Source organism: Salarias fasciatus, chromosome 19, assembly GCF_902148845.1.
Source record: "Salarias fasciatus chromosome 19, fSalaFa1.1, whole genome shotgun sequence".
Taxonomy (NCBI): domain Eukaryota; kingdom Metazoa; phylum Chordata; class Actinopteri; order Blenniiformes; family Blenniidae; genus Salarias; species Salarias fasciatus.
This window is the reverse complement of record NC_043763.1, coordinates 8,295,212-8,424,571: the sequence shown is the minus strand read 5'-3', so window position 1 is coordinate 8,424,571 and position 129,360 is coordinate 8,295,212. Positions and strand designations below refer to the sequence as shown.

Sequence of the window (129,360 nt, the reverse complement as noted above, 5' to 3'; positions counted from 1 at the left end):
CCATCTCCACTGCTCCAACAACTCATCTTATTCCTGTCGCTCAGACCAAACTTTGGACAGCAGCTTCACTCACCCTCTGGTCAGAGACACTGTAGAGTTCTTCAAAAAGGGACTCAACATGTCTGATTTCAATCTTTTTGTTATTGTTTTATTGTTGTTTATTTAAAGTAACTCTTTATCTACATATTATAGCACTTTGAGATTTTACAGCTAAACTGTATTATAAATAAAATCTATATTTATTATTATATCATTATCATTATTGTGTTTTTTTTCTTCAGAAATTACATTGATAACTGAATCTTTTACAACCTACCCAGACTGAAAGTAAACACATCTTGTCTCTGAACTGAATCAAGCATTTTATCTTTTCGTTGCAGTGAGTAAGTTTAACTATTTAAATAATATTACGTATACAGATCTAAGATGTTGAAAAGTCGTGAATGTCACAACTCCCTCTGTCCTCCACGTGTTTCCTTTACTTAAGTCATTACATAAACCCAAGCTAATCCAAAATTAACTTTCTTTCAGTATTTCCTCCAATATATATTACTGCATCAGTGAGGTATTCCTGATATTAGATAGAACCATGTGAATCAGTAAATGCAACATTAAGAATATTGTTTAAAATTCTTCTCTCCTTCCAGCACCCAGGCTGAAGTTCTGCTTTTCTGCAAACAGCAGTCTGTTTCTTCTTACAACACCTTGGTGACCACAGTGCAGACGGGAGCCTCGTTTATGTCATTTGCTTTTTCTTGCTGCCATGTGATGCTCACCCGTTAGAAAGGTGCTACATCCAGTAAATCAACTTTCCTGCATGCATGGGTTGCTCAGTGAATGCGGTTTTGGGCCGCCTCAGTTTTTCCAAGCACGAATCCGTCCTAATGGTTGTTTCCAGGAATATATTTTGGGACATTAACAGTTTCTTATGAACTCAATCAGACTAACCCCTTTTATTTTCATGTAACTAGGGCTGCTATATAATTACAGGAGTTCTTTTTTAGTAAGTTAAATAAACTAACTTTGCTGAGGGTGCCAGGTTTAAAGTCAGGGAAATCCATTTTTGGTATGTTAAACACACAATAATGACTCCAGGAAACCTCCGATTAAATTAATAATTATATATAAATTTTGTTTTTTGAAATTACTAGGAAACCTGGAGACAAAACAGTAGTCTGAAATAGTTAAGTGTGAGTCCGAATGACGGTGAAAACAGTGTTCATGTCTTTAATTTGAGCGCATATATTTTAATACAAACCCACAATGATCTAGATTTACATATATGTATGTCTCGGTCTCTGTATTTTTATGGAACTTTATGCTTTTTAAGTTATACAAATTCAATTTACTGTCGGCTTTTCTAATCAGAAAATGCATCTTGCTCAATACAGGTTTTTATGTCCTTGGATATTTGAATTTGTTTTTTTAGGACCCTCAGACAAATCAAAACAAACCAAAAATGAAGTTTAACTAAAGCATGCAAATCAGTCCACTTGTAGATTGGTAGGACAAACGCAGGAGAGAACAGGTCTAAACTTTTTGACTGTAGGGACAGATTTAAGCAAAACATTTCTGGAAGTCCCAGTTTCTTTTCAAGTGTGTTTCACTTGAACCAGTGGTCACAAAATGTGATCTAATCTGTAAACAAGTCACAAGTTGAGTCTCGTCATCAACTCGCCAAAATTAACTCGTTTGATCAACAAAGTTGGTCACGTCTGTGATATCAGTACCCCAGTGACCCCAACTACAGGTCAAATACAGCCCTTGTATGTGAAAATGCTGAGACTTAATCAGAATATCTTTCTTAACCTGGCTTCAATCTTGTTTCATTTCCTTGAATTTACTCCAAGTGGATCATCTTGAAAGGATTATCCCAGTTGTTGACTGCTTTTTTTTTTTTTTTTTTTTTTCATTTGCACTTTCATGAGAAAACAATCTTTTCACTGGAGACAGCGCCACAGAGACATGGAGACTCAACTTGTGACTTCTTTGCAGATTAGATCACAGTTTGTGACCAATTCATGCAGGAAAGCAGAACAATCAAGGTCTCAGAATAATTTCAGGCTACTTGTATGAAGAGCTGCGGACTGATTTTTAAAAAGTGGGACTGTTAAATTAGGAGCTGGGATGAGATGTATGGTATCCATCAGTAGCTGGATTCAGCAAGGATGTAAAAATGACTAATTTGAACCCACCTTGCAGTATGGTTGTGACAGAGGCTTCCCTTGGACTCTCTGCAAAGCAGCAAGGATTTACCTTCTCTCCTTTCATGAGACAGGCCTCACTTGACTTCCCCCAAAACACCTCTGGTCAGGACTATAGATCTGCGGACTGGAGGTTGGGTCGGCCTGTGGCCGTGGCCCGTCCACCTGGGCTAGCCACATCATAAACAACAGCCGTGCGACGGGGCGGCCTCCGTATCAACATCACCACACTGGCCGCCGGCCGGAGCCACACGGAGGTATTATATCCACGAGGCTTCCTGCTGCAGGACGGGCCTCCAAACACCGCAGCCACGGTCCAGACCGGCAGCTTCCCCTCTCTGAAGACGTTAGAGGGTGGCAAACTACAGGGAAATAAAGACTTTTAAGGGTGGTTTCGCTTGCAGCTTCATAATAATTAATGGACTTCTACATAACCCCCCTCACACTTTCAGTCTCAGGGTGAATTCCCAGAGCTTGAGACTGGATATCTATTGCAGCTCTGGTTTATCTGTTCGGCCCTTTCCGCTCCTCAGAACGCAGGTCGGCTTAACAACCTTTGTCAGCTCTTTAGGCGTGAAGAAGGTGTATTGTAACCATTTGGGCAGAAACGGGCAGGCTTTCCCGATATTGACTCAAACGCGCGAAGGGGAGAAGGAGGGGAGGCGCGGAATAAAGTGACACTAATGGAACACTGATGACAAAACAAGGTGCGCACGGGGACCACTTTCTGCCGTTTTTAATTCTTAATGCCGTCGCCTCGGGTTTCAAGATGTCCCGGGCCGAGGCAGCGGCGTGCGCCCGGACGGATCTGGCACGAGGATTAGGATTTCTTTCGCGAGGAAATGGTCACGTGATTTACTGTTGCTGAAGAGGCGCTACAGGTGCCAGTGCGAGGAGGAGGAGGAGGAGGGGGGGGGATAAGATGACCGAGGAGCCGTCTCCGAGGAACCGCAGCGCGCTCCTCACCCCGCGCCGGAATCAGCTCTATCGTGACTCGGCCGAGGGGCCGGAGCGTCACCCTATACTTTGAAAACACACTTTGATGGCAATTAAATATTAATATGGGGGAATCATAGCCTGAGAGCTGTATCCGCATTACACGGAGCATGCAAATCGCTGCAATCAGTGAGCCAACTGAAATAGCATCTGGAGAGTTGTATAAATAAGGCTATGGTTATCTTTAATATCATTAATATGTCGTAAACCGACTGTGGAGGGAAAAAAAATCATATAAAAGTGGAAAGCAATTTCTGTAATTATCATTATTTTGCATGCGAGCACACAGGTGTCAGGCTGCGTTGACTTGATGTGTGCTTGTGTGGCCAATATTTGCAATTAAATGGGAAGAAAATATAAGATAAAAAGAGTTTCCTTCATTGGACTGTCAAGTTAAGAACCAGTCAGATATGTGGGCTACAAAAAGGAAGGGTGTGGTACTGTACTGAGAGAAAAAAAAAAAATCTACATCCTCATCTGTATTCAGACAAACATTCAAACGCAGTCATCTGCCTTTTCTCTTGGTTTCTCCCACTCTCTTCCCTCCATAATCAGACCTGGTTTCCCTCCCAATAGGAAAACATCCCTCTTCCCTCCGTGCCTGCGTCTGTCAGCGATTCTGTGTGGGCCTGGACTCGACTCAAGCTGCGGCCAAAAATATCCCCCCATGGCTCCTCCGAATGGGACAGGCCAGGCCGACCACAGGCGCACAGCCCTAAAAATACAGAGGAGCGCCGCCGCAGCTCCCCTCCTTCATTCATTAGCAGAGGACAGGGGGAGGCTGCACCAACTTATGCAATGTCGAAACATCTCAGAAGAGTTGGACTGTGGAGGGGGGGGGGGGGGGGGGGGGGACAGCTTGAAGACAACTTCATCCATTGGTGAAAGATTCCAGCTCAAACGGCAGCCCATCAGATTTCAGCCCGGAGACAAAAAACTTCTTCTGGCCGTGGCTGAATGTCAAGCACTGGCGGTGGCGTGGGAGAAATTCATTTAGAAGTCATAAAGCTGTCTCAGCGAAATGATTGATAGCTGGCGCTCAGAGATAACCATCGTTTGATCAGACAGTGCCACCCATTATCTCCCCCATCTGATGATACGGAGAGCGAGACGGAAGGTGAGAGAGACGGCTGGAACTGCTGCAGTATTGTTCAGTAAAGGACGTTTATTCGTCCGCATTCCTCTCCTGACATTCAGTCTGTGGGACGCCAACCCTGCTCGATGTGTGGGCACATCGTTCCTTACACATTCCCTTTCCTAACATGCCAACAGACAGGATGGGCCCCGGCCAATCACGTGCAGGAAGCGAGCCAGTGTGTGTGTGTGTGTGTGTACAGTAGAGGAGTCTATTTTCCTGTGATTACATTTGCAAATATGAATATAATTTCATGGACGCCACGTTTATATAGATGTGTATCTGTATCTCGGTGTTTGTCAGCAAAAGAAGAAGAAGAAGAAGAAGAAAAAAAGGCGGCTGCATATTTGTGTTTTTAAGTATGTGGAAGCGTGTGTGTATACGTCTGAGTGTGTGTGCGCAAGTGTAAACAGCTGGCAAGCCTGCCTGCGGTGCAGTGTACACAGAAGTGAAGGTATTCTGGCTGAGGTTACGAGGTGGGTGGTGGTGGTGGTGGTGGTGGTGGGGGTGGGGGGGGGGGGTGGGGGTGGGGGGGGGTGGGGGTGGGGGGAGTTGGGGGGTTGCCGGGCTTGAATGAGGCATTTAGTGCTGACAGTTAAAAATACTCCGAGCAGGACTAGAACCACCGCTGCAGCTAATGCCGATCCATCTGTGCCAGGCGCGCACACACACACACACACACACACACACTTCTCACATCAGTCACCCATTTCAGGCCCGATCTAGGCTGCGGCCCAGCGTGCTGAACCTGATGTGAGATAATGGTTAACCAGGGTTGTGGGAGCAGGGAGCCCTCCCACACATGAAGGCATGTGAGGGTTTTTTTTTTTTAAAACTGGCACAGATCGAATCGTTTGATAATCCAAATCAAACAAGGCTTCATCGTGATGCACGCCGCTGCAACGAAGCGCCATCAATCTACGATTGACTAATGATTTACGGACGTGTAAGCAAATTGACGTGAACACTGGAGCTCCATAAAACACATCTCATGATGCACCTTCATATGTGAGTGTGTGTGAGGAGCTGTGAATCATGTGATGGCACAGACGTCTTGATCAACCAATTTTTGTTTTGTGTTGTAAGACGAGTGTGTCAACACATTAAGCATAAATGAGTCCAAGCTCAAACGAGTTGACACTGTGGGTTTTTATCAGTTTCACTGGTGTGGGGGTGCAGGGGGGGGGGGGGGGGGGGGGGGGTCGCCCATCTCCACCGCCGTGTTGGGTTCTGCAGGTGCCACAAACGTCATCTTCATATTAAACATGCTGCCCTTTTTGCTGGAGTCAGAATGAACTCTTATGTTTATGAAAACACCTTTAATCTGGGTTTAGTAGCAGGGTCAACAACACCGTGTGGCTAATGTTGTCAAATCAGCGACTGCTCTGGGATTTTTTTGTTGCCAAAGTTCTGTGATATTTGGGTGAAATGCTGCTACTTTGAACCATGCGTGGAGTGAATAGTCCATGTATCACTATATAAGTATATATATAGGCTCATAAAGTATTTCTATTCTATTCTATTCTATTCTAAGTGACAAGTGTAGTAACACTACTTTTTTAAAGTTCTTGGACTTTCTTTGAGTAATATCAATAAAACCCTCCGAACAGCTGAGAAGTTACAGCTACCTGGAGGAACATCCTGGAAGTTCCCATTGGCTCGAGCTGCTTATACATTGTTACCGACACAGCAGCTTAATTTCACCAAGTCAATCTGGCCATTAAATCATTTTAGTCAGGAGGCAAATGGAAAGCTGTTTGCTGTTTATCTGCCTGAAAGGCTTCCTCTCGCTCATTTAATGATAGCATTACAGTAATATAGGTGTTTACGATAGGTGTGGGGCTTATTTAGAGTTATTAAAACATTCCCTTTCCTATGTAATGAAGGATGCTGTTTGACATAAGTGCTTTTTGTTTGTTCTGTTTGGTCTCAAGTGTGAGGAGAGGACCATTAACTTGAGACAAACATTTTTACCAGTGGTTTGTGAAAGCCTTCTCTGAAATGTACAAGAGGAAAGGCTGGGGTTGCGGGCGGTTTCTTGCTCGTCTTTAGCTCAACTCCAAAGCTGCAAGGCAGTGCAAGTCATAAGATTTGCAAAGTGAAATAAGGTCACGCGAAAGCCAAAGTTCCAAACACACACCGATGAAAGTTTTCTTGAGATGGCCGGTTAATCTCACAATGTCACTTTAACAGGAGCTCGACAAAACACTAACAAGGAAAATGCATACACATCTAAAATTAGTAGCAAATTTACAAATATATACTGTATGGTCAGAAAACACACAGAGATGCATGCCAGGAGGTTAAAGTTGATCTCAGCTGACGATGGGAAGAGGCATGACGCACTACAGACACGTCAGTTTTCCTTTTTTTGTTGTTGTGGCACAAAGTGCACCTGAAGAGAATGTTCATATTTTCACCAAATTGCTGCAATCTCAACATAAAGACAGTTTTAATGGTACCTGTGGGTGCAAAACACAGTGAAATGTAAATAAAAACATTGATAACTACTGCATGATGCATGTTTTTATAAACTCAGCCTGATAGTATGGATGAATGGCAGTGTCACCGATATCTCAGCTCAGGTCTCAGTGTTGTGCTGTGTGGAGATATGTTGGAAAAAAAAGTTAAATGTTTTCTTTCATTTCTTTTTTTTTTTTTTTTTTTCACAACTGACTTGATTTGGTGGGCCAGATTTTAACCTATTATGAGCCAGTTTTGGCCCACGGGACTTATGTTTCACACCTCTGGATTCTCACCGGGCCCTTTCTCAACGTGACGTGTCAGTACTAACCACTACTCCACTATGCATTCATACATACCGTCTGAAACATCAGTAGATCTAGAAATCATAGTCTAAAAGTGCAACATTAAAACATTTAATCTATATGTGATATAATAAAACGATTCATAAAATTATTCAAATATACCTAAAAATGTCAAGATAAATACTTATTTAATCGAAAGATTACATGACGTCAAATCCAGACTGAGGAGCTGGGTGTGTAAAATGACTGGATTAAAGCTTATGTAAGGCGGTTAGACAATCTGTATAGCAGAGCTGCTTGACGTGACTCATCAACATGAGTCACACCGGAGTATTTTTGGGGAACTTAAGCGAGTAATCACAGGGTCCTAGAAATACAGTAGGTGGAGCTCTTGTAGAAAAAAAAAAACACCATCCGTGTCCTTTTCTGAGTGGGGGGGCAGACTGGTAGACTGGACACGGCTGACAGAATATGAAACAGAATGTGTGTTTTTGTGTTAAATTTGATAATGTCCCCCTCGGGTTTCCAGGAGCCCACGGATGGGGCCCGAGTGCGGCGCGCACGGCGGAGCTTCAAAAAGCAGCCATTTAAAAGTAGCAGTTAACAGGACCCTCCAAACAGCCAAACCGCTTCAAACGGCAGCCAAACAGGATCCACATTGTTCAACGGCGTGCCCAAAGTGGCCATAACCCAAGCACGGGCCCATAAACAACTTCCAATTGGTTTAATTATCTTATAATTTTAAAAATATGTTTTAATATAGGGTCTATCCTTTTATTTACCTAAAGAGAAGTGGAAATAAGACTTGGGCTCGGTAACAAATTCAATATGGTCATTATGTAAACACCTTCAAGGACTGAAAGAGAGCGGACGGAGGGGAGCGAAGCAGTCAAAATGAAAGAGTTTTTCAATGAATTCCTGCATATATGCAATAAGTCTTAAAGCCAAATCTTTGCTGCTTTTGCAGAATAACCCAAACAAGCGGACGGATAGAGGGAACTCGGTCCAAATCCACTCCTGACTTTGCTGCTGCTTTCGCAGAGAGAGCTGACAGATGATGTACAGAGGAAACTGGCCGAGTGTTTCACAACAACTGCTTCCTTCCTGGATGGATGTATGACTGGTGGAGAGGGATAAGAGAGCGCAACGTTTCAACATCCACAAAGGGGCCGTTCAGGAGGATTTGTCAGCTCCTCCCTTCAAATTGCGAGCTGCGGAGGAGAGTAAATAAACCTCCTGCAGACCGCCGACCCCTAATCAATACTCTCTCTCTGGAACCTCGCTGTTGAGTCTCGACTCTCGCAGGGGAATTCATACCAGTGACACATCCCAAAAAACACGTGAGAACACACCGCGCCACGACTGCAGCGAGCAGGGAATGCCCGGCCTGTTTGCTTGAAACGCCGCCACACCGGCAGGCTGTCGCAGGATGTTTGTTTGGCACAGCAACAACAAAAAAACATGCAAATGAGATGAGAAAACCAAACCCTGGTCACGTCTGCTCAGACGCTGGGAGCTGCGGTTTTCCAATCATTACATGTATTACTGAAATACTACATGGACGCAACTACTGCAGGTGGCAGGTTTCGTCATGAAGAGCAGGAGGGAAGTGACTTTGGACAATAAAAGGGACGTGTTTTCAAATTAACTGAAAGGTTTTGTGATGATTTTTATGAACTCCTTCAAATGAAAATTGAAAAATTTTGTTGCGTGACAATATTAGACTGAAATTCTTGTTCCAATGTCAGGGATCCATAAAGTTAGACAAACTTTATTTGAAAAACTGACAATGGTACTTAAAATCTGTGCCTCCTCAGTGTTGTGCTGTTTGCCTCTGGCGCCGCCGGCCTGGTGGTTAGATCTGCGATATCATTGCGATAATGCGCCAAAATGTTGCCGCCAACAACCGCATGGCACTCTTAATGACAGCCGTTGCAATTGGTGTGTGAAAAAAAAACAATTAATCAAAATCTATTCAGACTTCAACCACAAGGACAAAAAGTCTTCTGTCCACAGGAAACCACCAAAAACGCTACAAACACTATAGTACACGTGTCTGATTGGGATCAGTGCCACAGGAAGACACCAAAAAGACAGAATAAGACATGAACTGCGTAAAACTCAAAATATAGAATCTCAAAGAATGTGGCGTACGTTGTCTCAGTTTCCACTGTTGTCTTCACGAAGACGGAGAAGCAGCGAATACGGTTGCAAAAGTCCAAAAAGTTCATGCAGGAAAATAGAGCTGGAGTTGCAATACCTGCATTGTAGCCTTTTCGTCTGTATAGATAAAAACGGTGATCAGTGCTTCCAGATTGATCGAGATCTTAGAACTTATGTGGACACATGAAACCTGTCTCTTAGTTGAAAACATCAACTTTTGGCCAATTTCACAGCAATTTTCTCCCCTAAAGTAATTACAAATAAATGTATTCTTATTTAAATATTAGATTACATTCAGACATTCAAAAAGCCACAGTTGAATCTGAATTTGACAGCAGGTCAGGCCACTACATGGTAAATATTATTCAACAAGCATATCAGACGTGCTATAACCTTCATGCATGTGGCCAGTTGCAAAGCAGCAAAACATGCAAATGAGAAGTCAGAGTGCCTGCAAACTCCCCAAAGACACTCAAAATTCATGGTGAGTGCGCTTGTGCCAAAAGTAGTTCATGCTAGGAAGCAAATACTTCTTACTTGGGGGGTTGCATGACTGTAACATGTAAAATCATCACAGGGAGAGTTTGGAGACGCCACTGCGCCTCCTCCGAGACCGTAGGTTATCATGCCAGATTTGTGGCCTCACAACAATCTCAGGCAGCGCCAGTATGAGGGATGAATTGCTTTGAGTCATCAGATTCCTATTAGGGAAAATGCTTGCGGAATGATTGGCGGCGATACCAGAACCACTTTTTAAAATGGTCAGGGTAGATGAAGGGGGAAAAGCGATTGAGGCATCAGGTCTATTCCAAGACTTAATCTGACTGTCAACAATGTTAGCCTGTGATCGGGCCCTCCAGAGCGTCTCACACACACGCACACACACACACACACACACACACACACACACACACACGCTGCACGCCATGCTTTTAGGAGGGGAAATGGAGTAATAGCAGGAACCTGATAGTGTTTAGATGGTCAAGTCAGCCACTCAGCAGATCCAGAAATTTTCTGCTCAACTGCTGAGGAAGACAGAACCATTCTCACTGCGTTGTTTCCTATGCATGTGACTAGATGATTAAAGCAGATTGTTCTGTCAAGCCAGCAATTACAGAGTGCTGTTCTGTTTTATGGGATTACTGGCGAACTAATCGTCACACCATGGAGAACAAATGTAAACACGAAGCAGCTTTATTTCGGAAACCCTGCACATCCTCTCCTGCGTTGTCCCGGGCGAGCGCTGAAATGTGCGTTTCATTTGCAACGCTGACCTTGAGATCACGTCATAATTTTTTTTTTTTTTTTTTTTTTTTTTTCAAACAAGCTCGCTCCTCATTAGAAGTGAGAGGAGCGATGGAGAGACAGGGAGCAGAGAGGGAGAAACTGAGAAGAAATGAGGATAAATGGGAGAAGGGGGGAAAGAGTGTTTTGGCTGATGTGAGCCAAATGACAGGCGTTGGGACACGAATGTGAAGACTTAATGGGTCTGGCCTCTGAAGTGGGCCTCCCCGGCAAAATGAAAAGCCTGTGGAGCTGGCTCTCGTGATGGATGAAGCGCTGCGCTCGCCCGGCTCTGACAGATTCTGGGAAAGTGCCTGAGCCGTCTCCGGTCCTGATAAAGAAATAAAAGGAGAGCCAGCACCGATCGTCTTGCTCCCGAGGTGACAGAGGAGCTTTAAAATACCAGGCGTCTGCAAAGCTCAAGAGCAATAACACGATTTGCTCCTTTTTGGTAATTCGATCAATACTTTCTCTATAAATCATCATAAACATGCTCGACCTCGGTGGTAAAGGTGACGACCTCGGCAGTGCCTGACCTGGTGGCTGTGCGGCACACTGGCGATACAGAGGCCTCAGCCCGAGCGCAGGCACCCCCCCATCAGGAGACGTCTTGAATCTGAGTTCTAATTGGTACCATCTCCTCTCAGAGTGACTTCACTGGAGCCAGGCACAGTGATGGGGACCAGATGCTGAAGAAATGGTGACAAGCCATTTCTGACTCTTCCATCTCTTCACCTTTCATCATTATGTTTTTGTTTTTTTTAAAGTCTGTGCTTATCTTATCTGTCAAATCATTGGAATTTCTTGTGCCGCAGCCTTCAGATTGCCCATTTTAAATTTTATATTGCCTTGGGCTGCAGCCAGTCCTTCACAGTGGCTTTGATTGATCTCACAAGGTGAGCTATCCTTTCATACAGCAGATAGATTGATTTTGCCTCAGAAGATTATCCTCTGATTAAAGTAAAGTGTCTTGTGGTGGTTGGGATCCGTCTGCTGCTTTTGACCCTCTAATTAACACCCACCCCTCACATCGTTTCCCAAAAGTGATTCAATACAGTGAGTGTTGGTGACCTGGGAAGGTCGAACATCTCCAGGCCTTTGTGCCTACATGCAAAGACACACATTGATCCTCAGCGCCGGTGTTCATTTCAGATTCCTGTTAGGATCCATCCACCTCATTGATTTCACCATCTCCTCTGATTAGGCACTTGAGGTGAGTCTACCGGCGTTCCGATGGGTCTGATCAGTGAGACTTGTCCCGGAGGAAAAACCAAGAAAAAGAGTAGAAAATGGTGCAAGAGACAACCCAGATAGCAACGATGTTTTGGCCCAGATGTGGCCCACATCCGTAGTCTTCTTACGGCCCACTTTCGGCCATGGTCGTGGCGTTCATTCAGGGGTGAGTGTGGCTGCCGGAACTCAGCCACAGGTAAACCGTACATGGACCGGATGCCAAACATGTTGTGGGCCAGGTCTGGGCCAAATCTGGTCCAGATAAAATAATCACAGCGTCACCTTAATTGGGCAACATGTGCCAGATCAGGGCTATACAATACAATAATGACTACCTGCTTTTGCCTTGATGTACAATTTTATTAATATGAACACCAATTTTCTTTTCTATACAAAATTTTCCACATATACATTCAACCAAGTGCTCAAACTAGCAATTAGCAACATCAAATTGTCATTTTCCTACAAATGAATAAAACTCTGAAAACTGCATGTTACAGTTGCCTTGTCTGCAAGACAACACAGATAAAATGTATGACAGCTGAAGATAGTTTGCTATCTGGATGCATAAACTGTGTGTGTGTGTGTGTGTGTGTGTGTGTGTGTGTGTGTGTGTGTGTGTGTGTGTGTGTGTTGGCTGTAAAGCCAACCTGCTTAAACATTTAAAACAAGAACTACTACTACAACAAGTAACATCAGAAATTCTTTCGGCAGAACAGTCAGTTTACTCAGGCCGCTGCCTGGCTCGGCGTCCTCCTTCTCTGTCCCCAGCAACATGGAGCCACCTTCGAATCCACTGCTCAATATCCTGGTCTGTAGCTGTGGCTGTCAATGGATTTCTTCTTACTGCATCTAAAATGAGACACAAGAAAGTTATTATCAATTTTGCATAAACGTAAGTTTTAACATTTAATATATACGTACATTGAAGTAAATACATACTGCATATTACCTTAGTAATACCACCATGGGGCCACACACACACACACACACACACACACAAGTCAAAGATTACACCTTAACTGGTTCTTAGTGTGGTAAGAATCAGTTAAGCTGTAACTAGCGGAAGGTTTCGCGAAACAGAGGAGCCTTCAGCAAGTGAGTAGACAGCAGTGATTTACAAGAAATGAATGTTTGCGAAGGAAAAAAAAGAGCCAGCACAACTTTATGAGAGCTAAAAAGTGGATCCATGAAAAGAGAAAACAATTTAGAAATGGAGATACTGTCGTCCTCTCCCGTTTTAGTAGGGGGAGGGGATTGCGAGTTCTCGGAGCAGGAGCTGCTGTAAAGAAAATCAACCTCAGACAATCACGCGTCTGATGAAAGACTGATTTAGGGGGAGGTTAGAGTAGAGAGTTACTTTATTGATTCCAAACTGGGAAATTCGGTTCCCAGGTTCCCAGTCAACACAGTCATGTGGGGTCCACATTCAATTTGCATGGGTTACATGGGCTTCAATTGGACAGTGGGCTTCTTAAGTTTATTATGAATCCATTTTATTACTTAAATTCATATCATGGAGATTTTTTATAGAGCAAACTCCTGGGAAAGCTGGGGTTCATCAGCTTAAATGTTTGATTTTTTACATGTCTGTATATGCAGATGTGCGTGCACTTACTCTTGTCATCTTCTGATGTAAAACTTTGCCCGCTGGTCAGTGTTGTGCACAGGAAAATAATACGTTTAGAGGGGAAAAAAACACAGGTTGAACACGATTAAAACAATTAAAAAAAAAGGAAAAATAGCGCTCACTGACAATCGCTTCATGTATATCTCCAATCTACCATATCACAATTCAAAAATTACCTCCGCCAGCAGAGGTAAAGTAATCGTTGGGGTTTCTTTGTCCGTTTGTCTGTCCATCCGCCCGCCCTTTAAAAGTAAAGGAATACTTTCATTATACACTTACATATGGCACATTTCTGCCTACTGTACTATTATTTTTGTATTACTATACTCAAAACACCGTCACACCAGTTTTCCCACTGTCTGGCCCACTGTAATACAAAATGTGGGATGAATCAGAGTTGCTTTGTTCTGCATCCACTAGGGGTGAATCAGATATTAAAGTACTGTGGTGGTGGTGGAGTCTTCTCTCTAACCTTTAGGGAAAAGCATGCCATTTTGTCCAATAACTTGATTTAATCCATCAAAGTACCAAAAGTGCAAATAACTAGAAATGAGAAACTCTTTAAAAACTTCCAGCACATACTAGAGTGTCAGGACAGAGACATTTTATTCAAAAAGTGTTTTTTTTTTTTTTTAATTGACCCACCCGCCACCCATACCCGCCCGCCCCAGCCCCTCCCAAATCCCGCACCCCAACACCCCACCCGTCCATCCCCCACCCATATCCCACCCCCAGGGGGGCAGACGGCCCCAAGCAGCCAGGAAGCCAGACACAGGGGCAGAGCGGCCCACCGAAGGGACGGCAACCAGCCCATCACCGGACAGGCCGCCACCAGAGGCTGGCCAAGAGTGTTTGAAACGAGAGAACAAACGTTACGCATGCTGCTTCATCAGACTCGCTCCTCAATGTCCACAGGTGTCTGCTTAAATAATCAGCGACACCTATACTGGGGTGTAGTTATATATTTTTACAGTATTCACTCTCTTTTTTGAGTTGTAGGAGTTGGTACAGCCTTGTGTATTTTGCATTATAGTTATCTCATTATTGTAATGGGTCTAACAAGTATTACGTACAGTTATATGTATTTTGCATTTATAGTCGACCAAATCATTGTAGTGGGTCTTAACAAGTACCTAAACTAATTTCTTTTTTCTCTTTTATCTAAACTTCTCTCACTCTACCTCCAAAGAAGAGTTGCGATTGCTGCCTGTGTCTAATTAGTTGACCTGATTGATGTCCCCTTCTCCTCCCCCAGTGTAGGTGTCTCAGATTATTTAAGCAGACGCCTGTGGACAACCTGGAGTGAATCTGATGAAGCAACTGCGCCTTGTTCTCCGGCTTTAAAACTTCTTGAATAAAATGTGTGTGTGCTGACACTCTAGTGGATGCTGGAAACCGTTTAAATTTTCACTGTCACATTTCTATAAGTTTAAAAAAGGCTTCATGATTCATTTTTTATCCAATCAAGATTTGAATCGTCATTTATATTGACTTCTTTTTTTTTTTTGTCTCACGGTACAATGTTCCGTTCTTAGACATTAGTGGCCTTACATTGTAGGATTGAGGGTGACAGCTTCTTTGCAGTGGCCATTTCTGGAGGTCTAGGTAAAGTAGATGCTCCCGACGTCTCATCTTCACTATCCGCATCATCTTGAATGTGACACCTCTTCCTGCATTAGAAAATAAATAGGAGAGATAGAATTGTGCAAGGCTGTAACTTGACTCACTTCATCTTTTCCCATTGTGACTCCATTGTTCCTTCAACTTACATTGTTCTCCGTTTGTGTCTCTGTGGCTGGTTTCTGAATCAGTCAAATCCGTGAATCTTTCAGGCTCTGGCAGTTTGACCCTCGCTTCCTCATAAGTAGCTGTGAATTGAGTGAACATAAAAAAAAAAAATTAGATGCAAAATACAGAGTGCAAATTATGACTTACTCCATACCTTTGCCTAATAAAACGCGTACTTTGTACGGAATCCAACGTGTTCCAGGTTGTTCCTGTGATCTTACTGCTTTTACAACATCATCCCATTTGTATGGTGGCTACAGACAGGTGTTTTTTTTTAAACCAATTTGCTGGAACAACTTCCACTTCATTTGTGGAAGCTAATATGACAATGTGAAACATTTCCTTAAAACAAAAAGAACATAAACAGGTTAATAATTTCATTAAAAAGTTATATTTCAACATAAAACATTGAATTTGTAGAATACTGCATTGTTATTGTACTTACCACATTGATGTAAAGGAGTCAGTGAAAACCTAAGGATATGAAAGACTACATTGAAAACTAACAATAAAACAAATAAGGAACTCTTACAAACAAAACATTTTATTTAACTATGTAGAAAGGAAGACTAAAAACCAAGTGCATTACTCAATGCCAATGTTGGAGAATCAACCGGAAGTTCCGGCCGAAACTCCGAAAATAATCGGTTTCCAAACGTTTGCTCAAATTCAAATTCAAACTCTCCACGGAACAAATGCCTGAATTAGACCACGTAAGTTGGGAAAGTTTGGAGCAGTTTAATCGAAAAATCTAGCCGGCCGCTATTAAATGAATGGGTTTAGCAACATGAGCTAACAGCTTGACGCCACCCCCTCCAAAAACGGGCTTTACAGGGACCTTTCAATACTCATGTGTGTCATCTCAGCTTACTCCTGAAAGAGTTTGATCAAGCCTATTTAAAGATAAGTTGGTGTTTTCCTCTAAAATTGCCAATGAAAAGTGCTAGCATTATGTCAGCTAACAGCTAACCACAAAAACGCAATTTGATTCATCTTCAAACGTGTGCTACTAGACGTATATGTGTTGTAGTGTGATTTTTATTTTTATTTTTTTAATGTCACTGTGCAATTACCCACCAAATAGTCGGACACGCAGAGCTGACCACCGAGCAGTTCCTCCAGCGAAAGACGAATACAGCCCAGTCCGCCGATAAGCAGTTTTCCCAGCAGGGGTAATGAGATGACTTGGCGCGCAGGAAGAATGAGCGGGAAGAAGAGAGGGATGCTGGGAAATGTAGTGAGGAGGGGTACTTCATTCACACACTGTCTAACGCTAACGGACTACATTTCCCAGATTCCAACTCTGCAGCGCTGTGATAGAATGTTGTGTTAGTGAGCCTGATGAGCCCCTGAATAAACAAGACGTTTCCTCACGTTATTTTAGTGAGAGACGCAATGATATTTTTTTCCTTTTTTTTTTTTTTTTTTACAACTTTATTAACAGGTACAAACATTAAAGGCATAACACTTATCCAAAGTTGGGAACCAGTAGGATGTAAAACATCACCCCCCCCCCCCCCCCCACCCCCCAAAAAAAACATCACACAAAGACAATAAGAGGGCCTTAATCCAATAGTACAAATTAGTTCAATAAAGTAAACACTTTCTGAGCCTTTTCAGTCTTTACCAAGTGCAAGGACTTTTTAAATAACTCTAAATTGTTTTTGAAACCAATGATCCGGGGTCTACTTTTCAAATACTTGCATTTATGAATGTAAAATTTGCAAAGAACTATTACATTGTTCACCAGGAAATCTGCATTGTTCTTCTTTAACTGGACTCCACCTTAAACAAATGGCGGTAACAAAAGGAGGTAATTTGTTTATAGATGTCAACTTTGAAAAGACAGCCATAAATCCAAAAAATATATATGTTCTACAGTCTCAATGTTGCATTCACAGGAAACACAAGAGTTATTCTCCTAACTGAAGCTTAAGTGTAAAAAAGTGTTAGAGGGGTAAATGCCATTCAAAAATTAAAATATAATCTTTGTGTTGATCTGGAAAAAGTAGAAAATGTGTCCTACTCCTTTTAGTTTCCGCAACTGAAACTAAACTAACTATCATCACTCAAGATGTAATTCCTTTATAGCCAACAGGGATGGCAACGAGTAATTAGAGCACATAAACTTATTTGAAAATTGTTAACCACCCAAACATGCTCCTTTCACAGAAAGCGGTCTCAAAACAAAAACATTTGCATGTAGCAGTAGTTGTTTTATCATTGATGTAAAAAGAGCTGTAGTGGCCTTTAACACCTTATTGGACAGTTGAGGCTACCACATGCTGTGGTGGATAATTTTATTAAATAGATATATTTAGAGAGAAAAAGATTAAAATCCATCGTATACCCACAGCTTTCAATACACACTGAGATATGTTTATATGAGTTATATATTGCTCAAAAAATAAAGGAAACACTAAAACACACACAATGTAAAATATATAAAGTATGTATATATAACATTTAGATACAAGGAAAAATAATAGTTTGACATGCTAAAAGGGCAAAAACTGTTATTTTATGCTGTAATTTTTTTATATTAATGCACTTGCAAAAAATTGAGTATTGATTGAGTTGGGATTGAGTATAACAATAAGTAGAATACGGTGACTATGGTGGGCCAGACTTGGCCCACGCAAGGTTCGCCGCAACCAACAAGGGGAGCACTGGACATCTGGGCCGGGCTTGGCCCATGCAACGCTCGCCAAACCCCACGTCGAGCCCGGCGTGGGATGTTTGGGCCAGGCTCGGCCCATGCAAGGTTTGCCACAACCAACATAAAGACCGGCGCGGGACATGCGGGCCAGGCTTGGCCCACACAAGATTTGCCGCAACTCACGGCAGGCACGGCGCAGAATGTCTGGGCCAAGCTTGGCCCATGCAATGTTTGCCGCAACCCACGTCAAGCCCGGCGTGGGACGTCTGGGCCGAGCCTGGCCCACTCAACACTTGCCAGTGCCGTAACGGAGCCGTAAGAGCCAAAAGTGGCCCACATTAGGCCCAAATGTGTCTGCTATCTGGGAAAGGGAAGGCCAAAACAGTCTTCACGGATACAAGCGGCTGCAGGGTGATGGTATAAAAAAAAAAAAAATCAAACGAAGTTCACACATGCTTAATATTTGGATTAGTGCAAAGTAATCAGGTTCAAAAAATCGACAACACAAAGTCATTCATTATCTTTTTGTCATGAGGTTAACTGTGGTAAGATGCTGACGCTTTTGCAGTGTAGATTCACGCAATCGGAATCGAATGCTGCACCAATCACGGCTGGGAAGTGACTGAAATTAGTTAGACCAAAGAACTATGAGCCTCTTGTTAGCGACTGTTAGGTCTTAAAAACTAGAGCTTAAGAAAGTGATGAGTGGGGTTATTATTTGTGTATTTTTCAGTTGTACAGTGGAGTAATTTAAGTAGCAGAAAGATTTAAGAAGCTTGTGAGAACTGGACACCTGAGTTCAACCATCTCACAAAACTAAGAACATCCATTGACATCAGAAATGGAAATGCAAAAATGCTAAATTCATTGAGTGCACTCCGTTATTTTACAGCTGTAATCCTCAGTGAGTCCTGACTGTGTGCGCAACATCAAGTCTGCAGTCATTTTTCTACACACAAACCTTTAGATCAGTATATTTAACAAAAACTGAGGAGAATATATTGTATTGTAACAATATATTTATATATTTATAAATAATAAAACTATAATATATTTATAGTGGGAAATAATTACAGTTCAGATAGATAGAGCCCGATAGAGCCCCAAAGAAAAAGGTCCATAAAGTCCACAAAACGTGCCTATGTTCCTCGGTCTGCCGCGGCTTCCATAGTTCAGGGTGCACTCGCAGACGTGCACTGCGGAAGTACGATACAGCACTGTTTACGCTCGAAAAATGTACTAAATGACCTCGTTTCGAATTAATTATGGACATTACCCGCTCAGGACACTTGGATTACAGCGGACGAGCAGTATGAAGGAAAATAGGCACGTTTTGTGGACTTCATGGACATTTTTCTTTCGGGCTCTATCGGTCCCTGTTTGTTGACAACGAAAATCCCCCCGGATCTCCAGCTGCATTTGAGACATCAAAAAAGTGCTCCAGAGTGTTGTTCAGCATGAGGGTGAGTAGAAAATGAGGCCAAATCGTTGTTTGGGTGAAGTATTCCTTTAAACAGACTCGGACAATGATGCACAAAGCAGCAGGACGTGTTCGGCTCCATGACTCCAGGCCCGGAGAACAGAGAGCAGACGCAGCGCCTGTCTGCGCCGCGACGCAGATCACATGCAACGACCTGAAACAGCTTCCAAACAGAGTCCAGACCGCAGAAGTCGATCCAGTCACAGCAACAAAAAAAAAAAAAAAAAGAGGGAAACTGTCCAGGGCATTCTTCTCTATCCGTGTCAACAACGGCACACCTCTGCCCCGACTCGTCCCCTCCCTTTTCTCCAGCAACGTCTTTAAAGCGCTGGCAGAGGGTGCGAGAGGAAAAACAGGCCCGCGTTGCGCTGCGGAGCCAAAAAAACGCCTCCAGTTCGCGACAGACTGCTTTTATTCACCACGCTCCACTGTCTTGTGCAGTCAGTAATCCTGGCTTTGCTTGGGGTCTGTCTGTCTCTTTTCCTCTCTTCTGGTCCCACTTGCTTTCTCTCTTCAGAGGGATAAAGCAGCAGTTGAAGAAGTAGCCCACCCCAGGGGTTGAAAGCTTGTATCCCATCCAACCCCGAAAGCTGTTTTCACTCAAAACATTGTCAGCGTGCCCGAGCATGTCAAAGGAAGTTATTTGTAACAAGGGGGATAGGGAACTATCCTTTAGATCTGTCATCGGGATCTGGAGGCGAAGCCCGCCGCTCGCCGGCCGCACACCTCCGCCGACCAATCAGGCGACGGGAAAGGAAAATAAATAGGAGGCTGTGTCGCTGAATGGACAGCTCACACTGGCGGTTTCATCATCCAGGATGGCGACAAAGTTTCTGAGGATGTTTTCATGTTCGACGGCTCCACCGCTGTTCCATTACCCTCATTTTTTCCAATGGTAACCACAACGCAGCACCAGTAACACAATCCTCTGGTCTGGTAAAAATGACTTAAAAAAAAAAAAACCTACTGTACATTACATAACAGAGAGGAATAAAGACGCAGCAGAGGTTAAACTATCCTGACGGTTTTCTTTAATAAGGGTCAAACTACTGGATCATGCGTTGATTAAATGATGTAGCGGTATATTTCCTCTCTGCTCAATTCGTCTCATTTTTCAGTTATTAATTTTTTTCATAACTAGTCAATAAATCAACGATGATACTCAATTCACTGTAAACGCATAAAGTTCTGTAGAAGAAAAAAAGAACTGTGGGAAGTCTGCTGGATTCCTTCATACATGTTTTTATATAAAGTCCAACACCTGCAGGACCTGTGACCTTATATTTACGTTCAGCTCCAAAACATCTGTTTTCAACACACATATCCCAGTTTTAACTTTTTCTTTTATTATGATTCTTGATAAAGACAAAGCCTGCTGGGAAAATGGTGCAATCCCACGATCCACGAGTCAGAAACATCTCCCGTTTCACATCATTACAAAATCCAAGGTGGATGTGTGGCTGAATTGTGGTTTTCTCGTGCTGTCTCATCCCAACCCTTTCAGACGTTTGATATCAAATTCTAAATTCTGTTTAAAAAAATCTCATTTTGTTTGTCTTTGTACATTTGTCAGTGCAATATGAATGATGTTGTACTTACAGAGTAACAGGATATTATGATGTGCTTTATATCTGCTGCAAGATAAAATGACAACAAAACAACACATGCACGATGCCTCGTGCACACAACTGTTCTTGGCGGTGCTTTAAATGATGAAGCAACATTCCTGCATCGCAGTGAACGCAACCAGCTCCTTGGCTGTGACAGTGATAATTATGAAAAGATCACAGGCACGAGGAAATGAGAAAACATCAATCAAAGGTGTGCACAACGTGTCAGGAGGCTCGGCTGGAAAAGCATCACAGAAAAATGACTCATGCGTTTCCTGATTTTGCAGCAGTTCCCCGACATCCTCCCATATCAGGAATGTCACAGCAATCAGAGAAAACGCCAGCTGCTGACTGTGAATAGCTCAAAAACCAATCGATACAAAAGACGAATACAAACAAATGTTGCATGGTGGAAATGGTGTACTGAGCTGAAACCGGTGCAAACACACACACGCGAGCTTAATTCGTGAGTGCAGTCACTGAGGGGACTCCAGAGGCAACACACGCACATGCTCCGAAACACACATGCATCGAAACTCCCCTTCAGGCAGGCTGCGCACAATCAATTGTTGTAACCATTATTCAACATGTGTGGCTAATTTGTCCCTGGCAATTTCCATCATGGTCGGGTGATGGTCTACAGAGAGAGATAGAACAAAGCCAAGGCGGTCACATGACAAGTTCCGACCAAACCAGACTGGCCACAAACACACAGGATAAATGTCAGCACTTTGACCGATCCAGCCTCCTCTTCGGCTCCTATCAACTCACATCAGCCTGATAAAGATTAGCGCGGATAATGGCCGAGCTCCAGAAAGCGGCCCGGCAATGACGGAGGAGGCCGGCCTGATGCCGACGCCTTGGAGTTTGCCAGGCAACAAATGTGAAACGTTTTTTTTTTTTTTTTTTTTTTTTTTTTGCTGCGGCCATTTAATGAAATTAACTCTGTGAAAGCTGTTGGAGCCTGTGGTTGGCAGAAAATAAAGAGAAGAGCCACCGCTCCGTCCACACACACACACACACACACACACACAGACGTCGATGCAGACGCAGGCGTATGAACACACACACACACACACAAGCTTTGTGGGTAATAGCGCCTGCATGGGTGTTAGAGGGGCGCCACTGTGGTCTGACTGGGCTGTCTGTGAGCATAAAGTGGCCTTCTCATGGTTCCCCTCTTGCCTGGGTGGTCTGAGTCTAGTGTGCGTATGTGGTGTGTGTGTGTGTGTGTGTGTGTGTGTGTGTGTGTGTGTGTGTGTGTGTGTGTGTGTGTGTGTGTGTGTTGACAGGGACGAACGGGGACGGCCTGCCCTGCAAAGGTGAGATGAGTGAATGTGTGTGGTGGCAGGAAAGTGGCAAAGCAGCTATGGGAGTGGCCACATGTGGAGCGCCACAAATCCCACTGACCATCCCTACACACACACACACACACACACACACACACACACACACGGGCACACACACGGCTCCCATGTGGAACAAATATTTTGACAGAGACGGGCAGACGACGGGGCGTCTCCTCTCCTTCTCACAGGGTTGGTTCTGCTGTGAGATCAAGACTCGGCCAGCGATGGCCCTGCCATTCCCAATCAGGACCCGAGGAAAACCTCAGCCACTTTTAGACTCAATCAGCACCCTCCCCACTAACAACACCCCCCCTCCTTCCTTTCCCCAGCCCCAGCCCTGTCCCGGCGACTCTGGAGGCAGACACTAACACTGGACCATCAGATGGAGGAACGAGGAGGACAGCAGATTCCTTCGGTTTCTTAAGTTGTGGCCAAGAGGAAAAAAAATAAACATTTTCTCCTTCCAGTGAGATTTCACCAAGCAGATATACTGCCTGTCGCCCGTCCAGTTGCATTGAGGAAAAAAGTGTCATTCTCTCTCTCTCTCTCTCTCTTTCTCTCTCTATCCCTCTCTTATACGTGCCAGGCTATTTTGGTTTCCCAAAATATTTTCTAAGTCCTGAAGAGCTGCTTTTATATATCTGTCGCCCTCGCTTTTTGAAAGGGAAAGTGTCAGCTGAAAAGGACCATTCACTGACCGGAATCAAAGTGTTCTGCCCCGGTGAAGTGCTCCTCTATTGAGAGAGAAGGCCACCTCAGTCCACAGAGGAAAAACCGGAGCTTCCCTGCATTCAAAATGTGTTGCCTTCATCTTAGTGGATCAGATATAAATCATTTTAGCACTTCGACAGCTTTTCGGGTTTCAGGAGATGAGTCATTCTTATACAATCATTTTTAGCCGATGGTAACTTGGTGGTGAGTCTCGGCGCTCACGGACTCTCCCTGTGTTTGCTCTGTGACACTTTTGTCTCCTGGCTTTGGGGCCTTTCTTTATAGGATCTGCATGTTCTCCCTGTGCATGCAGGAGTTTCCTGGTCATTCTGTGATTGAATGAAAGTGCGTCTGGCTGTCTGTCGTCGTCCTATGAACCTCTGATGTGGGCAGAGTGTATCCCACACTATTCTTTCAGAATTTTGCAGAAAAAAGAAAAAAAAAAAACTACACAGACACAACCTCGGGCACAAACACAACAAACGACTGCAGTCATAACGGGTGACGCTGTTGTTTCTTCTCGTAAAAAACTGAAACACAGAAACATGCCCTAATTATTAACAACGGCGAGTACATGATCATGGACATCCAGTTGCTCCAGTCATATTTTAATTTACCTATATAAAATATTTTTAATTACAAAGTCCTCAGAAAACAACTTACATAAAGGTGACACGGCAGTTATCTGATTTACAAAAAAATGTCATCTGGGATATAAAAAAAGGAGTTTATGCAACAAAAATGTAGATAAGAGGTTTGAATGTTAGTTCAGTTTGTGGATCCATCCAGCAGAAAACCAGCAAATTAGGCTCCGTGGTGTAAATTGTATATTAAGTGAAATACTTTCTTGAAAAAGAAAAGTTTGATGCTCTTGTAAGTATCTGTATTTACTTCCATCCATCTTTCAACTGATTACTTGGATTTTTAGCTCCGTCTCATCCTCCCTCCTTTTCACGCAGCGTCGTTTGAGCGTAAAAGACTCCACGGCGTCGTTTGCTGCCAAGCGGGTCGTGCACAGTGAGCTCGTTTGAAACAGCTGCCTCTCTGTGACTGGAGACAACACCAATGAGAGTACCGTCAATAAAGTTTCAGACTGTCAGATCAATAGCTAGAAATGCTCCTTGGGGTTTACGACGACTGCGGAGTTTGGAGACAAAACTGTTAACGTGTTGTTCATGAAAACTACAGGATCCAAAGAAAAATCAGTTCATATACACCAACAATTGTGTCCACATTTACTGTTAAAGTTAAAAATACAGCTGTTGATGTGATTAATTATGCAGATTAGTGTTTTTAGTTTACATTTTCCCATCTGGGATGCCGTAAAAGTCTCTACATGAAATGCTGCGCTGTTTACGCGTTATTTCTCTGCCTCCTTCACGCACACAGGCAGAGTTAAAGGAACGCCATTCATTATTGATCAGACTATCTCCAAATGTCCTTATTGAGTAATAAACAGTCGTTCACAGACAGTTGGTGCATTAGTGTCAGCAGGAGCGCCGGGCGGACAGCTGAGGACTATCAGTCACCATCACTCTCAAAGTGACGAGACTGATTATAGGTTCTTATTAAGCTGTATTGATCCCTGCCAGGAGGAGCCAGAGTGCTGGAGAGAGACCGTTGAAGTGTACGGCCCGAGACTTTTACGGCTCCCTGCACTGAAATACGGCGCGCTGCAGTAATGTGCAGGATCGGACGGTTTAAAGCCCGGCTCCTCTGATCACTTTCTACTCCGAGAAACTCGCGATCGGCATCAGATTCCGTCGGTGGTTTTCGGCTTTTATCGTCACAATAATTACGGCCATCCGTTTATGGAGTAAAGTTCTGAGGCGGTCGCCTTTTGTCGGCGGCCCCGAACACACCACTTTTGGGGGCGGCTTACGGGCTTTGGAGGCCGTGTGGGAAACCCACTCTGCACCACTTTGTCCACGCACACACACACTGAGAAACGACAAGACACACCATCCTGACAGACCAATTATTATACCCATCATGCCCACAGCTTGAGAGTCCTCAGGTCCACAGAACATACTTAGTTGTGGTTGAAGGAGCACTTAGATCCACTCAGCATGCAGCCATTCCCTGCCCAAGACGCTGCCGTTCTGGTGGTGGTGGTGGTGTGTGTGTAGGGGGGGGGAGATCTTCTTTTACGAACTTCCTGCAATCATCCATCAGCCCGCTAAAAAGAAATGGGTGGGTATGGTGGCCGCAGTCTCTAACCTCAAGGAGAGGCTAATGCAAAGGGAGGGGGGCCTTTCTGGACCTGTTCCTCGGCCACCATCGCACGAGAAGTGGTGCCATCAATTATTTACGGTCCACTGGGTTTAATATTTAATGGCGGCGACATGTAATTTACACTTACACTCGAGAAATCACAGAGTACAGACCAAAATAAACAAGTGTATTTGTTCCAAAGAGTGCAGAGGGTGTAATAGGAATCTTATCCGGTGAGCTCTGATTTCACTCATAATCTGCACCGAAGATCTGCAGCTGTCGGGTCGGATTTGAATCCGCTCGGTACAGGCAAATCTTAGAGTACCGTTTTATCACTTACCAGTTCAGAGATGCTGAAATCCCGAAGGGTGGAACATTTCTTGCCAAAAGTTTCTCTACAAAGAGCTTCTGATGAAACTTTGCCCGAAAAACACGTCATCGTAGAAAACATCAACTTGAATTTCAGAGTCTGTCCATCCGCTACTTTTTCTTTCCTACAATATCAGACTAGTGTGAGGTCAATCTTACGCCAGCTTTTTAAAATAGATTTCCTCTATTTCTACCCCCTTTCTGATCTTTGATTTGTCAAAACATTACAGTTAAAATACTGACGCAGACTCCCGCTCTGCCCACATGCAAAAGCTAAACTGAAGCAAAAGGGAGTTTCCCAGGTCTGTTCTGGAGTCAACACAATGTTTGATTTTGGTTTTCTTTGACATACACATATCTTTTTTTTTATGACAACCTCAGAGAAGGCCCAGCCTGACTCACGCCTGTAGCCGGTCCCACACCCTGCAGCCTCAGCGCCGCACCTGAACCTCCCGCGCCGAGCCGCCCAGCGGGGGATTTAAAGGAGGCGGTGAACTTTGAGTTAACACCTTTCAGGGTTACAGGCGACGTGAACATGTGTTGTGAGTTTAGCAGAACTGCACGCCGCCTCGGGACCGGCTGCGTGACCTCTGACACGTGTAACACTTCCTAATTTGTTGTATGGAGAAGTTAACGAGGCGTGCTGGGGCGGGGATCATTAAAGCGGAGGGCGGCGGCGGTCCTGCTGACAGACACCAGGAGGCTGCGGGTGAATACGGTGTGATGAGTCTGTAAAGGCCAGAGTCTCGTTCAAACACTACTGAGGGTGATTTATCTTTCTTCAAATGTTCACGAATTATTTCAGCCAATTGATTCACCTTCTATAATGTGCCTGTCTACATTTTCTGTAGGCACTGTTTCTCGCAAAGTTGGTTAGTTTTTATCAAAGGTGGATGTCCTTCCTTTCTGCAAGCAGGATTTGAACCGCGGGTCCCTCACACTCAGCGTTAAGCTCAATACGACAGCGCGCACGTGTCTTAAATTTACACCGATCAGCCATAACAAACAGTCCGAAGGTGTTTCTGAGGTATCTGGCACCAATATGTAAGCAGTAAATACTCAAAGCGGGAGCTCACTAACAGAATGATTGTTATTTAACAGTGAAGCAATCCACTGAATGCAGCTTGAGCTCAGTTATCATCCTTCCACCGCTGTTGGGAGCTTTATTTGATGAAACAGAAACAGTAACTTGTCAGAGTAGCTTAATCCATCCAGTCACGTATTTTTCACAAATATAGATCAAGGATCTGGTTGGTTATGGTGACCAAGTTTTCCTCAGATTTATAATAATTCTAAAAAGTTGTTTCACACACTGAATACCACAGTAAGCGGTTTGTACACAAAGCACAGTGTTAACTGTGTGTGTGAGTGTATTCAAGAATTAAAAGTGTGAGAGGTAAATGCTTCTCCAGACTTTTTATGTATTTACTTATATTTTTCGCACATGAATAAAGGGATGGCATGAAGCAGAATCTGCGACCAGAAACTCACATGTTCAACCATCCGTTAGGTCTCTGATGATCATACGATTTTTCCTGGAGTTCACCTCTCGTGCACCCAGAGCAGTGAAACCACACCATATGCTTCCAGGGCAGCGTGCTCACCACTGATAAACATTCCTCAGACTGTGGTGGAAACTGTTTTTCTTTTTTTTTTTTCTTCTTCTTCTTCTTCTTCTTTTTTTAAAGCTGCTGTGTGTGCCTTTGTCAGCCAGGAGCCCTCGACTACGACCGGGGGAGGAGGAGGGACGCATGTAAAGGGGCCCCCACTTTTCTTTTTCCTTTTTTTTTTTCTCAGCCGCTACACCACTGGAGGGCACTGCTCTGTCTGCCTTCACACAGAGCGCTCTTTGTTGGCTGATGCATGAGCCTCAGACACAAGGGGAATATTAAAGGGAACAAAAGTCAGGCTATACTAAATATCTGACACATTCAGCATCGTGTGTGATGCAACGCTTGAATTTCCTGACGCCGTGGCAGACTGTGTGTGTGTTTCTAGTTAATCCTCAGATCTCCTTATATGTGCATTTGAAGTGTCACGAGAAGAACAAGACGCACCGACAGGAGCCACTGGAGCGAGCTGTTCTGTGAAAACAACAGAAACAGCGGAAAGCTACCGAGTTTTAGTCGCTTCAGACGAAATATTTTCGGTCTCAACACCTCCTCCCCTTTGCCCCACAGTCTCAGAAACACTTACATCCTTGATGGGAGGAGGAGAGGGGTGGGGGGTGGAAAAGTGCACGGTGCAATGACGGTTGGCAGTTGATAAAGTGAAGAAGAAGAAGAAAAAAAAGAGAATCAAACAGAAGAGGAGCAGCTGCAGTGCCACAGCAGATCTGCTGACTGAGCGGTCTGGACAGCTAGCACTAAATCCTACAAGTGCTACTTCAGCAGCGGCGGCGGGCCTCGTCTGCGAGAGAAAAACTGATAGAACTGATGTGGAAGTCAAGAGGTCGAAGCCCGCACAGCGCACGACGCGATGCTGATGACTGGAGAAGATCTGGCGACCGGGGTGGCGAAAAAGTGACAATAAAAGGAGGAAAATGGGGAAAAAGAGTCAAGAGGAAAGGTTGGAAAATCCATCTGGGGCACAGTAGTGCTCAGCATGACTGATAGGTCTTAATCAGAGGATATGATGCATTGATGACGCTCCAAACCGCCAGCAGCTCGGCACGCCAGTCCCGTGCGCGGCGCTGGAGCCGACGCCTCGCAGAAGCTCCCGCTTTATTGGAGGTGGGCAGATGTTCAAGTTTTTCCTTGACGCTCCACCCCTCCAGCCGCTTTTACGGGCCTGTTTACTAGCACGGGCTTCCAGAGATCTTTATCCAGCGAGCCTTTGATTTGCCAGAGCTCTCATCCCACATCCCATATGCAGCGGCAGAGACACAGGCCTTTCAAGACGCGCAAATAGGAATCTGGCAGTCATTTCACAGTCAAAACGTTTTTTTTTTTTTTTGTCTCTCCCCCCCACCACCTCTTTCTGTTCACCCCTTCATTTTATTCCTTTCTCGCCCCCCCTACCCGCCTCCCCCCCTTTTCTTTCTCCACATCTTCAGATATAATTAGGAAGGCTCTTTGCAGATGTTCCTACTCTTTTCCTGATCCCCACTTCCAGATCTGCGGAGCAGAAATCTGATGTTGCAGCAACATAAAGGACACACACATTATTAATTTGCAGCTGAGAGAAGAACGTTCTCACTGACGGTTTGGACGTTGTTTGTATTTCAGAGAACACCTGAACGAAATGTCTGACTCAAGCGATCGTACAAAAATAACACAATAGACTTCAGAAATCATAAATACTGTCAAAACATAAAAACGGGTGAAGGAGAAAACGTTTTCCAGCAGGATATTTCAACCACTTATTCAAAATATTTAAAAAACTAAATTGATTGTATCTGTAATGTAACCAAAAACTTCAATTACTCCTGCAAAAGATACTTGGGACACTTTTTTCTTTCAAGGTATCTTTCTAACAACACTTCGAGAACTCTGTGATAATATATGTAGGGTGGTTTGACATTGTTCTTAATGCTATCTGCTGCCAGATATATATGATTTATATACGTACAGGTTAGCTCATGAAGAGAAACCTGATTGGTTAAGAGACATTTGACGTAAAAACAGGGGATTTCTGTGAACCAAGCAAATATGTTGGTACCACTGTTAAAAAAAAGCAACGCGCTCTCTACTGATTGGTTTTAATGATTTCTTGATAATTTGACAGCATGCAATGTGCACATAAATTGTGCTTCTTGTGAATGCAATAAATTGGGAAATGGGACTTTCTGAACTGGTAACTGGCCCAGTTCCCAGCTGCATGACTGAAGCACATCTACTGCAACAAAGTCTGCCTGATATCAAGTACAACATCTTGTGAGCTTACTTAAACAGACAACTATTATGACGCACATTTAATCAACTTTTTTTTTAAATGTTGACTGTGTGAATTAATTGCAGGGTTTCAAATATTTGCACATCTTTGCCATCTGGTTCGACTTAAAGCAGAACTTTTCTGGAATCAGTAATGGCCACATAAACAGTAAATAAATGAATAGAAAAAGACAGGAAGCAACAGCTTACATAATGTTAATTGAATTTATGTTGTATGCCAACTGCCGCATTACAAAGGCCTCAGAGGAATGAAAAAAAAAAAGACAGAGCAGCTGGAATGACTTGTGGGGCTTCTACTGTACAATGTAGGTGGTCAGGATGTTACTGTAAACTGTAGGAGACACAAAACACAGCGAAGAGACGCTTCTTGATCACTCTGCATGAATGAGAACTGGGTTCTGGCTGCATTTAGACCTTTCAAAGCAAAAAGATATCAACACATCAAGCAGCGCGAAACCACTTCTATCCACTCCGAGCCTAAATCATAAAAACAAGAAAAAAAAGACCCATCAGGAGCCAGAGTGAAGGGAAAAAAAGAGCCAAATATGAAACACACACACACACACAGAAAGGCACACAGTTTATGGGTCTGGTCCAAGGATGACCGTTGCACAGGGTGCAATTATCCTGCTCTGACACAAGAACGCCAACATTCAGCCATTGTTAACACTGACCTTTTGCGGGAAGGCGAGCTGAGCCGTGCCGAGCACAGTCCCGCCCCACCGGGGGTGGGGGGGACCAGACCCGATCGGACCAGACGAAGCCGGAACACCCGATCACGGCCGACCGCAACCGTTCCCGTCACATGACCGGGGTCAACAGGAAGATTCGTAGCGGGAGGAATAACACGGCGTTCGGCAGGTTTAGGACAACAGCGGGCGAAGTCTCTCCTCGTATTCCCACTCTCATTTTATTTGCCATTCATCAAGGTGCCAGAAGCAGCAGCTGTCGGGCAGGTAAACCCCAGGTGTGCCGACTCAGCGACTTGGTGACAGCCAATCTCAAAAGTTGCCAGTTCTGATACAGAAAACCCCCCCCCACCCCACCCCCCCACCGAGGAAGTGAGTCTGGGCTCAAATGCCTCTCAGCGGAGTAATTCATGAGCCGCCGCCGCCGCAGCTCGCTGCAAGAGGTGTGATGGCGCTCGGAGGTGGGTGAGGGGGGGGGTTCCACATGGCAGACAGAGGCAGGAAGCGAGGGGAGAGGGTCAGCAAGTCTACATAACGGTTTCTGAAAGAGGGAGAAAAGTTTAACTGAAACACAGAGACCCTTGCTTGTAATCCTCCTGTGGTTTCCTTCCTCAGTTCCACCTACCCCAACCCCCCCCCCCAACGCTGCCCTCTAAACCCTCAACCAAAACCTCTCCCTCCCCTCCTCTTTCTTTCATTCTATTTTTCTTTCTTTCTTTTTTTTTTGCGGTGCAGAAAGAGATGATGCCTATTCGGGTCTGGCTGCGGCCCTGGCTCTGCTCCATGGGAGGAGATGCGGTTTCTCCAGCTGCAGCGAATCCTGCAGCGAAGGTCTGCGCACCAAGCCACGCTTAATTTGCGTGGTCGAGGCCTGGGTTCGCCCCCGCCGCCACTTTGCTCCACCGTGTTGCTCGTTACTGTATCTTTCCATCATTTATTTACCTTAATTTCTCACTTCCTCTCCTCAACAAACACACCTTGATGACCACAGTCGATATGATTCTTCTGGTCATAATAGTATAAGAGTTCCTTATTGATTAAATATTACATTTGAATGACAAAACTGAAATATCTGGTGGACTGTATTGAACCCCGAATGTATGTTTTTATCTTTAATAAGAAATTAAAGTGGAAAAACAGTGATAAAAGTTGCGGATGATGAATGAAGTCGTCACAAGGTATTTTGTCAAGCGTAGCTCATCTTATTAGTTGGGTACAGTCAGAAATTACACGCCAAGCACACCCAGTGCTTAGTCAAATTGACTCTGGAAAATGAGCTGAGGTAGCTAAAATCCGAAATCCTTTAATCCCGTTTTACAGTTTAGTGTACGGTCGCTAGGAAACGGCCGCGTAAATGTGACGGGTTATTTAAAGGTGAAGAGGGGACAAACTGTTGGTCAAAAAGATGAAAATAACTGATGTCACAGAACATGGAGGAGGAGCTCGCAAGGTATAAAAACAGCATTAAAAAACTGAACTATCAACACAGTTAATAGATATTTTGTTTTTCAATTTACCCAGAGTCTTAATGGAAACACTTTTTTCCTGAAAGTAATACATTAATTTTATATATTAAAAAAAAAAACAAACAGAAAAAAAAACAGACTAAATAATATTAAGATAACAATCAAAAGCTACGAATAAAGAAAAGCTGCAGACATGGCGGTGTTGAGAAAGTGGCATGGCTCGATATTAAGCTTATTTACATCTCCCACACTGAACACAGCTTATTGTACCGATCAAAACATTACATAAGACTGGTGCGGCGGTAGGTTAGGAAGTCTGGCGGGGATCCAGTGGTTTTCTGGAGGCCCTGGCTTCTCTCTGTACATTAGCCAGGATATTAAAGGAAATGCAGCCCGCCACAGGCTCCACTGCTGTGGTTTGCCATCAGCCGGAGCAAATCTGTGTGTTCCAGTGGCACACTCTCTGCCCGGTCTTGACATGAGGCCCGCGTGAGTGTGTGTGAGCGTGTGTGTGTGGAGAGAAAGGAGGATCAGGTAAGGACAAACGTGTGACCGCTGTCTTTCTGTGTGGCGGACGGTCGCTGCGCCGACACTCATCATGGCCACAAAGACAAAGAGGCAGAGATGTAGAAGACACACGCGATTTCACACACACACACACACACACACACACACACACACACACACGCACACACACACGCCCCGTGGTGTACAGACATTCCACGTGGGCCCCCGTGCGTTCACGCACCATTAGCGCGGCTGCAGTGCGAGCTAATCGGCTGTGGCAGTGTTGTGCCGGGGACCGGCTGGGTGGGACAGGTAACATTCAGTAACACGGGGGAAGACAGAAAGACGGGCAGCGGCGCGTTTCTAAGCAAACAGACGACACACGACACACACTGTGAGAGCACTTTCCTCACAAGACTCCCGCCTCACCGTTTCAGCGTCTCTGTGAGATAGTTTACAATTTCGCAGTTAAATACGTACACGTCTGTGTGTGTTTGCGTGTGCGTGTGTGTGTGTGTGTGTGTGGGATTGTCTCTTAATATAGCTAAGCTGTGAAAAACCCCAAAGTCTTTGGCGAGGTCCCACACACACTTCTTCTCCTTCCTTCCTCTCAGCAGAACCATTTATCAGAGCAGAACAGGGGCAGCTTGCGTGTCGTAAGCCTCTTTGGAGCCACAAACAAATCAAGCGGGGCTCTCCATCAAATGAACTCCCCACTCGACCGGCGGTTACATAAAAGTTTACTCGCTTGCTGTGTGAGAGCATGTTTCAGGGGGAACGGCCTCTGATTGAACACATCCACGCTCACCGGCGCGAGGGGAAGAAAAATGACTGAAGCTCATGACGAGTGGCAGGCAGTCTGACTGTCAAACTTTTTTCACTCCTCCATATGTCAACGCATTCAGGGGTTTTTACAAGTATGGCCGACTCCTTTATGCCAGCGCAGGTGCAGGAGCGACGCCAGACCACTTTACAAGCCAGCTTTGTTAAACGTTTCTTCCGCTGACTTCAGACGTGGAAGTAATGAGGTGCAAATACTTTGCTACTGTACTCAAGCAGATTTCTCACTTCTTAAAAGTAAAGTATTTTCCCGGCAGCCCTCCTAATATCTGGAGTTCACCATCGTTGCATTTCTAGAATTGGTCGTGGAGTTATCATTTGTGCATAGAGGTCCTCTAAAGACTCCCACATCTTCAGCAATTCATCACACATAATAAACCTTTTATTTAAGTAAATTAGTTAAATCATTATTCAACTGATCATTCTCTTACATTCTCTTGATACAATTTGATTTTCTTGAAGCTGACACTACTTATGTGTAGAAATTAAAGAGCGTCATTTAACCATCCATCCAGCCATCCATCCACAAGTTTTGTTTTGATGTTTATGATTTTTAGTTTGTAGACCTTGGAGCAGTGTCTCGTGTCTTGACCGCACCAGGAATCAAACCTCTGACCCGTCTGACACTCTGACCACTTAACCACCGAGCCCACGGTGTCTGAAGCATGATGGCTGATGTGTTGGATCATATGTTTTTGGCTGGAAATTCTGGCAGCCACAGTTGTGATTTATCCCAAAGAGGAATTTAACATTATAGTCCATACATCTTATTACTATATTTTATTCAGGATATAAAAAAAAAAAAAGAGTTTACAATGTATATGTTTTTTAAAACAATTCATCCACAAGGAGCTATTAAAGCCTCCTGCCCAAAAAAATGCAGCCAGCTATGCTACAGCAGGTTAATTGACGTTTAAATGAGGGCATTATTCCGCGGGGGTTTTGACACTGACACACAGCGCCTGTGTTGACAGGAAACCCAGTGTTGTAAGTATGAAGTTTATCCAGTGAGTCACCGGTCCTGTGTTTGCAGGAATGTGTCTGTGAGCGGGCAGACACAAACACAGACTCCGCCATGGCGACACAACAACAATACAGACGGCACGCACAAAGCGCCGGGACAAAGGACAGCAGGAATGGTAATGAGGAATGTTGTCACTCAATTTAGTTCATGTTTTAAAATAAAAGGATTTGTTTGGGCACGAAGCATATAAAGTTTGAAATGTCACCGCCAGTGGTGCCGACACACAGACAGCAGAAGGCCTCGACTCCTTCACCGCTACTGAGGAAACAGTCCAATCCTAACGCTCCTGGACAGCTTTCTTCTCAAATTCTGGGGGGGCCAAGTTAATTCAGGTTTATAGCCAATAAACAGGAGTTTAGTGAAATAGTAATTCTTTTCACTTCTGATCATGGCCTCGGGGACAGTTTTAGCTAAAGCTAAATCCAACAGCCTTCAGAAAGATTGAAGAATGAAGAGCTGAGTGTTATCAAATACGGCCAAGAGGGAGGAGACAGAAAAATGTAGAAGATAAGACACCAGAGGAGAGGGTATATAGCTGGGATGTAAAAGGTTTCAACTGAATGAACTGAGTGCAACCAGAGAGATATGACTTGAACCAGGGGTGTGTTGGATTTTACGGTGGACGCTAATCTGCTGGGCGGCATGGAGGAGAAGATGGCGTCAAAAGCTGAGCTTGGACCAAGAAAGAAGAGGAAGGATTAAACTCTGGAGCCAGCTACAATCAGGAGGTTGTTGATGAGGCCTGTTTCCGTGCTGTGGCGAGGAGACAGTGAATTTGAGATGCTGAAGTTCTTTTAAGAATCTTTGAAAGACGAAGACGGTTTCATCAAAACTGAAGCTGAAGTAAATGTTTACTAATGTCTTACTGGCAGAAGTAGTGCTGTCCCAGTTACCTTTATTGTACCATATAAGCTGTACCACCAACTATCATTAGAGTCTGAGTTGTTTTCTTCTTGGACCAGAAGATAACTAATCAATACCGTCACCATTCACTTTGCCCTCCTGCCAACCATCACCACCCCACTCCCTGCAGCTAACAGGCGAGGTCTTTGTTGGGTTGTGACCCCCCCCCCCTTCCCTTTGTGTCTCAATAACGTGGTCACTGCTGACCGCAACCGCAAGGCCACAAGGAGTGGGTCATTGACAATCTGGGGATCCAGAGCCTCGACAAAAGCCCAGGTCAAGGCAACATTTGCAAGCAGACGGAGCATGAGGTTGAGCCTTCTGCTCTGCGGTGGAGCTACAGCTGGGACAGTCACTCTGGAAACTTGACCTTCACCTCTGGAGCCGACTGTGGCTTTGGAGGACAGAGAAGGGGCCGTGCCCTGGACTGACTCCTGAGACTCTATTGGTAATGACATCGATTACTGCTCCTGGACCGGAGGAAATGTGACTTTCTGTGTGTGTGTCCGGTCTTGATCTTCTGTAAGCATTGTTGATACATGAAACAAAGTGATGGAGTCAAGATGGATGCCGTATGGCTCTGCAGAGTATTTTGAATGATTAATGGTGATGACAAACTCTCGCTACATCCAGGCGTAAAGGTCCCTTCAGCTTCATCTCACACCTCTCCCCTGTGGAGGACAAAAGGGGCTTTTAGGACCCTGATGAGGCTGCAGTCAGACTCACCGGGCGATGAGCTCTGTCTCTCTCATCTCAATTACTGCTGTCATTAAGGCAGAAAGGGGGACGGCCGAGAGTGACACTTACAGTCCACTCAACCCTGGGGAGGAGAGACCCTTCTCCTCCAATTAAAAATGGGGATGAGATTTCAAAAATCCAGAGAATAAGTGGGATCTCTGTTTTGGCGGACACTCGAATCGCCATCAATCTGTATGCATCACTGCATCATGAGTTCATTAACACACGGTGGCACGACAATAAAACAATGATCTGTAACTGTTTGTCTAAACGATAGGCTGTAATTTGAAATGAAGTGTATACTCATCTGTAGAGGGCCTGGTCTCTTAGGGCCACTAGCGAACATTAGAGGAGCCGGCAACTACACGCTACACATCAATATTTAAGGACACACTGGGACTCTTCCATTTGACATCCCAGAGGGGGAGAAGCGGGTCCATATATCCTTCGCTCCTGTCTCGCTGCACTTTCTCCTCACCCTGACCTCTGTCCCCCTTTTTGCACGTCTTTCTTCCATTTCCCTTCTTTCCCTTTTCCTCAATGCCTCATTCACCACCGAATTCTGGTTTTCCTTATCCTCGTGTTCCACGCTTGCCGGCTGTCTCTTCTTTTTCTGTGGTTCCTCGGGGCCGTGAAGCCGCCCGGAGCAGATGAAGGGATGAGCACTTGTCTCCCCTCTCCTCTCCTGCCACCCCCCACCCCCCTCCCCCCCGCCGCCCTGCCCGGCGATCAGGCTGCCAGCGAGTCGAGGAGATTGAGATGCGGCCGACGCGGCGGCAGCTGGTTCTTTTTTGTCTTTAATCACTCCCAGAGTGCGGACCATAGTTTGATTTGGTTTTTTACAGCCCGGCCTTATTTTTCACATCAGCGACATGAATGCCCCCTCCTTCCAACCCTCCAACCCCCTCCCCTCCCCTTACACTTTTGATGAAATTTGCACCATATGCCTTTGAAGGGAGATGAACCGACTGGCAGGCATGCTTCTCCTTAACTTCCCCTCCTTACTGCAAGTGGTTTGATCAGCCCCCAGCCCTGATGGGGGCAAGCTCTCCAATCCTGAGACAGTATTATGTTCCCAAAATTGCCTGACTGCAGATAATGAAGGCCTATGGTTTTTTTGTTTTTTTTTTCGGGAGCGGCGATCACATCCAGAAAGAGGAGGAGACAGGGACTTGACTGAGGATGTGCTCACCAGACCGTTACTACCAAATCAACTTCCAGTGGTAGGAATAGGCAGCGAGGAGCATCAAAGGAAAGGCTGAATACATCTAATCACCTCCAGTTTGACGTGCGCTCCTTTCTGCTTTCTGATTCTCCTTCAACATGACAGCCAATAGGATTAAAAGAGTTTTATTTCACCTTGAATTATCACTGCGTGCACCGTGTAGTGTAATCCATATTGAAAGACTTCTGGGAAGAGTTTGGTCAAACGGAGGAAAAGAAAAGGCAGGAGGGAGGATGGCTGGCTGATTGCTAAAATGAATGCTGACTTGCCCCCATATCTTTATCCCAATGAAATCCTTCCCTCCTTCAGAAGGCGAGCCAATCAATGCCCTTATCAACTGTCTCATCAGCCCGAATGGCCAAATTAGCCTCTGGCAGTTCGCTGAGTGACGCACAGTTTGTGTAATCAGGGAGAAATCAACATCTAAGAAACGAGAGTATCCACTGGAAAAACAGCGAGCAGAGAAAGCAATCTGACAGAAACAGATGAGGACCTTGATAAAGGTCCGAGTCAACCTATGGACCTAGAAAGGTAGTGAAAGATGTCCTGAACCTACAAGGAGCCTTTATGGTGACAAGTGGAGGAGCAGAAAGAAAAGCAGACGCAGATGAGCTTGAAAAGACTGAAATGACAGAAGCAATATTCAAACCACACGCAGCTGATCCGGCGGCGTTTCATAAACTCCAGACTAAAGGCATCCTCATGCTAAAAGCGTCAAAAAATCAACAGATGAGGCTGTGAATCCTATTCCACACATGCCTGCATGAAACCTCCTCATAATACTTAAAAAGTGTACAGAAGGTCAGCTGGAATGGCACGTCTTTCTTCGTCCTCCGTCTCCTCCTCCTCATTGTCAGTGGCACCCAGGATCTGGTTCTGCTTCTCCGCTGGCTGTCACTGAGGTTTCCAAACAGCTGCAGAGGTTTAACGGCTGGAAAACAACAAGCTTGTGTCTTTTCTTCAGCTCGCAGGCATGGACGTCTTTTGGCCGGAGCAGCGCTCGCTACAGTAAGGAGCGAAGGGTTTAGGGGGCCTTAAGGGACAATTGGGCTACAATTACTTGCTTGAACAGTGAGCAGATGAAGAGGATAAATGTTTCTGTTAAGCTGTGCATCCTTGTTTCGTAGCGCAATGCATCAATAGGTTTGTCTGCACGTTTATAACCTGGATAAAATTGATCTCTTTCAAAAGAAAGCGTCCCACCCTGTTGTGTAGAAGCATAGTTAAACATCAGCTAATGAGCTACTTGACTGTCCCGTCTACAGCAGGGCAGGGAATCATTATCGAACAGTAATGAACAGCGCAGACATGCTGTAACACATGAGTGTTTTGAGTGTTGGTAAGTGTGTATGTATATGTGCACAGAGAGCATCTTCAACATGCTGCACGCAGGATGTCTATCTGCAGGCCATCACTATTGATTTATTAATGCTAGAGAATGCTGCTGCGCTAATTGAATTGAGATCCAGGAAGTCAGTTAATGTAGCTGACAGCGATACAGGAATTTAATCTCCCCAGTGCACAGAATTATGACTCTTCCCTATCTGCGCTGTCAGAGCGATAAATAGTAAATCAATCTTTTCTACAATAGGCCCCACTCAGAGTTTGTGCAGAATGGATCGTAACAACCTCTCCCAGTCTTAAACCATCAACAATTGCTACTCAAGCTATTCAATTGGCTTTCTGTCTCATTCCTCCAAAGATAAATCAAAGTTTCTGGAAAAAGGGCTGCAGCCAGAGGCAGATGTGATACTCAAAGGCCATAATCATAAAACCTGTCATTATAAAAAGACAATGTGCTCACTGAAGCTGCCAAGTCACTTGTAACCCAATAGTTTATAACTGCTTATGCAGTGCATGTTCAAGCAATCACGCTTGTGCAGCACACTTCAAAAAAATCAGCTTCCTGAAGGTCCAGCTCGGTCCAGCTGGGCCCGTGCCACCACTCCCCCCCCCGCCGCCACCCCCGCCCCGAGAAAGTCAGCCGACGTCAGCACTTTCTTCCCTGAGACCACCGCCGCTACAACGACCACTACAACTTCTTAGAATATCAGAACAGCCGCCGCAGAGAGGCTCCAACATAAAGTCATTAATACCAGGCCCGGTTTAACGTATAGGTGTTTGTACAGCTGCGACTTAGCTGAAGGTAAAGGAGAGCTGAATAACCGGGCTCCCCATAGTACTGTCCAGAGGAACTGAAGCACAGATGCCACCGTGCCAGCGAGGCGGGGGCCCGGGGCCAAACCACGACAGTGTATTCAAAGGTACGAGCACCACCCAGGCTGGCCAAGGTGTGTGGGCCCACAGGCTGGGCGATGGGACGGACTGTATATATATATTACATATCTATACATGTATATATAGTGTGTTTGTATGCAGTGTGGCAACAATGGCTTGTAAAAGACAAAAGAAGCGTGTTGACCATACAGCGTCGCAAAAACTTCACAAAAGCTCATGACCCGGAGAGGACGCATATAGCCTTTCACAATGAGAAGGTACGCTACAGCTGAGAAGCTAAACAGGGAGATGAGGATGAATACATTTCACATTTATAATATAGACAAACTGGCAAGTCAAGAGTAGAAAAAGAAAAACTTTTTATTTTTTTTTACTCGTTCTGTTTCTCTTCTCGGCGGTTAATGGACACATGAGTTATATACAGCACTTATTTTCATCCCTTTAATCATGAGCTTTTATCGTATGTTCTGCCAAGACCTTCCACCACTTACTGGTGGCGACTGCCAAGAGAAATGAATGAAAATGTAGAGAAACCAAATATTGTGGAGCCATGGCTCAGAAGCAAAACCCATCTTTTTTTTTTTCTACCCTTTGAAGAGTTAAGCTATAAAAGAAACACCTAACTGGGACCAGGTATTGTGTTCAGAGTGAGTGGATAAGAGGAACGAAAAGCCCTTTAATCAGGTTTACTGATAGGGGAGGAATTTGTGGATTTATTATTACCTGGCTAATGCTTGTGCAACGTAAGCTCATATAAGCTCTGGAAAGACAAAGCAAATGAGCGCGTCAGCAATTTTTTTTTTTTCTTTCAACCTATGTGGCTTAAGAACAGTAGACGGCCTCATTAATCGTTTTTCAACATGCCTTGATATGTATTAGGGATAAAAAAAATTGACAACTAGACAAAACAGTTATGAAACCTGTCAGACAAACTCCTAAAAAACTGGATCAGCAGTCAAATAATAAAAAAAACAGCATTTTCTGTGGTGCAAATCTCCCCTGAGAGCAAGTCCTCGGCAATAATCATAGGTGTCGACATTATCTGTGTGTGTTCTTAATGGATGGAAAGCCTGGAGAGTGGATGAGAGTCTTCGGTCAGGTCGGATCCCCGGGCCGCTGCATTAGACGGGGCCAGGGCTGCGGCCACTGGAGCTCTTAGGGCCTGAAGAGTAGTACTTAATGCTCGGGTGGAGTGGAGGACCTTCCTGCCCACAACGTCCTACCCCGTGCCCCCTGGAAAACCACAGCTGACCACCGGGGCACGGGGAAATGAAACCGAGGAAACCACGGGCCAGGCGAGAGCAGCACGGCGGCCAACACCAATGCGGAAAAAAACAAAGAGTCCAGCCTTTTGGCGGCTTGGCGGTTGGCGCTGATGGAGGTATTAAGATATTAATTGCTTTTTGACATGATTTTGTTAAGGGAGGAGGGCAGGCCTGCGGCTTCTCACACAATGGCTAGTATAATGGTGGAGAGGCCTGACGGAGCAGAAAGGGTCCGGCCTGGATCGCCACGCTGGAGAGAAAAGCTCACACAGGAGGGCCTTGTGTTCCATATGCGATGCCTTCAAATGGACCAAATCACACTAATAACATTACTTGGTCAGATGGCTCATATAATTTAAGGTTTTATATTATTTTGCTTTTACACTTTTTTACACTTTAAGACAAAAAAAGGAGAAAATGCTTCTGAAACAACGATTTTTGTCAATGTTTGACTTTATAGAAAACAGTTGCTCGTCATTTCAAAAGATTTATTCACACCTTTAATCATGCTTTGAATTTACAATCTAAAAATGAACGTTCAACTGTGCACATGGAAAATTTTGTTTTAGTCACTAAACACAGACAATAGATCTTGAGTAGAAAGTGGTAAAAGCAGTAGCAGAGACCAGGAATTCAGCCTCTTTTGAATTTGACTGTTGATTATAAGTTCTACCGAGTGGACCTGGGTGGCGATGCAGTGCCAGGGAATGTCTGTCTGTGCCCACATGGCTCAAGTGTAATTCATCTCTGGAGCTTAGCAACGTCTCAACAGCTGCCAGCTTGAAGATGGTGTTTCAGTTCCCCCAAACTCAAGTGGAAGACAAGACCGCATTCATCAGATCAAAGTTTATGCAGTAAGCTTTCCGGGGGAGATATCCGAAATCCGAGTGAGCATTATTAACATCGTCCCACATGACAAATGGAAGCCTTTAGAATCAACACCTTATGTGAAAAAATGACTTATGCCAGGTGAAAATTTCACCAATTTCAGGTCAAATAAACTGGAACTGTCCTTAATTACATGATCCAAGAGGCCATCAATGACCTTCAAGATTTTGTAGAAATGCACCGAGCCCACACTGTCTGGCTTATTTCAGAGTTAAAGTTATAAAATAATGCGCAAAGTCACAGTGAAGGAGCAGACAGTGTGGTGAAAGTCGAGTCCGTCTTCCATCGTAGACTGGGTTAACCCCACCGGAGAGCTAGTGCGTCAGCTGGGGGTGCAGCCTGCGCACACGCCGGCAGACATAAACAGCAGCAAAGCAGCCCTGACGCAACGCCGCTGCCTCACACACACTCCCAGAGGAGCTAAAGTTGCGCCGGGAGAAGTGAATCACCAACCCCCGGTGATTCAGGACACACAACCTATACTTAAGAGCTGCTGCACTCTTGAAACTTAACCCTGCCGTGTGTGTGTGTGTGTGTGTGTGTGTGTGTGTGTGGGGGAGTGGTGTGCGTTGGATGCATACGGGTACATTGTGCGGGCGGCTGCACGGGGATGGGCAGGGAGCATTACCATCAGCATCTCTGAGGATCAAGGAGAAACCCCCAGTAATCCTGGCCTCTCTCCAGGCTCCCACACATCGCAATTAAGATTAATCCTCTCCTCCTCCCTGCAACCAGCGGAACAACGCAGAACAGCAAAGTGTGTGTGTATGCATATGTGTGTATGTGTGTGTGTGTGTGTGTGTGTGTGTGTGTGTGTGTTGTGGCTGTGGAGAGGGGGGGGGGGGGTTGCAATTAGCCATCTTTGTATTTGGGGTAGAGAGTCTCCCCCCTAAAACCACCAGACGACCACTAGGCTGTGGGACTGTGGGATATCACACACACACAGACACACACACACACACACACTTGAAATATTGAGGGAGGGTAACAAATCGACCAGAGTGGTGGCAATATAAACAACTCTTTGACCAGTGGCCACATAATTGGCTGTAAAGCAAAAAGAGTTCTTACTATCTGTAGGGAGTTTCCTCCATGGTCCTCGACCGCAGCAAGTCCCTCGAAGCGAATACTGCTGTATTAAGCGGTGATTATTACGAACTTTCAGTAATCTACAGCTCAGTGTAAAACCTATGTCAGTCGATTTTTTTTTTTTTTTTTTTTTTTTTTAACACAGCAGTGCTAAGTCAAAAAAAACCTGATTTTAGTGTGTTTAGGAAGTGGTTTCTAAAGACACATTAAACATCTGGAGGATAAAAAAAAACACATCCAGGTGATACATTCAGGTAAGGCTGTTGCCTACAGGCTCCTCCAAATTAAAAGCAGCAGACGCAACAAAAATTGGCTTCATGGTGAGATTGTAGTAAATTAGTGTAGTTCATTTACCGTTTCATTTTCTGTTGGTAAAAAAAACCCCAAACAAAACCGAACAATTTTCAATTGTTACAACTAAACTTCAACTATAGTGAGTGAAACAGACTGACCCACACGGGCCTGACGGCTCAACTAACGTGTCAAACCAACGCTTTTTTCTTGTAGAGATAATAAAAGTTAGTTTTCATATTGTTTGGTCATCACATTTTAGCAACTGAAGGATTTTCTTTGTTTCGATCTTTTTCATTTTCAGGTAAATAGAAACTGTAATCCAGCAATAATTCTACCTTGCACAAGATTTGTGCAATATAGAGCTGCTGTGATGATCAATTTCCCCATGTGGGATTAATAAAGTCTTATCTTACCTTATCTTATCTTACACTGAATCAAAAGAAAATAATTATACATGACGTCTGCAATAAACTTCCTTGAGAAACTAATCGTAAACACAAAAATTACAACATTTTTAATATCTAGATACTCACTCAGTGAGGTCAAAGACACAGGAGTTTGCTTAGAGTGTTTGGGAGCAGACTGATTGCAATTTCGTATTAATAAAGTAATCTTATCTTAAGCTTGCTCAATAAGCCTCAAACTCTAACAGTTTTTATTTTCTAATGCCAAGCACTGCGTTGAAGTTCAAGAACAAGCTTGAAGTCCATAATCTTCCAGAAACATGAGTAAAACATCTTTAAATGACCAAACAACAATTTCCTTTACACAGCAATAACCGTCTTCAACTGCTTCCACCTGCAAAAAAGAATTTAAAAAAAATCAACATGCTTTGATCAGATTTGCGATTACTCAACGTCCATATGGTGTAACTATGAAAATAAGTTTCAGGTTTTTAGTGGGGGAAAAAAAAACCTGACCGGCTATGGAATTACTATGGCAGCTTTTTTGCCCACAATGACATGGTACTGTACATAAAAGTGACCAAAGTGTTTACTGCAGCCCAACAGTCACATTTACACATGAAATACGACATCTGCGGATTGATTTTATGATAGGATGTGGAAAAACACACAAATAAAGAACTTTCTTCACATCCAGTACCTGAGTGATTGCTTTGATATCATGAATGAAAGGAACGGGAAGTTCAAAACCATGTCACATATACAGAAATTATCAGAAAAAAAAAAGTTAACACACTTAACTGAGCGATGACTAATAAATACAAACTCATGCACAAACAGTCCAGTTCAGTTAGAAAAAGAGATGATGGAAGTAGAAATGTGTTAGATTAGAGCGGCCTGTGGTTAGTTTTCTTCCCCGGAGGTGGCAGAAGAGATTTGCCCGGTCAGCTGAACCTGGGGTCAGCGGGCATGTCAGTACGAGAGGCGCAGGGCGGGGGAGACGTGTCAGGGCGGAGGGTCTGCGGCACATCAAACGACGGAGTTCACGCCTTCGCGAGTTTGCGCCTACCTTAACTAACCACTTCCGCTTCACAGAGGAAGCAAACGTATGCTTTCCCTCGATATGCAGGGGCGGTTTTTCATATGTACACTCCTTGATCACCAATTAAGATAAATAAATGCAACTTCCTCTGGAAACAGCTGCCATATTTTTAATGGCCAACCTCAGAAGCCTTACAGTTATGGAGTAAAATCCCTTGCAGTTTTTTTTTTTTTTTCCCCCTCGCAACCTATTATGGTATTTCCCTTGCACTAAAAAGTCAGGGAGTGCAAAATGTCCCCAACAGGCAGCTGCACGCTACAGCTAAAGCGTCAAAATCACTTCCAGACCGCTCTGCCACGGATCAAGGGGAGAGGAGAGGCACGGAGAGAGGAAATAAATTAATTGCAAATGTATCGGGGGGGGGGGGGGGGGGCAAAGGGGAACGATTGGGGCAATTTATCTATGCTGATGGACGGGGCAGCGTGAGGCGGCCCGAAAGCAACACAGGCGATGAGGTGCACAGTCGTCCAGGTGAAAGATGTGCCGAGGACGGGGCGTTACTGCGTCTGAGAGCATCTCCCAGAGCAGTCTGCTAAGGCTTAGGGTTTAAGAAAGCTGCCCGCTGCAGGCTCTGCCCTGGAGGTGTGGGTGAGGGGGGGCCGTGACAATGATAAACGGCCCTGGGAAATAGGCTATGAAGATCAGTCAAACACCTGCCCGGCCCTGCATGAGCTCCATTCAACTCAAACAAGATGCGGGAGCAGGAAGTGCCGTGTGCCAGCTCAGGAAGGAGAGCGCTGCTCCTCCTGCCAACGCCACCTTCCCCCTTTGTTGCTTCAAAGCTGCAAAATGTGAGCAGGTTTGTCAATGACAAACGGCTTCGAGTGAAAAAAAAAGAGAAAAAAATGAAGCCGGTATTATGCTTTTCAAGGACAAACCATGATTGATGGCCCAGAATTAATGACAAAGTACTTTCTAGTATTTTTTTTAATGGCTCAACATGAACTGAGTGGACTCTGGTGCATACTGCCTGCAGGAAACAGCCATATACTAGCACTTAACGGGCTGAAGCAACAAAAGCAGCAGCTTTTTACCTCCTCGGCTTTAATAGGTTATGAAGCTAACAGCCAGGTGTTTAAACAGAAGCGGATACAACCTGAAAAAGTGTGAAACACACCCTCAGTAAGCCGAGCAGGTGACTGACTAATAAACTTTTACTCCTGTTTGGCTCACTTATTAGAAAAGTAGAACGCATGTAGTGATAGTTTATTGAGAGGCTTCTTTACAGATTTTAAAAAGATAAACCTAGGAAACATTGTTGTTTAGACAATATAAAAACTAGCGTTTAAACTACAGATTTAAAGGCTCAATCACAAATATATGAACAATATATTAATAACTTGATGATTCTGAGACACGTTTGAGTAACAAACCTGCCTTAAATTCAAGGATGTCCGTTCAATAAAAAGAGTTTCATTTCACAGCATCTTCACGGTTACCTGCTGTGGCTTCATGTTTCACATTACACTTGTCTTGTGTTCTCAGCTGGTTGCACTTCCTGCACATGCAAATGAGCTCCGCTCCGACTGGTGCGCAGTGAGAAAACCGATACAAAACCACATTTGTGTCTTCAGATCTGTTTCTTACGTGACGCGCAGTCGGCTGAGAGTCGCCATACTAATAAACAACAGATTGTGCAAGGAGCCGAGTCTACAAACTGAGCTGAAATGCCCATTTGATTAAAACAAGCTTCATCCTCGAGCAAAACCGAGAATTAATTATGCAACCTGTTAAGAGAATAAATAATTGCATGTTATGTAGTAATACTTACCTGAGGAGCTAAAAAAAATGATAAAAATACTGGACTGATTTCAAAGATGTGTAAAAAAAATAATCATCTGGATCATTGTGCATCATGTCATCGGTAGTGAGTCTTGTAAGCTTTGATCTGTCCTCCTGAAGGCCATCCATCTCTGGTTTTCTCCTCTTTCAGCATAATTCAATAAAAGGCGGACAGAAAATATTATTGTGTGTTTGAGAAAGTTTTATAAGCCTTAAATGGATTCAGGGCTGAGGGCTGCTCGCACTGCTCCTCTCATGGGAGCGAAACAGGAAGGCGAATGGAGAGGATGAAAATATACGGCGCGTAAGTGTGACTCGACAACAGCAGCGCTGTTCACAGTCCTGCTGCTGTCTTAAGAGATACGTGTGAAGCAGAAAACACACATCTTGACAGACGTGATTGTCATGTTTGGCTTCGGAAAGCGCTGGTCTGAGGTGTTTACACGCCGGGGCAGCGTCCCATCTTCCCTCCGACATCCTCTGCTGCAGACAGACCCAACAGACCGGCCAAAGTGAATTTACCTAGCAAAGTGGATTACAGGGTGATAAACGATACTTTGGCAGCAAGGCGGTAAACTGCTGAGAGAAGCTAAATACTAATGTGATTTGTCAAGGAGTTTATAAGCTGTAAGTGCTGCGATGAAATGACTGGCCCCATTGGAAGAGATAAACACGAGGGGAGAGTCTTTGTTTGCAGCCCTGCAGAGCCGACCTGGTTAACTCTGCTCACACGGCGAAGCGACGCACTGTTACCCCAGTGTGATGTTGAGCATCTTAAGATAGACGCTGCTGAGGTACGGACCCCTCATGAATAAACATTTTCTGGTTTGGGAGGTCTCCTACATCCCTGGAAGCCAGAACCTAAAAATATCCCCCAAACTCTACCCGACCTACACGAACGGACACAGACGCGCACACACACACACACACTCATACACTCGGTATCACTGTGGCCCTGCTGTGGGAGGCTGAAGTGGCCTTTGTGGGCTGGGCTGAATATCTGTGTCCACTCTGGCAGGAGCTCAGAGCGCCGGCCGCCGCCTGCTGCCTCAGCCCCGGGCACGGGCTGCCAGCCGGGCCCCGGCCGACCGACTTCCCTGAACGCCGGCCAAGCTCCTGACGCCACCCTGGGTGGTCCCACTTCATGCGGCTCTGGCACGGTCCCGCTCAGATGGCCCCCACCCTCTCTCTCTCTCTCTTCCACCGCTCCTTCTCCGTCTCCTCGCCGCCCCCCCCCCCCCCCCCCCCCCCCCCCACTCACCCCCGGCAGCCACAAACAACCACGCTATGTTCCCAATGTGGAGCGCCACTGAGAGCCAGTCAATGTTGCAAGTTATATTTTTATCGTAAGGGAGGATGTGGACGTACTGTAGTTTTGAGGGGTTTTGGGAAGTGAAAAGTGAGAAAAGAATGTCTGTAAGCAGGACCGTTTATATTTAGTCTGCAAATGAGTTTATGTTTATTTATTTGCATGCCATTTTTGAAAGTGTTTTTGACATTTTTTTTTTTTTTTTTGCACTAACTGAAAGCAGGCAAAGACGTCTTCTTGTTCTACTCACATCCACCGAATCTGTCTCTTCCCCCACCCCACCCCTTCAACAACTAAGTGTCTGTTCCTGCTACCATATCTAGCCCTCTGTCTCTCCCACAATCAATGAACCATGACCCGAAAGTTGAAATCATCAAGACGGAGCGCAGAAATCCTCTGCCGGCGCGCTCGTTGCGCAGCGTTACAGTGATGAGTTGGAAACCGACTGTCAAATTACAAGATCAAGACTTGAGATTCTCCTGTTACAGATATCAGAACCGGCAGCCAACAAATCAAGGCGGCCTGAGCCAGGACGGCGCTCCCATTCGGAGCTGGGAGTCATGTTCCCGGGGAGCTGCGGAGGTAATTGTGCCAGGCTCCTACACTCCATATGACCACCCCTCTGTTGCCCCGCCAAAGAAAACGCACTCCCTCTTTCTCTCTCTCTATTTTCTGTCTGTCTTGTCCTCTCTGTCTCTGCTCCAGAGATTCGTGACTTCTGCTCCTGATTGCGGATGATTAAAATCATTAGAGGTCCTTAGCGGGATTCACTTACTGCTGAGCTCGCTGCGAAGGGCGGGTGGAGTCGGGAGGGAGAATGGGGGCTCCGAGGGGCGATACTGCAGGAGCTTATAGGAGTGGGTGAGGCTAGGTGTTGGAAAAAAAAAGGAAAGAAAAAAGGTGGACTAGAACCCCAAATGCACAAATATCCAACCACCTCTCACGGTCACATACATTCACCAGAAACCCACCCAGGCTGCCACTGATACCATCAGCAGAACAACTCTCCAAAGAAAAGCACCAATGTGCATATTAGCAGTGTGTATAATCACAAGGCCTTTGGGGACCCTAATGGATTAGTACACTAACACTCTGTCAGATCTGGGCCAAGCTGGGCCCACACTTCCACACAAAACTGCAAACGCTGTCGAATGACACAATCACTGCGCTGAAAAAGTCTTAATTGCCCCTGTTAGACATCAACAGAGGACCTCATAATGCTCCAGTGAGTCATTTTTGTGCCCATTGTTTTGAGCCAGTTGATTAGGAAAATGGAAATTATACAAACAGTGTGTTTACAACGAGCGCTCATCATCATCAGGTTTATAAAAGGGCATTTGCCGTCAAAAGAGTGAAGCGATTTATTTTCGAGCGCAGATTCGACACAGATGTGTGGACCTCGGCGGGGTGCTGCTGCGATCCACTGCGGCTGGTTAAAGGTATATTAACTCAAACGTACACGCTGGCGTCGGGCTGATCCCGCCTGCCAGCCGCTGGAGCGGCCGGACAGCTGCTGTAGCCGCTGGGTGCTGTGAGTGGATCACCGGGCCGGAGCCATGAATAATAGATGCTGTTTATGAGTGTATGTTTTCCATCTGACCCCTGGGTCTGCAGTGAAAACTGCAGCAGGCCTCTTAAGGGGCTTCTAGAAGAAGCAGGAGAGAGACAGAGTGGGACAGGGAAGCCAACGGGTCATTTACTATCCAGGGAGCCTCCCCATCAGCCATCAGTGACATGTTCAATCAGAGATCACAGCGTTATGCACAGAACGGCACACACACACACACATAATCCTCAGCTGCTGATATTAAACAGAGAGCTTTGCTTTAACGCAGAAAACACTGCAAAGAGACAATTCCTTCATTTATGCTGCAGTGAGCAGTGTCATGAAAGGCCCCTTCTATCAAACCCTAATGCGCTAACTCATGTCTTTTCCACGGTCAATGCCCTAAATCGTAATCTTTAATGAGGTTTTAAAACAACTCTGACACCTTTTCAGCAGCAAAACAGAGGACATGTTCAGGAATCATGCCGAGGGAGGAGAGGCAGTAAAATATTTGGGGTTTTCAATATAGATCGGTCATTATGAGCTGTGGTGGTGGGTCACCCCTGGTAAGCAAGGCACGCATGCACACACACATCGCCTGAGGGCCGACAAAGGCCTAGCTAAAGCAAATCAGGCCTTTGGTGCAGATTTAAGGTCCCAAACAGCAGAGTTAACCATGTTCTTATGACGCCTCACATTTATCTTGTGACCCAGAGCTGCTTAAGAGGCTACAGGCCCGAGTGAAAGCCTCTCCTTAACGTTATTACTAATGACAAAAAGAGGGTTGCAGAATAAGTGTGTGTGTGTGTATGGTTGAGTAATTTACAAGAGTGGTTATGGTCTGTGGGTTCAGACGGCGTTTTCATTCTGGAAGCCTTTATGTTGTGAGGATCAAGAGTTACGTTACAAAACTGATCACTCAGGTTGTAAACTCCAGTCTAGACTCTGAGCCGCACTGTCAACTCAGCAGCCTGTCAGATATGTTTACCTTCAGTATTAGTGAACTCTGTTGTGCTGTTTGTGAGTTCACCCTGTGTTCAGACAGGCCTGAGGACGGAGCAGCCACTAGGTGGCATGGTCACTTTGAACACACACACACACACAAAGAAACCAAAAAAACACTCATGCAGGACACAGCAGTGTGATGGATCATTATTTCACAAGCTGATGAGTAAGATGTTTTTCTGCATGTGTGATTTGACAGCGCTGAGATAGCATGAGATGTGCAAAAAAAAAAAAAAAAAAAGAAAAGGATCAGGACAGAAAGTGAAGTTCAGGAGCATTATGTGAAGATCAGCTGCTGACCAGTGACATGTGTGACCAACAGCACAGAGCTTAGTCTGACACTCTGACTATCTCTGGCTGTTGTTGCAAGGAGCACGGCGCTGCCGTGGCGGGTTGTTTTGTCTCCAGACCCGCGGCTCACAGTGTGATCATGACTTGCACGTTCAGCATTCACGTCAACAGTTCGCATAAAAAGCTGTGAAAATGTTCTCATCAAATGAGAGAATGACAAAAAAAGACAGAGGCTCCACTGTGTGAGTGTGTGTGTGTGTGTGTGTGTGTGTGATCACAGTTTTAGCCTGCTGAATAATTCAGTGTCCCCCCAGTGTGAACACTAACACTAACGGAGGGGAGCCATTAAAGATCCATGAGGAGATCATTACAGGGCCGCCGCCCGGCCCTCCCCTCCCCTCCGCAGCCGCCGCCCCCCCCTCCTCACTTCCCTGGGGCCAACTACCTCCGCAAACAGTGGGGGCCTAACCCCTCAACATGAGCTCACTCCTCAGGCCCCGGAGCTGCTGGATGGGAGGGTCAGAGGTTAGCCAAGCAAAGGCGTGACCCACAGCACTAATGCACTTGTAACACTTTAAAACACTTTGGCGAGAGTTAAACAGAACACGCTCTCAAGGAGGACCACACAGACGGCCCGCTGGCTACTCTTTCGCCTCCGCCCCCCCCCCCCCCCTCCTTTTTCCCCTCACTCACTACTTGGGCAGCTCTCACTGTTCCTTTGGCTGCTCTTCAGGCTGGGCTTGGAGGAAAAGTGCGCCGTGTAGTCTTCCTTCCTTTTTTTCCCCCCGGTTTTGTTTTATTTCACAGCAGAACTGAACACCTCTGTTGTTGGGATGAAAAAGTGTGGAGCGATGCTGCTGGTTCTTTCACGTGAACGGCGACATGCGAGCCAAACTATGATTGATAGCCATCAGTTGACATGTCTGATGCACTCGCCACACCTCTGAGAGAGCCACTCCGGAGACCCTCGCCCGTTATCGCATAACGTGAAAACATCACAGCGAGATGAAGGCATCCCATCCACGATTAACTCACATCTGAAGTCCCACCGGACAGCAAATCGAATCAAATCAGGGTTATCGCTGGACATGAAGTCCCCTGTAAGCTCCACGCCGGCCAGTGTTTCTCATTCCGACCATTTCTGAAACACAACTGAGGCGAATCTAATGTTTAGGAACAATAAAGAAATCGGTCACTGTAACCTTCTAGTAACTAATGAAATAGATTAAATTTAGGTTCCCTTGTTAATTTGTTACTTTGAGGTGGATGAAAACAGAGCTGATATATTGACTGAAGCTACTGAAGCTCTGACTTCTCCAAACCGTTTGTTTACTCCCGTCTTCACACCTCTGAAGTGATTCAGTTCTACTGAAGGGTGTGAGTCGTTTCATTGCTGCTGATCATCTCTTTCTAACCAATTCTGTCAAGAACAGGTGTCATATTGTTTTGCATGACAGCTGAAAGCTGCAAGAAATTGAGCACCGTTAGTTTTAATGTGACCGACTGATGCGTCATGACCCAAATAACACTAACGTGTCTTCAGCTGAACTTAATGAGGTGACACACACAGTGCTCACAGCTCAGCTGATGTGCACACAAACACTTCTACAACACTATTTGCACATTTATAACAGCATAACTGAGTGAGATAAGTAAAAGTAATGCACAAGATTTAAGTACTGTTTCATTTCAATGACTAATTTCAACTGCAAAGTATTTTTAGATATTGAGTGTATTTACTAATATTTGTGTATAAGTGTGCAGGACTTTAGTAATGTATTGTAATTATCCTCATTCCCAATAAAAGTTGAAATATCAAAAGAACCTTCATGCACCTAATATGAAACTTATTTATCTGTAAATATCAGATATTTAGTTATTACCACTTACTTTATTTGAAGTCTTGTTCTGTTCTGTCCGCTCAGAGCTTTAGTGCCACAGGTGGATACTTTGAAACTCTAAAACAAAAACCATGGATCTGTTCTTAAAAGTAATAAATATAATTTTTAGTATGGGAGAACCCTTTTGCTTGCGTATAAACATTTATATTTTATTTCTTTTATTGAGATGCCTTGTTAAGCACTGGCTAAACAGCTGTCTAAATAAAGGTTATTATAGCATTGAAGCTCTATTTCCTTCAATGTAATGATAGTTATTTGCCGTTACTGTAAAAAGCCTCTTAAGGGGGTCAGGCCGGTGTCATTCTGTGCTGATGGCCGGGGTCAGAGGGTCAGTCAGCCACCGGAGTGGCTGCTCTCATTAAACTGGTGACCAGAGACCCCCTTATACCACCAGGAAGAAGAGGTGTGTGTGTGTGTGTGTGTGTGTGTGTGTGCGCTGGAGGCTGTGAAGCGTGTGGTTAGCTGGTGGGACAGCGGTGGGTGTAGAGTGGTCTGGCTCCGGCCGCTGGTGAGCTCTCAGGCAGTGGTGGCGGGTCCGGAGCCCTGACAGATAGTGGGCATTATCATTTGTTAAGTGCCCCCTTCGCCTCTGGTCAGGAACACTTAACACTGCCTGTGGTCACTAAATGCTTGCTGGACTGCCGGTAGTAAGGTAAAATATTCATTGTCGTGGAGTGGTGGTTTTCCTTTTGCACCGACCCTAAAAGCCTGGCTTGGTTTTGCGTTTTTAACCAGGACCCTAAAAACCAGGCCGCATAGAAGTAGCCTTTTACTGGACAATGTAATGGACTTCAATAGGATCTGCTTCCCTCGCCACAAAATCACAGGCAGCGCTAAGACTCCGCCGCAATCTGGAAAGAAGGGCAGTAAAATACGGAAAGAACTGCAAATTAAGAAAAATAATATTTCCAAAATAACTTCAGTGAATTTCACAGGACGAGGGAACATGAGTGAGCATGTTTGGCTCGCTCATGAAAGAATAGCTGTACTTTTTCAGGGGGGTTTTCAAACTCCACAAGTCCAAGAAAAAAAAAATAAATCTATTTCTCATTGAGGTCAGCAACATTTATTTTTCCTTTTTATACTGAGAAAGTGATTCACCTCTCGCATTTGGAAGATCTTACAATGAAAAACCTTCATGAGAGCAGCCACATCTCTGACGGCGGGGGGACTTCCCAGAAGACCCTAGCAGTCCGTCCCTCCTCTAACCAAACCACACGGCATTTAGAAGTGTGTCAACATGGCGAAAAAAACACAAGACGATGGTGTGTACGGCCTTATTGCTGAGCAGTTGTTTTGCATGCGCTGTGACCGCTGCCCGCCGCATTGTTGGATGTCAAGTCAGAGTAGCTGAACAGGGCCTCCATTTCATTTTCCCTTCTTTTCTTTTCTTTTCTTTTTTTTTTTTTTTAATGGGGTCGCCAGAGCAGCTCCCACCTGTGGTGAGTCTGGCATTTAGCAGCCCATAAACTCTTCCCCTCCTTGTTCTTCTTCTCCTCTCTCTTTCGCTCTCTCCCGGCCCTGCAAGCAGGCATCAGGTGCTTGTTTCCATTTGAACCGTTCGAGCGTCTGTTCTCAGCCCGGCACCGCAGGACCGGTGCTCTGGCGAGGGTGGTTTCCCCCCCCCCCTCCTGACAGCCTCACACTCCCTCTCCGACGCCTGGGGTGTTGTGGGGTTCTGGATGAGGGGAGCCCTTCCCCCCTGAGGGTGCTTGGTGGCATGCTTGGTCAACTCGGGCACGGCTCGCAGGAGGTTTGAGGCCGCGCAGAAGAAGCCAGACTGTGGCAGGTGTGGCTGTGGGATGCGAGAGCAGCGAGCCGCACGCGCCGCCACACGTCGCTCCTGCGAGCTGAGGCGTCTCCTGTTAATGCATTAAAACGGCTCCAAAACGACACGCATCACAGGATGTGGGGAAGCTGCCGTTCGCCGCCATGTGAGGATGAGGAGTCATCGCTCAGATGAAATTAAATGCCAGCGGCGGCTTGAACGCACAACCTGAACGCACCACAACAAACATTCGACAAGGAGGAGGGCAAATAACACATAAGCTTGAGCACAGCTCAGACTTTAAATGAATTTATCATTCTAATAGTGTGTTTGAAATGATATCTGACATTTACAGGGCTGCAGAGATGTAACGGAATTTTGTAAAAGGAAATGCTTGATTATAATTTGTTGTTGTTGTTTCTGCAGAACAGTGTCCAAACCAAAAGCCTCTGAAAAACAACCTGCGTCTAAAAACCTGGGAGATGGATGAACATCCTGAATGCAACTTGAATTAAAAAATGGCCGACAGAAATTAACTGTATACGAAACTTTATGTGAAACAGATCAAAACAAATTAAAAAAAGAAGAGAATTTGCAAAGATAATTATTATGATACCCATTGCCATTGTAACTAACCAACATTTCTCTAATATGTTCCACATTCACAAGTATTCATAGATTTAAGTTCAGACAATGTTTCAGAACAAAAAAGTGACTTTCTGGAATCAAAAACATTGAATTGATGCTAATAGAACTCAAATCAGCAAAAAAAAAAAAAAATAAAAAATGTGGAAAACCTTTGCTAAAATGTCACAAACCTTAGAAAATGTGATCAAGTTTTATAGTTTCAGGTGGTTTGATATTTTAAAGTGATCTCATGATACGTTTACATGCTGATTGAAAAATGGACGTCCAAAATGTAGCTTCAGTGACTCTATAAATTTCCCCAAACACAAGACTTCCACTGAAAGTAGTTTCTTCCCTGTATCAGCAGGGATATTAGTGAAAACTGACGGGAAAGGAAAACACCAAAAAATCGAAAACGAAAATCTTGTGTATTTTCATGCATGACAGACAAAAACAACATATAAGACATATGTTTACTGAACTAGCTATTGAGAATATTATTGCTTATTTATTCTATTGTAGAAAAAAAAAGTTTTTCAGCTCAGAAAACATAAATTCCTGCTATAATATAACCTTAAACGACTGACTTTCATACACTGCGTACACTTAGTCAGGAGCAATGTTTTTTCTTAAACTTTTTCTTCAGTAATTTTATCTTCTTTATTCCAGCAAAAAAGAAAAAAGTGAGTCCATTTTGTGGATCTTTGAACAATAGAAGCATGCAAAGCATGTCTCGGCCGCCGGTGCAGTTAGAACTGTTTTAAACTGAAACAGAAAGCAAAGTGTATCTAATATCTGCAATAAGAGGGAAAAAAAGAACCGAGGGTGAAACTTTATCTGTGTTGCAAGATATTTCTCAGAGACATCAAGCAGCAGCCAGACAACCACAAGAACCCACAGGAGTGAGTGTTTAGCTACTCTGAGCTTATTAACTCAATATTTAAGAGGGATAATTTGTCATGAAGCCTTTGCTGCAGATGAGAGGAGACGAGAAAGTGAAAACTGACCATGAAAACCTCACGGAGGGTCTGAGTAAGAAGAGGTCAGGAGGCACGGAGTCACGGCGGCGCGGCTCGACGCAAACCACACCGAAAGGCCTGGCAGGTGGTTTCAGGGCCTTCGTGACTGAGCCCGTCTTCCTCTAAATGTTGAGTTCTGATGAAAAGCTATGAAAATGTGCGGCTGATGACTTCTGAATCCGCCACATGCCACAGACGGACTAAAAAAAAAAAACCCTTGATATAGAAGCAGACTGAGGATGAGAACAAGCTGCAGTGTTTCATCTCTGTGGGAATTTTCATTGTTTGGCCGAAGCACCTTTGACCTTTTCTAGCTCGTAGCACGGCAGACACACTGCTCAGTGCAGCGAAGCAGCAGCGTTAAACAACCTCCATCAGGTACAAAGTTAGTACCAAGTACGAAGTGGCTGCAGACAGTGTGGTCACACCGGAGCAGACCGCATGTTTTGGACTTTTGACAAATGACCTAAAAGACAGTGTCAGGATTGGATTGAGGTTGCGGGAACATGTTTCAGGAATTACACACCGTGCCGATTAAAGATCCTCAAGGTGGCAGATCTGAATGAAAATGCACGACAATGGAGAAACATCTTTCCAGATTATTATGCGATGGTTAAATCCCAAACTGTTTCAACTTTACGATAAAAGCCTTAATTTATCATGCAAAAGCATTTCATGCAACAAATCAGCTCCTGTTTAAAGTTATAAGCAACAAATAATAAAACTGATTTGTAAACAAAAACCAAAACTGCGATCTGTGACCTAAGACCGCCGTTTTTAAGCCACAACAAGAGATGTCTTCATAGCGATTGCTGTTCTTTCCCTCAGGACACACCACCATTGTGCAATATGTAAGCAAGCTTTCTAACTTTAATGAGACAGAAAGTGAGGAGGCGGCTGGTTGAGGAGGATTCTGCTGATATGATCAGAAGACGCCAGACGGCTCAGCAGTCTCCAGAAAATATTTTCAGTAAAAGATGCACATGATCACGACGGACGACGTGCTGCTGCAGCTTCATCAAAGCGCACGTCCGCCTGCTGCCTACTGTCTGATCTGTTATGTCACTCGTCTCGATGCAAATTCCCATTTCGACTGCCCACATCAGAGGATCAGGCGACCAGACGCTGTCTGGCCGCGATCACTGTCATCATCACCTTGAAGACTGCGTTCCCACGCCGGCTGACCGTCGGCGCGGCGCAAAAAGTCACCCAGTCACAGTCTTTCTCATGAAACCACGCCGATGGCCATCAAAAAACCAACAACTTCCTCAGCGCGCCGGCTCACTTCCGCCTTCTGCATGTGGGGACCTGCCGTTGCCATGGTTCCCGGGCCGGCGTTTGCGTGCGAGCAGCTTAGACAGCCGTCTGGGGTTTCACGCACACACAACAGGAAGACACTAGTCGCACATCTCAACCGTTTCTCACTTCTGCCTTCTTGATTTAGGAAACGTCGAGGAGACGCACAGACGCAACGTGCAGCCGGCCTTCCCACAGTGACACTCCCCACCCCGAAAAGGAGAAAAAAAAGAAGAAAAAAAAAAATCTGTCTGCAAAAGGCTGATATTAACGCTGATGCAGCGAGTGTGATGTGTAATCGAGATGATTCACTCCGCTTCAAACTTTTAGCTAAACTGAAAGTAACAGCTGTTTGTAAAGAAGCTGCAAAAATGGCTTAACCTCCACAACTGTTTTTTTTGTACTTAACCAAAAGATTCCTCAACAATATTATTTCAATTTTACACAATTGTGAAAAATTGCTTGTTTTGTTGTTGTGTTTGTGGTATGCCATGACAAAATAGTCGCCTGATGGAAATTTAAGAAACATTTGACTTCAATAAATGTCGATTGGACGCATAAACAAGGCCTGCTCTATATTCAGTCAGTCACTATTAATAAAGGAACCCGTCGCACTGCAAGGTTATATCACAATATTAAAGAGTAAAAAGCAGTGCTGAGTACTGTTGATACAGTTTATCTATTTAAAAATTACCAAATTAGTTACTAATTTTCTCTCTCATTTAGGAAGTTTTAATAGTATATACAAAGTTCTACTGCTGTGAAAAATCAGCTGTAATATCAGTTCACTCAGGCCCCGTTGACTGGTTGCTTTTTGGGGGTTTGTTTACGCGGCTGCACAATCCGGAGCCACTGAAACCTCAGGATTTCGAAAACGGCTCCCAACAGGAAACTTTTTGAACACGCTCTGCGCCATCTCCGTGTAGACAGAGAACCGAATAGAAACATTTTTGGAAAATGTTACAACTCAGTCTCCATGCAAACGATTTTCAAACACAATTTACACTGCTACTGCGTATGAGCATCGTTGCAGTACTAAATAGGTGCTCTTTTCCTCCAAAGGTTCATGACTCCCAAGTAATCAGTTAATGCTAAAAGTATGGCGTCTAATGTGTTCAGAATGTGTTTTATGAAGCCAACAGGAACACACGACTTTATCCAGTTTTCCAGCTCTTACAGTCGTTTCACGTTCAGGGAGCGGGACTCTCGGGAGCTTTGGGAAAGCCTTTTGCGTTCTGAGTGTTCAAACCTTCACTTCATGTCATTTTTGATCTTCTGCTCTTCTAATGAATGTGCAGCGCTTTGAGGACGTGTCACAGAGATTCGGCCTAATCACAGACGTGGGTTTGAAGCCAGGCTTCTCCACTCAAGAGCACACGATGGAAACATCGGGCTAACGAGCGAAACATTTCGATAACCACAAATGTGGATGAGGTGATTCATATCTGCTGCTCACTTCAAGGCTTTCTGGCCGTTGGTTTTGAATATAAACCCCACGAATCCTCCCGCCGTACCTGCACCGCATGGGACCGACGCTTCTGTAAAAAGGGAACTGTGGGACTGACAGAAACAGACGTGCACCTGATGATCGATGCTGACATTTAACCAGTCACCTCAAGTGTCAGAACTGTGAGAGACGACCGCAGAGCATTTTTGTAAAAGAGCACCACAACACTCATTTTAAGAGGAAGGGAAAAAAAAAAAAAAATGAAGCGCTAGTGCAATATCAGCCTCTTGTAGGGAGGCAAGTGTAAGACGTTAAGCAACCGTAAGAGTAGCCCGAGCTGCTCGGCGGCTGTGGGAAAGTGCATAGCATGTCTGTCGCATGGTTAAGGCTCTCTCGGAGCACAGAGCTGTCAAGCCACAGAGAGGCAAACTATACTGTAAACTCATACCGGAACCCGTCTGCGGCCGGAGCCGTGCCAAGGCGAGTCTTCCCCGTGCCAACCTGCCTCTCATTTCACTCAACTCCAGCAGGCTGGATTCTGCTCCCTGCGCATAACAAACAAACCCAAAACACACTCACACACACACACACACACACACTGGAAACCTTTCAGCAAACTTTAAAATCACTGGAGAAAAGAAAGTATATCCTTCAGCATGTTTCTCTTTTATAAGCAGAGAGCTGGAGTTGTGAAAGTGTGGACATTCCTCCCTGAGTATTTTCTCCTACAGATTTATTTTGAAGCAGGGTTCTGGTTTCAAATGATGAATATCCCACTCAGACTGAAAAATGTTAATGCAAATGTCATTGTTTTCCACATCGCCATATCCTGCTTCTTTTTTTTTTTTCCTTTCTTCAGTTTTAAACTGCCATTGAAGTGTGAAGCAAATGTGAAATCATACAGCCGATAAATATTAAGAACACACTGTGACACTTTGGATTGAATGAAATAGAAGCAATAAAAATGCAACAAATATGTTTTCTCACTATTTGAACTTTTAAAAATGAAAATAACATCTATTAAATGAACAAAGGTACATTTATGTGTTATTTCACATCAGTATACATGGAATTAAACAGATTAAACATTTATGAATAAAAGGCAAAAATAAAAATTCAGTGATAAAAGGTAAGTATTTATGTAAAAGCATATGTACATTAATATACAACACATGTCTACTGCAAAAGGGAAAAATTATTAGTGCATAAAGTTTTATTTAATTCAAATAAAAACCTAAAAACTCAGTTTAAAAACTTAAAAAATCCAGTTTAAACACAGTGAAACGTTCAATAATATATTGTTGACTCCTCTCCAATAGATCTCTGAGGAGGTAAATACAATTCATACTCCACATGTTATCGCTGCTTCACTGCACTGTGGGATGTACGTCTCTGTGACTTCCTAACAACGTCTGAGAGCATCATCTGAGGACACTTCACTGGAATTGATCAGATTTTCCGTCAGACTTTCAATATTTTTACTCATTCATTTATTCATCCCTCTTTCACAAACACCACAGAACTACTGATAAATGATCCATGCAAAGCTTTTGTCGATTTGTTTTTTGATATACATCACTGTAAACATTGTAAAAACTACTTCATTTCAATCTTTTAAGACGATCCGTCACTGTTTCCTTCGTGCCTCCTTGCTGCCTGTTGGTCATTGTAAATGAGAACTGGTCCTTAAATCATCTGAATGGTAAAATAAATACATAAATAAGTGTATTATTTATTTCATTCAGGCATTTATCCCTACTGGGAAAAAACAAATTAAAACAAATAAATAAATCTTGCGTCTTGCAGCATCTTTTGCGAGACGAAGGCTTAAAGTGATGCAAACGCACAAGTCATTCCAATACGCATGAATCACAACAGTGACGTCTCGCTGAGGCATCATGGGATGCAGAAATGGTCGACATTGCTGCAGTGGAAATGTTTGTGTGTGTGTGTGTGTGTGTGTGTGTGTGTGTGTGTGTGTGTATGCGCCTGCGTGCATGTGAGTGCGAGTAGACCATGTTCGTGTTAACCAAACATTTCCTCCGACTGACCTAATTTGAATATAAAAAAATAGAACAAAACAAAAGAACTATCTGTTCGTCTGCTGTTTTGACATTTCACATCACTTTTAAGGGGCAAATCTTTGGTGCAGACTTTGTCAATCAAAATGACAGACAACAAGAAAGTGCAACCACTTACACACTATATATATATACTGATATATATTTTTGCAACTGATCTGAACGTTTTTTAGTTTCGCCTCTTGGTTGCTTCTAACTGAAAATAAAGTGAAACGTTCCAACCAACCCACAGGTGAATGAGGTTAAATCAGGACAGCGAAAATGGCTGCATCTGTGGATTTAATGCATGTGTGTATAGGTTGAAGAGTCTAATCGCTGTGACTCAGTCAGCACGCAGTGGTTTGTGTGTGGGAGACGCTGAAGCCTTTGCCTGTGTCGAGATGACTCAATTTAGCAGAACCTAGCCGGGATTTCTGGGTAAGAAGTTTTGGCTAACCAACGGCGTGAGAATGTGGCAACATGTGTCCTGTTCTGTGGCAACGTCAGCCTTGTTCTCGCTCTCTTTGACACCGATACAACGGAGGTGCCGCGCTCTCAAAAGCAGCTACAAATACGAAGAGATCAAAGCCGTTTTTGCTTCATCGCTCCTGATCTGCCTTAAGGAGTTGCAGTAAGAATGTAATTAGATGTTGTCCAGGGTGTGGCTGTGCATCACACACGAGTAGAAATACTGAGTTTACCAAGGGATAAAAATAAAAGCAGGGTGATTGCGATCACAGGCAGATCCACATGTGACTCAGGGTCTGTCCCGATTAACAGCTGAAAATAGCCGCAATCAATATTATCTCATCAACTAATCTGCTGATTCACCGCCTGACAAAGGCAGCTACTACTTACTTGACTCGCCGCCATCATGCACAAATATCACGCGCCCACAGGTCCCATTTTTTCGCCACTTGGAAGCCTATAGGCCACAATCGTGCCGTTTGAGGGCATCAGGTGACACGCTGCCACCACAGGTCCTCAACCAAGGCTGCGGGAATGCCTGATCTACTCCCACTCCAACCAGAGTTTCCCCTTTGTAGTGAGCCCGCAATCAGCTCCTGATGTGGGTTGGAGCATTGCCTACCTTAAAAGTCAGAGCTACCAATTCTGTGATTTGTCACCTGCTGCCTGCTGGCGCTTTCTGAAAATGACAGACGGAGATTAACTTTCGAGTCCGTGCGCGGTAGAACGGGACAGATGATGTGCCTGCAGCTCGTGCTGTTGCAAAACAGACCCCCAGCTCGAGAAGAGATCAACAGAGCCGAAGAATAGAGACAAATGTTGACATATTACATATTCCAGCAAGCACGTAGACGTGCACTTCAGCAGCGCTGCAACGGAAACCAACACCCCCTACTCTTGTCACGAAGCAGAGAGCAATATAGAATAGGATCTATATTCACAATGCGCACACACACACACACACACACACACACACACACACACACACACACACACACACACACACACACACACACACAGGAAGATAGAAATACAGAAACAAAATAGACAGTTCCTTCTCGGTTGTCTGCACAGCAAGCAAGCCACCAACCACAACCACAAAGCCCCAGTATGTCAGCAAGCACCTGGCTGTACACCCGCTCCCAGACAGACAGCGTGCACACACACACACACACACACACACACACACACACACACACACGGGCAACCAAAGATGCGCACTTTGACGTTTCTCTGCCTTCCAAGGAAAAAGATGCAAAAAAAGCACCTGCCTCTGTGCCTTTCAGGGGATTTGCTGTTTAGCGTCTATAAGGGAGGCTCTGCAGAGCGCTCAGCAGGATCCACAGTGTGTGTCTGACTGACGAAGCCGGCAGCCTTGAAAGCTATTTACAGCGACGAGCGTGGGAAAGTACATCAGAAGCGTCGTCTTTGAAAGAGGGCGATCGTACTAAAGCTCTACCATATGTTGCACATGCACAAAAACATAGACAGCAAGACGCGACATGTACATTTCTGTTTTATATGATTATGCAATGAAACATATCTCTTGATTGTAAATGTAAATCCGCATACATGCAGCACTGTGCAGTGGCTTTAGGTCAGTGGTGCAACAAGGCAACAAAATAGATAAATCATGCTGAATTTCTTATTTTTCACGGTTATTTTGTAAGACTTGTGCATTGCAATTTATCGTCTCTTAATCTAGCGTTACATATGACACATGTACTTTACAAGCGCCAAAGTTCTGGCACTGTGCATGCACAAACAAGCAAAGACGCAGATTGTAAAATAGTAAATACACATGATGAGTAGCAGTGACATTTGCTCGAGGAATTTACCACAGTGCAGCCGTGCAGCCGGTCACTAAACCCAGCATGTGACTGAAGAAGTCATTCTAAATAAACAGAGCGACAATCTCTGCGTGTTTCACCCATCAGGTGTTTTTCATGGTACCGGTTTGACTGTACTCCATCTGCGACTCCACGGCAGCGTGACTTTGTTCCTTATCTCTGAGTACAGTTTGTTTTCAAGGCCCCAAGTGTTAAAACCACACGGCAGACGAGGATATTCACAACTTTCTCATTTCCATGTTGGAGCGCAACTCAAGCTCAGCATGCTACTGTATATCTGGAGCAGTGTGTCTGCAGAATATCTTATACAAAAGTGTTGTACGTGTTGGATTTCTCAACCACAACTTCTCGATTGCCTTCACTTTGGCTCTTAATTGCCTCTTCAGATTCTTAATGAATCTCAGCTTTAGATAAAAAATAATCAACTTTGTCGTCTGGTAAGCATTTTTTTGACGTTACCTGTTGATTCAGATCATCAATGTACTGAAAGAACAGTCTCAGACGTGTTGCTAATCTCAGGAAAAACATCAGTGAACCGAGTGACACGACTTTAAGGCGTTCCCTTATGAGAAATCGTGCAATGTCAATGAACTAACTGCAAGACTGTTGCAAGAGTTGTTTCAATTTTATTGTGAATCATAATCCTCTAGAACATTTCAAAAACCAAACAGAAGCTTGTATATATTACAGATTTGTCAGTGTTATCCAAGTCAGACAAAAGCCAGACTTCCTCTGTTTAAATTCAGTATGTTATGTTCAACAACATGGCTCAATGGTGGAATTTTCAAAAGTTCGGTGAAGAGGAAAAAAAAAATCTGTACATGTTCTACATTGGTTTTCTTTTCAAGGGATTTTTCAGAACTGTAAAACAGAGCTGGGTATAACTTCAAGGAGATATGGAACTTCCAGAATCAGAAAGTGTTGTTTTCTTGTCATAAGTGAGGAGTAAAATCTGTTAAACTGGGTAATGAGTGACCATGAAAGAGCTCGAGGAGATATTTCAGTCAGTAAAATACAACCAGTGTGCAGAAATGTTTGAAACAGACTGAGTGGCGTAATCGGTGAATCAGATTCAGGCGTGGATCGATGCCTTTGACAAGCACTTCCTCTTCTGTGAATGCCCGAGGTGATCAGTCCACATCAAAATTCATTAGAGGAGGCCTCAGGGTGCTCTTTGACACCCCGGCCACCGTGCAGCCAGCCCAGAGGAGGAGGGCCGTTCACACAGAACGCCCGTCCCGACCCATCATCCACCCTGCCAGGCAGCCCGGGGGGCCTGGGATGCATTAGAGGCCAGGAGGGAGGCCGGCCCGAGCGGCCTTCATTAGGACCCCCTCGCCTCTCTGTCTTCACACACACACACACACATACACACACACGCACAAAAAAGAAACCCTGCATGAATAGAAGCCAGTCCTGGATCATAGATCAGACGTGCAACGCTTGGATCTCAAGTAGCGAGGAGGGCGAACGCCGTGGGATTCAGCCGCACGCAGGCGCACGCACACACACACACACACACACACAAACACACACACATACACACACGGAGACAGCGTAAGGACGGATGACAAAGAGCAATGAGCGAGGATATTAAAGAGCACAAAGGATGAACGAGGAGGCGAGGAGAGTCTGAGAATCTGTGTGTGTGTGTGTGTGTGTGTGTGTGTGTGTGTGTGTGTGTGTGTGTGTGTGTGGGGAGTCGAGACAGCGTTATGGGGCCGTCAAGAGTGCCCCGTGTCACCATCACCCCATAAAGCATCCTAATGGACGCGGGCTCTATTTGTCAAAGCGAATAGACAAATGAAAGAGAGGTGGTGTGAGGGAAAGGGGGAAAGAGAAAGTGAGAATGACATTCTGGAGAAAAATGGTGTGTGCTATTATGTTACTGGCTTTCAAAAGACTATAAAAGGGCTTATGTATACATATGCCTGCATTTACAGTCAGACATGCGCACACACACATATGTGCACACACACACACAGCTGTGGATTTCCTGAGTGCTCTTCTCTTGTTCTAGGTCAGTAAAAAAAACCATACAGTTTCTGAAATGTGTGGGTGGTTGTAAGAAAGCAGGTCACTGCAACACACATGCACAGAAAATCAGTGAGGGGTCTTACTTGAACGTAACCCACTGAGTCACAGAATTCTTGATAAAACACACACGGCCACAGGAGGAACTTCTTCTAAGCTGTTGCTCAAAGAGTAGAAAGAAACTGATAACTGCAGCATTTTAATTTAAATGTATGAGCTTTACAGCCACATTGCTTATTGGAGTTTTGAGTTTTCTTACTGAGATAATTAATGAGTCAGGCACTGTAAACACTCGCGGCGTTGGATCCTGGACTGGACTACTTCACGCCTACAGTAGCATTTTCACCACCGCATCAAAAGGTGTAAAACAAAACACGTGCTCGACAGCTGATCCGTTCGCTGTCGTGTTCAGCCTGTAACGTAGATGCCACAACAATGTGCGATGTGCTGCGGCGAGTGCAACGCGTCGCGCACGCCGGATCATTGTTGTGGGATTTTTACCAGCTTTAGGCCTTACAAACAGCTTATAAAATTAATGCAGGCTGCAGAGCCGCTCCACGATTTACAGCGTTAGTCACAAGTCTGCAGCACTTCAAAAGTCCATCACGTCATGTGTTTGGTCTGCTTTGCAGCTCTTTTGGTAAGTTGCTGTGAGGACCTGGATGGAAGTCAAACGCGGAGCAAACACAGACTCGCATCCACACCTGATGGCACCAATCAGCCTCAACTGCAAGTTTTTGTAGCTCAGAAAGGCCAACATCCCATCACAGACTGGAACAACTTATCATGCGATTCAACGTGACACAATCAGGATCATCATTACCCCTCAGATTTGTTCAAAGATGTATAAAAACACAGTTTTATCATTGTCTCCGGTGTGATTAAGTTTCTTATTGTGTGGATTTTATGTTAGACTGATAAGGGGGGGGGGGGTTTGGCACTGAAAGCCCCTATTCAAGTTCGCCTGCCACACTTACGCAAGCGTCATATGTTTAGAGAGTGTGGAGTGTCCCACACAGAGCGGCTCAGTCCGAAAACAAATGTGAGATTTATTGCGTTTCATCACCGTTACATGATAGGTTGAAACACTGCGGCTGACAATATTTTAGAGGAAGTTATCAGAGTGTCCTATTTTTATTAGAGGTGATGAATATTAATTTGATGTCATGAGGATAAAGACTCTCATTATGGTTCAAAATTAATCACTGATCTCATGTCCGTTAAGCCTGTTTGGCGCTCACGGCTGGGCAGTTTTCTTCTGATTTATGGGGGAGTCTTGTCAGGTGAAACTGCAAAAACAAAAAAATATCCTTGGGCTTAAATCGTCAATTTCCACTCTTGCTGAAAGTACAAAGATTGCATTAGGTGTCCAAAAGGTTAGGGCTTGAGATAAGCTTCTGAACACAATCATTCATGGAGAAAAATACGTCATGAAGTTACAACTTGTGGATCTGTGGTGAGTCCAGCTGGGGTCCAGTCATCCTCAAATACACAGACACTTAGAAACAATTCAGCCAGTGGAAACCATCACTGTTATAGTAGAACAAATCCATAAACCACGCTAAATCATGAGTTATTATGTGGCACTCGCTCATGTTATCACTCACACGAGACCTGATGAAAAACACCCAATCAGGTGCAAGCGCTGCAAACCATGATTTACACTTAAATAAGTTCACCATAATTAAATTCTTCATGCTTCAGTATCCAGTGAAATATTGCAACTCATTTATATTTAAGGCTACTGTTCACATTTAGGCTCAAAAAAACATGTAATCAATTAAACTAACCAGCAGCACAGAGTGTACTACTCTGCAATTGCCTTTAAAATGCAGCTTAATAATTAAAACTCACTTTCTTAAGGATGAGCAATAACACTAATAACAAGATAAAAAGGATTAATGGAGATTCAGTTGGAATTTAACAAAGGAGAAAACTTAACGTCACTCGTTATGCGACACAGTGAGGAGTCTGCATCTACTCTGGCATCATCTGAGATCGTCAGTTTCATGCAGCAGCGCAGTGACACACGCTCACACGCACACGGCGCCGCAGTAAACCACTGTGCATCTGCTCGAGAGGAACATCCTGCCCCACACACACTCAGCAAGGCTTTGCAAGTTTGTCTGTCACTCCAAAACCCATGTCTGAACCACAGGAAATACGAATGCGTGCACACACAGACGCACGCACGCAGGCACAGGTAATAAAACGGAGCGAGTGAACGCCGGCTGAGGCCCTGCAGAGCGAGAATCCTCCTCGGGCGTGTGGGGAATGAGCGTTTTCCACGCGAGTTGCGAATGTGAAATCGTGACGCTCCGGCATTCCACCTGCGTGAGCTCCGAGCATCCCGACGACGCGTTCAGGCCAACGGGACCAGTTGGGTTTGTGGCAAGACCATGATCGACTCTATTCTGGTCTGAGACACGTCTCTCTGCGTGTGTGTGTGTGTGTGTGTGTGTGTGTGTGTGTGTGTGTGTGTGTGTGTGTGTGTGTGTGTGTGTGTGTGTGTGTGTGTGTGTGTGTGTGTGTGTGTGTGTAGCGCCGGGGCATTTGGGGTGACTGAGGTCTACGGGTTTACGGGTGCTTTTATGTGAGGCTGCAGCTCCTCGCCCTCCAGCTGCCGCGCCGCCGTGATGTGGTGCCTCCGTGCACCTCAGAGCCGAGCGCAAATTTACCACTCTGGTGAAGACAAGCGGTTGACAAAAAACACACAGACGAAGCGTGATACGGGCTGCGAACAGAAACACAATGTAGTCGGAGAGGCTCGGCGAGTGTTTGGGTTGCTTTATCGCTCCTCTTCCTGATTTCGTTTTGAGAGCTACAGCAGCTGAGGACGACGCACGTTTAACAGTCTCTGAACACGTGTCACCTGAAAGCACCAATAGGAGGAAAAATAGGAAGACAGAAAGCTCGGCAGCTGCAGTTTAACAACTACTGCTTCATTTTTTTAATCACTTATAATAAAAAAAGTAGATGCTTTTTTTTTTCTTGTGTTTAACTGACATCTATTTGCTTCTGACTGTTTTCTACAGTTGTTAAGTGTCTGAAAAACCTGAATTTCACTTTTGTGAGTGAAATGGAAGCAACACTTGGTTCAAAGAGGTTCTATTTTCCATCCATATTATTCTCGAGCATGATGAAGCCACATCAATGTCTTTCGTCATGGAAGAGTCTCTCTTTAACAGCCAGGTTCCATCACTCATTACTATATTGTTTTTTTGACAAGCAAAGGAATAGAACATGTCTTTTACTTGGGAGTAAACATGTTTACTCATGCACAAAGAGAATACTGTGATGGAGATTGATGATGACAAGTCCTAACGAACTGTGACTGTGTGACACCCTGGCAGCCATGGAGGGAACGCACAAAAAAAGAGCGTCTCTTTTGTAAGGCCCACACTGAGCGCCTCTTCCTTTAGGTGATCGTTTAATAAATGATGAGGATCGCACAGTTCCGCCACACGTTGGAGATGCTCGAAATGCTGCTGCTGTGATCTGACGTGCAAGTGTTTGATAAACTAAAGACAACCCCTCAGGACCGGAAAACACCACAGTGACCCAAGTTATGGTTTTAGTTAAGAAATCGTCGCTTTCTGGTGCCTAAAGTTCACAATCCACACGACAACACCCTCTTTTAGTTTCAGCTCGATCGTGAGCGAACTGCAGCAGGGACAATGGCTTTTCAAACGGCGCAGGGCAGGAGAGTGACCCGTGCGTGTGGAGACATCAAAAAAATATGACGTTGAAAAGACGGTTTTGTTTGGTGAAGGAGCGTTAAGTTCAACACACCAACCTCTTACCAATAGCGCCGCTTAATCTTCCACTCCCCTCTAATTTGATTGTGCAGCTCTGTCTGCACAGTTTGTACTCACAGGATTAACTCCTCTTTTATTCCTCTCGCTTTGCGTCTGCATGCTGTCCGTCTCCTGTCCTCGCCGTTCCGCTCTCTTTTGTCCCCCCGGAGACGGCCGGTGATGCAAAGGGTAACACGCACCCTCAATGATGACCACTCGTTGCGTGAGCTTGCGGGATGAGACAATAAGCTGTTTTTCAAAAGAAATAAACCGTCATCAAATGAATTTTGAGCTCCAGAGGATTGTGCAATTTTTCCCTCATTAAAGTAATCGAAACTACAAAGATTCCAACTCAAACACGTTTGGCTTTAATAGTTTTATCTGTAGATTTCAACTGTTATCAAGCTCGATTTGTTGCAAAAGGAGATTCAAACACACGTGGGGAAGCGCTGATCAGCCAGAAGCAGTCGAACCAGAACGTAAGTCACCGGTTATGAGAAGGTTTTACATCGAGCTGCTGGAAGGGAAGCTGGATTCTTGCTCTTTGAGCCGGCACACTTTCTGAATGACAGGAAGAGCTTGAGTGAAGGGGGCTGGATGTGGAGTTTATTGCCTCTAAACAGGGGAAGTTTAACTCAAAGAGATGCGGCAGGTGCCCGAGGCATCAAGCGGCGCTGAAGAAGCTCAGCCCGAGTCTTCGCCAAGCTGTGCATTTAAACATAAACTTCCCTCTCATCTGTCGTCACAATGTTTACCTGAGAAATACTTGTTTTGTGTTGTTGTTGTTTATTTTTTTTTTTAAGGCCCTCGCCATCTCTGGGACGTGGGCCGGCGTGCTGTGTGGCGACACGGCGGCCTCGCCCGGCCGCCCCTCCTCTCCTCTCGCTGTGGTTACCACAGTCAGTCTCCATGTCTGCTGGAGCCAATAAATAAATAATGGGCCCGGTGATCTCTTCCAACGGTGATACTGCATGCTGAAACCACTGCATCTGGGAGTGCCTGCACGGACAACGAAAACAACAACACAAACGTACACGACGCACACACAAACACGACGCACACACACGCAGAAGTGCCGTACGGATTAATGCTGAGCTGGTAGCAATGAACCAATTCCTCGTACGGCCACAACTTTCCCTCATAGCTTCATGTTAAACACTGAGCAGCTGCTCTGTTCAAGACTTTTTTCTTTTTTAATAAATGTGATAAGTTTGGAATTTCAGCGTGTTTTATGTTTCAGTTTCTTACATTGTGCTGCATCAACTTCCCCGTGAACAACTGAGAGTTTCCACAAAATATTTCAGTGCTAAAAGTGTCTTCAAGGTGTTACACGAACACTTTACAGGACAGGGAACTTTTCTTGAGTCAGTTCAGTGGGGGCCCTCAGCATTACTAAATTTATAAATCCTGGCTGTTTTAAAAGGATAATTTGGTGCAGATATGCTGAGATAAATAAACTTTTATGACTGTGATGACAATAATGATTATTTCAGCTTTTTTATGTTGTCTTATGTAAAATCTTAGCAGCCAACTAACAAACAACCTCATTCAAGAACATTTATTTCTGTAACGTTTCATAATGCTGAGGCTTTATGAGGCGTCTGCAACCTTCATGATCGAAAAACTAATCAACACTCTTTCTCACTGGACAAAATGTGCCTGGAGCTAAAAATAGAGAACAGCTCATAAAATATACTTACATAATTTTACTGTAAATTTACGGTTTTCAGTCGTCTCCACTGGATACTATTCAGCAAAGCGTCAATATCACTTCTGTTTGTCGGCAAACTTCTTCCACATGAGCCAGGTTCATTTAAAATGAGTGAAAAACAGCCTGCTGACATTATCTTCAACGGTAATGTTCCCTCGATTGGATGAATCTGTAGTTTGGATACAAAGATGGGTCAAGAAAATCATGTGTCATGTTAGAACATTTTTTTTTAAGGTATTTTTTCACAAATTTAATAAAAAATAACATTTTTTATCATTTGTTAACATAGGAAACAGCTGGTTGAAGCCCTTTTCTCTAAATTCCTTTTTTTCTGTCACAAAGTGCTGCTAATCTTCTTTTCGGGGTTTATCATTTGAATTCATAAAAAAACTAATATTATAAAAACCCTGAATCACTGGTGCTCAATACTTGGGTGCAGTACATTTGCTGTTGAATATGACTGACTTCAATAGAATATGACATAAAAGTCCACAAGATTAAAAAAATTAATTTTTTTTTTACCATTCCCACTTTACTCAGCTCAAAGTATTGAATATACAGTATGTGCAGGTTTTCCAAGTGTATTAATTTAACATTTGAAGGCAGCGAGCTTGCAAATTATTTAAAGTTATCCAGCTTTAACACTTTTTTAAGAGCTGGGAGTCAGCTCACACATCAAATCTCTGCAATCCCATCAACCATAAAAGCAGATTTCAACTGAGCGCCGAGAGTTAGCAGCAGTCAGCGGCAGTATTGGCGAGTGAAATCAAGCCGCGTCGTATAATTAGAAGAAAACTGCAGATACGAGGTGCGGGTGAGAAGTCAGAAGACGTCGGACCTGTGCGCGCTGCCTCGAAAAAACAAGCTCCCATGGCTAATCCCAGAGGCGAGCAGGACCGTGGTGTTTGATGCAATGACGGCCACTTCATTATAAAAGCCTCCTCAAGTCCCACGCTGCATTCCACGTTTATGGGGAACATATGGGGAAGCCTGCAATTTTTAGACCACAAAATAAGCCCCTTTGCAGCTGGACGCACGACCGCACTGGGTCCTTTTTGCCTCGCGAGCCACACCCGAGAGGCGTAGGACCACTGACAGTGATTAAACCACCACAGTTTTCTCAGCAAAACAGGAGTTATATTAAGCTTAAATACAGGGGCTTGATAAACAAGGCCTGGGCAGGGGAAAAAAAGAATTGAGTGAAAGACGGCCACAATGATCTTCAGACTATTTTCCCCTCACGGTCATGGGCAGTGCAAAGCCATGAGATACATTTCAAAACATGAAGCAGATGTTTACCTAGACAAAGACCAGAAAGAAAAAAAAAAGAGAGAAAGAAACACGCTGAGGACGAAGGAAAAGGCCTTGACTTCAGCGCTTTCTTCAAATGTCAAGTTTGGCCGACACTACAATGGAGCCAATTCCCGTTCTTGCACAACGCTGTGGGATGGCACTCTGTTTGTTTAGCTTTTCTCTATTCCTCATTGAAAATCCAGATGCAGTGACTTTGTTTCCACAAGTGGACAAAAATAAGGAAATTGACAATAATCCGAACCAGTCGCGCCCCTCGCAGGAACAACCGGCGGAGCACTATATTTCTCACTTTAATGAAATCTCAAAAAACAAAACATGACTTATTACCGGCAGCATGTCTCACTTGCGCAAATACATGCATGTAAAAGGATGATAAACAAACGCCGACCACAAGGCCCTGCGCTGCGATCCTGCACCGCCGAGCTCTCAAAGCAAACACAGATGAGACCGGAGCCCCGAGTGTACCAGACCCGAGGTAAACACACACACAACACAAATGTTTGCAGTCTTATGTTTCTGTGAAGCTCAACAAAACCGGAGGTTTCGGGGTGGGGGGGGGGGGAAGCCACGTTTTTCCGCCCCAGAGGCCCGAGCGACAGCGGCGAGACGCAGAGCTGGCAGGCCGGGGCCCCGGCCATGTCGGGAGGCGGCGGAGGTGTGAGAAGAGGAAGCCTCGCCGTGTGTGAGGTTAAGCCTCGAGGCCCGTCGCGGCCGCGTGGACGGACTGATAAAAGCCCTGGGGCCGCGGCTGTGGCCTCAGCGCTCGGCCACACTCGCTGACGCGCCGTGTCATTTAGCCCGCGCTGCCGCCTGGCTCAACGGCAAACTGCTCATTTACAGGGCAGTGCGGGCTACCAGGAAGGAGCGGCGAGCACTCTCTCTCCTTCACACACACACACACACACACACACACACACACTCATAACATGGTACTGTATATACACATACAAACACACGCTGTGGTCCACACGGCAGCCCGGTCCGGCAATTAGCAAGGGGACGACGTAGGCCGATGACACAGAGCGGCGCGAAACACCGAAGCGGAACAGAAACGCTCGCGCGCTCGTTTCCAAGCAGAGGAGGCGGGTCACATGAGTGACCAGACGGTGGTTTGGGTCTGTTGTCCTGAACCCAGACATGGTCAGCGTGTCACTGAGAGACGGGAGAAAGCAGAGAGGAAGTGTGGATACCACAGGTTTGCAAATGCCAGTGATTTGCGTGTTCACACAGAAAACACATGTAGTACAAGAAGATTTGAGACTCCGCAGCACCGCGCCGAGCGGACGCTCTCCCGGCGCGTTCGCCGCTCTGCTCGTCCAGAATTTCTGCAGGAATCCGAGGCAAAAGTGGATCATTTCCTGTTTTCCTCACAACGGCTTTCAAAATTTCAAAAAAAAAAAAAAAAAAAAAGCTTCAAATCTGCAGAAGATAAAGGCAATATTTGTGTCGCGTCTCAGGTTGACACTACAAGCCGCCACATCAGTTAGAATCTTTCCGTTCTTGAATTTAACCTAGAAAATGAAAAAGTGTGAAACCCACAATCAGGTTAAATCGTTTCTGGCTTTCAGAGGGAGGAATCAGCATCCACAGTGCAAAAAAATACTATGAGACAAACATCTTTGATGTTGTACAAAAGAAGCTCAGGTAAACTGAAAGAAACATTCAACACCATCAGATTAAAATGAAACTCAGAAAGAGCAAAGCTCAGATTTCAAGAAGTGGGATCAAATCAATGTGATTTTTCCAATCAGAGCGGTGAAGGTGAGTCGAGCCACTGGCAGCTCCACTTCTGATGAGACTCAGATTATGATACTATCAAGTGGTAAGTGAGGGTGGAGGTTTTGCAGGCCCAAAAACCACCGGTTCTTACAAACACAGATGTGCAGTGAGTCAGAAAAACATATAAAAAAAAAAAAAAAAAACTAGCACAGGAGATTCATACACGGACGAGAAACAACAAGCTGGCTCTGCAGTCACAGACGCAGCACTTTTCCTGCCTCTTTCAGCCACAGATGCTTCACCATTTCTCGTCTTTCTCTCTCTGCCTTTCCTTTTTTCTGTGTGTGTTTGCATTGGGGCTTAATACATTCTAATGTCTCTCCAACTCCTCTGCAGCGGTTTCAGCACTCGCTGCAAAACCTCAGTAAGCCACAGTGGCGCAGGGCCGCCGCTCGCAGCTGCCTGGTTTGAACTCAAAAGAAAATAGAATGTTTCCAAAAACCTGGGACGACCAATGAAAAGCGAGAGTGGAGGACGGCGAGGCAGAAGAAGAAGAAGAAGAAGAAGAAGCACGGAAAGTACGGCGTGAAGGCAGAGGAACCAGAGGATTTTTTAAAAGAAATAAAGCCGATAGGAGAAGGAGGCGGGGAGGGGAGGGGAGGGAGGGAAAGACACCGGTGACCTCACGTGACGTGGGCTCCACCACTCACGTAGGGGAGTGTGTGTGTGCATGTGTGTGCGTGTGTGTGTGTGTGTGGAGAATGGTGAGGAGGATGCAGATAGACTGTGGCTTTTAGCCTTTTTACTAGTACTGAGGCTTCCAGTCAGGCCACCGCCACTATCGAGGAAGAGAGAGAGGCAGACCACGCTATCAGGCTCGCTGGCTAACCTCAGACCCCCCTCGGCCTGCTGCGCGACAGAGCGCCGCAAACCCAGCACCTCCCCACCAGCCCGCTACACCCACCATCACCGCCGCCCGCCACCACCGGCCGGGCTCCATTAGGCGGGCCTCCTCTCGTCCTCGGCCCTGGTGAGTCCACTTCCAGTACCTGGGCTTCACATGCTGCTGCTGCTGCTTGCTGCCTTTGTTTATTCTTTCGCTCTCCAACCACAGTCTCAGTTTCTTCTATTTCTTTCTCCCTCTGACCCCCTTCTCTCTCTCTCTCTCTCTCTCTCTCTCTCTCTCTCTCTCTCTCTCTCTCTCTCTCTCTCAAAAGTCTTCTGGTGCTGCTGCTAACACATGCTGCTGCCGCTCTCGCTGCAAGCTTGTGGCTTGGGATTCCTGTGGTAGTCACAAACCATAGATTCTTGGTTGCAAACAGGCTCCGAGCTCAAGGAGTTTTGTCCTCTCCTGCTCTCCTTCCCCCTTTGGTGTCGGTCCCTCCTGTATCTGCATTTCAGTCGTCCTGTTCTCTCCCTCTCTGGAGGTTGGTGGGCACCGACTGCAGCGAGGACGCCGGACCGTTCCCCTGTCATGGCATCCAACAGCATCTTTGACTCCTTCTCCAACTACAGCAGCAGTCTATTGAGAGGTGAGTGTTGATCCTCCCCCTCTCCGCTCCTCTCTCCCCTTCTCCCTCCCAACAATAGCCCACCCTCTGTCCGGTTGTTCTCAGTGTGTAGCTTTCTCGTCTCCTCAGACAACGTGTTTTCCTTTGACTGAAACACATTGAGTTGTGTGAGCCGGCGGCTTCTTCCAGCATCCAAATGCATTCATCTCTCTGTCCACACACACACACACACACACACACAGATTTTATAAAACGTTTTATAAAAGCAGGATCTGCACTGCACAGTAGCACAGGTCTCAGCTGACTGATCTGGTCCATAAAGGCCTCCGCCGCTCCTGTGTGTTCTGCAGGGCTTGATGGAGTAGCACCATAATGGGATTCTCACCACAGACATTCATTATCAGGAGAAACTGGGAGCTCTCACTCTGCGAGAATACGAGCTCAGAGGCTTCATGTGACCAGGCGCTTTACTGGAACACAGCAATACAATAAAAGAGCAAAGAGAGAGGAGAAGAAAAAAAAACATATTAGACTCTCCCTCTCTCTCTGCGTTACTTCCAGGAGGTACTTTTGGTCTGTGTGGTGAGGTGAGTGCACTATACTTGGCGACGCTTAACTGTGAGCCTCAATGAAGAAGCCATTTGTTGCCATGGCAATTCCAATCAGACAGCCTTTACTTACAAACTTTCCAACTATCATGTGTTCGAGAAGAAAGAGCAAGCCTGAAGCTCTCCTTCTTTGCTTTTTTCCAAATGTAAAAAAGACGTCGGTTGAGTTTATTCCTGTAAGTGATGACAAACACAAAAACAGTCACTGTTGACACTGAGGTTGTTAATCTGATGGTGGTCATGGAGAGGAGAGGAGGGGGGGTTCAGTTGTTCCCACTGTTCCTCACACAACCACCAAAACAGCCACTGAGAGGCAAGAGGAGGAAAAAAAACCAAACCCCTTTTCCAATTAAGACCTTGTTGCAGTGTTAATTAGAGACAGCCGCAGGAGAAGCACGACCAGCTCCTAATTGTTTGCAGAATATATCTTAAAAATCTCTGGAGCCTCAACGCATACAGTCAGACAGTCAAACACACACACTCTGTACATCTGTGTCTCACATGAGAACAATCCTCTGAGGAACCGCAGTGACAGGAGATGATGTTCCAGTCTTCTCACAGCTCCTACACACACTCGGGCTTTTATAGCTTCCTCATGACAAGGCTCGGGACGCCGTTTCTTCTCTGCAGACCGCCGGATCTGCATCGCTTTATCTCCCCACTGTTTACAGATCCGCGTGTCACCAACTTCAGGCTTCACGCATGCCGTCAATCCTCCAGCGTTAGGCGCGCTCTCAGGGGAGACCTGACTTTGATTTCAGAGCCGCGATCAGAGCAGCGAGGCGGGATGGGAGACAGTGGGTCAGGGGGGGGGAAGGGGAAGGGGAGACCGGCATTCAAAACTGCAATCATCCATTGGAAATCATTAGTGAATATGCAATATCCTTTTACAATTCATTCTGTCAGGAGACTGAAACCCAACTGCAAGAGAACAAAGGCCAAGCGTCATTAAATCCTCCAGTTCAATCTGAAAGCATTTCAAATTGGGACTACCTCATGTAAGCAAAATACCCCGGCGGTTAGTTTAACAACTTGCATTACACAGGCAGAGCAATTTGGCCGGGGCTCTCTTTTTGGAGACTCAAATCAAACTGAAATTAAGAGGAACGGTTTCAGAAAATCAAGAAGACTGTTAAATGTCTGGCTCTCCCCAGCGCTGACTTTAATACGGGGCGACGTGCAGTTTATGGAAACACTGTATTCACCTCTTTAGAAGTCAGGAAATACTGCACTTAGCAGCATCTCTTTCATTTGAGCGAATGCAGATTTCAATCTCGAACACGGCTTTTCATGTCATGCCTCCTTGTGAGTGCGCACACGGGCGCACGAATGTTATCGGCGCTATATTGGTAACGCTGATACGTTTCAGCCGATCGCACGGCGTTCGACGGAGAACACATGTAAGCATGTGATGTGCAACATCAGATGCACTTCGCGTGAGAAGCGAGAGGATGCCTCGCCTCAGAAACCTCAGGGAGACACAGACACAGACACACACACACACACACACACACACACACACACACACACACACACACACACACACACACACGTGCACACAAAGTCACAAAGGGAGCAGACAGTGTCCTTCCCGTCTTGGTGTGAAGCATGAGAAACGACTAATAATCCGACAGCTTGTTTTTTTTTTCTTGGTAGAGAGAATAAAACAGAGACGGTGCATCAAAAAGTTGTTAATCTGATGCAGACTCTGGAGGCTGCTGCAGTTCGCTGATAATAACCACAATGAGGCTACACCTGCTAACCCCCCACTCAGCAATACCAGAGAGAAACACCACGGAAAGACTTTTTTTTTTTTTTTTTAAATTTCTCTTTTAGAGCAACAGGTTCCAAAAAAGCCGACTTGCACAAACTTTACTGAGTTTTCCAGCGCATCAGGTGGGGGTACCTGCTTTCTAGCAGCTGTGACTGGGCCTTGGCTCTCGCTCCATCACCGCGTTTCCCTCCTCTTGGAAGGCCCGCCGTGTTCCCTGGTGGCTGTTTTATATTCAACGGTCCGCTTTTTGTTTCTTTCCCCCCCTTTTTTTTTTTTTTCTGGAGTGTTACGCTCTTGGGAGCCAGCTTCCTTTTGTGGCACAGAAAAAGGCCCAACTTTATTAGGGTGGGAATGGTTTTATATGTTTGGCTTATTGCGCTGCATGAATGGAAGCGGGAGCCTGTGTGTGAGAAAGCCGCCGTGCCTCGCCGCAGTTGTAGCGGGGTTATTTTGGAGGATTCTGGGAGGTGGTCTGGTTTGTTCTACAAGTGTTAGGGAGGGGACGGAGCCCGAGCAGCGCCATTCACAGTGTGAGAATGGACACTTTATATGCATCAGGTCTCAAGATCCAATCCTCCCCCAAGAACTACTGACAAATAAAAAAAAAAGGCACAAATACAGTAGCTTAAAAAAAAAAAAAAAAAAAGGAGAAAAAGGCTATAAATTTTTACCAGAACACATGGCCAACTTCTGCAGAATTTATTATTAGTCATATGGTGACGATTTTCTTTCTCCTCTCTTAAATTAACATGCTTGATTGGAGCCTGTTCAAGATCCTGCTGAGTGTGAGGCCTCCGACTGACGCCAGGAACACAAACGCCCGCCCGAGCGCGGCTGAAAATCTGTAACCAGATATTAGGAGTTTCAATATTTTAAAGTGAAAGCAAATAATAGAAAAGGCATGACGGCCGCAGAGAGCGGCGGAATCCTGTCTCCAATTTAGCTGACTATAATATCTATTTATAAAAAACTCTGAAGGCATACTGGATAGGAGAGGAACGCTCTGGACTTGATTAGGGCTGTAAACGTTTTTTTTTTGGAGGTACTTATTTACTTTTTTGCTCCGTCTCGACGCTTTCACCGTCTGTCAACACGACTTTATGGAGAACGCTTCCAGGGGGCTGCCAGTAAGATGGCTTCCAGGTAGAGAGAGCAGCGGTGGGGGAGGGGGAGGGGGGGTCCTGCCGATTATGTGGTTGACTAATCCCGAGCCTGCCTCCGCCCTCGCTCAATTTTAGATCAAAACACTGCACTCAGACCTGCGCCGGTCAAGGTTACAGTTGTGCTAAGTGCAGTAGTAAATATAATTTTCTGGTGGTCGGCAAGTAACCACAGGGGCAGAATTCTTTGCAAGCCAATCTGATAATATGGATTTGTGTTGTGAAGGTTTCTCTGACTTTGAAAAAAAAAAAAAAAAAGGTGGTTAGAAAGATTGGGCAGACTCTTTCAACAAACAGTCCCTGACTGAGACTGTGTGTGTGTGTGTGTGTGTGTGTGTGTGTGTGTGTGTGTGTGTGTGTGTGTGTGTGTGTGTGTAAAGCAAACCTGGAGGGGTGTGTGTGTCGACTCCAAAGCAGCATCCTTTACGAGGCAGAAACCAGAGGGAGGGATACTTCTGGGACTTTTCCCAGATTCAGCAAGGAATAAAAAGAAATCTTGAAGGAAAAATACACAAGTATAAAGCTAGTATTTTATCCAAACACTCGATTTGTTGAACTGAATGCACAAAAATTAGCTACTGGTAAAATCCATTAGAGTAACAGGTATGATGCCTCCTGTGTCTTCTCCAGTAAAGAGCATCCAGAGCGGATGAGATCTGAGAGTTTGCTCCACGCAGGTCCTCCAGAGTTGGTCTGCATGTTAAACTCTGTGATCTGATGGTGACTGGCAGCTGAAGAACAATCTGAACTCTGCTCAGGAACATTGAAGTCGCTCTCAGAAGAAACTGGAATGAATGTGTCCCGTTGTGTTGAATGAAAATCAAAGAATGGCGGCAGACATGATGCGAGAGATGTCACAGGAATTAATAATGTCTAGACCTGCTCCTTTGACCTTAAACAGCATCCAGACATAAGACTTGCGTAATTGGATAACAAGGTGGAAATGATCACAAATATAAAACTCTTTACCCCAGTTTCTAAGAAGTAATGTCCATACCGGACGAGTCTCTGTGAGTCATTTCTTTATGGTTAATTTGCTTCACTTACGAGCCGATAATATTTCATACAAACCCTTAGATTCAAATGATTAAATCCACATTATTAGACTCCTCATGATCTCATGCATCCGGCGCGGTGGACGACTAAATTAAGGAAAAGACTTTCTTGCAATTTTCTGAATTTTAATTCTGCTTTAAACCTACGCCCTAAACCACAAGCCAGCCCCAAAGCTCATTATATGGTAAGGCTCAGGATTGCAGGAAAAAAAAACAACAAAAAAAAAATACATAAGCTTCAGTGAAAGCTAATTTATACACTTTTTAACCTAAATTTATACAACAGTTTTGCCGGTATATGCAGCTTGTTTGCAATTTTAAGATAAACTTTGCGGTAAAAGCTGAAACTGGTATTTTTTGGTGTCGCAGGTGGAGTTTGTTTTCAGACCTAAATCAGTGCTACAATTATAGAGCTGTGACCCGAGGTTGACTCAGATGGAGAGGCCGTATTGTTTGGACCCCTCCCTGCTATCGTTAACCAGATGTTGTCAACAACATCCTCTCTTGCTGCAGTGAGGAGGAGAACCAGCTTGTGACTAAGCACCGCGCCGATCGCGGCGCACTTTTGTTTTTTACATTACAGTTGCATTCGAGGCCACAAATTACTTTAATGGGCGGGCATGGGTCTGCTCAGCAGCACATAAAATGAGTCAAGCTTATGGAGATCCCACATGTTCAGAAACTTATCAGGAGGAGACAGCAAGTTCTTTTTTTTTTTGTGTGTGCCTTACTTCATCATGTGTTAAATTTGAGCAAAGATCAGAAGCTCATTCTGTCACAATCGAAAGATTAAAAGGAATGTTTTCCCTTCCAGACTCTTCGCTTCATTATGAGCAACTTTAATCATGCTCAAATCATCCCTATAGCCTCCCCCTTCTTCCCATAAGCAATAAAGAAAAAACTTAATTACGGTGGAGCAAAAATGCAGATAATGATAGGATGTGAGAGGCTGCAGGCTACGAAATGTTTTCTGATTCTCTATTTTCCCAGAAATTTTTTTTTTCCTCCCTCAACTTGTTTACATACAGCTAATTGTCACTGCTGCAATAAAACATGTTTTTGGGTTGCTTCTTTCCTCCCTTCAAACATAACTTTAACCACAGGGAATTGATTTTTGTGGAGACAGCACTTTAAAAAATTGGATTGGAGTTTTCTTTTAGACTAGTCTTTGGGGGGAACAAATATCTGACTGCGATACAAACTGCAGCAGTAATGGGTCCCCTAATTGTGCTTCCCCACTCTGCACAGTGGAGGGAGGAGTTTGGAAAAAAAAATTGGGGAAACTACATGATCTCTTCAGTTCAGTTTCCAACTACATGTAGTTTATTTTAGCTGAGCGTAAAAAGAGTAAAAGCTCGTTCAGCTATTCTGACTCGAAGCTTAAAATACACCAGACTTCACCTATAAAGAGATAAGGATATAAAGTTCCCTCTCCTTCAGCTCTTTTAACCGAGTCAGCTTGACTCAAATGCTCGGTGTAGCTGAATCACAAAGAATGGCCAAGTATAAATAATGAGATAAACTATTCTGAAACCAACTTAGTTTATCAGAGCTGCAGCTGACTTCCAAAATATTGTTTAATCGGGTTTGAATTTTTGCAATTAACTGCGATAAAAAATTGGGAAAATTGTAAAAAAAATAAGACTGACGAGTCTCTAATGAAATGTCTGAAGTACTGACCAACTGTCTACAAAGTAATTAAGGTTGCTATCAGACAGGACTAAGATACTCCTACACACTCAAAATAAGCAAACTGGTAGGCTGTTACATTAACTCAATTGTAACATGTTTCATCTAAGCTATAATTTAGTGTTTCCATCATGAACATGACAAAATCATGTTGGCTTTACATGAAGTTAAGCGACTAAACATTCATTAAATTAATTCACATTGCAGTAACGTGAAGAAATTGCGTTTGTAGAACTAGGCACTGAAAGCAACGTGAATATCGCGATGATCCGTGAGACTTTGCTGTTGCGACAGTTCGCAGTGACACCTGAGAAGAGGAACTGACCGCGCTCATGGAAAAGGTATGTTATAAAACTTTATTATTAGCCATCTAAATGCAAACGAAATACTATGCATAAATGTTGCTGGTTAGTGCGAGTTGCAGCGGAACTGTGTGCAGGTTGTTTGGTCGCAGGTTGGTGTATTTTATGCCGTATTCACACCGGACATGACTTCAGGGCGCCGGTGACCAATTTCACTGCAAAGTCAATGGCGATGAGCGACGACGAGCGATCTCTGCACTCGCGTCCTGTAGCCCAGAACGAGCCACCTGAGGTCGCCCATAGTCAGAGTTAAAATATTTTAACTTTTGACACTCGGTGCTAATGCTAAAACGCTAATCACAAACGCAGTATGCGGACGGTGGAGACATGTCGATATTGGGCGTACAGTAAATAAACTAAATATTCAAAAAGAACCGTTTGTTATTATGATGGCAGATATAGATGCGTAGCTGTCTACTTTCTTTTCCTGCAGTTATCTTTTTAATTCTGAAGATAGATTACATGGATAGTTGCCTGGCTGTATGAATAGTGTTCTGTCTGTTCATTTGTTTAACAATACTGCAGTCCGTTTCTTTTTTTTTTTTTTTGGATAATGTTGCTTTGTGGTAATAATAATTATGATAATAATAATGGAAGAATCTTTTAACATCTTGTAGCATCTTTGTTTTCACACTGGATTATGTATTTTAGTATTGAACTCTGATATCAATGTCAGTTTATTATCTGTCATATGTTCTAGAAAGCACAATTAACTTGATTTTTATTGTGCCACTGTCATACTGATAACTAATTTCACACAAGCAAATAATGCCCATATTTTCTAAGCAGAGCTCAGCATTTTAAGCAAAGCTGATGTGTTTATGAAAATGTGTTTTCATGTTCAAAATGAAAAGCACCTTTTCATTACTTGTGTTTGCATCTGTCAATTGTCAACTGTTGTCTTGTGATGGACAAGAATTGATTGATCTCCCCCATTTTCTCACAGCAGTTTGTCACCAAAGTGTCCTGTGTCTTCAAGTGAGCTGTCCCACTACATCTGTCTTCCATTCGTTTGCATCAGTGACGACATCTTTTCTGGAAAAGGTATGAAATGTGTTTGGGGGATGGCGGCGGTGGTGGTTAAAATCCTTAGTAACATTTTCAGTGCAGGATTGCAGTGTGGCTACAGCGATGCCTCACCTAGAGATTAGATCTTGCATATTTTTTTTTTGATGTGTGCCAGTTTCAGCCAAATGTATTTTCTTGACAGATGTACCTTAAAGGATAAGTTTGGATTCAACTGTTTTCACGTTGTTTATAGAAAGATGTAGAACAATATACTCACTCAGAAGGGTTTTCTGATCTGAAAAGTGGTCCGGGAGAAATTTAGATCCATAGTCGAGCTGCAGACCTCCATATACTGTTAGCCAATGGGGCATGGCTCCCAAAACGACTTTAATCGTCCAAAAACTCATTAGTTTCAACAATATTTCCTCATGGTCCGCTCACGCCACTCCTCCATGACAGCCCGGTGTCGCAAAATACATGCTGTTGTGGTTTTGCAGATCTCTGAAGTGAATACAGTGATCTGGAAGTAAACTGAAGTACATTCACCAAGAGACGCAGTAGGTGGCGCTGAGCACCAAAGTTGTTGGTCGCCACCCGCTCCAAAGAAGAAGAAGATCTCTGAACTGCAAACATCTGTCCCGATGTCTGTCCTGCTGAGCCCGTCTCTTTCTACCTATCAAATAAGCCTCCTTTCGATTTGTAATGACACTTATTATGTGTATTGGGAAATGCTGTCAGTCATTTGTTTTGATTATGTGAATTAAGCTGATTGGGGGGGGGGAATCAAATGTATATCAGAGAAAAATCATTGACCTTTTCTGAATTGTTTCAGCAGGCTGATGACGAAGGCTCCGGAACAGCTATGGCAGAGACGGTCTTTGGAATATTTGTCATCCGACAGGAAGGAGCCGGGCCTGCTGATGACCCAGAGGATGTTGGAATCCTTCTGGAAGGGGTGGAGGTACTGAACAACTTGAGAAATGTTCCTTTTGCTGTTGCGATGTTGCTCGCCCTTGTATATGCTCTAAACCTGAGCTACCCTCCGGAGTTGAAATGTACCTTCGAAGCACTTCAGAAAATCATAATGGAAATAGACGGAAGCAGACTATCCAGAGAAGTACAAGCTCTCAAAACATTCCTTTGCCGTTAGTGAAGTGATGGAGAATCCTTCACACAGGAATTGGAGCTCAGACAATTAGTTATCTGTGAAGGACAAATATTAAAATGGAAGGAGACTCAGGAGGTAGTCCCATTTCCCAACAGTTAATGGTCAGAAGAAAGACAAGATATAATCTTGTCATAGTCTCATTTTGAATACTGTCTTTTTTTGGTTGTTGTTGTTTTTGTTTTGTTTTTTCCTTTGGAGTGGATTAAGTATCAAGTGCTGTCCATTTGATTTGCACTAACCCAAAAGCGGTGTTTTGTTTGATAAGTCAGAAAAAAAAGCAACAAAAAAATATTTTAGGTTGACTGTATCTGTTTTTTTTATATGGCTCTATTATTAGGTACTGTGATTTATTCTCTGAGCATATTTCTTTAAAAAAAAGCAGGGAAGCGCTGTGATCTTTTATTTTTATTTGAAAAAGTGAACTGCATTTTTATTTTGTTGAAGCTACTGCTTTTGTTAAACTGTTATTGCCTACTTGGAGAAAAAAATGTTACAGCAGCATTTTCCTGTTTATTTTCTGTTAACGCCCACCATTTGTTTATTTCAGCTAGCCCAAAAAAACAACATTTTTGTGTTGTTGCACACTGCTTGTGTTGTTGCATACTGCTGCACTGTTCCATTTCATTTTACTGAGAGTATGTGACTGTTTTGAAAAATAAAAATACAAAAATTGTATGGAATTGTGTACCTTCTTTTAGGTTTCTTTCCACTTGACACCAAACTGTTTAAACTAAAATTGTATTCGTTGAATGAATGTAGTTAAATCATGGAAAGTATTTCCATTTAATTAAATGGCTTTGGTCAGTCAATGGGAAATTGTGTTTGGCTGACATATTTAACCTGGGTTGGATCAACTTAATATACTGGTGTAATTTGGCTACTGTCAAATTAGTTGGTCTAATAGTATTAAAGTTAGTCAGTCCCAACCATAGTAAACAAGTTACAAGAACCCTAATGAATCAATTGAATCAACGCGACTAAATTAATTTGGACCCAAACCTTGTAAATTAGTTCACACAACCCGAAAAGGTTAAGTTGAAACAACTTAAATACATCATGTTGGACTGACTAAATTGTTTAATGCTGAAGAAAAGACATTTAATCATGTGGAAATACTTTCCATGATTTTTTTAAGTTCATTCAAAGAGTGCTTTTTTTGAGTGCAGTATGTATCCAAAATTCTTGGTTTTTGTAGTCATTAACTGGCGTTAGAAGAAACAAAGAAGTTTAAAACTGTTAGAATCACATGGTTGAAAAAAATACTTGTTCTACGGTCTGTGAGGCTGGTTTATCACCTCTTCTACTAAACCATGTTATATTTTTCAAATTGAATGGTCTTGGTTCTTCATCGCTGGCATTTGTCCAACACATAAATCCCAAAGAGTAAATATAACATTTATAATCCTGCATGACGTGAAAAACTCAATCATGGCCAGATATCAACAAATCTGGATTTCAATCTGTATAGCTTATTCATTTATTTGGATATTCATTTTGATCTGTTATATGCTTTTTTGTGAAATTGTGTATTGCGAACAACCACAACTCTTAAAATGTTCAACTACTTTAAAAACGTAGCATAATTTTTTTTTTTTTTTATTGATTATTTTTAGAGGTGTCTCAAGTGGACTCGGTCATTACTGCAGTAAAACTTTATAACTGTGTGGCTTAAATGTAGAAGTGATAGTTTCTGTTCTACAAGTTGACACTAAAGTAATTCCTTTAACATTTAGGTAACAACTAACAACTTCTTCAGGATCTTTCTGCCTTTTACACAAACTGCATCACAAAAAAAAAACATTTCAAAGACAAATTGAGAATATTCTAAAATCAAGAAACTTTGCATATGAGAAATAAAAATCAGACGCTTAAACACCTACATCCATATTCAAAATTCTCCCTCGCACAGCAGGGTTTAGGAAGTGACCTAATATTCCTGTATCACAGCAGGTTTTGCCCTCCAGTAAACTTCGGAGAGCCCGTTCTTTCTCCGCAGCTGCTCACTTCTGTACTGGCTCGGCAGGAAACGCCGAGCCAGGGATTCCCCCTCAGCGGTGCGACAGAAGTGGCCCCTCCGCTCCTTCTCCTTCTCCGCAGTCCGTCTGCAGTGAGGTCAGTCCGTCTGCAGCAGACGCCGCTCTCACGGGTGCGGACATCACGAGCGCAAACGTACAGGGGAACGTTACGTTACACACACACACACACACACACAGAAATCCACTGCCTGACTGTTCCTCCTGCTGAGTCAGAGGAGCAGTGCATGTCAACATGATGACCGTGACGTTTTCTCCCTAAATGCCGTCTGACCTCACCATAATAGCCGGTCAGGGCTAACATATGGTCTCCTGATGCCTGAGTCCAGCAGAATTACCCACATGGTGACTAACGGCGGAGGACTTCGCTGTGACATATCAGCGGTTATTCTCCTGATTTTATTAAGTGTCTCTTGCTTTGAAAAATATTTAATGACATTGCGGTTACTCTTGTACTGCCTGTACGGAGCGGATCCCTCCAATGAGGCACAACTTGTCCAATCGGTTCTATTTTTTTTTTTTTTTAATGGTCCACAAATTGTGAGCGTGAACTCGGAAAACACTCACAAATCTTTAGTCGTCAAAGAACTTCAGATTCTTTCAGGAGCTTAAGTTTTCAAACGTATTGCTGTAATATAGCTGTTGCAGTCGTTTGCAAGATGATAGTCTTCCATAACCCTCTCATGGGAAAAATAAGTTACACTCCAGTCAAACAGGGAGTCTTTCAGCTCTCGACTTTGTAGTGTGACAGCTAGCTGTGCTAACACTGCCAGCCTGGCAGAGAGACATTCGTGTCAGAAGGGCCCAAACACAACTTTTCCCCTTTAATCAGCATGATGACATAAGAGGCAGACGGCGAGCCAGTCATTCAGTCAGTATGGAGTTTGATTAACCTAATCACCATGCAGCCAGACTCCGGGGCTTCTGATTGGGCTCACAAACGCTCCTTGTCATCGTCGTGTCATTAGCTTGTCGTTAGCAGTGGCCGCCTTGACGTGGAGCAGCGACATGTCGGCCCTAAACACAGCAATCAGGGGATTAGAGTGCAGTTACAGCAAAGCCTCGACGGACGCCTCGGGCTGTGAGTCAATGGGGGGAAAGTCCGGCCTCGCTAACGCATGCTCCACGTGGCCGGGCGCGCTAACTGTACGCCGGCAAGCGCCGCCGCCGATTCGTGACGGAGACGATGAGAGGAAGCATTCAGTCACTTCGGACACGCGGGTGGTTCCCCGAAATTCCAACCGAACCAAGGCCTTGACTGAAGAAATGACTGAAAATTAGGTTTGCTTAATCTAAAAAGCTAGGAATGCAGCCAAAACAAAAAAGCTGCACAGTTATATGCAACAAAGCGACGTTCTGCAGCCGCAGGAGCGTGCCTGAGTGACGTTTGCAAATGATCGGTTATCATTTGTGATCAATCGGAGTGACTGACAATAATGACTTACTGTGCAAAAGGTTTGATTTATGAGGGATGACAAAAATATATACGTCTAAGTGCTTTCCAGGGCTCTTTGGCTCGGAGGCCGGGTGCCACCACACCCTTGTTTCCTCACGATGAAAAGCCCAGAGGGCCGCTCGAATACTTTCCAAGAAGTTGTCTCACGTCTGCAGAGGAAAGTGGCATGGACACTTGTCAGGAAACCAGCGCCGGGGTTCTGCTCAAATCTGGTCAAATGGTGCGGTGAGTCAGATGGAGCTCGAGAGGCTGACCCTCTGAAGAGGGAAATAAATGCAAATCCAATATTTGGGGTCTCTTTGAAGTGCGTTTGCACTTGAACGAGTGTGACAGAACCTGGAATGACCCTGTTGAAAGAGAGCCTTATTAGCGATGAAAGCAGCTAGAGGAGAAAAACACCGATGACAATGGTTGAGGAGCTGGAAAACGCGCACACGCGACAGATTCGTGTGTGTTCTCATGAGGCTTACATGGGAGATCCGTGATGACTGAGGACGTCTGCCGCTTGAAATCACTGGGACGCAAACACCCAGCTCAGCGAAAAGCATTTGGCCCAGTGCCCTGCTGGTGGAGTCCTTCTCTGACTCGTCGTCGCTGCCAGCGAGCGTTCCTGCCATTCATGTCGTGCGTTACATACCTTACCGTGTTGCTTCACAGCTCGGAGTAACAGGGACCTGCTTTTTAAAAAAGTAAAAACATGTGGCTTTTGTTGCAGGGAGGAATGAACAACAGCATTCCTTGAGCGACCACATCAAAGGTCTTCCTCGCCACGGGGCTAAATGAGGGCAGACTGTCCCGTTCGCCCCTCCTGAGACGACTGCTGCTAATTAGCCAAACTTTAAAGGTGACACTTCTTCGGCACCAATTTTCCTTCTCGTCGCTTTGCGACCTCAAAAGTTTTTTTTCTCTTTTTTTTTTCTTTTTTTTTGAACGCGTACGTCGCGTCTCGGCCTTTCGACGACGCGCGGGGACAGCCACACAGCACGCACAAAGAGGCATTGTCTGCTGGTGAAAATGTGGTTTACAGCCTCTGCTATAATGGCTTGGTGGTTGCTGGAAGCCATGCGCACTTCCTAATATTCGGCTCACATGCGATTTCATTTTGAGAAAAAGACTGAGCTGTGGGGCTTTGCTTTTGTGTGAGAGAGGCGGGGGGGGGGGGGGAGATGCCTCACAACTTATTTTCTGAGCTGACAGGCCTGGGCTGCTTTAGCGGCCCCCCGCCTCCCCGCTCCCCTCTCTCTCCCCTCTCCGGTGGCGCTACTATATTTGTGTGGGATCTCGAGCAATGGAAGGGCAGACGCAGGCTGCGTTGCCAGTCAAACGGGTCCGGCGCTGTCAGACTGAACGGCTTCCAGCGCCGCGATCTGTCTCCTCTCCTCGTCAATGGGAGCCGTTTGATCTGACAGAGAGACTCCATTAGAGACACAGTGGAGTTCAGCTGCTGGGAGGTTGGATGGCTTCAGCAGTCAGAGTAGCAGCCCAGAGAGGAAAAGGTTTGCACACACAGTCTGGTTGCAATCTTGGTGTCTGCGCTGTGTATCTATAAATGTCTCTGAGCATTACTTGTCCTACTAGTAGGTGTGTGTGGCGCTGCTGCTCAACCGGGCTGACATATTTGGAGCTCTGATGGGTGAATGGGGCGATGACGTGCTGGTAATGTCGTCACCAACGTGTGGTGCCTTAATGACGAAAGGAGATTAACACAGAGGGGAGACAGAAAGAGGGAGCGAGAGATTATTTTGCTTAGCGAGGGAAACACGCCGTCTTCTTCAACACATACCAGAGTTAACCCTCAAGCCTGACGGCGGGGATGACCTCAGAAACCCACGCCGCAGTCCAGCCGACTCGAGCACGTGCTGGTGTCAGAGTGATGAAATGCTAGATGCTGGTTTGATAAATATGCGTCGATGGTTGAGCCACAGACCGTCACTACGCTCCCCTGATTCAGTGCGGCTACGGCGTCCATCAGCCCGGAGAGGAACTCTCGACCAGCGACTCGATTCTAAGGAGACGGCACCGCGAGCGACATCAGACGATTAGGAGATCGGCCTCGTCACCTGCTGGCGCCGAGCGATAGCTGTTAAAAAAAGAAGAAGGGAGAGCGAACTGATGTGGCTCCTGTGAAAGATCGCTGTGCTGATCTGTGTGTGGCAGCTGGGCTCTGGCAGCGCTCTGGCACTGGGGCTGCCTGGCAGTTAAACTGTCACTGGCAGGAACTGTAAATCTTTTGCAGGAGTTGAATGGAGCATGGCAGCACTGCAGGTGTGTGTGTGTGTGTGCATGTGTGCATGTGTGTGTATACTTACCAGTTGGAGGATTGTCACAATGCTACACTTTTTTCCGGTCTCTCTTTCCGTCTGTCCTGAGGAGCAGCCACACAATATCAGCAGTGCACATTTGGCAAAGTCGGAGTGAGTCAGGATAGTTGGAGTGTGTGTGTGCGTGTGCGCGCGTGTGTGTCCGTAGGGGGTGGGGGTGCTGTCACTTTGGCAATGCAACTGCACATATTGCAGCGATTACCACAGCGGAAAAATGTTTTTCTGCAACATGCAATTACTACAGATTACAGATTGCCGTCCTTGCATCAGAAGCTCTCGCCAGAAACTGAGAAGCACTGTGCATTTGCGCGCATGTGTGTGTTTGTGTGTGTATATGTATGTGTGCGTGCTCGCCGTTACACGCAAATAGACAGAGACAAAGGAAGATGCGAAATGATTATAGCTCACACTAAAAACCACAACTGAAAAAAAAAAAAAAAAATGGGGGAGTTGATGTATTTATGGGACTCATTTAGATTTAAAAGTTACAATGACTTGTGGGGGTAAATAAAAGAAGAAAAAAAATACAATCTGTCCTTCAGTGAAATGAGGAAAAGTAGAGCAGGGTACGTTTTGTAGCCCCGTGTCCGTCATCATCAGCATTATGAAAAGCACACACTCATGTGCTCTTGCCGTATAAGCTCCAATGCCACAAGTTATAACAGTTTAGGACTTTTCATTTTGTTCCAGGTTACAAATCACTCTAAATATCAAAAAGCTTCCTTCAGGTCACACTAAACAATATGGCTGAAAAGTGGTGCCCCGCAGCAAGGCAGGGCCCTATTTACAAACCCACCAGATCAAAACTCAACCAAAAGCGCTCCTATAATAGCACTGGGGCCTTTTGGTGAGCTCGCCATCCAATGCTACTTTTAGTGGGTTTCCAAAGAATAAACAGGCCTGCAGACCACATCACAGGCTGCTGACTGTCATCGTTGGGTGAGTGTACCCGACGGATGATGTGAGGGCGGAGCGACCATGACACAGAGGTTTACAACAAGTCCCCCCCCACCACCACACCCCCCCCCCCCCCCACCCCCACCCCGCCCTGCCCCCCTACACCCAGTCTACCCCGCCTCCTGTTGCCCCGGGGTGTGGGGTGTGCCACTGAACTTCCACTGAAAGGACAAAACCACGTTCGATGCCTGATATCACAGTCAGCATCGCACTGCGATATTCATGACCTTTAACAAGAGGAGGCCAGGGATCAAAACCACAATGTTTTTTATCAAAAAAATTCAAACACAGTTGTTCATGCGATAACATTATGTACATGTAGCATGTAAGCAACAGCAGACATACACTATACTGCTATACAAATCATTGAATTCAGGTGTTCCAATCACTTCCAGGGCCACAGGTGTATAAAGACAAGCACTGAGACATGCAGACTATTTGTGCGAAAATGGATCAGGAGCTCAGTGAATTCCAGAGTGGTGCAGTGATTCCACCTGTGCAATAAGACCAGCTGTGAAATTTCCACAATCCAGTGTCATTAATGCCATAACAAAGTGGAAACGATTGGGAACAACAGCAACTCAGCCACGAAGTGGCAGGCCACGAAATTTCAGAGCGGGGTCTTAGTGCACAGAGGTCATAACTTTTTTGCAGAGTCAATGGTTGCAGACCTCCAAAAGTCATTGTCATGTGATGAGTGCGTAGAGAGCTTCATGGAGGGTTTCCATGACTGAGCTGCTCAGTGGAGACGAGTTCTCTGGAGTGACCAATCCCACTTCTCCATCTGGGAATCTGATGGACAAACCTGGACAATTTCATGCTCCCCACTTTGTGAGAACAATATGGAGATGGCCCCCTTCCTGTTCCAACACGGCTGCACACCAGCGCACAATACAAGGTCAATAAAGACATGGATGAGCCACTTTGGCACACAGTCCTGACTTCAACCCGACAGGACAGCTTTGAGATGAATCAGACCAGAGACCGAGAGCCAGATCTTCTCATCTCGACTTCACACATGTCCTTCTGAAAAGAATGGGCTAAAATTCGAGTAAATACACTCCTACACCTCGTGGAAAGCCTTACTAGAAGGGTTGAACCTGTCACTCAAGTTCATGTGTGTGAAGGCAGGCGAGCAAATACATTTGGCAATATAGTTACTATATTTAAAACGCTTCATGAACGGTAAAGATCTTGCATTTAAAATCTTGCATAAATGAAAGCAAACGCACCACACCTGGGTAAGTTTACTTCCAGTTTTAAGTCTTTGAGATATCTGTGCATGAAATCAGCAACACATAAGAGCCAATAAATATAAGAAAGTCAATAATACAAAAAAAAAAAATCTTCATGAGATACAGCATCATTTGAGTCACCATTAAATGTGTCAAGCCTTCAACTCAGTTCACTTAAAGCATATTCTCAGTAAATATAAAGAATATTATTAAAGTGCTCATTTACAGGGCACAGCACACTCTCTTCATGGAAAGATAAGTTCAATTCTGAATTCTAGGGCCTTTCTGTACATCTACGACTTTGTAACCTGTCTGTAGTCCATTGCAAACTGAACAATTGTAAGTTGGAAAATCCACTAGAACACAGATGAATGGAAACTGTTCATTTAAAAAAAAAAATCACCTACTATTGAGCAACTATTAAAGGATCATCTGTTTGACTGAACACCGAGAAACAGCACCACGTGCATAAAGGCCAGCAGAGAGAACGCATTCATAATGAAATCCGAGAAATCTTAATTCATCTTCATTCAGAGTTGCTGTGTTTGCTGAGAAGTGTGTAATTCAGTCTTGGAAAAATAAATAAATCCAGGGAAGAACCAGCCTTCAGGAAGAACAGAACATACCCAAATGCCCTGCTTTGTTGTTGATTTTTTTATTTAGGGATTTTTTCTGAAACACAACAGCATTGCAGTCCGTAAAAACTGTGCAATCTTACGTTTATTGCGGTATTTCCTCTTTAGTACCATTCCAAACACGTTTTTTTGCATTTTTTTTTAAAGAAATAATTATGTTGGTTCTGTTGAGTTGAAGCTTGTATCACATGTTTACACTCAAGTGATGTATGTTTCTAAAATGCAGCAGGTTTTAAAGCCTGTGATCATCGATACACACAATTATTCACTGAAACACGTGGGACAGAAGCCAGAGAACCACAGAGCATCCAGTTCAGAAAGTAAAGAGGTCCACAAACATTTGACACATGAAACTAGTTTTACCTCTTCTGACCAAGCGTGAGCTTCGCTCCTTGAATCACTTCAGGACTTTTAGACTCAACTCGGTCTTTAAATGAAGCCATTTGACGGGTTATGAGGGCAACTGAGGCAGATTTGTTTCAGGTGGCGAAGCGGTTTGTCTTCCAATCTCAGGGTCAGTGGTTTTTTAGGCCACTCACTAAAGTGTGTATAGTTGGTGTGCAAGTGTGTGCACAAACGTGACAGGTCAACTAAATCATTTAGAGACTGCTGAGTTACCAAACAAAAACAATAAAACGAGAGAGATGCATCAGTGAAACCCAACTATTCCCAAATCATTGACAATGATTTTTTAAAAAAAAAAAAACAAAGTAAATCATTTAGTTTAAAATGAGAAACTTATGACTGAAAGACAATTAAAAAATATTGGAGTACAAGTCCCTAATCGGGGTGTCGAGGATTGAGGAATTCAGTGAAGAAACTTACAACGCGTTCATCCAATACATGTTTCTCTGAAACAGCAGAGTCTTTAAGATGCCCATTTACATTCGGCAGACAGAAATAAAAACATAGCTGGAGTCATCCCCCAACAGCCATTATGCCGCTCAATTGATTCACAGGGCTTTAATAAGCCCCGGGCTCCTCTCTGCAACTCTTATAAAATGTAAGCAGAAGTATTAAAGATGCATGAGATGAATGCGCGCGTTGTCTCCTCGGAGTAACTGCCGGCACGTCGGCTCATCGCGCCGGCACGGTAATGAGCTGCCGGTTGGGAAAAGCTCACTTTCTTCTCCATCAACGTCGGGGTAAAGTATAGTCTAAACGCCTTCAAGGAGCTGAAATTGAGGCCTGACACTTGTATGAGTTACTGGCTTCAGAGAACACCGAAACAGAGCAAATAAAGAATTTGAGGGTCATTAAGAGCTAAAACAACCTTCGTGTACACAAGTCCTGTCGTCATTAAAAGTACCACAGACGACCCAGGCGGAGAAGGAGTAACGTACAAAATTTATATGATCAGAACAGTTCAATGTGTTTCTTATTTTCTTGTCTGAACATCAAAATGGACAAAAATGACCGCCAATTGTGATGTGCTGACACATTCTGTAATCAAAATTTGAGAAAGAATCAGCCATCAGAGCAGCGAGAGCCCAAAACCCAAACAGTCTGTACCCACTCACTGTTGTTTAAAAGTTTCTCCATATACTTGTGTATATAAACACTCTGACGCTAGAATATGATTTGGCTTTGAGGGGACTGGCACAAATGGCTTTGGTGACTTACATCATGCTTGGAAGTCTAATCACAGACACTCTTGTCATATCAAGCCGAAAAAGTCGATTTCTTAGCGAGCTCCAGTTCATGGAGAAAGAAAAAAAAAGAAATCTTTAAAAAGAAAGAAAAAAGGAGAGAAGGGTAAACAACCTCAGCATTCCACACGGCCACCACAGAATTCATCATTCATACAAAAAAATACCCCAAGCCCCAAAGTAGAGCTAATTTAATCCGAGAGGAATAAAACTGCAGTTCATAGAAGCCGTCCATTCAGAACACTCATATTTCCACCGAGCAGAAACCCCCGCCTGAAATCTGAGCAGACACTTTTCGGAAGGAATGCATTCGGTGGGTTGAGGGCCGAAGCTCGCCCTGTAATTTGTGAATGTAGAGAAATGTGTGATCGCCGCAGCTCCTCTAAAGATAGAAATCTTTGTCTTATGTCATCGCCGAACCTCAAACTATTTCTAATTGCCCCCATAGACCCCTTTTCCAAATGAATGGCTACCCATCCAAAGGCTTATGTGTGCATGTCTGAAAATAGCCCTGGACTTCGCACACAGGCTAATAGATCATATCCATTAAATGAAGGGGGGAAAAAAAAAAAAGAACTTAAAAGGGATCTCCTTATATTTGAGACTGCTCCATCTTCAAAGTCACTTTTAAGTGGCGCTAAAAGCAGTGTGGGTGGCCCTTAAAGGCAGGTATATGTTTCCAAGACCCTACAGGCTTCCATTAGCTCCTCTGCTAACAGCGACCGGTCCGGACGCTCTCCTTACACATGACACCTTAGTAATTGGCTTTCATTGGTTTTATTCACAGTGAAGAGAGCGTGATCCTCATAAACATCAAAGTAAGTTCTTTTAAATCAATTTGGTGCTTGTGTTTGGACGGGCCTAGAGATGGTGAAATGAGTCGTAAAGAACACGTCGTTCTTCATATCTCCCATCAGCGGCGGTCATGAGAGTGAGAACGAAGGCGTCTTCTCAGTCACATTTGGACGGTTGAAGAGTTGTAAAAAAGTGTGTTCAGATAAACTAACTATGACAAAACAAAAACTGATTCTCTTGAGTCTGAGTCTGAGTCTCTTCCGAGACGTCAACGGATGGATTGTCCACAAGAGCAAAAAGCAGAGGAGGGTCACTGGAGGGCATGTGTGTGAAAGAAAAGGCGGGAGATGGAAAGGTGAGGGTGTGTGGAGCAAAGAGAGCGATGGTGGATAAATTCAAGCATCTGGGGTCAAAACCTCCAGATGGAGCAGTTTGGAGACGAAGCTGGAGAAGCCAGAGTGACGTGGTTTGGAGTTGTGCTGAGGATAGATGCTGGAGAGAAAGATTGCTCTCATCTTAAATATATTGGCCTCTTTGGTGTGTTTCTGTACAGCAGAGAGGGTGAAGTGTCGCAGTGAAAGCAGTGTGTGTGAAACCTCAAATGCTTCCACTGGATTCTCTGCTAATGAAGATCATAAATGAGTCTTTGGAATCCGCTTTATTAAATAGGACACAAATTAAAAGAGCTCCACTTTTATTAAACCCATTAAAGATTGGGTGTTTGTTTACAGGTCCTCTAAATGATCTTGACTTGATAAAAGTCCATTTTTAGTTACTTCCAGCTCCTCTAAAGACTCAAAAAGCCATAAAGAAATGTTTCAGTGGTTTTTTTAAAAGATGAAATTTCTTTATCAGCATGTCATACCGCAAAGACTCTTTTGATTCAGATCATAAACAATTGAATACAGCAACTGCCAAGAGAAGTGTTTCCCCCCAGCCAACCTCAGTAACTAATTATGTGTCTTGTCTCCATTTATGTCTTAAGGAACCGTTTTCTTTTAATCCTGGAACAGCAGGAATCATATGTGCCGAGACCTTTCTGAGGTGGGTCCAGAGGTTTCACGTGTCATCCAGGACTTCAGTCTTGATTTCAGGCTCAGCCCACTCAGATCATTAAAAACCGTTCAGGGGCAAGGCAGGCTCCGTCCTCGATGCCTGTGCGGCTGAAACTGTAGAAACTGCATGCTGAAATGCGGAGGTCTAAATGTGACAGGCGCCCGGGGCGCGCATTACCGCCGAGCGGGGTATAGCTGGGCCGTGTGGTCACGTATTAATAATGAACCAGGGCAGGGGGACGACTAAAATATCACCGGCATCGTCATTGTCCCAGTCGGGACTGGACTGAAAATAGAGGCGGCTTGATAGGCGATCTGATCAGAGATGATTACTTCCAGTTACACGTGTGAGGATTCAGCTGCTGCTGCTCCATAAAGTGGCTTCAGTCTGCAGCGAGCAGGAGGCCGGGGATCCCCTGGACCTTCATGTCGAACCAACGCACCTCCACTCAAGAAAGAGATAAATGCTGCAACAGAAGCAATCAAAAAGTGATGGAAATGGTACAACAAATGAGATATGTTAAAGCCGTCATCAGGCAAATAATTAGATCTTCAACATTTCTTCCTGTTCCTTCCAAAAACAATAATACACAGGATGAGAGCCGCTGACATCCAGGCTGTATAAATTGATGCATTTAACTTAAAACGATATGAGAGTATGTATTTGATAGCAGAAACTGAAAACATTCAACAAAGTGACAACCTGGATGGTTCAATATAAGAATGATGTTTCATGATCATGTATTTATATCTATTATCAAGATGTAAAGAATATTTTAACATGAAACATGATATTTGGACAGTTTTATAATTACATATATAAGCTTTAAATAACAGATAATGTTGATTGTTTAGACTGTGAAACATATATAGTGGAAATGATAAGTATTTTGCACATTAAAGTGTTAAATATTTTTTATCAAATTTTGTGCACTTTTAAAAGAGGAATATTTTACATAATTCTTTCATTCTTTTTTAGAAGCTGGTTTTTCCACAGCTCCAAAATGAATAAATAATTACATATTTAATATAAATAAAGTTATTTTTAATAACCAGACGTGAAGAAATCATAAGTTATCTTTTGAATGACTTTCTATATTTTCCTGAAACGTCTTGGCATGCTGCACCACTGACATAATGACATCTGTGGCCACAAAAACAGCTTCAGTGATATTAAATTTGATGCTTGATTATTAGTCAGCCATTTAAAATGCCTCTGTCTTTCTAAACAAAGCTCATCTGCATCCTCCTGTGTGACTGCAGCTCTGATCAGTGCGTCAGAGGACATTAGGGGGGGGGAATCTGGAGGCATTCAGATGACTCCTTAACATCACTTAACCGCCCCTAATTTATTCTGGCAAGTAAACAACTTTAAAAAAAACCCTACCACCACACGCACTCAAAGGGCACACAACACATAAAACGTCAGCATCGTTATTAAGATGGGACCTGGTAAAAATTAATGCGTGTTAAATGTGTTCCTATAAAAATCTTCAGAGCATGCTCAGTATTTTTATATAGTCAGTGGTGCTATAAAAATATTTTGTTGTTAAAATGCAATCAAAGCAGCACGGGATTCCAGGATTTATCACCTTATTAATAATAAACTATTAAATCGACAATCAATAAATATATTTATATAAGGGTATTTTGGGTGATTTTTAAAAGATGGATCATTCACATAGGGCACAGAACAAATTGATTTTTGTGTGTTTTTTTTAGATAAAAATGCCACTTGATTATTAATGGGATAGCTTCAGGTCACAGTAGAAAAACGAATAATTGTCTGAGCATTTATAAAGATTGCATGTCCTTGAAAAAAAAAGAATAAAACACGTGATTCAAGTAAAAAGTAATAATTAAATAAGTCAAATGTTGAGGTTTTTAACAAAGTGCCACTCATGCTTTTTCAGGCCTCAAAACGCAATAAAAAGAAACCCTCTTTAAAAAAAAAAAAAAAAAAAAAAAAAGACGTGCTCATTTAAACCGAAAATAATTCTGATTTCCGACCATCTCCGCGCGGGGATAGAAGTTTCCTTCCCCCCCCCCCCCCCCCCCCCCCCCGCTGATGTGAAGTGTCTGCTGCAGACTGTCTGAGCTGACAGCCATTGAAAAGGCAAACGCGCCAACTAGTGTCAGCTCGGCGCAGGGACGCAGGGTGTGCCGACACTCATTTCAAGTTCCTGGTGAATCCAGCCGCCGGCGCGCACACACACACACACGCACACACACACACACACACACGCATACACACACACTCATCATTCTCGTGGAAAAATAGGAGGCGATTGTCCTGTTTGCTTTTAGATTTTATTCAATCTTCTCAATTAAAGCGGTGCAGATCTGTCTTCAAACCATAATTTCATTTTAGGAGGAAAATGTATTTGCTTGAAGAGGATGCGCAAAGATGAATTCAAATGTATTATTTTTGTTCTGAAATTGATAAATGAGCAAAACCACAGGCTTGTGAAATGTCATTCCATAGATAAATTACAAACAACCTCAATAAAAAAACAAAGCTTCACCTTACATGTCATATAATCTAAACTGGAACACACATTTACATAGAGTAAGTTGATTTTGCATATTAAAATATGCCAAATTCAACTCAGAACACATTGTAAAAGCTGCATGTTCTCCCAAACAGTGCGCACAGACCGATGGAAAGTTAATTCATAACTTAATAATGTATATATAATTAATTTTGTATCAAAACAAGCGACATTTCTGCTTAACTCATACTGTGCTAATTCCTCTCTGCAGCATGTTAAAGTTGATCTAAAGCACATAAAAGCAGAGAGAAGCGCGCAGATATAAATATATATAAATATATATAAATATCAATATCAATAATTCAGCTCGTGTGTGACAACAGGCGCAGGGCTGCAGGAGGAGCGTCGGGGATTTGATTGGTCTGATGAAAGCCCAACCCAGCAGACTCATTGGTGGAAATCATCTCCGCACTGCCAACCACTAAACACTAAAATGACTAGGGTAAAATAATATCGCGGCACTCTGCACTCCGTTCAGCCTGGCGGCTCCTTCCTGCGCCCTGAAGGATAACTTTTAAAGGAGATCCAACTTGGAGCGACGGGACTGCTCCTGCGCCTCTTTTTCTCTGTGGGGAAATCCAACCGGGATACGAACTGCAAGAACTTTTACGCACGTAAAGAGGGCAGACTTGCGCTCAAGTTGTAGTTTTTCTTTAGACCGCCGCGTCTGAGAGCTTTTTTTTTTTCCTTTGAGAGTGGTGTTGCTGTGAGCGTTTATTAATCTCTTGGTAAATTATCTCGGTTTAACTTCAGATAGTGTTTTAGGAAGTTTATCCAAGACAGCCACGCCGCTTGGCTTGTCTTACTTTTTTTTTTTACGCCGCGGCTGGATTACCTGCTTCCTCGCTACAGTTTGTCACCAAATGTGAAAAAGTGGGAAGTTTATTGACTGTTTAGAGATTGTGAAGTGTGCGCTTCAGTAGTTTGTGGTGTTGATATATTGTTTCCACTCGGGCTGACAGTGCGCCGTGCGGCAGATAAGAGCGCCGATAGAAGACACATTCGGCGCTGACAGAGACTCTGGAGCGCTTCCATTTTTTGCTGAAGCTGGTGAAAAACAGAACAACCCCGATGTTCTCCGGACTGGAACATCATTTACAGATAATCTAGCAGTAAAGTCACCAGAGCGCATTGTTTCGGTTGAGGTACCGAGTCTCTCCTCTCCATCCTCTCTGCGCTCTCTGTGGACTCTTGAGACCCGCAGCGTCCGGATAAAAAAGAAAAGAGAAAAGAAGAAGACAAAAACTGCTTTTCCCCCCCCGAAGAGTTCTGCTCTTCTGATAGGACCCAGTCAGGTGGCACTGACCCAAGCTGTTGTGATGCATATTCCCGTAGAGCCGCCCACCACCAGACGGTTCACGCCGCCCTCCACGTCCTTCCCCTGCAGTAAGATTGGAGACGGCAACGGGGCCATGGCCACCCCGGGGCCCCTCCGGACGAGACCGGACACCAGGAACGTGGTGGACGTCCTGGCGGACCACGCCGGAGAGCTGGTCCGCACCGACAGCCCCAACTTCCTCTGCTCCGTGCTGCCGTCTCACTGGAGGTGCAACAAGACGCTGCCGGTGGCTTTCAAGGCAAGGCGCAGCATGACTTCTATTCACAATTTATTCATTTTTTAATTTATTTTTTATCAGTTCGCAATTGTGCACAATGTCTGTGACAAATGCATGAGTAAAATACAGAGGACAACGTTATTTTTCTTTTCTTTAAAAGATAAAAGTCAAGGGATGAATCGGTTTTATTTCTCATTTCTTAATACTGAAATATGTGTCTGCATTTATATATACATATATGTATAGATAGAAATATATTAAATATAATGTGTACGTTTTTTATGGCTTTTATGACAAAAAAAACACGAAGCAACAGAAATTAGAATAGATGGAAACAAAGGAGCATTTTTTTTTTATCATCAGGCCTAAATTTCAGTATTTATCTTTTTATAGGAATTATTTGGAGTTCGCTCATTTCAGAGTGATGTTGTCAGATTAGAGCGGTTGGATCAGCTCACATGAGAACGTAAATAGCGTGCGTGTTGGATGTTTAGAAAATGTCACCTCTTTTTGGTACAAGTGTTTAACTTCAGATGAAGCCCCTTAAGAAAAACAATGTCTTCGCTGTACAGCTTGTGTCATGCTTAATTGTTGACACTGTGGTGAAATTGCAAAGCTATCTGCACTCAACATTATGGCAGTAGGATGCGGTTTTACGCGCGCGCTGTGTACATTGGGTTTGGTGACCCAGAGTGACCGCCGGCTCTCTCTCTCCTGCGCGCAGGTTGTGGCTCTCGGGGATGTTCCCGACGGGACTCTGGTGACCGTGATGGCCGGGAACGACGAGAACTACTCGGCCGAGCTGAGGAACGCCTCCGCGGTGATGAAGAACCAGGTGGCCCGATTCAACGACCTGCGCTTCGTGGGCAGGAGCGGACGAGGTGCGCGCAACCTCTGAAACCCTCTCTCTCTCTCTCTCTCTCTCTCTCTTAACACACACACACACACACACACACACACACACACACACACACACACACACACACACACACACACACACACACACACACACACACACACACACACACACCAGAACAGAACAATGACAGAGTGGCAGAGTCTCAGCTCATAATGTCATTTGCAGCAACGTTTGGAAACGCACTTATAATAATAATGGCTCGTATTTCTTGGTCTAAGTGGAATAACGACTGACATCTGACAGCATATTATTATTTTTGAGTGAAAGCGAAAAAAAATTATTAACCGTCTGGGCTCCCAAATATGTTGCGCAGACACACAAGTAGGAAACATTGCTCCGTGATTCTTATTATAATACGGATTTTCTGAAAGTTCTGAGCTGGTTTCTGTTTCTATTATAAAACGACAAGTCTGCGAATGTGGAATCCTCCACGTGAGGCTCAAAGGGTGCCCGCACGTCTCCAACTGACGTCCACTGGTGTCATCCCAAACATCTGGCATGCGTCACGGCGCGCGGCTGAGATGCGGCTGTATATAATTTCCTTAATCCACAGGAATACACATAATTATCCTCCTGGTGTAAATCCGATGGGTGGGTGAAAAGAAAAAAAACCCAACCACCTCGCAATTTATGCCCACGGGACGATTTGTCAGATAATCCATCGCCGCTGCGCAGGACGCGCACAGCTCACCGTCTGTTGCGCAGTGTGTTTCTAAATGATGCGCTCTTTAATTGCCTAATAAAAAAAAAAAAAAAAAAAAAATCACACATCAACAGGCCTGTTTGCAGGATGTTGCGGTTGAAGCAAAGGCCTGACAACCAACATTTTCAGACCACGTTCTGTCGATCTAAAACCGTCGATACGCAACAGATAACATTAGAAGCATGACAGAGAAAATGTATTTTTGTATTTGCCAGCTCATGTCAGATGACCTGTGATTTGACGAGTGGGAAATAGTCTCGTCACCGAATTAAAGCAGTAGCCCACACCTTTTCTTTCTTTGCTCAATTACCCCACCCCGAGGGGTTTTTTCCCCCCCTCTTCCCACGCAGTCTCTTTTTAACAAGAGATGCCTTTCTCAGCCGGGGACGAGCGCCGGGGATCCGCCGCATGGCGCAGCCTTCCTCCCTCCTCTGCACGGACTTCGATGCAGATGGGAGCAAGATCCGAACCCTTGTTGAACAATAAACTGTTGCTGTAAGCTCTTTGAAACAATCTGGAAGACATTCTCACAATAATCTAAATCATACCCGCAAGCAGACCGTCAGAAGAGCCGGTCTGTGGCTTCTCCTTGTTTTGATTCTCTTAATTTTACGTCAAAGGCTGCAGAGAAAAAAAAAGGCGATGATGATAGTGAGGTATTGTTGCAAATAAAAAAAGGGATAAAATAGTTCTAAAAATAATTTCGTGATATTTTTCCTGCAGGAAAGAGCTTCACTCTGACCATCACCGTGTTCACCGGACCCCCGCAGGTCGCCACCTACCACCGCGCCATCAAAGTCACCGTGGACGGACCCCGGGAACCGCGCAGTAAGTAAACGCACGTGCACACGCACACACAACCACCACCCCAGCTGGCACGGTTAAAGTGCATTTGCTGTGTGAGGCGCTGCAGAGCTGGTGTCTGCGTCTCTGCTGAAAGGTGTGCACGAGTTGAGCAACAAGCGGGTGCATGCGTGGGTTCCTGCTGTGCACGCATCACTTCTGTAGATGTATCTGTTCCTGTTCACATGATCACGTGTGCAAAAAGAAACCTTTATTTATTTTGGGGTTGAGACTTGGTTTTTGGGTTCGAGATTAACATCATGAGGAGGTTTGGGGTGTGTGAGCGTGTGTGCGCGCGCGTGTGTGTGTGTGTGTGTGTGTGTGTGTGTGTGTGTGTGTGTGTGTGTGTAGCAGGCCACAGGGGCGGCCCAGTCAGAGGAAACTGTAAAGGATATTAAGGCATAACCCAAGACCACTAAGAGGAGCTGAGTGAGTCTCCAAGCCGCAGGTGGCTCAGCTCAGTGTGGAAGCCGCCGCCGCCGCCTCCTCCTCCTCTTCCTCACCCCTTCGTCCCCAGTGCTTGTCAGAGAAGGGGTCGTACCTGCCTGGCCACATATAAGTGGCTCGTTGATTTAACACAGGATGCTCTGAAGCTGTTAGCAGCGGCGCCGCCGTTGGGTCACAGCTTCGCTTCTCATGTGGTTCAGTGGCGCCGGGCGGGAGGGATGCTGGAGAGCGGCCCTCGCCAGATGAGTCTGAGCTGCGTGGCCACACACACACACACACACACACACACACACACACACACACACCTGCGTGGGCGTCAGACTGCAGGTCGTCAGAGATCTCTGCCTGTGTCTCAGGCTCATGGATGTGGAGGTAGAGATCTGGGACGGGGGTGGATTTAGCCCAGTCAAAACAGACCATAGACAGAGAGGGAGGGGGGGCAGAAACTGCCACATGAGAGCAGAATATGACTGGCACTTGGAGCTGAGGGACACCCAGCTCGGTTCATTGCCTCCCACCCTGCAAGCTGGATTCTATTTGCAGAGGCAGGAAAGGGAGCGACTTGATTAATAATAAGTTTGTGTGTGTGTGTGTGTGTGTGCGTGTGGTTTCAATTCGACTGCCTTTTGTTTAAAGAAGAAAAAAGAAAAGGTGCGTGTCAGTGCAGAAATTCTCTCTCTCTCTCTCTCTCTCTCTCTACTGTGCATCTGCGAACGCCCGGGCTTGAAATAACTGTGTACATTAAGGTTGTCTCCTGCCTGTCTGTCAACATGTTACGGCTCAAGCTGAGGCGTCAGAGTGGCCGTGCTACTTTTACACCCTCACTCAGTGCTATAAAGTGACACTGTTTAATTTAGGGCAGGAGGAATTTAGGGCTTCATTAAACTCTGTTACGCGGTACCGAGAGGGGAATTCATAGAATGACAGAAAATAAACATGTGCCAAGGCCGATTAAAGTAAAACACAATTCTAATATGCACCCGGAGACTGGCTTTGTTTGAAATAAACAGGAATAAAAGATTGCTGTATTTTTTTTACATACTGAATTGAATTGTCATCGATTTAAAAAAATATGCAATTATTAAATAAGTTTATTGAGCAGGTGGGTTAGAGTGTTACTTTTTCATTAAAAAAGGAAAAAAATCAAGAAGAAATTCAAACTTTTTTTAAATTCATTCACTTTGGGCATTTGGATCGTTCAATATGTTGGTGTCAAAAAGAGCTTTTGGTGTATCTTGATGAATTAAAGAACTGACAGTCTAAAAATAGAAATCACACAAGATAACAAACCTGCCACATTTAAACAAGAAGCACGTTCTAATTGTACAGTGAGAGCCACGTCTCGGTACAGTCCAAGAGCAGGAACACACACTGCTATTCAGACATTATTAGTACCATAAAAATAATCAGATTCTTCTCCAACCACAAGGCACCACACTCTGTCAGCCGCATGATGGCTTCAGACAAAGCAATAAGCCAACAGAATTTTTTTATTATCATTATTATAGCTCATCTCCAGAGACACTTATATATTCCAAGACTGCTTTGATCCAGCTTTTCTGACTTTTCGTTGACAACGCCACACAATGTGCGCCGAATGTCTGGGTGCAGAGAGAGCTGAGAAGCGTCCTGGCTGCCAGTGTGGTCACCTGTCTGCAGGGCTGGCGTGCTGCAGGGTGGAGGGGGGGCGGGGGGCTGGGGCCTGCACGAGGGGGCTCTACAGCACTGTTTGTGCAGAACTGAGTCCAGCATTTGCATGGCTGCCAGCTGAGCTGGAGCGGGAGCAGGAGCTCGCATCGAGGGAGGGCAGGAGGAGGGTTTTTCTTTTTCTTTTTTATTAATGTTTACTGATTCAGTCAGGAGAACCTGACTGACAGGAGTGCAGCGGCGGCGACGGCGGCGGATCGCCTGCGGCTGTGTAACAAAGAGCGCCATGCTTTCTGGAAACTCCTGAGCAGGGACACACACACACACACACACACACAGTATGGGTACACGGATGCAGTTCCACATGCCCTGACGCGTAAAATGCTTAAAAACACTCACAGGCAGTATTCTGCCTCTCAAACAGAAGCATGATAAGCTAAGTGTTTTTTTGTTTTTTTTCCCTCGCTGCTAATTTCCTCATCACACATCCGACGTTCGTCATCGGGTCCCTGCAAAACACCCTGATCTGTCCGTCATGCTTTATTATCAAACTTGTGCTGAGCACAAATTGGAAGCACAACTGCAGATGAGAGCTGTTCCTCCGGTTCAGTCCAGGAGGCAGACTGTCACATCCAGACACAGGACAGAGCATGTGGAGCTTTTAAAGGAGAGAAATGAGAGAAAAACAGATGAGTGAAGAGTGGAGTCGCTCCTTGTTTGTTCACTCTTTTCACTCTTTGAATACAGAGAGAGAGAGAGAGAGAGAGACAGAGGAGGGGGGGGTATTTCAGTTTGTGAGGATATGTTCATAAATTATCTTCATATCTTTTGTGGGAGGGCGTGGCAATTGCTGTTGGTTGTCATTATTTTTGAGCATTAAGTTTAAACAAGAAAAAATCCACACCAAAGTGTTTGTGTTAATATGTAGAGAAAAACAAGCTCACAGGAAGTCGTCGGAATTCATTTCACTAGACATGAATATTGCAGGAAAATTAAAACAGCGTCAATGACGTTTGAGCGTGAAGAAGTTCCAAAATTGTTGTGAGAAGCAAAGCATTTTTTCCTGAATGAGCGAGGACAGATTTGAGGTCATTATCTTCAAGTGAAAATCAATGATCAACGGCTCCAAAGTTTGAGACACTCGAGACTTTATGAGGCATCACAAAAAAGTTCCTATTCGGGGCTGGAGCTTATCTGCTTGGTCAGTCAGAAAGCAAAATGTTTAAAATCGATTTCAAGTGGAAAAATGTGAAAAATATCCTCTAAAAAACAGTCTTTTATACACTGAAAAAAGAGATTCAGAGATAAACGAAAAAGTTGTTTGTCCGAGATGTGGATCCATCCTCCGCAACCACGGAATCAAAGTAACAATTTGTTCTGTGTTTTAAAGTGATGCATATGAAAGACGTCGCGATAAGCCGACAAAATCATACACACACGTTCATGTCCGGCTGACACACATATCCTCACTTAAAAAAAAAAAAAATCACACAAGCACCGTCGTGTTTTGTTGCCTGTGTTTACTCGGCTGGGTGTGTGCGGCGGGAGAATGGCGGGCGTGGGGAGCAGGAGTCGGGTCAGCGGCGGGAGGGCGGAGGGAGGGGGGGGGGGGGGGGTGCATGTTGGAGTTGGCGGGTTGATTCTATTTGCATTTGGCACACAGACTGTATGAAGTATGCAAATAGACAAACAATGACATTTGCTGTGTTATTTTTCCCTGTGATATTGCAGTCTCTCTGCAAAGCAAACAGAAAAAAGATAGCATGAAATGTTGTTGCCTATGTATTTGCGTGTGCGGGCGCTCGGGCTTGGTGCACCTGCCAGGTGCATCTCTTTAAGTCGGCCCCTGCGCGGGGGGGGGGGGGGGGGGGGGGGGGGGGGGGGGGGGCACGCCCATGCTCCACAAATCACATGAAAGGCTCACCCTCGGTGCGAATTGCTCTCTCAAAGCCAACTTTGATGTTTGAAAATGGAGATGGGTGCCTTTGAAAGAAGGGCCTACAGGTGTAGCAGTGCCAGGGGAGGAGGGGGGGGGGGGGGGGATCAGTGGCATGTGTGACGTCGGGTGCTTTCCTGACTAGCTAATGGCTCGCCGTGACTCCCACATCCATGTCCCGGAGCGATCGCGGCCCATGCGCGCACGCAATCAGCCCCGCATCAACAGAATTTATGATATTGGGGAGAAAATAGCTGCTTCCAGACAGATGCCATCAGATAATGATCAGGCTTCCCACTGGCCTCTGATAAGTGGCACTCTGTGACGTCAGCTGCGCCAATCTCCCTCTTCGGGGTCACTCCGGACGTTCAACGCCTTCCTTTTGTGATCATACGTCGAACAAATATTGTTCAACTGATAATTCCGCTGGAATGCAGCAGTTCATATCAAATAGTTTTTTTCCCCAACTGTTTCAAAGAGGGGAGCTTGTATGTGTGGGCAAAACAGATGACAGTGCCCTCCAGCAGTCATGAGAAACCTTCTGGCACCACAGACTAACAGTCACACACAGCTGGTGAATTATTTTTTTCTTGCTGATGTCTCTCTCCGTTGCTGCATGGCTGTTTCTGTCAGGACCATTACAGCATGACGGCGTCGACATGAAAGAATCTTTAAAGTCTGTAGAGTTAGCTGGCGGGGGGGGGTGATTAAAAGACACGAGGTGTGGGCTCCTCGACCTCTGTTGACACCTCAACCATGTCTGGACGCTTTGAGGGAAAACTTCCTTTCATGGGTGCACGCAGCTTCCGAGCGCAGCTTTTGTATTCAAATGATCTTGTGAGAGAGAAGCGAAATAACCTCAATGCGACTAAACAGTAGCATAAAGTCAGAAAGGAGAGGACTGTACTCCTCTAAACATGTTTTTTTATGCTTCTCTGGCATTGATGCACATTTTTTAGCAAAAAAAAAAAAAAAAAAAAAAAAGAACATTGTCTAACTTTTTGAAACTGCAGGACGCCTCCGCTTCGGACCAGCTGATGAGCGCCGAAGACACGCACGATAGCCGCGGGGCGAAATGCTTTTTCCTTTTTCCACTCAGACAAAAATTTCCACTCTGCATTTGCTGACGCCAGATAGAACAGCAGGATGCAGTCCAAATTACCAAATTATTTACAGAGGGCCCAGACAGCGCTTTTAATTTACGCTGATGATGCATGTCGACTCGAGGACATTTTCTGAGAATCCAAGAAAAAAAAATAAACAAAAAAATGAAGCTCGGCTAGCATCCTTCTCTGTCTGCCCACCGACTCACTCTCCTCTAAACCCACTGGCCAAGCGTCTTTCCTGTTTACTTACCTATGAGGGGAAGTAAAATACCCACTCTGTATGCGCTCACTCTTCCTTATTTACACTGACCCATAGAGGAGGGGAGCCATTACCACCGTTCAGCTGTAATTCAATAAAAGTTCCGATCTGCATTTAGAAAAATAAATGGCCCATGAGTGGAGGAATATTTTTTTTCTCGCTCTCTGCTGCAGCATTATGACAATAAACTGTTTTCTGTGTCGGGGCAGCAGGGAACAGGGGGCGGAGAGGGGGGGAAGGGGGGGGGGGGGCGGTTTGTGGGAATAAGGCACCTGCTGGTTACTGGAAAAGACACCGTGTACCACCACCCTGCGGTCGGGATATTTATTTCTTCAGGGCTTAATGGCTAGGAACAGCGAGCAAATAATAGGTGGAGGGTGAGATCCTTTCTCTGGCTTCCAGGAGAGCAAAAGGACATATTCCTCTGGGTAAACACACCTTCCTAAAACAGGGCGAGAATCATCACAGAAACCTCAACGCCACTGTAGTCCTCCCCAAAGTGTGTGATGGCCTCGGAGAGAACTGAAAGTGAAACGAACTCGGTGGAAAATTCACACATTTCACAGGTTCTTTGTGACTCACCTGGAATATCTGTTGTTTTTCTGGGGAACTATGTGTGTGTGTGCGTGTGTGTGTGTGTGTGTGTGTGTGCTCAGAGGCAGAGCAAGCTTGTTGCACATTGTTTTGTGTGTGCTGGTGTGCACAGAGGTGTGAAGGCGAAGCCGTTTGACACATCTGCTGGTGTTGCATTGATGTATGCGACCGAGGCAGCTTGCTTTCCTTTCCCACAGCTTTTGCGAGGGAGCCCCCACCTTTCCACCGCTGCCTCGCTCGCTACGACCCGGCGACCACGTACGCTCGAGCACGCGCGCACGCGAAGCCGCGCACAACAACCCCCCATTCACCATCAGAGCTAAAATAACACAGTCAAAGCAGGTTATTGCTTTAATGTGATCTGTCACTCGAGCCAAATGGGCCTTCTGTGCTCGACGAGGCCGGAGCAGCGGCAGCGGGAAGTCTGCAAAGTCTGTCGGCAGGAAGCCAAAAAGGCCTGAAAAACAGCTCCTATCACCCCCCCCCCCCAGCAAGCTTCAGCTGTGGAGTAATGACAGTTACACACACAGCAAAGAAAGAGGAGACAAAGAGGGATGATTGCTCTCAACCTGCTACGGGCCTCGCTGCATTGTCAGGGAATCCGGGTGCATTGGCTCTATTCTGGCACCCCTTCCCTCCCCTCGCCTGCCTCAACCTGCCTCGCTTTAGGGCCGTCCTTGTGTGGCACTGCTTCTGTTCCACACACACACACACACACACACAAACGCTCGAGCACACACAGACGTACGCAAAGCACTTCATCCCCTTATCAGAAAAGGAAGGCTGCGCTCTTTGCTCAAACAGTCTCATGTAGCAACTTCCGCTGTGAGCGGCTTGTTTTCAGCCCTGCGAGGGGGATTTTCACACTGCTGATGTCCCCAGAGACGGGCTGACGCATCTGCCTGACAGACCAGACGATCCCTCCCCAGCTGTAGCCAAAGTGGTTAAACTACAGATAAAAGCATAGCAAAAAACCTTTGTTGACCTCTTTCTGAAAGCCTAAATAATGTTACTATAAGAAAAATAACCTTGTCCACTGCAGTCAAGTACGACTGACTTGAAATGCACACGAGGATTCTGCAGCCGTACTGAACGTGCTCATACTGAAAGTGCCACAGGAGTGCTATGTAAATGTCTTTAAAGCAGTGCTGTATCTGAGTGCGGCTAACGTCGACTCATTTAAACCCAGACGAGACAGCCGCAATCACCAGCCAAGAGTAAAACCCACATCCTTCAGGGGTCAGCCTCAAAACAAGAAGTTTGATTCGCCCCACTTTAAATATCCAATCCTGTGCGATTGGCGGCCTCGGGTGCAAAACACACCGCTGCAGAGGTGCTGCTCGAGGGCTGCGCTCGCTATAGAACAAAAAGGGAAGTGTAAAGAAAGGGTGGCGGCAAGACACTGGGTGGTACATGTGAGCGCAGGGTTCGGGTCCGCTACAGAATAGGAAGAGGAAGACAGGTGTACAAAGCTTTGCTCAACAGATGTTGAAACGTCCTCTGCGTCTGTTGAGGGCAAACGGAAGTTTGCTCGCAGGAAAGTAGGCCCCAACTGCAGCATGTGCTCAACTGCCGCCCCGCACTGTGCTGCGGGGTTTCAAGAGTTAGATAAGGTTGCGGCAATTGTGTTTGTGTCTTTTCAGCACTTTTAAGACCCAAACAGCATGGGCGCTCCTCACCTACAGAACCACATAGATTTGAAGTTGTGGTGGTATTGAAGTGATTCCTCACATAATGCCACTGAAAAGCCATTTTCCCTGCATGCATCCACCTTTTTGCATGGAATCCTATAGAGACTTAAAAGTCTAAACATAGCGTTCTGTGTTAAGTGTCATACATGAGCTCTGCATTAATTTTAGTCTCTTATCTGGAGCCTATCAAGTCCATTTATACGTTGAATACAAATATTTACACTTCAAATATATTCGGTACAGACTTGGGTCTCGGCCAAAGCACGTATTGCCCTTTGCCGTTCAGATAGAGTTTCACGTTGCCCCTGAAAAAAGCAACCCGGCCCTTTACTAAAAAGAGCCTGTGTTTCATGTGTCTCCCTTCGGACAGGAACATATGTTTCTTTCTTTCACTGGAGGCCGAGACAAACAGATAAAGAGGAGAAGCCCAGGGAAAAGTGCGGGTGACGAAAGGAAGCGGGTCGTATTGGGTGATCGCTGAACTGCAGCGTCGCGTTGGCAGTCACCTCGCTGAGCAAACACCGCCCGCGGAGCTGATACGGCCTTTTGTGGAACGACGGCTGCTGGAGTTTGCTGTTCGTGTGGTCCCGTCTTTTCTCAGGGAATCATGTGCAAAAAAAAAAAAAAAAGTAACAGTTTTCTAAGTCTTGAATTCACATCCAAGCACTTCAAAGCACAGGAGGGCAAAAAAAAAAAAGAGCAAAGCAACATCTCGACTTCTTCTGCAGCAAAGATAAAACACTACAGGAAATAAAAACACTGGCATAGACACACACACACACGCGCCCGCTCACAAAACAAAGCCGGGCTGGGAACGGCACACCCATCCATTCAAAACACAGCAATCGCTTTGCGATACGTCGTTAATACCAGACATTTTATATCAGCATTTTATTTGTTCTGCATAGACTTCCATAATGCTTTCAGATGATGCGACCACTACTCTGAGAGGAGGCTAGTAAATCTACAACCTTTAGCGTCCATTTTCAGCCCGGGATGCATATTGAGCGCTGCTGTTTAGGCCTCATGTGTGCATTGGCTCCCATCTCCCAGCTCTATCTTGTGGTTATGATATCATAGAGAGAAAAACAAAGGCATTCTCTCCTAAGTGCACCCTGACACATTAAATATTCATCCGACCACAGAAACCCCTCTGAAATGGGGCCGGTGTGGAGCACCGGCACCCCTCTGGCCCCCAGCCCTGCAGAGTGGAAGTCAAATGTTTGGCGGTCAGTCCCGACACACTGCGGCTACAGCCGGGGTCAGCCGGCCAAGGAGCGCCTATTAACACCAAGCTTAACCTGTGTTCTGATGGTCTGGACAGGTATTTAAATTGGTCTTGTAGGAATGGCAACAACAAGGCCTCTTCAAACCAATCCACAATCTTGGCAGCTACAGTTAACTCCAAATAACGTCTAAACAGGAAGCATAAAACATTTAATTTCACTTTTAAAAACTCCAACAATGCAGTGTTTCACTTCACCCATGAGTTTATTTAGTTCCCTTCCCTCAGAGTTCTTGATCTTCTGATCTACAACCTCGAAGAACTTATTTGACACCAACAATCACTGCATTTATAGCCGCTGCTCAGATATACTGCTGATCTAAAAATATCAATGAAGGACTTAGATGAGTTCACAAATTTAACACTGTTAACTCATTTCACTGAAGTATCATTTACAGCATGCAACAAAAATATGAAAAGCACAATAAGTCCCCTTGAAAATAAAATAAATGGAGATGCATGTGTGTGTGAGACTTGCTCCCTTTTTTAGACCGAGTTCTTTTTCCTTTTTTTCGCGTATCCAAGACAGGAGGGCAAAACAAAGAAAGGGGTAGAGGGAAAGTTCCAAGCAAGCCACCACCCAGTTGATTAGTAGTGTTAACAGCAGCAGTGGGCCTCGCTTTAATGAGCTCCAGGCCTTGTTCTTGTGATGCTTCAGACCTCCTCCTCCTCCTCATCCTTCCAAAAAAAAAAAAAAAAATCCCTCGCTCACAGCCCACTAAACCCCCTACTGGAAGCCGTGAACACTGTCGCTAAACGCTAAGTGTCCGTGCCAGCTGGAACCGGGCCACGGGATGGACAGCATGCATGTGTGCGTGCGCTGCATGCGTGTAGCCAGCTGAATGATCACTTTCATCCCTGAAGAGCCGGCCGATTCATCTCAGACCACCACTGGCCACAGAAAAACTGACCAATTATCATTTCCCCCTCCCCGCGCTGACGGTCTTTCTTTTCCAGCCAGAGAGCGGTGGGATGTATCATTTCCCTGACCTCAGCCGTTTGAGGTGGTGTAAATCTCTTAATAACTACACAAGGACACATATAGGGGCTATATTTGGAGAGCTGCTTCCCCCGACCGCCCCTGCTCTGGCCTGGACCAGACAGTAGCCACAGTGTCTATGTGGGAGTTGGAACCCAGTCCAGCCACTGTGTGTGTGTGTGTGGTGTGTGGTGTGTGTGGTGTGTGTGTGGTGTGTGTGTGTGCGTGCGCATAAGAGCTTCCACTCCTCCCATGATAGTTTAAAGAAAGAGACAGACTATTCATATGCGTGTGCATGAATTTTTAAAAAAAGTTTTTTTTTTTATAAAAAGTGTCAGACTCAGCATCAGAAGATTAGGATGTCAAAGACCATTTTCTTTTGATTACTGGCTGATTACTGGTTGTTTTATGTTAACTGTCATTCCAATAGGGTCACATGAAAGTTTCTGAAACGTGACGATGTGATGAAATGTGTCTGTAAAGAAACTTTTCTTTTATTTCCAAAAAAAAAAAAAAAAAAAATCCATCTTTTTTTTTAGTTTTACCATATTAACTATGTGGCGGTATTTCTGTTTCACTTCAGTTTCCACTTTTGAATATAATCCCACATTTCTCAACACAAAAACAAGTAGAATTTTCACTTTCACAATTGTTGCAACTTTTTTTAAAGAACAATTTCCATCTAATTGATTTAGACAGTAATCCAGACAAAGAATGAACCCTTTGTGCGTCTAATAGCAGCCAATTTCTTTCAGGACATAAAGTACCATTAAAATACCACAACAATGTCAGAGAGGACGGTCGATCGGGAAAAGAAAAAAGGCCTACATTGAAAATAATTTCTGTGACAGGAAGAACTGGTGGACAGAAGTGAACCAGAGGACGCTGATCATGAAGCAAATTGGCACCAACCACACAGCTAACTACGACCTTACTCAGGAGAAGTCACCAGAAACGTCTGGCAGAAAAACAACCACGTATTAGCGTCATCTAAGTATCTGTAATTCTACTTTATCGGAAAGTGTGCGCAGTTTGACCTCCTCTGCTGAGTGTGAAAAAAAGAAACACTCAAATATTCTGCGCCGCGGGGATTCGGATCATTTGAGAGCTCGCCTGGGTTCAGACATCGTGTCTGTGCATCGCTGCGGACCCCGTGCGCGTCTGAATGCGGTTTTGGAGGGGGGGGGGTCAGGGGACGTCAGAGCAAGATATTTCTATATTGTTCACAAAGAGAGGACGGAAAGGAGGCGGTGGGCACAAACAAATGGACAGAGCGGTAAACGAGAGGAAACTTTACCCATGGGTCAGCCTCGGAGGGAAGATATATTGCCCATGGGTCAGTGGAGAGAAAGGACGGGCAAAATCCATATTGGTCCGTCTGCCTTGCCCCCTTTATATAGTGATAAAATATTCAAATCCAGCCATTACTTCACATTAGGCTACTCTGTAGAGATGCCAGGGAGAAAACCACAGAATGTATACATGCCGGTTCGCACACAGTTTTGGTGCATTGATAGTTACATTAAAATCTCTTCCTCCCATTAGAGGCATAGCCCTCATCCGGACTTACGTCTGACATTTAAGGTGTGTTCACATGTATGTGGGTATGTGCATGTGCTAATACACACACACACACGTGTGTGTGTGCTTGGACATGAGTGATGTCTACATAAAAGGCATGATCGGAGACCGCCTCCCTGAAGGGGACATCAAAGTGATCGGGGCGCTAAGTGTGCTGGCCAGTTTTTGTTGGTCTGAATATAAGAGGAGCAGCACTTCACTTGTCCGAGTTCATTCTCACCTCCACACACACACTAATACACATACTTACACTCACAAAAATGAGTCTCTTTCTCTGTTATGCTCAAGACTGATGACTAGCTGGTCTGGTAGCCTTGTCTGGGTGTTTCCTTCTGACTAAGCGCTGTGTCAGGAAGACCTGAATCTGCGTTGGTGTAAGTGCATGTGTGAGAGGGGGGTGGTGTTATCAGGATTCAGACATACTATTCCTTGCTTTGTTTTGTTTTAAATAAGTTGGCTTGATAAAGATCACCTAGCTTCATCACTTTTCAGAAGTCCCTACAACTGCTTAGCGCATTCGTGGCGTATAGTTTCTTACACTTTCAAGGAAAAACAACATTCCTCCAGCAATTATTTTCGACCACTTACCGCTTTCGTTATCAGCAGATGATGTGGCAGCAGGTGCAGCTTGGTCAACATTTAGTGTCTAGCCAATGTATTTCAAGGTCTGCTGACATTTTAATAATATTTTTGTATTTGGGAGCTGAAAACACAGTGACGGTGCCTCTCCGTCTCCCTTTATATAAGTTGGCCTGCCTGTGTGTGTGTGCGTGCGTTTGTGTGTGTGTGTGTGTTGCATTGGAGGATACTGACGGTCCTCAGACTCCAAGCCAGTTTCCCTCTAACTAAGTTTAAATGGGCAACGAAAGGTTGTTTCCTAAGGATGTGTCAAACTGCTACGCTCGATTGACAACTCAAATAAGGGGAAGTCTTTTAATAATTGCCATTTTTGTACAACTCTGGAAAAAAAAACATTCACTCTGTGCCATTTTCCTAGTTGTGTTTGAGGTAAAACTGGCAAGCCCTTGATTTCTCTCCTGCTCGTTTGCTTCTTTCAGGACACAGAGTGAAGTTGGAAGACCCTCAGAAGATGCAGTTCTCGGACAGGCTGTCGGAGATTGAGCGCTACCAGCGGACGATGCGGATAGGCCCGGTGAACAACAACCCCCGCCCCATACACCAAACCCACCTCAGCACCACGCCAGGTGAGGACCAGTGGCTGACAACCGATCAGAGCCACCGCATCTCATTTTCACTGCCATCATTTATAAGTAGTCCTTCAATAAGGCAAACATATTATGTTTTATTTGGCCGGAAGGTAAGTGTTCTGTTATACGTCAATGTGGAGTCCTGAGAGCTGTGTGTTGACCATTAAAGGGGAGAAAGCTCGTGTCAGTTCTGTCCCCGGATGCCCTTGCGTTGGTGAGGTCTGAGGCCCCACAGCGCGCAGGGGCAGAAACCGTTCGGCCAGGTGGCACGACGGGCTGCGCTGCCAGCCGGGGTTTTTGGCCCGGGTCAGCCGAAGCTGGCCCTCCGCACACACTCCAGCCTCAGGAATGTAACAGCCATCCGCTACCTTGGCAATCACGTCACTCCGAGACCGGGGGCTGAGACTCAGACTGAGGTGGTGCGATGGAGGGGAGGGGGCGGCGGGAGGCTGCTGTGGACAGCTGCGTGGGTGACGGCTGGACCGGGGATGAGTCCTCGCTCTCCGTCATATGTCGGAGCCCCCGTTCAACGGGACTTGCCATGTCTGGGAAGTCTGAAAACACACACTCCTCTCTCCCGCCCACTCTCTGGTTCACATGCTGGCTAATGAATCTCATTACCTTTGTATCAGCACGCCGCCGTGTACGGGAGGGTTTGTTTGGGAGCGCTGAGCCGTGTGTGGGTGGAACTGTATCGCCGTGTAACACAGCCGTACACTGTTTGGCCTTGTGCTTTAGCTTAGCCGGTGCTGAGTCACCAGTACAGGCCTATCTAACAGCTGACTGGCAGGGAACATGGGGTCTTTAACCCTGCCGCCCCCCCATGTCTTTAACCACGTCCGTGTTGATATTAATTTTGTTTGCCCCGCTCGGACTGCACCGAGCTCAAAAACGTGTCGGCCATTTTTGAAATGCTAAAAATAACCAGCTCGTAGCTTTGACACAATGCTGCCACTGTGATGATCATTTTTGACGGTTTCAAACTTTGGCATGAGCGCTCCAGGTTCCCTGCCAACGAAAAGCCCCCTGCAGCTAAGCTTGTACTGCGGGAGCGTTAAGTTTCTGCGGGAGGCGGAGAGGTGTGCAGACGCCGTCCAGACAGCAGACGAAGAGCTCCTCTCTTGTCTGCCTCGCACGGGATTAGAGGAGGAATTAGAGCATCACAGACTCGCCGGGCTTCAAAGGGCTGCAAATGTTGCGACACGCACACATGTACAGTGCACACGCAGGGAGCGCAGACACAACACTGTTAACATCAGTTGGGAGTGTTCGACGTTACTGGCCTTGAGATTCACATTACAGCTGCCAGTGACTGGAGGCTGTCTATAAGAAGTGTGTGTCTGTGAGTGAGACGGGGGGGTGTAAAAACCGCACACCTTAATCTGTGGTATTACTGTCATGATGGCACACCGCAGGGCAAGAGCGGTAAAATAATTAAAGTAACAGAGCAGAGGGCCTTTCTCCTTCCCACCTCGATTATCTGTTGGAGCGGCGGCGCGCGTACGTATGTTCACATCACAAGGAGTGCTCCGGTGTGAGTACAGGATCAGACGCAGACAGCACCGCTGCAGTATTACAAGCAAAGCTCAAACAAAAATAGGCTTGTTGTAATAAATCCCATTCAGAGACACAGGGAAGTGTTTACATATCAACAGCACACACGTCTCTGCTCCTGACAGGCTCTGCCAGATGCTGTTGTACTTTGCAGATACTTTAAATCCCACGGACTGTTTGTTTGAGAATTGCCGGGTGATAGATCGCCCATCAACACATTATAATTAAATGGATTCCCATCTTGCTGTTACAAAAGATGTTTTCCATTATCGAGAGGCTGGAGACTTTTTACCCCCTTGAAGATGGCAAAAAAAACAAAACAAAAAAACAAACAAACTAGTGTCGCCCCCTCCTCCTAAAGCTTCATGTCTTCATTTTGTTTTCTGAGCCATGAAATACTGTCTCAGTTTGGCTGTCAACAGTCTCCAGACGTCGACTCAACGCTGGCCATGGATTCTTAAATCCTGCACACACATGCACGCGCATGCACACACACACATACACACATACGCACACACGATTGCACCATAGGCACATTGAAAATAAAAACACACACATTTCGTGCTAGTGTTGCAAGTCCTCGGCGAGTGCCCCAGACAGACAGGGTAATTAAGAGCTCATTACAGTGCATGCAGTAACAGGACTCCTGCACACCGGCAGACGCTACATTCACTGCTTGTTTTTGTTCTTCTGTGGCCACAGGTAAGCCTGCTAGACATGTGGAATGATTCTCAGCAAGGGTGGAGGGGAGTGTGTGCCTGCGTGAGTGTGTGTGTGTGCGCGTGGTTGTAAATTCGTGGTTCAGCTAGTCCAGTCAAGCAAATCCAACGCTCAGACAATCAAGTAGTAAATTGTTATTCTGGTTTTCAAAACCTCAAGTGAGTTACATGTGTATACTATATGTATCTGTGGGTGGCAGCAGCAGCAGCCCCCCCCCCCCCACACACTTTGATCCCGAGTGTACTTCGGCCTCCAACATCCAACCGTGACATTGCATCTTTAAAAATAAATACACATGTATTTCCAGTCGTATGGAGAAGCCAGCAGCTGAGTGTAAACTTGATTTATGTCGAAGTTAAAGGTGGAAAACAGGTTCCGCTTTCAGATTAATCCATTTTAAACACAAGACAAAACTCAACAAGCCCCTGGCACGGCCTCTGACAGAACACTCCGAGGCGAGGTGCTCTTTCAACTCGAATGTGTTTTAAAGAGTGAGGAGAGAAAAAAGAAAGGCCGGCATCAATTTAATCATCCAAAAAAAAAAATGAGAGAGAAAGAAAGAAAGAAAGTCTTGCCACTTTTGAGGTGGTATCATTTAACATGTTATTAGTTCTAACACCTGTGTGTGTGTATGTGTGTGTGTGTGTATCCGTCCTAAAGATGAATATCAAGATATGAGCATAGCGTTCTACCGTCAAGTCAAGTACTTGGTGCTTTGATGAAGGGATGTGTGTGTGTGTGTGTGTGTGTGTGTGTGTGTGTGTTTTTGGGCACGCATGCTCTCGCTGTCCAAAATACTACAGCACAACCCTGCAGACATGATATATTACCCACTTACTCAGCTTCTTTCCATTAATGCCACTTCCACATATGCTGGTGCTTCTGACCCGGTCCTGCACGCACATCTGCTGCAGCTGTGCTCTGGCACCGCTCAGCATGTCCAGGTTGCGGGCTCTGGACTGGACTTAACTGGAGAATGTCCCGTTTGAAGGCGTCCCAACCCGACGCGGCCGTGCCCCTCCCGCCCCGTCCACAGTGACCACACTGTTTGCTCCGCATAAACAAGCTCGCCGGCCCCCCCCAGGTTCGAGGCGGCGCTTTGCCACCACTGCAACCGAGAGCTCCGGAGCTAATTCACACGTCCAGAGTGACATGATCAGCCAATTAGAAGCCGGAGCTAGACAGGAAATTAGCGCCGTCAGGTAGCTGCGGTGTGGACTTTTTTGAGTTTCGCCGTCACGCTAGTCGGGTTTCATGCTGATCCCTGCCAAACGCGAGCAGGAAGCTGGCCCTCTGGAGCAAACACGAGTGAAACAAGCTGAGATCTGGACCAGTCTTTTAGACACTCTGTTTTACTTCTGCACTCCATTATTTACATAATATGTCAATGGCCACCACAGAGTTTATTTGTTATGGTGCCTGAAAGCTTCACTTGTGGTTACCCTCTTTTTGTGACCCTGAGATGAATAATTCAAACTGAAAATGTTTCTTTTCTTCCCCAAAGAATCTTTTGAAGCCTCTTTCTACTTGAAAAAAGGAAGAAAAAAAAAAACACAAAGAAAAAGAGGAGTGAGGGCAAGTTGTTTTTTACCAGACTCAACTGTTTGTCTAAGTTATAATTTCACATCAGAGTCAGACGGAGTTTTACATTTCAGCAATTACAGAAACTACATGAGAGCCATGAACAGTCTCTATTGAGTCTGGGGAGAGGGGAGGGGTGGGCGGACGACCGGCTCTCAAAGAGAACATAGGATTTTTCAGCCCATGTGTTTGTTTTTGCTCACGTTATAAGTGAGGGCTCAAAAGACATATCAAATGTCCCACATAGCTGAGCCAAGGCCGTGTTCTTCCCCTCGCGAACACGCTCCCTTTCTCCCTCGTTCACTCGCTGGCGTCGCTCGTTCTGTCTTGCTCGCTCCCCTCACATTCTCTCCCCGTTGCGACGCCCGAGGCCCGAGCGAAACAGGAAGCCCGGCACAAGGACTAGCATTCAGTGTGTCTCAATGACACGCTTCATTACGGCGGGCGCGTTACGTGTCTCAGAGGCGTTGCTGGATCCGGAGTCACGAGGACGGACGCCATCTTGGCTCAGAACGCCTCCTTGGCGACCCCCTTTCATCTAGACACACACACACACATAAACACTTCAATAGCGCCGCATGTGTTTATTTGTGTCCTCCCCGAAACTCCACTGGCACCACCCCAAAGTGGCTTATTAGTGACGCGCCCGCCGCTTCTTCCCACCTCAGCCCCGGCCTTCCCCGCTCCTCAGCTCCACCCAGGGGGCTGGTCCTCTTATTAACAGGGGTAATCTGTGCCTCTGGTATTGACGTTGTCTGCCGGCCAATCAAAATATTTGAAGGAAATGTTTATTTTCTTGAGCGAATCGCACCAGCTGCTTGCGAGCCTTCCTGAATAAGGCCATTTATGTGTAAGAATTTGCCATTGTGAGGCGCAGTGTAGGACCTCTCAGTGACTGAGTGCTGATTTGGGCCTTTGCAAAGGAAGTGGAGGAGCTCCAGGGAGAAGCACGGCTCTTACACATGCTGAGTCCGGCGTGGCTATAGGTGAACGGCGCAGCGCCGGCGCCCCCCCGCCTCTCCCCCTGCCTCTGGCGTCCTTCTCCATCCTAATTGCCGCTACAGGAGGTTGGGAGTTTACTATATTGCGGTGTTGCAACGGAGGAGGGCAGAGCCAAAATTAGGCTTATTGCGGCCGTCATGAAAAGCAAAACACCACGAGAAAAAATGCGCTTCTATAATATGTACTTTCCTGTCAAAGCAATGAAAATATTTACGTGTTTTTGATGAAAAATGCAAAAGAATAGAAGTGCCTCTACCCTTCTATTATGTGACTGCACCAAAGGGGATGTAAAACCTTTTCAGTCCTCATATCTCCATTTGAGGTGTGTTTTAGTTCTGGCTTGTGGCGGAATGCTTTTCTCTTTCCGGAGCCTGAGTGACTGTAGGGTACAGTGATTGAATGAACATGTGTGCCAAAGGTGCCAGAGGAAGTGCAATAATTCGAATCCCATGCAAGGAGTAAAACTAAAAACCTGCAGCAGCAAACAAGGCAAGGGAATGAACTGAGAAGTGTCATTTTCCCTTCATGTGTCACAGGACATTTAGCGTGGCATTAATTGCACAATAAGAGAGTCTTTGGTGGCAAAAGGGGTGACGCAATATTTTTTAGTCTAATTTTAGATTCCTCACTGACAGAATGAAATCCAATAAAACCATTTATTCCACTAAATTGCTCTGCTGCACAACATGGAATATGGAATAAATAGCCAGAGGCTTGGAAACTTGACCACAGTACAACACAGGTGCTGCGACTGCTGTGTCCAGAGAGCTCAGTGCAAGTTGTCTTGTAACAACTGCTCGGTCTCAGACTGAGAGCAAACAACTGGCTGTGTCAGTCGTGTTGTGGTGTGACCGGGGAGTGTGAAGCAGGGTCCCACGCGTTGGGCCAGCAGGTCCCCGTTCCTCCTCCGCCTTCTGACAGCTCGGCTGGACAGGCAAGCGAGCTTCTCCCCTTTCTGTCCAGGGTCTCGCCTGAACGACCCCAAATATATCTCATATGCACCCATCAAGCATGTTTTTCCAAGGCTGGTCTCACCCGGGTGCGAACAACCACCCCTCCTCTTCCCAGTCGTCGCTGCTCAGTCAGCAGAGGCCAACCTGTGACAGGAAGACGCAGCTCCAAACTGCCAAATGTCAAGACGGTTTTGACTAATCTGACGCGAAGGGTTTTTTTTTTTTTAGGACAGCAGTTGAGCTTTCTATGACACAAGCAGAGACTCCCTCACATTGTACACACATAAAACCCACGCATTTCTATGACTTGTGGTCTTTTTTCCACTTTGACTCTAAAAAAATGATCCACTGTGTTCTTAAAAAGGTCCCAAGTGTTCACCTGTGGTTCATAATGTGTGTTCACAGCGCTGTGGCCGGAGCAAATGGACACCCCGGCTCTGAAGACCTGCAAGGTGGAGGAGGACCTGAGACCATGGCCAGGTGAGGCCCACAACAAACAATCCAAGCTGGTCCACAAATCAACCACGAGTTGGACTTTAGGTTTCTTTTTCTGTACAAAGGATTTTAGTCTCGTTAGTGAGACGCAGTTTTCAAATGTAGAAGAAAAGGAACTCAGGAAAAGAGTTCACAATAACTTCTTCTTGACTCACTCGTGTCTCTTGATTTGACTTGTTTTCAAAAGGTGTTTGTTAGTTTCTGGGACATAATCACAGTCTGAAACCCAATCAACAAGCGCGGCGGAGGGTGAGGTCACTTCTAAGCAACGGCACTAATTACTGAGCGTGTAAAATACAGTGGAGATAATTGATGCGCTTTGTACTGCCAACCAGAGATCACACCTTCCAAACTCTACATCTTTACAAATGTATCAAAGCAAGCTGAATGTTTCCAAACTATTTTATTTTAATTAGTAGATGCTCTGAAAGCCTCCTCAATTCAAAGCATAGTAGAGGAGTTACAGAGGCGGGCAGAAGGAAGGGCGTGCCATTCGTTGTGACAATTTTGGAGTCTGTTTCATTTTGCCTGTAGGGGCCGACTGGATCTCAGAACATTCCTAAAACGCCACCACCCTGTCTTCTTCTTTTCCTCGCCTTTCTTTCTTCTCTCTCTTAAGCTTTTCTTGGAGATGTGGAATCGCGCTGCTCTCTAATAGCCCACTCAGCCTCCCATACGTCCCCCGTGCAGAAACCACCACAGCAGACATGCTGACTCATCCACTCACGCAGTCCTGTGGACCCACATCCAGGCCCAAAGACTTAAAACAGTTACGTAGGTCTGGTGCAGTGAATCGATTTTTCTTTTTTCCCCTACAATTTAATACATTTTATATAAGTTTAAACAGAAAACGGAGAGATGACGGCTCAGTCACTGAGTTAGGAGAATTATGTACTTAGGCACATCACTGTTTGTGCAAGGCATTTTCAAGCTTCAGTGCAAGGTATTCGCAGCTGTGTGCCAAATGTGATTGACAGGGATGGTGAGTGAAAGTATATGTTTGGGACCTTAAAGCATGAGCTCCAAATGCCAGGACATCAAGACGGAAAAGTGAAAACGACATGAACTCGCGCAGCACAGGTTTCACTGAACAGACAGACCTATCAATCATGTTAATACATTAGGAAAATCTCACGTGTTTTTTGTCATCACAGCCGTCGCTCAGCCCTGCATGCATTGCATGTCACAAGATGAGAACATGCAAAAATCCGTTCCATTCACATGATAGAGCGCTAACATGGACGAGGCTTTGGGACTGGTGACCATGGTGCCACACTCCAGAGGTGATTATCATTTGCATCCGACATGATGCTCCGGCCTCAGAGCCACGGCACTTGAATAAACACCTGGAGATCATTTGAGTTCATTTGGTTCCAGTCTCTGCCATGCCGAGCAGCAGCAGCAGCAGCCCTGCCTTGGTATTACGCTGCCTTGTCAGCTCTGCCCTGTTATCAAACGTGACAGTTCATCTGAAAGCCATCTACTGTTGAAACCACCCAAACCAGTTTGTAAATCAAACACTCGTGACTTCCTAAAGATATTTAATCTTTTTCTTATAATAAAAACCACACTGCAGCAGGGTTTTTTCCTTCAAGGGACAATTTCTCCGTCTGTCACGGAGTGGGTCTCTTCCACAACCCTGGACGGGTTTTCCCTTTATCTCCATTTTACTTCCCTCCACTTATTTGCCTGAGACACCATTCCCTGGGTGCTGGCCGTCACGGTTTGCATCAAGCCTGAGTAAACATTTCACAGGTGAGCGCCTGGATTTGCATCTCCCCATTGCCAGCCACCACATTCGGACACACACACATAAGCTGGTGCACAAAGACGTGACCGCCTCAAACCTGCCCTTATGTTAACAAGCAAAATCAGTTTCTCCTGTAGGCAAATGAGACAAACCTCCAGTCATACCTGGGTTACACGCTTGAGTGTGGACTAGTGGACTTCTTGAGCTAAATAGAAAGGAGGAGGATCCTGCGTTTGGTGTGGCCGATTTAAAAAGGAAAAAAGTGCATGCCACAAGGCTTTAAAGCAAAAGGGGGAACGAGAGACCGCCTGGAACACTGTGTTCTCTATAAAAGCCCCGATTCCAAAGCTACCCCGCTTCACAGACCGGGAACATCACAGACAACAGCCTCTGCCAGCGAGCCCTCTGGGGTCCATCCCTTCTCCTGTCCCTGCAATTTAGTCAACACGTTTCAGATGAGTCTAATGGAGATCATGTGTGGTTTTGTGCCGCAGAGGTTACAGGCAGCTACTAGGCTAAGCTCCCCTCTGCCAAAGATACACCACTGTTACCACAGCCACAGCAGCGAAAGCCTGTACTTATACTGGGTGGGGGATGCAGTAAGGTATGTAATGTAGTTAAGATGGAGAGAGAAAAAAAACAGACTGCAAAGCGTTTTGCTTCTCAATTACACATGGGTTTGTTTAGCCCTCTCCTCCAGAGGGAGCTACTGTACCGTGTGGAGAGTGTGGAGGTGTGTCGGAGGTGGTGGACTCTCCCTGGCTCGCGGCCAAAAACCCCGAGACTGCGCAAGCCCATTAAGGTGTTGTGATAAGTGTCCGGGCCAGTTTCCCGTGACAGAACACAGGAGTCGATCCCCACCGCAGTTTAGACAACACGTTTCCACCGGCTCCAATTAAATGGAGATCATGTGCGGGGGTGGGCCCCGGCAGCAGCAGCCAGAGCCATCATGTCCCCCCCGCGCCACGGACCCCCTCCCCTGCTTCACCCCCGGAGCCTAAATTTAGCACAGACAGGGAGAGATGAAGGGACAGACAGAGCAACAGGAGAGAGAGAGAGAGAGAGCAAGCAGGAGAAGAAAAAAAAAAAAAAAGGAGGGAGAGGGAGGAAAAGCTTTTTGGGAGTCCGGTAGGAATTAGCAGGCTGACTCCACTTCACCCGAATCAACAGCAGCTGAAGGCTTGGATTTTCCTCGCGTGAAATCAGATATGGAGTCTGACTGCAACGGCTGGTAAGAGTCTGGAAAAAGAAACAGGCCCCCCCAACGCCAACGCCAGCCTCCCTTCATCCCAAAAAGAATAGGAAAACTCCAGTGCAGGAACGTGTTGACGAAAGAAAAACAAAGAGCATAGCAGGGGCCATGGAAATCGCTAAAGGAACAGATATTTGCAGCTGAAAATGGACCCGGCTCTCCAGACATAGGAAAAAGACATTTCAACGAGACTGTGGCACGCAAGTTTGGCATTCTCCCCCCTCAGGGCTGTGGCGTGCAAGCGCTTGCTATTTCACAAATACAAGCTCTCTTTTCTCTGCCATCCAAATTCACATTTTACACTTGCAGTCATGTGGCCACGTTGGGCCCATGAAAGCCACATGCGGACAAACAAAAATCCAGGAGGCGTGTGTGTGTTTCTGTTTGTGTGTGCGCGAAACAAGTGGCAGGTGAGGACGGAAGCGCAAGTGCACGTTTACATCAGGTATGAGGAACTCTCCCAAGTCAATCTGGCACACGACCAGATTGAGGCAATTACAGCTGCGGCGTAGTTCAGCCTGGCAGTTGGCCACCTTGCCTTTTCACAAAAATACCCAAGTGTCGTGAGTGCGATGAATCAACATGTTCAACCTGTCAGGCACAACTTACATTTTCACACCTTTATGTGAGAATTATATTGACAGCTCTGAATCTATAACACCCACAGCGGCAGTGCGTCATTCGCCCGGCGTTGCTTATAAGTCCTGCTTCCTCAATGACTTTGTACTCGTCAAGCAGAGCGTTCCAAGTACCCCTTTCAACTGAAATGAACCTAATTAAAGTAAGGGTTTGGGATCCAGATATTACTTGAGGTGCTGAGACTGTATAAGATCAGCCAGTATCACTTTTTTTGTGTTTGAGTTCAGTTTATTTGATGACAGCAGAGACCGAAAATCTAAAAGAGGCAGTCCTTCTTTTCCAACATCCACACAATACTTCTTCTTCCCATTTGTCAGTTGAATAAATTAGAAAGTGTCCAGTGAAACTGAAGTCCTAACAGCTAGGTTCGACTGTTACTTGTGAGATTACACGTCGCAGTTAACTCTGACAGCTCCCCGACTGTAATACACATTAGTTCAGAAATTCACGCTGAAACCAGCGCTCCAGCTCCCTTCCCCTCTCATCATCCCTCTTCCTACGTTCCTGCCTGCCATTTCTGCCCCTCTAATTATCTAATTGTGACTGTCTTGTCACTGCCGCCTCGGTATGATTTACGATACTACAGTGCAACAAGCTGTTGGTGTTTATACAAAGCTCCCCTCACGACTGACAATGCCTCTTTTCATTGCTCTGAGAAAGACAGAAGGCCATACGTTGCTCTGCTTTAGAAGCAGTGGTAGGAGGGCTGCTGCGAAGGGGCCTTTTCATAACTTTGGTCTTGTGCACGGGGCTGTGGGATGATGTGCTGTCAGTGCTTGATGACTGTTATTAAGCCAAAAAATGTCTCAGTTCATTACTTTGAGCAAACATTTCCACAGGCCGGTATATCGCAAGAAATCTGAGCTCGGAATTGGAGGTTTGGGAGCGTTCGCTGCTCTGGAAATGTGGGTCGAACAGAAGATGTGAAATCTCAGAGCCCCTTGTTTCATAATCACTGCAGCCAGTTTTTATGGATAACTGAAAGTCTGTTGGTTTTTTTTTTTTTTATTTGACCTTTTTGCTTTTTGTGTTTTTGTTGACAGGCACGACAGACATCTTCCAGCAGAGGACCACGTTCCCGTCTCTGTCGCCGCTGACCGACCCGCGCTTCTCAGACCCCCGGATGCACTACCCCGGGGCCTTCCCCTACTCCGCCAACACCTCCAGCACTGGCATCAGCGGCCTCAGCATGTCCGCCTCGTCTCGATACCACACCTATCTGCCGCCGCCTTACTCAAACAACCAGTCCCAAAACTTCCAGTCCAACTCCTACCTGTACTACGGCACAGGCTCCGGCTCCTACCAGTTCTCCATGGTGGCGCCCGGGAACACCGGCGGCGAGCGCTCCCCGACCCGCCTGCTGTCTTGCTCGGGGGCCGCGGGCGCAGGGGGGACCAACAGCCTGATGAATCCGGGCCTGAACGCCCAGAGCGAGGGCGTGGAGGCCGACGGCAGCCACAGCAACTCCCCCACGGCCATGAGCGCCTCGGGTCGCCTGGATGAGTCCGTGTGGCGGCCGTACTGACTGTCAGACAGCGCCGCTTTAGGATGAGAGGCAGAGGAGCGGGAGAAACCGTGAGGAGGATGAACAAAATAAAGCTGAACACTGAAAGAAAAAGAAAACGACAACCAAACAAAAAAAAAAGAAAGAAAAATGCTGCATGTATACGTCTTTTATTTCTCCGGCACTTGCTTTGAAGACTTTTCTGCTTTTACCGACTCTCCTCAGACTTCCACGTGTTTTGTAAAATTGGAGCAAACTCCTGCACTGTGCTGACAAATGTACTCTTAAAAGAACTACAAAAGCCATATAAGAGATGAGAAGACGTTCGGCAGAGACTGTAAATAGAAGCGCGGGTAAAACAAGAGAAGCCATTGTAACGTTTGGGGATCTGAGACAAACAGGTCCTCATCAAAGACCAATGAACAAAAGGCAGGTACAGCTGATGAACTGAAAAGCCACAGCAGACACTCATCCAACGGGCCGGTCCGACTCACTTGAACTGGGAGGGGAGGAGAAGTCAGACGGGGTGTTTGCTCAGTGAAAGACTCCTGACATCCTCATGGGGCACGGCTCCACTGCTGTAGCAATCGGTCCTTTTAAGCTTTAATATCTGTAAAAAATTGACCATGCATAAAAAAAAAAAAAAAAAAACAAACAAAAAAAAAAAAGAAGACTTTTGCCAGTTGTGAAAAAGCACCATCGGTTTGAACCATGCGCGCACAGTGCTCGCTCAGTACTCCACCTTGTTGCCTAATTTATTATCCAAGCGGACACGTCAGCATTGGGTGCTACGATAAGCCATGGACGTTTAACACAGTCGCTGCATTATTCTGCGAGAAAGCATTCTGAACTGTCAGGACTCATGCTTTAAGACATGAATTCTCCTCTGCTGTGTCATCAGCGTATCACGTTTCGAAAAAGGACAATGGCTTATATTTTGAGGAATGTAATAGACAAAAGCAGAGGGGGGTTTATTGGGTTGTTTTTTTTTTTTTTCCATTTGCTTTTAGGAATGTTGGAGTCTTGCTGTCTCTGTCCTTTGTTTCATTTAAAGTTCGTATTCAAGCCATTTTCTTAAAAAAAAAAAAAAAAAAAAAAAGTCCTAGTCTGGTATTTTTGAACTGGATGACACAGTTTACTTTTGATATTTATTTGAGCCAAATTTTGAGGAAATGTATGCATATACCCCAAATCCTTAAGCATTTCTCTCGACTTTTCCTTTTTTATATATATATATAAATATATATATATATAAATATACAGTATATAAACCATGTTTTGTTGTTAACTATAAATTTGGAATTTGTGTAATATATTGCTACTAAATTATGAAAAAAAAAACTTTAATGTAATTATTTTGCCTTCCAATGTAGCTTTGATGCACTAAAAGCCTTTATTCCGAATGAACTATGCCCATCAGTCAGTGAGAGAGAGCTGTAATCCTTTCACCAATTTCCAAGCTGAGTTTCCTGCGCTTAAAAAAAAAGAATTTTTTTGCACTATTGAACTTTGGTTTCTGTTTTTTTTTTTTTTTTTTTTTGGGACATGTATTCCTTAAAGTGTGCAAAGCTAAATATGAAATATCCCTGCTGGAGTTACATGACCCATTTGGAGTTGAGAAGGTTTCTCACCAAATAATGAATAATTTCACGATGACACACACACACACAGATTCCTGCACCACAGGTGTGTGTGCTCATTCTCTCCAGGCCTGAGGGCCTTGTCCCCCACGGTGAAACACATGATCCCACTATCCCCAAAAAGAGGGAGGAGTGATGAAGGGAAAGCGGGAGGAGGTGTGGTCAGACTGGTGTCTGCTTACCAAAACCAAGGCAGTTATGCAAAAAAGAAAAGAAGAAAGAAAAAAAAAAACTTGTCTTGTTGTGCACAGGCCCTTTGTTCTGAATATCAATGCTTTGAACCCTTTATGGCCCTAATTCTGTCTTTTCTTGTGTAATTCCCTCCTCGCCAGCGCCAAGGGCTCAGCGCTCTGCCAGCGGTTCATGTCTGCACAGAGGACCGTGGTATGAGCGGTGTCAGGGTATTTACAGTAGGTTTCAGGTATCTAATATTTACTCAGCGAGTCTGTCACAACAATTGTGACTCTTTAAGGTAGGAATTTAGATGCTACTCAAGCAGGGATTTCATGTCAAACTGAAAGGTGATCAAAGAAACTAGCTCTGGTTAGGAAAACAAAAAGTTATGCAAGACACTTTCTCAACCTTTTTGCCTTATTCCTCAGACAATCATTGCTACAGTCTCATTCCTATCTCCCTTTAATTCAGAGGACTAGTTACCTCCTTTTTAAGCCTAAAAAAAAAATAAATAAAACCTAACTTTATTATGGGCAAAAAAAAAATCATGCAGCTAGAGAAACCACATGTGTACTGAGATTTGTGTGGTTCCTTCAAAAAAAACCAAAGATTTTCACAAATGCCTGTAATACTGTTTGGATGTTGAAGAAGTGCGGCATTTCAATCGGGTCTCGATTGATGCTCAATATCATAATTTGTACAAAGCTAGGTAGCCAAAATGTACAAGTGAACTGTGTTTGATTGTGTATTATTTGATTAAAGAGCACAATGTTACATTTAATTTTCTCTCTCAAAGAATCCCCCTCTCCTTTTCATGTATCAAAATGTTGATTCTACTTGCTCTCTTCATTTTCTTTCTATGCTCAAAGCATGTACATCTGAAACTGATATGTTAATTTAAGAATCTCAGCTATGTATGTCATGGTATCATTAATGCTTCCATACTGAGTGCTTGTAAAGTTTGCGGATAATGTAGTTTTTAAATCATTTTAATTAAAAAACCTTTGTCTGACATTTGCCTTCAAAACTTGATTATTTCATGAAGAACAGTGACTAATTTGAATATTTCAATTAAGGGAACTGAAAAACACGAGACGCTATTTTTTTTTTTAAAAGTTGAAAAGGTCTCACGCTCCCGTTTCAGAACCTTGAACTTATGACTCCTGTCCCAGTGTGTCTGTTATGTGAGACTGTGCTTTTGCAACTTCACGAAGATC

The 129,360-nt window shown here is 45.0% G+C and overlaps 1 protein-coding gene and 2 long non-coding RNA genes across 5 annotated transcripts; 1 reads left to right on the top strand and 2 right to left on the bottom strand.

Moving 5' to 3' along the window:
• Positions 1 to 12,442: 12,442 nt before the first annotated feature.
• On the bottom strand, positions 12,443 to 15,466 carry LOC115407003 (uncharacterized). Its single transcript, XR_003933585.1, has 6 exons — positions 15,378 to 15,466; positions 15,183 to 15,281; positions 14,965 to 15,083; positions 13,590 to 13,655; positions 13,402 to 13,433; positions 12,443 to 12,635 (listed from the first exon to the last, which is right to left on the bottom strand). It is a non-coding gene; the product is annotated as an uncharacterized LOC115407003 (long non-coding RNA).
• Positions 15,467 to 15,471: 5 nt separating this feature from the next.
• Positions 15,472 to 16,364, bottom strand: LOC115407004 (uncharacterized). The gene is made up of 3 exons (XR_003933586.1): positions 16,275 to 16,364; positions 15,647 to 15,675; positions 15,472 to 15,543 (listed from the first exon to the last, which is right to left on the bottom strand). It is a non-coding gene; the product is annotated as an uncharacterized LOC115407004 (long non-coding RNA).
• Positions 16,365 to 73,813: 57,449 nt separating this feature from the next.
• On the top strand, positions 73,814 to 128,688 carry runx3 (RUNX family transcription factor 3). 3 transcript variants are annotated; one of them, XM_030116383.1, is made up of 8 exons: positions 73,814 to 74,132; positions 74,530 to 74,634; positions 99,461 to 99,702; positions 100,406 to 100,562; positions 102,027 to 102,131; positions 114,730 to 114,876; positions 121,095 to 121,169; positions 125,869 to 128,688. In XM_030116383.1, exons 2-8 carry the CDS (start codon positions 74,577 to 74,579, stop codon positions 126,348 to 126,350), a joined length of 1,266 nt encoding a protein of 421 aa, XP_029972243.1. In that variant the 5' UTR covers positions 73,814 to 74,132; positions 74,530 to 74,576; the 3' UTR covers positions 126,351 to 128,688. The 3 variants fall into 3 exon arrangements, with proteins under 3 accessions (XP_029972243.1, XP_029972246.1, XP_029972245.1); XM_030116386.1 differs by having other exon boundaries at positions 74,504 to 74,634; XM_030116385.1 differs by lacking the exon at positions 73,814 to 74,132 and having other exon boundaries at positions 74,391 to 74,634.
• Positions 128,689 to 129,360: the final 672 nt, after the last annotated feature.

Excerpts from the sequence above, each read along its gene's own strand:
- runx3 (XM_030116383.1), top strand. The coding sequence starts at position 74,577 with ATGGCATCCAACAGCATCTTTGACTCCTTCTCCAACTACAGCAGCAGT. Across the intron at positions 114,877-121,094 it reads CCACCTCAGCACCACGCCAG|CGCTGTGGCCGGAGCAAATG; the intron begins GTGAGGACCAGT and ends GTGTGTTCACAG. Across the intron at positions 121,170-125,868 it reads GGACCTGAGACCATGGCCAG|GCACGACAGACATCTTCCAG; the intron begins GTGAGGCCCACA and ends TTTTGTTGACAG.